Source organism: Hyperoodon ampullatus (genome assembly GCF_949752795.1).
Source record: "Hyperoodon ampullatus genome assembly, chromosome: 10".
Classification (NCBI taxonomy): domain Eukaryota; kingdom Metazoa; phylum Chordata; class Mammalia; order Artiodactyla; family Ziphiidae; genus Hyperoodon; species Hyperoodon ampullatus.
The window spans coordinates 31,007,643-31,151,821 of record NC_136923.1 but is presented as its reverse complement, the minus strand read 5'-3'; positions in this window follow the sequence as shown (position 1 = coordinate 31,151,821).

Genomic DNA, 144,179 nt, shown 5'->3' with positions numbered 1-144,179 from the left:
ATTTTGGTGTATGGTGAGAAGTGGGGATGGAGGCTTATCTTTTTCTTTTCCTATACAGATATCCAGTTCTAGCTCCATTTATTGAAAGAACTATAATTTCACTATTGAATTATCTTTGTACCTTTGTCAGAAATCTGTTGATCAGATATGTAAGGGTCAATTTGTGGACTTTTTCCATTGATCTATACGTTTGTTTATCATTATGCCATATTACACTGTCTTGATTACTGTAGCTTTATAGTAAATCTTGAAATCAGATGGTGTAAATCCTCCAACTTTGATTTTTTAAAAATAGTGTTCACTACTTGAGGCCCTTGGATTTCCATATAAAATTTTTAAAGACTTTGTTTTTTTAAGAGCAGTTTTAGATTCATAGCAATATTGAGCAGAAAGCACAGAGATTTCCCATATTCTCCCTGCCCCCACATATGCTAAGCCTGCCCTATTATCAACATCCCCCACAAGAGTGGGACATTTGTTACAACTGATGAACTTACATTGACATATCATAATCACCTTGAGTCCACAGCTTACCTTAGGATTAACTCTTGGTATTTGTACATTCCATAGATTTGGACAAATGTATAATGACATGCACCATCATTATAGTATCACACAGAGTGTTTTTATAGCCCTAAAAATCCTCTGTGCTCTACCTATTCATATCTTCCTTCCCAAACCCCAGCTCTTGGCAACTCCTGAGTTTTTACTGTCCTCATAATTTTGCATTTTCCAAAATGCCATGTAATTTTACAGTATGTAGCTTTTTCATATTGGAATCACACAATATGTAGCATTTAAAAATGAACTTTTTTCACTTAGTTATATGCATCTAAGTTTCCTCTATATCTTTTCATGGCTTCATAGCTCATTTCTTTTTAGCCTTAAATAATATTCCCTCATCTAGATGTACCACAGTTTATTTATTCATTCATCTACTGAAGGGTATCTTGGTTGCTTCCAGGTTTTGACAATCATGAATAAAGCTACTGTAAACATCCACGTGCAGGTTTTTGTGTGGGCATAAGTTTTCGACTCCTTTGGGTAAATACCAAAGAATGTGAGTACTGGATTATATGGTAAGAGTATATTTAGTTTGTGAGAGATCTCCAAACTATCTTCCAAAGTGGCTGTACCATTTGCATTCCCACCAGCAATGAATAAGAGTTCCTGTTGTGCCACTTCCTGTCTGCTTCTATCCTCTGAAAAAGATGGTAAAAAAATTAATCTAATTTTTTCCTTAAATGTTTGGTAGATATCACCAGTGAACCCATCTTGGCCTGGTGCTTTTTCCATTTTGAAAAGTTATTCATTATTGATTCAATACCTGTAATAGATATAGGCCTATTAAAATTGTCTGTTTCTTCTTGTTTGAGTTTTGGCAAATTGTGTCTTTCAAGGAATTGGTCCATTTCAGCTAGGTTATCAAATCTGTGGGCATATAGTTAGTTGTTCATAATATTCCTTTATTATCCTTTTAATGTCCATAGGATTTGTAGTGATATCTCCTCTTTCATTTCTGATATTAATAATTTGTGTCCTCTTTCTTTTATTCTTAGTCTGTCTAGAAGTTTATCAATTTTATTGATCTTTTCAGAGAAGCAGGTTTTGATTTCATCGCTTTTTATCTATTGATTACCCATTTTCAACTATATTGATTTCTTCTCTATTATTATTTCTTTTCTTCTGCTCGCTCTGGATTTAATTTAGTCTTCTTTCAAATACATGAGAGATTTAAATGGTAAAAAAGTCTTATGAGTTGTAGGAGCAAACATGAGTGAAAATTTCATGAAATCCAAAAAGGAAAAGATTGTTTAATCTTATAAAAAGAAAGAACTTAGCATAGCAAAGGCAAAACAAAAGAAATATTTTTACCATACATAGAAAGACAAAAGGCAAATTGAAAAAATTTGCAATTTTTATCACAGACCAAGTATTAATATACAAGGAGCCTCTAAAACGGAGAAGAAAAAAAGACAACCACTCTATAGAAAAATGGGCTAGTAATTTTTTTTTTTTTTTTAATGTGGTACGCGGGCCTCTCACCGTTGTGGCCTCTCCCGTTGCAGAACACAGGCTCCGGATGCGCAGGTTCCGCGGCCATGGCTCACGGGCCCAGCCGCTCCGCCGCATATGGGATCTTCCCAGACCGGGGCACGAACCCGTGTCCCCTGCACTGGCAGGCAGACTCTCAACCACTGCGCCACCAGGGAAGCCTTGGTCTAGTAATTTAAATAGCTCATGAAATGGTTCTTAAAAATAAAAACATAAAACAATGCCCATTTATAATGAGAGAAATGCAAATTAACATACCGTGAAACATAATTTTTACCTATCATATTGGCAAAATTCCAAAACTTTGATAACCTTCATTATTGGTGAAGCTATGGGGAAAATGGGTGTTCTCATGTATTGCTGATAGGAATCAAAGTAATATAATAATTTGGAGAGGAATTTGTCAACATCTAGCAAAATTATATGTACATTTATACTTTGATCTAGCAATCTAATTTCTGGAGCTCTAGAAGGTACAGTAGCAAAATGGAGTAAAGAAGCAAAAAGGCAAAGAACAAAAGTGAAAGGCTTTTCATTCCAGCATTATTTGTGATAGCAAAAGCCTGGAAATTTCCAAATTTTTCCCTGTTCATCAGCAGGGCACTGTGGGCACTACACAATAAATTATCATGCGGCTGTAGAAGAGAATGAGGACTATCTTTTATAGAGGACCTCCAGTATATCTAGTATCAATGAAAAAAAAAGTAAGGTGTAGAAAAGAGTGTGTTTATGTTACTGTATTTTTAAGGGGCGAATGTAGGAATACAGATGTATTTTTGTGTATGTGTATATATTTAATGGAAGGTTAAACAAAAAATACTGATTATTCTTTGGGAGAGGACATGGTATGAAGGAGACAGAAGCTAGATTTCTCTGAACATAATTTGATTTATAGATTTGGCTTGGTAACAATGTAAGTTTTATATCGTTATAAACAAAATGAAATTTAAAATAATACTAAAAACCAGAAACACAATAAGTGAATCTAAATGTATGAAATTGGTAGCACAACCACAGAGAAGGGTGTTATGTCAATTAAATTTATATTATAGTTAATTAAACCAAAGTTGACTGTATATCCCCATGGATTATATACAAAGGACCGAAGGAAAAAGCAAAAAAAGACAAAATAATCTTACACTGTTTTTGGTAATCATGTTGTTGGTGGTAATGTAGGTGCTATTTTGAGACTGGAGAGTATTGTGAGATAATGTAAATGGGATATAATATAATAATTGGATGTTGAGAGCTGGACTGTTTTATATAGGAGAAAGGAGATACAGATAATAAGATTGATGAAGTTAATAAAAGTCCTGTAGTTCTGAATTTGAATTATCAGTATAAACACATGATTTATTATATCATTTTTTAAAAAAGTGTTTTTTAGCTCTTTCCTCTAAAATGATCTGCAAAACAATGATGATCCCAAATCAATGAATACCTTTAGTGTACTGATTGTGGTCTCTATATCTCAATTCCCATTTAAAGGAACCAGAGCTTGATGAAGAAATGCAGATTCCAGAATCTTGGACAGAAAATTTACAAGGTAAGCCTGAAATATCTTGTTATACCATAAAGTAAGGTAATTATCAAAGACAACTAGTGTTGTTCCAAAAGGATAAAGGAACCATCTTGAATAGGTTCTTTTTGGATGAAATATGGAACACTTTCAACGTCATTAGGAAAAGAATCGCAGTGATTTGAAACACATCACATTGGTTTAAATCCATGCATTCATAACGATAGCAAAGAAATCATTGGTCACTTTTGGACAATTCTAGGTTATCAACTCATTGTTCTGGAAAAAATAGCTGTTAAAGAGAAAGTGTTGTATCAAGCATTTATTCTTATTTTCTGATTCAGAATGTATCCCTGAGTAACCAAATATTTGGTGAGGGGAAATGTGTATTTGTTAGTATTCAAGCTAGTACATGAAGATGGAATAAGTAGAGTATCACTGTTTTGCAATGGGTCTCAGTAATGATCTTCATTGGTTTTTGACATCCCATATTAAGAATCAACTAGGTGTTATGCACCTCCTAATGGAAGTACATTACATTGCTTATGAGATATCCTTGCCAAGAAACCAAAAAGCCTCTAGATCTAGCAACCAATTTACAGGAAATGCTACAAGGAGAGGAACATGCTGAATTATACCTTGGGGATGCAATCAGCAAGATCCATACTGGGGGATAATCCACAGGGGAATAAAAAACACTTCTTGAACAAATCAACTGAAAAAAAAAAGAGATAAGAGAAGGCATATATCAACCAATTACAATATATTGACCTTATTTGGATTCTGACTGTAGCATTAGAACTATAAGGAAGAGTGGCGAGGAAAACAAGGACAGACAGAAAGAGAAAAATGTTTGATATAATCAAACATTATCAATGATTGAAGTAATTAGCACATAGTTTTAATATTACAATTTGAATCATTTCTCATGGACCTAACTAAAAAGTCAAAAAAAAAAAGCCACTAACATTTACCTACAGAAATCTAGGTGATTTCTTTGTTACCTTTTATTTATAGATATTTTAGAAGTTTACTACATTATTCTCCAGATAGTTCACTAACTTGGTAAATTGGAAAGACTGATTTTCCATTTTTAAGGAAAAAAAACCCAGTAACCACCATTTACAGCAAAGAATTTGCATTAGGCAATGCCTGAAAATAATTTTGAAATGTATTTATTTTCATCTCAAATATGACTTCTTTCTAAAATGGTCAAAGTCTCATTTCACAGCTGCAATTAAATGACTTTTTAGGATAATGTTTCATTTGGCTGTATTATGTTAATAATGAGCTAGATGATGTATATCTTTTCCATCTTTATGTACCCATGAATTATTCAGAAGTGTTCTCTTGCAAATGCACAGTAGAGGAATTCAGTTCCTTTTTTTCCCAAAAGGGTCAGACAAGCTTTAGTTTAGAAGGGAGAGAAAGAGAAAAAAGTAGAGTCTTTCCTTTCTTTTTAAATCTTTTAAAATTTATTGAAGTTAACAGTTGGAACTTATCTAAATATCCACTAAAGAGAAAATAAACTATAATACTTCTACTTGACAAAATGATGCAACTCTCAAAAGGTAATGGTTGGAAAGACAACATAGGTATATGGAAAAATGTTTATATCAAAAAATAAGTAGAAAAAATCATGATATAAAAATGCGTGCGCATTATAATTTCAGTTGAAAAAGTCATAGGAAAAAAATTCCAAAAGAAAATACAATAAAATAGTAATGACAGTCATGTTACTATGATAGGACTATAGGTGATTTGTTTCTTCTCTGTATTTTCCAAATTATTTTAACGTGATACTATCTTTTTAATGAGGGAAAGCAAAACAAATAAGCACACCCTTATCAAATGACTAGTGTTTGCTAGAAACTGGACTGTATGCTGAAGATATAAAGGTGAAAAGATATGCATAGCGGTATATAAGATAAATCAAGTTTTCCCTGGTGATACTAAAATGTATACTGTAAAATTAACACAAATTTTACTGAGATCTGGTTAAGAAGAAATGTCATTAATTAAATACCTAGTAGGCGCTTTTCATGTGTACCTTGTCCATTCTACTCAACAATCATATGAAGAAGGTGATTCTATTTTACAGACAGGAAACTAAGTCTTAGAGAGGCTATACAACATGTCCAAAGTGGCACAGTTAATAAGAAATTGAGTTTGGCCTGATTAGAAGTCCATTCTCAGTCATTTAACAAGAATGTATTAAATGCTGACTATGTACCGGAAATTGTTTTAGATTAGGGATACTGAAATGAGGAAAACAAAGACCTTGCCCTCCTGGAGCTTACATTCTAGTGTGAGAAGACATAAACAACAACAACAAAATGAGAAATGGTATATTAGAATCTAAAAAGTGCTTTAGAGAAAAATAAAGCAGAGAAAGGGGGTAATGTTGTGAAGTAGGGGAGGAGGGATTGCAATTTTGAATAGGAGCGTCAGGGAAGGCCTGGCTGAGAAAACAGTGGTTGAGCAGAGGCCTGAAGGAGTTGAGGGATTGATCCAACTCTGTAAGAGAGCATTTAAGACAGGGGAATGGTAAGCACTAAGGCCTTGAGATGAAAACGTGCCTAGAGAAACAGCAAGGAGACCAGTATGGCTAGAGCTCATGGAACAGTGGGGAGAGTGGAACAAAATGAGATAAAGGAAGACACTAGGGAGCCAGAGACTTAGAGCTTTGTAAGTCAGGAAACCACTGGAGGGTTTTAAGCAGAGGAGTTAACTTTATCTGACTTAGTGTTGAATGGATCATTCTGGCTTCCGTGTGCAAAAAAGCCTGTAGGGAAACCCGGGTGGAGGCAGGAGACTGGTTAGGAGGTTACTGCAGTGAGAGATGATAGTCAGCTGTGCCAGGATAGGAGTGGAGCACTGTCAAGAACTGTGAGGGCTTGAGATCTTATCCTGCTACTTACTGGTGAGCTATCAAGTTAGCTAGTTTCTTGCATGCTGGCAGAAAATATGAGCCTCAGGTTTGTTTCATCCCCCAATACCAACCTATAATGATATGAACACCTGTATGCCTTCACTAAGTTTCACAAATTTTAATATTTTCTGTCACATTTTAAACTCTCTCTCCATACTTATATATATGTACACACATACGTGTATGTTTTATGAACCATTTGAAAACAAGTTGTAGATGCTGCAATAGTTCAGCACTAGACCCATGGGGGATGCAGAATGGCCCAGGTGGACACTGTGCATACAGTGGGTTTGTGTCACAGCTGAGGGACCCCAAACTTAGGAAACCCCAATCTAATGGTCTGCGAGCAGACGTGCCTAACCTTTGCTCTCTTTTGCAACGTTACCTATATTATCTTTATTATTCTGGGAGGTGAACAAACCTGTCCTCTGTTTCAGAGACGACACTATCACTGTCTTCCAAGGCTGTTTGCTACACAAATCTCCTTGAAAAGATAGTCCAGAACAAAAGCTATCAGTGTCTTCCCTTGTAAGATGGGCAGAAGTGTAAAAGATCCATGGAGAATTGTCTCTCAATAAGAATATAGTGTAAAGTGGCTAAATTCTGGAGGTGTTTTTCAGATAGAGCCCAGACCGGATATGGGATGTAAGAGAAAGAGAGTCCAGAATGATGCTATGGTTTTTGCCAGGCCCTGTACTTGGCGCTGGGGATAGGGTGGCAAGTGAGACATTCTAAGCCTTGGCCACCATGGGGCTTACCTCCCTAATGGGAGACAGACCCAAAGTAGCTAAACATGCCACATAAGTGAAATGATTAACTTACGTTATATATAGTTTCTAGGGGTTTTAGTTCTGTTAAAAAAAAAGTGTGGTTTTATTTAAACAAGATAAAATTACAACCCGGATAGAAAGGGAAGAGGTAGATTAGACCCCATCAATGAAGGCCCGTGTGCTTGCTTCTAGAGTTCACCCTTGTCATCCTTTTTTGAGAAGTAGAATTAACTTGAGTTTGTGCCTTTTTGCGATAGACACACTTAGCATTTATTTTTATCAGTAACCCAGACATGCTTAATTTGCAGAAAAGACATTAAAATTTTAAAAGCATCTATTTTAGGAACAAAATTATTTTACTCTACTTTCTTATAGACATATATTTGGAGGTTGACTGTAATGAGTTATTGTCATATTTCTTAGCGGTTTGTTGTCTGTCTCTACCCACTAGAATAAAGGCTCAAAAAAAGGAGGTTTGCTTTGTTTGTGGACACAGTCTCAGCTCATAGAATAGTGTCTGGTATACAATAGGTGTTTAATAAGTAGCTCTTAAATGAATGAATGTATGATACATGTATGTATTATTTTGTATTTTGCTTATATAAACAGATTCCTTTCCCTAGTATTAATTTCATTTGCAGAAGTGTTAATGTCTGTTAACTTTCTATTAGTTTTTTGTACCCTAACCATTCTTTAAGTATTGGACATTTAGATGTTTCCCAAATGTTTACAATGATACAAAATACTGAAGTAATGTTTTTGTGTATATTGACTTTTTAATTTCTTTTGAATTATCTCTTAAGTCTAAATTCAAAGGAATGGGTCAAATGTATTAACATCATCATTACTTTCCCTCCGTGTTGTCTTTTCCAAAAGGGTAGGGATAGTTTTCAATGGATGAGTGTACCTGTTACACCTCAAACTCAAATCCATTAGCACTAGTTGTTACTTTTTTTTTTAACCTCCCTGTCTTTATAGGTGGAAATAGAGGATCAAGTATGCTTTTATTAGCTTTTATTTCATGTCTCCTGATGTTGTATATATTTCCATGTTTATTTATTATTTTTTCCCTGTGATATGAGCTGTCTGTTCATATACTTTGCCCAGCAGAGCTGCTTGTTAAATTATCCAGTTCCTAAATTCTAGGCCGAATGATGACATTTAGGTTTTTAATGAAACCTTCTCCTTGGTAGTGGGGTTGTCTCAGATGGCAATTTCAGGTGAAGTTCTCCTGGTGAGGCTGAGAGGCAGGAAGGTGAGAGAGGGACTTTTTTTTTTTTAACATCTTTATTGGAATATAATTGCTTTACAATGGTGTGTTAGTTTCTGCTTTATAACAAAGTGAATCAGTTATACATATACATATGTACCCATATCTCCTCCCTCTTGCGTCTCCCTCCCTCCCACTCTCCCTATCCCACCCCTCTAGGTGGTCACAAAGCACCCAGCTGATCTCCCTGTGCTATGCGGCTGCTTCCCACTAGCTATCTATTTTATGTTTGGTAGTGTATATATGTCCATGCCACTCTCTCACTTTGTCACAGCTTACCCTTCCCCCTCCCCATATCCTCAAGTCCATTCTCTAGTAGGTCTGTGTTGTCTTTATTCCCGTCTTACCCCTAGGTTCTTCATGACTTTTTTTGTTTTGTTTTGTTTTCTTAGATTCCATATATATATGTCAGCATACGGTATTTGTTTTTCTCTTTCTGACTTACTTCACTCTGAATGACAGACTCTAGGTCCATCCACCTCACTACAAATAACTCAATTTCATTTATTTTTATGGCTGAGTAATATTCCATTGTATATATGTGCCACATCTTCTTTACCCATTCATCTGTTGATGGACACTTAGGTTGCTTCCATGTCCTGGCTATTGTAAATAGAGCTGCAATGAACATTTTGGTACATGACTCTTTTTGAATTATGGTTTTCTTAGGGTATATGCCCAGTAGTGGGATTGCTGAGTCGTATGGTAATTCTATTTTTAATTTTTTAAGGAACCTCCATACTGTTCTCCATAATGGCTGTATCAATTTACATTCCCACCAACAGTGCAAGAGTGTTCCCTTTTCTCCACACCCTCTCCAGCATTTATTATTTCTAGATTTTTTGATGATGGCCATTCTGACAGGTGTGAGATGATACCTCATTGTAGTTTTGATTTGCATTTCTCTAATGATTAGTGATGTTGAGCATTCTTTCATGTGTTTGTTGGGGATCTGTATATCTTCTTTGGAGAAGTGTCTATTTGATGCTAACACTCAGGCACGGAGAATTTCCTTGCCTGGTGACGAGTGCCACAAGGAGCCACCATTTGATTACGTTTCCTCTTTCAACAGATATCTATTGGGCTTGCTGCTGTGTAAACAGCAAAATAAATATCTAATCACATTGTGTTATAAGTATGATAAAAGTGGGGTACGGTAAGAGACAGTAATGAGGAAGGGATGAGTGCTTGGAAGGCTTACATCAGGGGAGTCTTTCTAGGGAAGTGACATTTTACCTAAAACCCAAAGGAAGAGATATCCACAAGGTATCTACTATGTCATATCTCTGGTAGAAGCACAGTGTAAAGTGGCATTACTCTAGCCTACGGAACCAGCCTGTTCAGCTGAGTTGTAATATCCTGTGGGTCAGAAATTTGCTTTCATCTTGATGTCACTCAAGACGACTGTGCTAGGTCAGAGAGGTGGAAGAATAATGTTCCTCCTTAAGTTCCTTACATGCCTGGCCACTCAGTGATATTTAGGAAATAACCTGTGCTTCTTTGAGGCTGGCTACTTAGTTAGATAACCTGTGCTTGTTTGAGGATCAAATAATAAGATCATCACTTTGTGTCATTTCCCCTATTCTTTCCATATGATTGAAATAGTTACAATTTTCAGAATTCAGAGGAATCCACTTTCTCCTGATTTTATGAATCATGCTGTAAGAGCAGCTAACACAGCATAATACACAATACAGTCATAATGCAGTCTGCATAAAAGCAATCTCAAGTCACATAAATGCTTCATAAAGAGTCCCTATCTGTACACAACATTTCCTACAGTACACAGGAAAAATGAAAATCAGTATCTTATAGTTGACTTCATTTGGTTTTCTAACTTTGATTACTTCTTCCATAATTTTGGCTTATCCATTTAAGCTTATTCTTAATATATGGACACTTGGGGGTCCAGTCGGTCCTTTAGAGGTAAGAAGGGTTTGAAGCCATATTGCTGTTACTGTTAATTTAAATAATCCTCTAAAAGTCCACACTGCAATGAAGCAAGAATACTGCCATGTGTAAAATAGGAGATTTTGTTTTCTGAACATTTAGCAGTTTATTTCACATTCTACATGTAACCCTCTGTTATAGTCTGTAATGTCTGAGGAGGCATGCATGTATAGTCCATTGCCAGGAAAAAAATACAGTCTTACTAGTAGCTGACTGCAGATATTCTCAGAGCCCAGAGTATGATGCAAATATATATATATATATATATATATATATATATATATATATATATATATATATATATTTTTTTTTTTTACTATTCTCATTGTGCTCTTTTAGCCTGAGTCAGCTTTAGCCCCCTTCTCCTCTAGACGTCTTCCCTTGCTCCCTTCTTCTTTCACTCCTCTAGCCACCCCATGTGGTCAGAGCTGGGGAAACCACTGTTCCTGGATCTCTTCTGGAAGGCAGTGAGGAATCAGAGTTGGTGGCACCTCACAGCCTTCCCTGGGATTTGGCTTAAACTTTTCAGATTCTTTGGAGTGGAATCTGTTATATAAAACCAGTCTCTCTGGTGTTAATAGTGCAACCCTCATAGCACAAGTCTGGTGTAACTGTGTCAAAAAAGACTCCTTCCACCAAGAAGGAGGCTGAGAAAGCAAAAAAAAAAAAAAGGTTTAGGGGACAAAGAACCTGGATCTGTCACAGATGATCTTCCAGAGTTCTTTGAAGTCGATTTATTCCATGGTAAACCTCTCAGAGCCACTTCACCCGAAACACATCTTTACTAAAAAGTGCTTTCTAGGTTCACGTGAGGTAATCACAGTTCCAACCTAGCACAGAAATTTAGTGAGGCAAGGATAATCAAGTTATCCGTACAATCAATAAAAGTGACGTGGGCACTTATCTTTTCCCAGTTTCTCTGTAATGTGTGTAAAAGAAATTATTAATCCAACAGTGACACATAGTTTTACTCCACAGATGGGAAGGAAACTTAATTATTCGTAGGAGCTGCTATTTATTAGTCTGAAAGACTTGTTTAAAATTGTAGTTGCACTAATACAGCATTGTTAACTTGACAGCAAAAGTAACCACAACTTAAGCCTTCATACAATCTGCCCTGCTCTCCAGGATCCCTCTTGCTGCAGACTTTCAGTGGAGTTCTGAATGACTCATTCTCATATAAAAGATTTGACACTGAGCTGGATTCAAGTTTTAATTCTTCCAAGTTTGATCCATCATTGAAAAATGTATTGGTGGTACTGTTCAAACCTTAACATCTTGCTGTATTAAAACTAACTTTTGTCAGGTAAAAGTTGCTTCTCTAAGTTGTTGAAATATGTATTCATGGATGCCTAATTTTCTAGATTTTTCCTGAAAATTGTATCTTAAAGTTATATCATGGCTAAGAATTTGTATCCATTTCTCTTGTAATTATCTTAATTACACTAGATATCATTGTTGCTTTTCAAAGAGACAGCCAACTAGGAACTAAAGACCTTTTTCCTTTGTAAACTGTATAAAAAGATGCTACATATTATGTACCAAGAAAAATGGTTGTTTTTTTCCCCCTAAAGTGCCAAAGAATCTCTTTCATCTCCTGGCATTCTCTCAAGCTCATTACTGCTTCAACATTTGAACTTGTCACCTCTCCAAACTCATCCAGTTGCATTTCATCATCTTTTGACAAATCTTAAAGTTTTCTAAAAAGCTCCTTTGGACTTTCTGTAAAAGCCCATTTTTTGAGATTCAGAAAGCTTCTCTAATTAGTAGATTTTTATTAAAAAATTTATAAAAGGATGACCAAAATTCAAATATCTGTCCGCATTTCAATTTTTGTTAAAATTTTTGTTTGCTTCCAACTTTGCCTCTGTTAGAACTTTTTTTTTTTCCTGCCCTTAAGTCTGTGAGAAGATGGTAATATTCCTTGATATCTCATCAGAAACAAAGAGCAGAAGGCCCTGGGGAGCCAGCATTTCTAGTACTGGGTACTACTGAGAAATACAGTTAGATTCAGAATTACTCAACTCATTGAATTCACAGCTCCTCTACCACCTTAATTAATTTTCTCTCCTTTGCCTACCTTTGGAGAATTACTCCCCTTTGAATTTTCCTTTTGTATATCTTTTAGGTTTTCTGAGTACAATCCTGTGAATTTCTGGTACTGTTCTTGTAGCTTGAAGGTGAAAGAAAGGCTGGCTTTAAATGTGTTTGTTCGAGTGTCCCCAAGCTGGGCCTTCCTCATCCTGAGGACCTCAGGCCTGCTAGACCCAGTAAATATTGCTAGAAGAGAGTACAATATATTCTGTGCAGCCTACAGACGACGTTGCATGTTCAGAGGACCATTGCTGGGTTCATGTCTTTGTGTGGAGGGGCCAGAATCCTCATCTGTTTAACAGTCATTCCCTTCTGTATCATTTATTTAAAGAGATTAGAAGAGTACTCCTTTCTGTACCAGCTTATCTCTCAATTTAGACAGAAGAATATCAGTTTCAAAGCCTTTGGCCTCTTTCAAAGCTGTACCTCTATGGTTTGGAATGCTGTTTTGAAGATGTGACAGGGTCAGCTGGAAAAACCAAGGGCCTAGCTAGGTATCATCCTCAAATTGCCACTAAAGTAAAGTACCTTAGGACTCCTTGGTGAGAATAAAGATGTCCCTAAGTTCAAAGAAGTGTTTCTGGAGGGAATGAAAACATTTTTAATGAAGTGACAACATTTTACTGTCTACTTACAGAAGTTGAGTAAATGTTCCTTTTGTGGGGAGGCTGTCTCCCTGAGCAGGGCTATGGCCTAGTGGACCAATCCAAACACTGGGGGAAAACTTATGAACAGTTGGGAGAAGTCACCAAAAATGAAGAACTACTGCCTTGCTTACAAAGATTTTCACTCCCCCTCCTAAGTATCCCCAACTCCTTTGATTTGTCACATAAGCATCTGCTCTGGCAAACATCGTAATTTCTCTGCACAGAACTAGACCTTCATGAGAATGAAAAACAAAAGATTACAAAAGAGAAGCAGAGTTCAACAGGCTTCTTTAAAGCTCATTTATATTGATTCTCATTAGGATTTATCTGACATAGAGCCCTTAATCATAAGCTTATATCCAGTCAACATTCCTTTATAGAGTTTTTACACTTTTTTTTTTTTTTTTTTTTTTTTTGCGGTATGCGGGCCTCTCACTGTTGTGGCCTCTCCCATTGTGGAGCACAGGCTCCGGACGCGCAGGCTCAGCGGCCATGGCTCACGGGCCTAGCCACTCCGCGGCATGTGGGATCTTCCCAGACCGGGGCACGAACCCGCATCCCCTGCATCGGCAGGCGGACTCTCAACCACTGCGCCACCAGGGAAGCCCGAGTTTTTACACTTTTAGAGCCTTTTCGAAGGGAATTTTAAAGAAATAGAAGACATGGCCACTAATTTTCCCCTACTTACTGAAGGTGGAAAATATAACTGAAATGGCTTGAAACTAAACATATCAATACAGTATAATGGCACCACTTTGCCATTAAGGTAGTACAAGCTCTTGGGTGGCCTAGATGCTCCCAAATTTAAAGAGCTTCATGTTATGCAGTGAGGTCCTTAATAACCGCTCCCTCTCCCTCCTCCTTTGAATCACTCCATCAGAGTTTCAGATGCCCCAGAGCTTCTGGACCCTCAGATTAGATTCAGATCCCACAGTGTACTTTTTTCTTTGACATTATGGGGATGATTTTGTGAAGCTGCCTCATTTTGTTAGTTTGGATTGATAGTTCAAGGGTGACTTGAAGTATGTTGGATTATCAGCTAGAACACTTCTAATAAGATATGTGATTCTATAAGTTTGGATGCTGCTGCACACTTTAGTGACTTTTTTGGATATTAATTAATATTGCTATCAAGGGTTTATATTACTAATGTTATTTTAAAAAATTCCCTTTGTTTCTCAAATTTCAAATATAATATGGGCTTGTGGTTAAGGATGCAAATGATACAAAGTTATGTGTGTGTGCAGATGTGTATATGCACTATATGAAAATTGAACAATTCTCTATCTCCCTCCCCTGATAGCCTGAAATAACCCATTCCATAATCTTCTCCTTTTTACAAATATATGTAAGCATACAAGCACAGATTCATTGTTTGTTGTTATTGAAATAAAATCATGCTGAATGCAATTTGCTTTTTCCACCTAAAAATCACAACCTTGCACCTCACTAGTCATGGTACTAATATTATCTTCATGTACTTATAAACACACATATTTTAATTTTCTATAAGTGAGATCATATCACTTCCTGTAGGACATTACCTTTTGATTTTATTTTAACTTTTACTATTATTAATATTATTAATTTTCATTTTTATAATGCTTTACAGATCACAAACTCTTCCCACATATGCCGTCTTATTTATTCTCAAACACTCTGTGAGGTGGTTACTATTAACTCTATTTTACTTGATCAGAAACCTTAGAGAAGTTGATGCCTTCCCTCCATCATAAAGCTACTAAAGGTAGAGTCAAGATTCAGACTTGTCTTGTCTTACTCACTCATGCCTTAGAGGGCACTTAATTTTCTGATAATGTTTGAAAATGTTTGTGGGAAGGTAGGCAAATCCCTACTGAATGACATTTGTAATTCCCTTCACCATATCAAAAAATTGTCTATATTATTCTTTTTTTATTTGACCAATAAGCCTCTAGCAAGATAGCCATCACCTTATCTACCATATCTGTTTGTTTTGCTATCTGTTGTACAGACTAGTGGATTCTATGAGAATTTTTCTGCCTTAATTCTTAAAACAGCTTCCTATTAACCTGAAGCATTGTTCCATTTAATATGTATTTCTACATCCTATTATTTGCTCCTAAACTCATTTTATCTACATTTTCTCTGGACTGAACTCAATTTGCTGTACATTAGTCCCAGAGCCTGAATGATTCATCTGAATCCAAGTACGTTATTTCTCATAGTATCTTTCTTTTCACAATTTAACTTAGCTTGTAAACTTGCTTTCCATGCATCTTCCAAATTAATAGCAGAAAAATAAACTTTTAAAGATGAAAACAAAGCTTGCCCTTGGCCTCATGGGAACATAAATATTGGTCTGAGAAATGGCTTGGCTACCGTCCTGATGTATCTCAAGAGGCAATTCCCTTTTCCTATTTTATTTGTTAATGGTAATATAAAAAGGATTAATTATAATGCTGAGTTTTAAGCATCCAACCATGGAGATCCAGCCAGCAATGAATGTAGGAACTTTTAGGCAAAGATGTTGGTAATTAATTAGAAAACAGATGCTTACAGGTCCTTTGCCCATTAAAAAAATTGGGTTGTTTGTTTTTTGGATATTGAGTTGTATGAGTTTTTAATATATTTTGGATAGTTACCCTTATCAGACATATTATTTGCAAATATCTTCTCCCATTCAGTAGGTTGCCATTTCGTTGTGGTGACGACTTCCTTCACTGTGCAAAAGCTTTTAAATTTGATTCAGTTCCATTTGTTTATTTTTGCTTTTGTTTCCCCTGCCTGGGGAGACAGATCTAAAAAAAATATTGCTAAGACCAATATCAAAGAGCATACTGCCTATGTTTTCTTTTAGGAGTTTTATGGTTTCGGGACTTACATTTAGGTATGTAATCTATTTTGAGTTTATTTTTGTATATGGTGTGAGAAAATGTTCTAATTTCATTTTTTATAAGTAACTGTCCAGTTTTGCCAGCACCGTTTATTGAAGAGACTATCTTTTTCCATTATATATTCTTGCCTCCTTTGTCATAGGTCAATTGACCATATGTGTGTGGGTTTATTTCTGGGCTGTCTATTCTGTTCCACTGATCTATGTGTCTGTTTTTGTGCCAGTACCATACTGTTTAAATTAATTTAGCTTTGTAGTATAGTCTGAAGTTAGGGAACATGAGGCCTCCAGGTTTATTCTTTTTTCTCCAGATAGGCCTTTTTCCAGAGAACACATACAGATGGCCAACAGGTACATTAAAAAATGCTCAGCATCACTAGTCATAAGGGAAATGCACATCAGAACCACAATGAGATATCACCTCACAACAGTCAGAATAGCTATTGTCAAAAAGACAAGAAATAACAAATGTTGGCGAGGATGTGGATGAAAGGGAACATTTGTATACTATTGGTGGGAATGTAAATTGGTACAGCCACTATGGAAAACAGTATGGAAGTTCCAAAAGTTAAAAATAGAACTACCACACAATTCAACAGTTCCACTCCTTGGTATTTATCTGAAGGAAACAAAAACAAATTCGAAAAGATATATGCACCCCAATGTTCATAGAAGCATTATATTTACAATAGCCAAGATATGGAAGCAACCTAAGTATTCATGAACGGATGAATGGATAAAGAAGATAAATGGCTAATATTCCACTGTAAATAGTGGAATATTACTCAGCCATAAAAAAGAATGGAGTTTTGCCATTTGTGACAACATAGATGGACTTGAGGGTATTAAGCTTAGTGAAATAAGTCAGAGAAAGACAAATACTGTATGTTTTCACTTATATGTGGAATCTGAAAAGTAAAACAAACATACAAATATAACAAGACAGAAATAGACTCATAGATATAGAGAACAATCTAGTGGTTACCAGAGGGGAGAGAAGTGGGGCAGGGGCAAAATAGGTGAAGGGGATTAAGAGGTACAAACTACTATGTTTAAAATAAATTTTACAAGGATAGAATGTACAGTACATGGAGTATAGTCATTATTTTATAATAACTTTGTATGGAGTATAATCTATAAAAATATCAAATTACTATGTTGTGCACCTGAAACTAATATAAGTTGTCAATGATACTTCAGTAAAAACAAACAAAAAACACATGCTTACAGAGTGTAAGGTAATATAGAAATGAAATGGACTGCGGAGATTGAGAGATTCAGGTTTGAATCCTTGCTTTGGCACTGGCTAACTCTTAGACCTTGGAGAGTTTGATAGTTTCTCTAAGCCTGTTTCTTCAACTATAAAATGGGATAATGCTTATAGGTTTGTTAGGAGCATTAAATGATACAATGTGCTAATTGCCATTACAATGTTTAGCATTTAGGAAATCTTGAGTATGTTGAAAGTTTAACCACATGTAATTATTGATTTTAAGCTGCTATTTACCTACAAAACAGCTCTTTTATACCTATTATATTTATATCTAATGTACCTATATACCTAATATAACTAAATAGCTAAAAGTAAATTGTCATTTTAGTCAGGTTCTTCTGTAAGTATTTCTATTAGTTATTTTTTTCTTTGTCTCTTTTCCTGACAATATAATAAACTATTTTTTCCTATTTTGAAGACGTTTTGGTACAAGAGTCTTCTTAAATATACCTTAATTCTTTCTGTTAAATTAGTAATAATAGTTACATTATTAAACTAAATTATCATAGTACTGTGAAGGAGTTAAAATATCCCCCTTTCCATAACCTTATCAAGTATGGATTCAAACTTTGATGACTTACAGTTCAACTGCACAGTTTATTATGGACTTAAAATCAGATTTTATGGCATTCAATTAGCAAAATAAGGTCACAAAGTTTCAAAAAAATTTTTGAGTCTTTTACTTTTTCAGACACTTTGAATCTAGACCTAAGGACCTAGTGTTTTTCTAAATATTTCTTTGGGTTTTAAACTGGATTTGAGTGATTAGTTTCATTTGTTCGTATTTAAGGGTAGTGGTATAATCCTTTGAGAATGAATAACTTTTGGTTAGCTACTATATCCATAGCATTTCTGAGGATAGAAGACTGTATTCTTGTTGTTAAGGGGTTTACAATCATTTATGAGTTTATAATGGACCAGGTGCTATTTTAAGCACAAGCAATAGTGGTAAACAAAGACAGATGTCCTGGCCTTGATGAACTAAGATTATAGTTGGAAAGAAACAAATCAACATATAAATAAGTGCATAAATAAGAATTTCAGACACTGTAAGTGCTATTTGAAGATAATATGGAGTATGGTGGCATGAAGGGAAGGCATCTTTTTTTTTTTTAAACATCTTTATTGGAGTATAATTGCTTTACAATGGTGTGATAGTTTCTGCTCTATAACAAGGTGAATCAGCTATACATATACATATGTTCCAACATCTCCTCCCTCTTGCGTCTCCCTCCCTCCCACCCTCCCTATCCCACCCCTCCAGGTGGTCACAAAGCACCAGCTGATCTCCCTGTGCTATGCGGCTGCTTCCCACTAGCTATCCACTTCACGCTCGGTAGTGTATATATGTCCATGCCTCTCCCCGGCTTTGTCACAGCGTACCCTTCCCCCTCCCCATATCCTCAAGTCCATTCTCTAGTAGGTCTGTGTCTTTATTCCTGTCTTACCCCTACGTTCTTCATGACATTTTTTTTTCTTAAATTCCATATATATGTGTTAGCATACGGTATTCTCTTTTAATTGACACCTGAGCGATATGAAAGCTGGCATGTGCTGATCCAGGAAAGAGTGTTCTAGGCAGAAGGTAAATACTGTACAATGCTCTGAAATGGGAGCAAGATAGTTGACATGGGGATAGGATGAGTGTACAAATGATTCTCACCAAAGACAGAATGTGAGTGAGAACATTTGGAAGCCATTTGCATCCAAGTGAAAAGTGAGAAACTCAGAAAATGCATTTGGATAGTGTCTCCTTTAAGGTACCATGTAGTCAAGGTTAATGAATTCTTGTTCAGCATTCTAATTAAAACATTAATTGGGATTCTATTTTTCCATCCTAAGGGAAATTTTATAAGTGCACTGGAAGAAAGAGGTTGTCTTTTCATAAAGGAAAAGACTGATATGCTTAGATATGTGAAAACAGTTTTTATGCCATATATACCTTTCATTTGGTTAATTTCAACTGGAATTGAAAGGCCCAAATTTGGGGATTGACTTTTTACAGCTTAGACCTGTCACTTTAGTCAAGCTGCATGTTGTCCTGCTACTAGGCAGGCAACAATATACCTGTAATTATAGATCCTATACAAGAATCGCTGAGACTATAGAATCCCTGTTTCCTTCCCTAAATTGGCATATTCTAAGATCATCAAATTTTGGTACGAGCATGTCTGAAAATGAAGCCAGAAGTACTGAAAACATAACTTTAAACTATTTTTTTCACTCTTTCTCCTCCCCTAATAAAAGGCATGTGTTTTAACTAGGTTAGTGTTTTTCCCGGTTCTCCAGTTATAGTACATCTTCATTTTAAGCATGAATAAATAGCTTGCATTTTCATTTCCTGAATTATCAGAGCTGAAAAAAAAAAGCAGAGGTACACAGTTCAACTGAGTTTCAAAACTTTTAAGAGAAACTTTTCCTGCAAGAGAGAAAAGAAAGCAGAAGGATTTGGGGTCTGTATGAACAAAGCCATTAGCAAACCTTGTAATGTGTCAAATTTTGAATATAAAGAACTTATCACAAGTAGTCATTTTTTCTCTAGGTTCCTTGAGCAGAAAGTTTTAACACCAAGACAGAAGACAAACTAAAATCACTCTCACCTATATTCCTTCCTCTACCCATTAATAACCTTCCTACTGTAATGCATCAAAGCATTATTATCTCATTTTCTACACTGGATTTTTTGCTTCTCAACATGAGAATTTCTCAGCAAGGTAGTAGAATAATTGGCATTAGCAGAGATTGAAATTAATATTAGAAACTATAGTCAATGATTTGTTTATTTTGGCTGAAGATTTCTGGGGTAGGTCATTTGGTATTACCAAAGAAATCCAGTTTGCCAAATATATTTCCCTTAGAATTCATTAAAAAAAAATGAAGGAAGAATCTGAAGCAGTAACAAATTATGTAGATACCTAAAATCAGTGTATCTGTGATTTGCTTATGGCTGTGGTTGTGACACAAGAACACAGAGCTGGTTTTTGCTGGGAAGTTGAAAGTCTGATGCAAACAGGCAGAATTACATTTTGTTTTGTGTTGCTAATCGGCAGTTATATAAAGTCACAGAAAATGAAGGCATGGATGTGGAACTGAATCTATGAGTGATTTATTATCAAAAACATGAGAAATGACTGAGTATCATGCAAAATATTTAGCCCTGATGGATAGAGTTTGGAGTAGAAAATTTAAATTTACTATGAAACCAATTAAAACAAAGAGGTACAGTAGAAAATCTCACTTCTATATTCTCCCATTCATCCCAGGTTTTCCTCATCTCCCCAGGCCAAGAAGCTGTACCATTTCCTACATATTTACCCTCCTAGGGTTTCTTTTTGCAAATTCAAGCAAATACAGCAATGTATTCATATTCCCCATTTCTTACTACTGTGAAGTATTTTATGAATGGGGCAATTATAGTGTATATGCTTACGAGATGTGTAGATCAGGCATGCCATCAACGTATCTTCAATGCTCACAACAATCATAAAGTAAGTAGTCTTTTCTCCATTTTACGTATGAAGAAATTGAGGCTCAGGGGAGTTACAACATGCCCCAAGTTCATACATTATTGGAGCTAGGATTCAAAGTCCCTCTTTTTGCACTTATGATACTTATTGGTGTAACCTCAGCAGTTTAGCACTTCTGTATCAAAATGTCAGAATGGAATTCTGTAGCTCTTGAACAACTAATTCTGTTATTATTTTATTTATACAACTTTATGGAAAGTTTAATCTTTTAATTTTCAAAGTAAAAGTAACTTTTTCCTGACTAATATTATTTTTGTAAGTAAGAGAGTGAAACTCACCTTAAACCCAATTGTCCAGATGAAATCACTGTTAACATTTTGGTATCTATCCTCATAAACTGTTTTGTATGTAAAGTGATATCTCATCATGCAACGTTTCAGGGGAGTTATGGATTGGCAAGTGATCTTTCTCACACACACTCATGCACATTGTTAGTTCCTCATTTGTTTACTCAAGAACCCAGAATGTTGTTATTGGTAGTTGAGAGGTCACGATGGGCAGGGCCACTATAGTGTATCTTAGCATGATTCTTCCCTGGCCTCAAGTTCCTTAGTGGAATGCCCAGATGCCAGTGTCCATGCACAGTAGAGTCCTGCCTCATCTGAGAAAAGAAATGGTAGAATTTTTGCTCTATCCTAACTGCTTTTATACAGCCTACAACACCATTCCAAAATAGCTTACCCTGACAATCTGCATGCTGCCACTTGAGCAAATCTCTGCAGACATGTCAATTCTCGATGCATGGTAGTACATCCAACTGCTATGGGTTTTCTTTTCAAGTTTATAAGGGGTCACCTGTACATTTATCTACCAGTTTCCATTGTTTCTCCCTTTTGAACATCATCATATACTCATAGTCTTTCTGAGACTCAAATAGTTCCAGTCTCTAGTTATAAACAGTTTCTTTTTGATTCACCTTCACACTCCTCACCTTCTGGCCGATGAGAATCCCTTCAAGCTAGCTCCTTGTGACCACCACCACAAAGCTTTGGAAGTATCCTTGCCGCCTGTTAACTAGATGAGCCCGCCCCACTCTAAGTTCTTCTGTCCCAGAAACAGAATCAGCTTCTAGAAACTAAATTTGGGCACTGGGACCGCATAATATGCGGTTTCATATGATCTAGGGGCTAGAGCATGACAACAAAGACCTACAGGCCTTTAGTGATAGAACATTTACTTTTTTGTCAATATTAATGAATTAATGTTTCTATGCCTGATTTACCACTTTTAAAATATTGCCTAAAATGATAGTTTATTAATGTAAATTTTCCCTCATTTTGGGCTATAGTTTTTTCTTTGTTTACTAGCTTTGATTTTCCATTATATATATTGTCTTACCAAACTGTGTATTTAAATTTCTAAATTACTCCCAAATTCATAGTTTCATTTTCTTTCTTTCTGACTCTTGGCTCTAGCATCCTGGGACTTTAGTGTGCAGGACTCAGTTGTCCCCTGTGTCAAGCATCACTGGAACACCAATGAAAAGGAAAATAAGGCCAACTTCTTTTCAAGGGGAATACTAAAGAAATAAAGTTCTGAGCCAAAAGGCAAAACTATAGAGATAGTAAAAACATCAGTGGTTAACAGTGGTTGAGAAGGAGGCAGGAAGAGAAGGATGAATAGGTGGAGCACAGGGAATTTTTAGAGTAGTAAAACTGTTCTATATGATACTATAACAGTGGATAATATGGCATATATTTACCAAAACCCATAGAATTACAACAATAAAGAATGAACCCTAATGTAAACCATGGACTTTATTTAATAATAAGGTATCAATATTGGTTCATCAATTGCAACAAATGTACATTAAGGCAAGATTTATTTTTTTACATTTCTTTCTTTTTATTTAAACATCTTTATTAGAGTATAATTGCTTTACAATGGTGTGTCAGTTTCTGCTTTATAACAAAGTGAATCAGTTATACATATACATATGTCCCCATACCTTATCCTTCTTGCATCTCCCTCCCTCCCACCCTCCCTATCCCACCCCTCTAGGTGGTCACAAAGCACTGAGCTGATCTCTCTGTGCTATGCGGCTGCTTCCCACTAGCTATCTATTTTACGTTTGGTAGTGTATATATGTCCATGCCACTCTTTCACTTTTTCCCAGCTTACCCTTCCCCCTCCCCATATCCTCAAGTCCATGCTCTAGTAGGTCTGTGTCTTTATTCCCGTCTTGCCCCTAGGTTCTTCTGACCATTTTCTTTTTTTTTAGATTCCATATATATGTGTTAGCCTATGATATTTGTTTTTCTCTTTCTGACTTACTTCCCTCTGTATGACAGACTCTAGGTCCATCCACCTCACTACAAATAACTCAGTTTCGTTCCTTTATATGGCTGAGTAATATTCCATTGTATATATGTGCCACATCTTCTTTGTCAATGGACACTTAGGTTGCTTCCATGCCCTGGCTATTGTACATAGAGCTGCAATGAACATTTTGGTACATGACTCTTTTTGAATTATGGTTTTCTCAGGGTATATGCTCAGTAGTGGGATTGCTGGGTCAGATGGTAGTTCTATTTTTAGTTTTTTAAGGAACCTCCATACTGTTCTCCATAATGGCTGTATCAATTTACATTCCCACCAACAGTGCAAGAGGGTTCCCTTTTCTCCACACCCTCTCCAGCATTTATTGTTTGTAGATTTTTTGATGATGGCCATTCTGACTGGTGTGAGGTGATACCTCATTGTAGTTTTGATTTGCATTTCTCTAATGATTAGTGAGGTTAAGCATCCTTTCACGTGTTTGTTGGCAATCTGTATATGTTCTTTGGAGAAATGTCCGTTTAGGTCTTCTGCCCAGTTTTGGATTGGGTTGTTTGTTTTTTTTGATATTGAGCTGCATGAGTTGCTTGTAAATTTTGGAGATTAATCCTTTGTCAGTTGCTTCATTTGCAAATATTTTCTCCCATTCTGAGGGTTGTCTTTTCATCTTGTTTATGGTTTCCTTTGCTGTGCAAAAGCTTTGAAGTTTCATTAGGTCCCATTTGTTTATTTTTGTTTTTATTTCCATTTCTCTAGGAGGTGGGTCAAAAAGGATTTTGGTGTGATTTATGTCATAGAGTGTTCTGCCTATGTTTTCCTCTAAGAGTTTGATGGTATCTGGCCTTACATTTAGGCCTTTAATCCATTTAAGGCAAGATGTTAATAATAGGAAAACTATGTGTAGAGAGTGGGGACTTATGGAGAGAACATATGTATGAGAATTCTCTGTACTTTCTGTTAAATTTTTTTATAAACCTAAAATTTAAAAACTTTTATTAATTTAAAAAAGTTGCAATTTTATATTATTTCATTTATTATATATCTCCAGTCTTAATCTGGGTAACAATCATTCAGTGTTATATAAAAAAGAGCATAGTCATTTTAAGTTTTGGTGGGAAAATCCAAATCCTGATACGGACTAAAAGCACTGTCTTTTGCCTTTTGTGGTAATTGTATGGTCGTCAGAGAGTAGAAATTGGTGGTCTGTTATCTACTTTTTCCGTGTAACAAGACCCCCTTTGTGATTTAGTCAAAAGCCAAACAGGCTGACCAGACATTGGGCTATGAGTTTAGATCTGGATGGGGTCAGAGGCAATAATTTATGCTTCATTGCCTGTAGTATGTCAGGGTGGGCCCTGCCCATGTGCTTCACAGAAACTTAGCTGGTTTGGATGAACTGTCTACCAGTAACACTGAAGTTTCCATTTTACATGGCCATTTAGCATGTGCATTCAGGCAGGGGGAAGACACCATTTCTTCCACTTTCTATGCAATTCCACCCCAGAACAATTTACTGTTAATTCTGGGAGTATCTTTGGTTTCCTGGGAGTGAGGATGCAGTATGGATTAGAGTAGATCAGAGAGTCTAAGAGAGACTTCTTCAGAAGGAAGAAACTGATAGAAACTTTATATGTCTATCTTGAGAGGAGATTTAGAAAATTGTCCAAGAGCTAGGGCTTGAATTAGAGATAAATATATAGAATGCTAAGCAAATGATGACATAGTAATATAATTAGTAGCTCCAGAGAAAACAAAATGATAGCAGGAAAAGAATATAGTTCACTTCATACCTCATCTGTGGATGTTCCTTATATAGTCATAATATCAAAAATCGTGATTATTGATCTTCCCCATTTATCTGCATTAGTGGTGAGCAAAGGGACAAAGGTGTGAGCGTGTGGCAGGAGCAGGAGTAGGAAAAGGTGCTAAATTTCATCTTCTTTAGGAGGAAATTAAAAATGGAAGAATAAAAATAATACAAAGATTAATTAGAGATATGGAGGCAAATTCTGAAATTATTACCTAAAGGAGATGCAAGTTGTTGTCTTCGGAAGGCGAAGAATCAGGGGTGAGGGGCCCAGGGAACTGCTATTTTTCATAAGCAACTCCCCTGTCCCCATAGTGTCATTTGATTCCTTCAACTATGTCTCTAGTATAACTTTCATAAACACAACTAAAAAGTAAAAATATTGCTTAAATGAAAAAGTTAACACAGTAATTTTCAAGTTAAAACTTCCCAGGTACATTTTGTCCTATTTTAAGTTATGTGCATGATTATTGTGATAACATTTAAAATATTTTTAAAGGTAGCATGAACTTTAGCAGCTCCAGCTTTCCTTAATAACAGCACAGTTTCAAAACTGAGCACAGGTTCTTCTTGCATTGTGTGCATACTTCTTCCCACCACACTAGGATAAGTATGTAAATGCTTTGAGAAATGTAAATAGGAGGTGATGGTACTGACATGGGAAATGATTCAGGGTTCAGATAAGTAGTTTTTCACTTTGGGTTCATTTTCAATTGGTGGAAACATATATAAAAAGCAAGCACACCTGCTCTATTTTTGTTCTTGTTCCATTTCTGGCCTCAAGCATAAGTACTAAAAATTGATGAGCTATTCTGAAATTTCCAAGTGCCAGTGTTCAGATTCAAGACATTAATAAGTTCAAGTCAGTTTGGGGAAAAGCAGCTCAACTCTGATTTAGACTTCTGTCTTGGGAAGGTTGACTTCCTGCTTTTTATCTTCTCACATCTTTTTAAAAGGTATGTTCTTTCTCTCTTATACAAGCCTGCTATTAGTTTGTATCAAAGACTTTTCTTCCTCTTCTTTCAAAATGGATCTGTTCCGTGAAGATTTCAGGGACAAGTGACCACCTACTATTTTACACCATCCCATTAAACGTGTCTCTGTGTCATCTTTATGCATCCCTGTAGGCTTTTAAATCCAAAGTCCCTCAACAATGGTGTCTTTGTTCCCTATTCTCTGAATGACTCTTAACTATTGTAAAGCAGTGAAGGGATGGTACTCATTTATGTAATTCAGAGTAGAGAAGTGTAATCCTGACATATAAGGGGATAAAATATGACTTAGGTAAATGTGTATATTCTTTAATATCTGAAGGATTTTGATGCAATTTGGTTTCATATTTTGTTGATAAAAACACATGTTTTTCCCCCCTGTTAGTTATCAGTTATGTCATAAAGCTTTGGGCATTTTTGGACCTGGCTGTTCATGGTCTTGTGGTTTAGTTCTCCCCTGCCAGCCCCTGCCCATGTATTTGGTCAAGTATGTACAATATGTAGTATGTCCCATACCTAGAGAGAAAGAATCAGGGTCCCTGCAATTCAGATACTGAATTGTATATTGTATACAATTGTATATTGTTCAGATACAACAATAACTATTGTTTGTTGGACAGATTTGCATCCACACTCTGATAAATATGTACAACTGAGTATACAAGTGAGTTCTAATATTCTTGATGACTTCTTCCTTGCTAAGGTACCTGGTGATAGCCCTAACAAAATATGGCTAAATGAATGTTGTTGCAGTATAGATACTCATCTTTATTTTCTTTTTCCAGTTGGTCTGGTTTACGTTGTGATGCCCATTTCTTGCTTCCAGATCTTTATAGCTGAATACTGTTACCTGTTCTTGCACTTATTCATAGTATGGCCATTAAGTCCTGAGATTTTATCAGCTAATGTCTATGTAAGGCTTTGCTCCTCCCACGTGTGCTCTGTAGATTGCTCTAAGGATCACTACAACACCTCAAGTGTGGTTTTTTTTTTGTTTTTTGTTTTTGTTTTTTTTCTGGTAATATACTCTCTCTGCAGAATTAGCATGCTAGTGTGGTTATGTCCTTTTTTTTCTGTGGCCATTGGAGAGGAGATTGAACACTCCTTTGTTCGGAAGAGTCTTTTCCTACTTAGAGTCTTGTCTTAAAGCTCATCTGTTATTTACTCAAGCCTGAGCACTTCCTGTGAGTTAACATTAGCTCTGGTCCATGCCACTTCATTAATTAATATGTGTGCTTAATTAATTAATATGTGTGTGTGGGGTCATACATACATATACACATGTACACATATACATGTGTTTTATAAATGTGTGTGTATATATACATATTACAAATATATTACATATATGCATAAAATCATGAAAATTTGGAATGTTATGCTGAGTATGCCAATGGGAATGGGTCTTCCAGCTCAGTATTCAATTTTCATGGCAAGAACTCTAAGGGAATTTTTTGGGGAGAGAATATAGCCTTTATTCTGTCAGCTCTACAGCTCTTTATTCTTCTCTGCAGTAGTTATTTCCACTATTTTATCTTCCAGGTCACTTATCCGTTCTTCTGCCTCAGTTATTCTGCTGTTGATTCCTTCTAGAGAATTTTTCATTTCATTTATTTTGTTGTTCATCATTGTTTGTTTGCTGCTTAGTTCTTCTAGGTCCTTGTTAAACCTTTTTTTATATTTTCTCCATTCTGTTTCCAAGATTTTGGATCATCTTTACTGTCATTACTCTGAATTCTTTTTCAGGTAGACTGCCTATTTCCTCTTCATTTGTTTGGTCTTGTGGGTTTTTTCCTTGCTCCTTCATCTGCTGTGTGTTTCTCTGTCTTCTCATTTTGCTTATCTTACTGTGTTTGGGGTCTCCTTTTCGCAGGCTGCAGGTTTGTAGTTCCCGTTGTTTTTGGTGTCTGCCCCCAGTGGCTAAGGTTGGTTTAGTGTGTTGTGTAGCCTTTCTGGTGTAGGGAACTGGTGCCTGTGTTCTGGTGGATGAGTCTGGATCTTGTCTTTCTGGTGGGCAGGACCACGTCTGGTGGTATGTTTTGGCATGTCTTTGACCTTATTATGACCTTTGACCTTATTATGTGCAGATGCTTTTTAGTTTGATAAAGTTTCCTTTGTTTATTTTTGGTTTTGTTTCCCTTGCCCTGTAGTCAGATCCATAAAAACATCTTTAAGATCCATGTCAATGAAGTTACTGCCTATGTTTTCTTCTATGAATTTTATGGTTGCGGTTTGACATTCAAGTCTTTAATTCGTTTTGAACTAATTTTTGCGTATGGTGTAATATAGTGGTCTAGTTTCATTCTTTTGCATGTGGCTGTCCAGTTTTCCCAACACCATTTTTTCAAGAGATTATCCCTTCTCTATTGTATATTCTTTGTTCTTTTGTCATAAATTAATTACGTATATATGTGCCACACCCACATATGTGTGGATTTATTTCGACTCTTAATTCTGTTTCACTGATCTGTGTGTCTGTGTTTGTTCCAGTTCCATACTGTTTTTTCACTATAGATTTGTAGTATAGTTTGAAATCAGGGACTAACTTCATTCTTTTGAATGTGGATATCCAGTTTCCTAGCATCATACATTGAAAAAACTGTTCTTTTCTCATTGAATGGTCTTGGTGCCCTTGGCAAAAATCATTTGACCATATTTGTGAGGGTTAATTTTTGAGTGCTGTATTTTATTCAATTGCTCTATATGTCTGTCTTGTGCCAGTTCTGTACTGTTTTGATTACTGTAGCTTTGTAGTAAGTTTGGAGATTAGGAAGTATGAGGCCTCCAACCTTGTTCTTTGTCAAGATTATTTTGGCTATTCAGGATCTCTTGAGATTCCATATGAATTTTAGGATTGATTTTTTTATATTTCTGCAAAAAACTCATTGGAAATTGGTAGGGATTGTATTGAATCTGTAGCTCACTTTGGTAGTATTGACATCTTAATAATATTAAGTCCTGTTTTTTTTTTTAATATTAAGTCTTCTAATTCATGGACATGGGGTGTGTTTCCATTTATTTATGTCTTTAATTTCTTTCAGCAATCTTTTATAGTTTTTTATTGTACAAGTCTTTCACCTTTTTGGTTAAATCAATTCCTAAATATTTCATTATTTTTGATGGCATTATAAATGGAATTGTTTTCTTAATTTCCTTTTCAGATTGTTCATGGTTAGTGTATAGAAGAACAACTGATTTTTGTGTAGTGATTTATTATCCTGTTACTTTCCTGATCATTAGTTCTAACAGTTTTTTTGTGTGGAATCTTTAGGGTTTTCTACATATACGATCATATCATCTGTGAACAGAGATAATTTACTTCTTCCTTTCCAATTTGGATGCTTTTTATTCCTTTTTCTTGCCTTATTTCTCTGCTAGGACTTCCAGTTCTTTGTTGAATAGAAGTGGCAAAAGCAGGAATCCTTCCCTTGTTATTGATCTTAGAGAAAAAGTTTTCATTTTTTTCACCATTTAGTATGATGTTTGCTGTGAATTTTTCGTATATGGCTTACATATGTTGAAGTAAAATTTCTTCCTATTCCTAGTTTTTTGAGTATTTTTATCATGAAATTGTGTTGAATTTTATCAAATGCTTTTTCTGTACCACGTGAGATGATCATGTGCTTTTTTCCCTTCATTCTGTTAATATGGTATAATACATTGACCAATTTTTGTATGTTGAACACTTCCACAAATAAATCCCACTTGGTCATGGTGTATAATCCTTTTAATAAGCTGTTGAATTTAGTTTGCTAGTATTTTTTTTTTTGATGATTTTTGCATCAGTGTTCATAGTGAATAGTGGTCTGTTGTTTTCTTCTAGTGTCTTTGGGTTTGGTGTCAGGGCAATTCTCATCTCATAGAATAAGTAGGGAAGTGTTCTCTCTTCTTCAATTTGTTTGAAAAAGATTTTGAAGGATTAATGTTAGTGTTTTGTAGAATTCACCAGTGAAGCCATCAGCTCCAGGGATATTTTACCTGGGAGATTTTTTTTATATATAAATTTATTTATTTTTTAGTTTTGGCTGCATTGGGTCTTCGTTGCTACATGCAAGCTTTCTCTAGTTGTGGCAAGCGGGGGCTACACTTTGTTGCGGTGTGTGAGCTTCTCATTGCGGTGGCTTCTCTTGTTGTGGGCTCTAGGTGCTCAGACTTCAGTAGTTGTGGCACGTGGGTTCAGTATTTGTGGCTTGTGGGCTCTAGAGCGCAGGCTCAGTAGTTGTGTGGCATACGGGCTTAGCTGCTCTGCGGCACGGGGGATCTTCACAGACCAGGGCTCGAACCTGTGTCCCCTGCACTGGCAGGCGGATTCTTAACCACTGTGCCACCAGGGAAGTCCGTTTTTGGTTTTTTTTCATATTACTGATTCATTCCTCTTACTAGTTACAGATATATTTAGGTTTTCTATTTCTTTGTGATTCAATTTTGGTAGGTTTTATGTTTCTAAGAATTTGTTTATTTTATCTAGGTTATCCAATTTGTAGTACAATTTCTCATAGTACTCTCTTATACTTTTTATTTCTATAGAATAAGTAGTAATGTGCCTACTCCTATTTCTGATTTTATTATAGTAATTTGAATCTTTTCATTTTTAGTCAATCTAAAGTTTGTCAATTGTGTTGATCTTTTCAAAGAACAAACTTGTTTTCCTTGATTTTCTCTATTGTTTTTCTATTCTCTATTTTATTTTTCTCTGTTCTATAATTTATTATTTACTTTCTTCTGTTAGTTTTGAGTTTAGCTTATTTTTTCTCTAGTTCCTTACATTATAAAGTTAGGTGTTGATTTGAGACCTTCTCTTATTTTTTTAATGTAAGAGTTTATTGCTATAAATTTCCCCTTTGGCATTGCTTTTGCTACACCCCATAAGTTTTGCTATGTTGTGGTTTGGTTTCCACTCATCTCTAAGTATTTTCTAATTTCCCTTTTGATGTGTTTTTTTGATTCATTAGTTGTTTAAGAGCACGTTGTTTAATTTCCATGAATTTGTGATTTTTAAAGTTTTTCTTATGTTACTGATTTCTAACTTCATCCTGTTGATGTCAGAGAAGATACTTTGTATGACATCTATCTCTTTTAAGTCTTTTGAGTCTTAACTTGCAGCTTAACATATGGTCTGTGCTGGAAAATATCCCATTTTCACTACAGAAGAATTTGTATTCTGTTTCTGGGGGTAGTGTTAAGCATATTTCTGTTAGATCTAGTTTGTTTCTTGTGCTGTTTATGTCTTCTGTTTCCTTACTTTTCTTCTGTCTCGTTGTTCTATTCATTACTGATAATGGGATATTGTAGTCTCCATCTATTATTGTGGAACTATTTCCATCTTCAGTTCTGTCATTTTTTGCTTCATATATTTTGATGGTCTGTTATTAGGTGCATAAATCCTTATAGTTGCTATATCTTCTTGCTTTATGGAACCTTTTATTAATATGTAATGTCCTTTTTTGTATCTTGTAAACATTTTTTGATTTAATGTATTTGTCTGCTGTTAGTATAGCCAACCTCTCTCTTTTGGTTAATATCTACATGGAATATCTTTTTCCATCCTTTCACTTTCAATCTCTTTGTATCTTTAGATCTAAAGTGATTCTCTTGTTTACAACATATAGTTGGAGCATTTTATTCTGCCAGTCTCTATCTTTTAATTGGAGAGTTTAATCAGTTTACACTTAAAGTATTTCCTAATAAGGAGGAACTTACTTGTGTCATTTTGCTGTTTGTTTTCTGTGTATCTTGTAGCACTTTTGTCCTCATTTCCTGCACGTTTCCTTTTTGTTTACTTGATTCTTTTTGTAGTGAAATACTTTATTCTCTTCTCATTCCCTTCTGCATAATCTATAACAGTTACCATGGGAGTTACATTTAAAATCTTAAAATGATAATACTATAATTTGAATTTATACCAACTTAATTCAATAACATACAAAAACTGTTTCTTTTTAGCCTCTTTTCCTCTCCTTTCAGCTGTTGATGTCACCAAGTTACATCTTTACACATTGTGTGTCTGAAAACGTAAACTAATAATTGTGTTTTTAAAACACATTAGTCTCTACACTATGTAGAAAGCAAAATGTGGAGTTTCAAACCAGTTACCTTAATAATAGCTTTTAGACTAATAATTATTTTTTAAATGTATTAGTATCTTAAATCATGTAGAAAACAAAAGGTGGTGTTAAAATTTGTTGTTCCAATAATACTGTCTTTTATAATTCTTCATGTATTTACCTTTACAGAGATCCTTATTTCTTTATACAGTTTTGAGTTACAGTCTAGTATCCTTTCATTTCAACCTACAAATGCCCTTTAGCATTTTTTGTAGGGCAGGTGTAGTGGTAACACATTCGATCAGCTTTTGTTTATCTGGCAATTTCTTAGTTTCTCTCTCACTTTTGAAGGACAGTTTTGCCAGATATAGGATCTTAGTAGCCAGGTTTATTTGTTTGTTTTTTACTGCTTTGAGTATTTCCACCCATTGCCTTTGGCCTCCGAAGTTTCTGATGAGAAATCTACTGATGATCTTGTTGAAGATCCCTCATATGTGGTTGTAGTGTAAACCCTAACAGTTGGCTTTTCTTTCTGTACTGCAAGTGCCTGACTTCAGCTTTCATTGCCAAGTCATCCACTTCAAGGAGGCATCTGCTTCATTGAAGGCTGCATTAAATCAACACATTGCCAGTCACAGCCACATGTCTAGGTAAAGAGCCAGGATGCATACCCAGCAGCCCCCTACCATGAGGCTTCTTTATTTTAGAGATTCTCGTTGCAATTTCCCTACATTCAGTCTTCAAAATATATTTCATATTCTCTGCTTCTCAAGTCTCTACTACTACCAGCGTGATCAATATTATCACCATCTATTGCCTGGTTTTCTGCAACAGCCTCCTAGCTGATTTCTCTACTCTACACTTGTTCTCTTCCAAAACAGTCTCTACAAATCAGCCATAGAAGTCTTTCTCTAAACATAAATCTAACCATGATACTCCCCTGCTTAATATAGTTCATTATAATTAAAATAAAATCCACATTTTATTATAATTAAATTAAATTAGGTATAATTAAAATAAAATCCATAATCCTCATCATGGCAACCATGTTTCTACATGGCTTCCACTTACTTCTCCATTTTTGTCTTGAGTCATGCTCCTCTTCACTCACCATGTTTCAGACACTTTGGCCTTCTTTCTGTTCCTAGAAGAGGTGAAACTTTTCCCCAGCTCGAAGCCTGCCTGTATCTTGTTCCCGGTAACTGGAACGCTTTCCCCAGTCTCTTCAAATGGCTAGCACCTTCTTCTTTAAATTTCAGGTAAATGTAGCTTTCTCAGATAGACTTTCCCCGATCATTCCACTCAAGTAGCTTCCTCTCCCCACTTTATCTAAATGCCACTCCAAACCACCTCTTTCCACCATTAAGCTCTATATTAGTTTCTGAGGGCTCTTATAACAAATTAGCACAAAGTGGGTGGCTTCAAACAACAGAAATTTATTCTTTCACAGTTGTGGAAATCAGAAGTCCAAAATCAAGGTGTTGTCAGGGCCATACTCCTTCTGGAGGCTCTAGGGAAGAATTCACTCCTTTCTCTTCCAGCTTCTGGTTGCTGTGGGCATTCCTTGACTTGTGGCTGCATCTCTGCAAACTTTGCCTCCATACTCACATTGCCTCCTCTCCTCTTTTGGTGTTAACGTTCTTTTGCCTCTCTCCTTGAGGATACTTGTGATGTCATTTAGGGCCCACCCAGATTCTTCTCAACTCCAGATCTTTTATTTAGCCACACTAATAATGATCCTTTTTCCAAATAAGATTACAGCTTCCAGGCATTAGGGCTTGATATCTTTGGGTGGCCATTATTCAGTCTAATACATGCTTTATCATCAGACTCAGAAAGCTTTTTTTTTACATAAAATAAATTATGTGTATCCATATATATAAATATATGTATATATCTTGTTTGTTGTCAGTTTCCCTTAGACCAGCACTATCCATTAGAAATACAGTGAGTCACATATATAACTTAAATTTTTCTAGTATCCATATTAAAATGTGAAAAGAAACATGTGCCATTAATTTTAATAGCATATTTCATTTAAGTCAGTACATCCAGATATTATCATTTCAACATGCAATCAACATAAAAATTATTACTGAGGTATTTTCCCTTTTTGGTACAAAGTCTTCTAAATCTGATGTGCGTTTTATACATCATGGCACATCTCAGTTTAACCAAGCCACATTTCAGGTGCTCAATAGCTACAAATGGCTAGTGGTTACTATTGAATTGGACAGCCAGCTTTAGGCATGTAAAACACGTCTATTTTGCTTTTCGGGGCCAAAACAGTGCTTGGAACATTGGGAATGCATGATATATATTTTTACTGAATGAATAAGTTATTTTTTTTAAATTTTTTTATTACACTTTTTTTTTTTTTGCTTTATAACAAATTTAATCAGTTATACATATACATATGTTCCCATATCCCCTCCCTTTTGCATCTCCCTCCCACCCTTCCTATCCCACCCCTCCAGGCGGTCACAGAGCACCGAGCTGATCTCCCTGTGCTATGCGGCTGCTTCCCACTAGCTATCTACCTTACGTTTGGTAGTGTATATATGTCCATGCCGCTCTTTCACTTTGTCGCAGCTTACCCTTCCCCCTCCCCATATCCTCAAGTCCATTCTCTAGTAGGTCTGTGTCTTTATTCCTGTCTTACCCCTATGTTCTTCATGACATTTTTTTTTCTTAAATTCCATATATATGTGTCAGCATACAGTATTTGTCTTTCTCTTTCTGACTTACTTCACTCTGTATGACAGACTCTAGGTCCATCCACCTCATTACAAATAGCTCAATTTCATTTCTTTTTATGGCTGAGTAATATTCCATTGTATATATGTGCCACATCTTCTTTACCCATTGAATGAATAAGTTATTAAATGAGTAAAAGGAGACCAGCAAAATGTCATGCTAAGCTGTATCACAATTCCCTTAACATCAAAATGGATATGTTTTCAGAGAATCATATTCATCTGAATTTAACTTTGAGTAAAAAGTTAAGTATTAGTGATTATGAAACTTCTCTAAGTGTCTCTAAACCAACTCACATTTTTGTTTGCACTATTTTTCTGGATGATAAATTTTACGAATTTGCATTCTATAAGAATATTTAAATTTTAGAGGCTTTTGTGAATGTTTAATATTCTGTGATTTGGTGAAATGGATCTTAATACATATTTATTGCAATGTTTTTCTTAGTTATGGTGAATTCTATTAACCAAAATTGCTGTTGAATTATCCTCTTAAATATTTATTGTCACATAATATTTTAGATTCAAGCAGAGGGGAAATAACGTAGCAGCTCATAGAGAAATTAGAACACTAATGAAATTCAATATGTTATAGTTTATACATCATTTTGAACTGAGTAATGTTAGGTAAAGCATGCATATTCTATTAAAAATGTTAAAGTTATTGAGAGCAAATTTTAATTTAATATTAAAATATAAAATCTCTTTAATCACTGGGAAGAATCCTCAGAAGTGAAAGGAAAACTCTACATCAACTTAAACATTTCAAGACAACCAATTTCACTAATTTAAAACAACTTCCAGAGCTAAGGATCTAAGCAAATGAACCATTTTCTTAAAAAATTCTGACTCATCTTGGGAGTATTAAAATTAATAGAACTTATGATCTTGAGTTCTACTCATTTGTGAATGTGTTTTCAGTAAGTACACATAATTGGGGTTGGGATCTGATGGTCCCTTATATATAACCATCATGAATACACATAGAGTTTTATATTAATATACCATTAATATTTCAGGGGTTTGATTCATAATTTTAAAAAATGAACACACCCATGAAATGAACTAATGTAGAAAACAAATCTTATTGCAGGCCAGTGGGATGCACTATGCTTATAAAACATTAGGATTATAGGTACTAAGACAGTATTTCAGCCCAAAGCCTGATTCTTTTGTATAGCACTCTGGAGCAAGGAAAGTGATAGAGGAGGTGCAGTAGCGTGAAGGAGGAAAGGGTCAGGGAAGTCTCCTCCTAATCACATTTTGTAAGGATTCCATGGATGAGTAGGTCAGTAATTCATTTCTGAGAGGCAGTCTTTTGGCATTGGTTATCACAGTATCTTTCTCTAGGCATGATTGTTTTGCTTTCTATTAAAGTGTACTTTCCCCAGTCTTGCATGCTGTAGTTTCCAATACCTTACTCAGATTCCCAGCCAGTTTTTTTTTTTTTTTTTTTTTTTTTTGCGGTACACGGGCCTCTCACTGTTGTGGCCTCTCCCGCTGCGGAGCACAGGCTCCGGACGCACAGGCTCAGCGGCCATGGCTCACGGGCCCAGCCGCTCCGCGGCATGTGGGATCCTCCCGGACCGGGGCACAAACCCGTGTCCCCTGCATCGGCAGGCGGACTCTCAACCACTGCGCCACCAGGGAAGCCCCTCCGAGCCAGTTTTGATGAAGGCAGGAGGAATACTAATGTTCTGTACCTCAACCCTACCAGTCAATAGTGTATGAATTTAGTTACACTACCGCAGAATTATTTATCGTTGTGCCTAGGAGGAGCTTGAAGGGTTCACAGCGTGGTACTTTCCTTAGCTGCTCCGCTTAGTACTGTGGTTCCCCAGTGAGACACTGATAGTCTACCTTTGACAGACCCCTATTCCCAGAGGTGGATATTATCCTTTAATTAAAACAAAAGACAAGCAACAACAAAAACCTTAGACCTATTTCTTCAAGATATAGCTGTGCTGTCTTTGGTTTTTAACTCTGTGGTTTTTACAAGATTATGTTACTAGAATGGGCCTTCAGTAATTTATGAAAACCATATCTAATAACTTATAAATGTTAATATCAAAGGGTGAGAAATAGGTAGTGACTGCTTTAAGAATTACATAAATTTCTGAGTAGTAAGCACAAGGTTTAAGAGATATCATATATTATGAACTTAATATAAAGTCTAAGTAATTTATAAGAATTAAGTGTGTTTATGAAGAACTTTTACTAAAAGAATTTTAAATATTTTCAGTATTTACTTATGTAATCAAAGTAAAATAAATGTATAATGCTTAACCCTGAGAACTTCTGAGAGTATGTAAAAGAAATGCTAATGAAACATTAAAGGAGAGATCAAATATATCAAGTGTCAAAAATGAAAGTTCATCACACTGAATAAAAACATCTGTGGAGAAAGAAAAATGACTGGGAATGAGAGGAAAAAACTTCATAGGACTAAAGAAATAGGAGAGTACCCATAAATGATCATAAACTGTAACTGTGTAGAACAGCGTGAAACAGTAAATTTGTGTTATAATGTGATTTTATTGTATATTATAGAATATATATATATTACATATAATGTATATTACCTAGCTACATATGTACATCATAATACTTAATAAGATATAATGTTTTTATTGTAATAAATATATTAATCCTGAAATAAATGTAAATCATTGTTGAATTGTTGCATATTACATTTACCGGGGTACAAATGTATTTTCATATTAAGGAGAACATAGTTTTTCATGTATTTAGCTATTTCAGTGTCATTCAGAATGGTACAGTACCATTCACAATTCCTAGGGACAGGCTGGACTTTATCTGTTTATATCTTTAAAAACCCATGAGTATAGACAATTCAAATTTTGATGATTGGATTCAGATACTGTTTCTAAGAAGAATTAGGTATTTAATTATCCTAATAATCAACTTTATAAATAGAAAATAACTAAAATATGTTCAAGTTTTATTAATAATTATTAGGATATGCAAGAATAATGAATATAATGTCAAGTCCACTGAATTTTCATAAATTCCAACTGCTCTTTGATTTCAAGAAGTGTTTGCTCTATAATTATCAAGCTCATGAAAGCCATTTGAAATTTATATGTCATGTCCTATTCCAGTCCTTTGTTTAAGCTCTCTCACAAAGTTAGACCTCCTTGGAAGATGACATCTGCAGGAAGTAGGTTCAAATTGACCAGAGGTCTTTGTACACTGTTCATTGTACTGTTGACTGCTCTAAACTGGGACTAACCCTACAACAACTGAATCAGTTTTGTTAGCTCTCTCATTTCTTCATATTTTTTGTTCATCCTTCTTCCCTTTATTCTATATTAATTAGGCAGTAGATAAGACAAAGAATAATACTTCTTTGTGTTCTTACAGATTCAGCTATTGTCACTAACTGAATTCCCAAGTTAGCAACTTGGAATCTCTCTGCATATCTTGAAGCATGCTGCAGAATTGTCAAGACTCTCAGATCCCATTTAATTTTCATTCATTTTAATATTGTACAGAACAGAGTTCTTCTAAGAGAAGTAAAGGAAATTCTGTTAAATCAAATAAGTAACAATGGGGTATTAGGGTTCCCAAAAGTCTGGAACTCATGAGTATTGACAATATAAGTGGCAAATCTATCCAATAGCACAGTGGTTAAGACCCATTCATTTCCAGGGAGGGGAATAGATGAGCTGCTCCTCCTCTAGCTTATACCACTCCCAGTCCATCTAATGATGGTATGTCATTTCTTAGCCACCCACTAGTGGTGCACATTCTGGAAGGGACTGCAGAGTTCACAGAGGCATCAGCAATAAGCTCTGCTTACGAAAGCTTCCCTGCTTCCCTAAGTGGGTGGGTGAGGGTGGATTTAGACCTAGGTTGAAAAAAGGACCTTTACACTTGTATTAAGATTTTACAAATTATAAAGTAATGTGTGCACTGGACATCTTCACTCCATTCTTCTAACTTATTCCTTACTCCACCCTCTCCACAGCCCACGCTTTATTCCTAATTCTGTCCTTTAGCTTCATTCAACCCCTGTCCTCCATTCAGCCCTGAGCCTGACTCCATGTTTTACTCCATCTCTGAGGGAGGTGTTAGACACTCAGGGTTGGATGAGGGATGAAGTGAGGATGAAGTTAGGGTGAGGGGTGAAGGGAGCCTCTCTCAAGGTAATGGATAGGGGTATTATTGCAAACATTATTTGTAATTTTTAATAGTGTTTTTACATTTGGATATATCAATCAATATGGCACTATTGGAACAGCTGCGTGAAAATATGCTGCCACTCAACCACACAAAAATATCTTTCTTTGGCCATCAATGACCTCAACACTTCATATTGAACATTGATAGGAGAGAGAATATTGATGCTGTTAAAGATTGCTTTATAAATTTATCACAAGAAATAAGGAAAAGGAAAAGTTCTCTGAATTGTTACCAGGATAATAGTCTACCTCTGTATTTCTTCATCTGCCTTTGGCCTTTCATCTCATGATCTCTGCCCCATGTGGACCTTTGTAACTGCGCTAGCAGTTTCTGGTTCATCAAAGACATCGCTGCCAGGGGTAATTATTTACACATGGAAATTGGTAGAAAATTAGGTGTCACTAAGAGGCTGCTTTATACACTGTGGTGGCATGAATGTAAATATATTAATTCATATTGAACAAATGTAAAATACCAGCTTGAGTGAGTGGTGAGTAGAGCTAGCCGTAGTCCAGAGTTTCATGAGGTAGAAGAGGCCCAGAGAGGCAGAAAGTGGTGCCAAATAACTTGTTTCTAAAATTTGAGCTCAAATTCATTTGTAACATCCTCAATAAACTGTAAGACACATCAAGTGACCAGGAATGCCTACCTCATATGATAGAATACTCCATTTAGTTGGTTCTAATTCAAGCCATTGCTTATTTTGAGCTGAAATCTGCCTGCCTGATCCTTCTTTTAGTCCAAATGTAGCTCTGCAACCACAGGTTGAGACTAACCGATCTTCCCCATGACAACTGTTCAAGTATTTGAAGACAGATATAGCTGATTTTTGGTTTAAATGAAAAGTTCCCTTTAATTTGCACACTGGAGGGCAGATCAACAATAATAGAATCCTGATGTTGAGCAATCAAATGCCACAATTTTGAGTTTTCTCAAAATTCACCACTCTATCCATTACAGCATAAATAGCCATGGAGGTGTTTGAAGTCAAGTGATTATTTATAAAATTCCTGATGTATACAAATTCTTAGAACGTATAGTTTCATCTATAACTAGTCAAATAGTACATGCTAGTAGACAAGGAGAGTTTCAAACAATAAGCAAAACGTCAGAAGACACCTGCAGCTCCAGAGAAATGTGAGGTTTTTGAAAGGTAGTTTTCAAATATGTTATTCTGATACTTTAAAATAATCTATAAATTAATGAATATTTAGATGAATATTATCTAAATATTTCTAACTTCATTATAATTCTGCACCAAGAGAATTGGGAATTTTGTCTTTTTTCATAGAAAATACTCAGTTGAAATTTCTCATGTTTTGTCTGTTATCTGAGTTAAAATTCTTGAGACTTTGCCTCAATATTTTATGTTTTAATGTAGAGCTTAAAGTAATCTTTTTTGAAATTATGATGACAGTAAGCCATGATGAAATATTTATCAAACATATTCATAATCTCTTTATTATGTGACTCATTTATTTAATAACTAAGATTTGTTTTAGATAGAAAAAGATAAGATTAACTTTTCCTATGAAGAGAAATGAGAAGGATATATGTATACATACATAATTTACTGCTACTCTGTGAGTTCTTAAAATTACCAAAGAATAGCAGTGAAAATAATTGCAAGAAAACTGGAGAGAGAACTTCCATATTTTGAGATGATGAAATGTTTTCTTGTTAGTTATCTGTAAGGATGAGTAAATTACTTCATCTAGCTGAACATGTATTTCAAATTTTCACAAACTGAGTTGGGGGAACATTTTTAGGAAGGGTTGAATCTTTGGAAGGAAGTTGTGATGCTCATAGGAAAGTTTATACAATCCATTCATTTTTTCATCATTTGTTCAATATTTATTAACATCAACAAAATGTTATTTTAATACTTATCATATTTTGTCTTATAAGGATACTCATTTGTATATATGTATTGCTTATAATTTCCTAAGGCAGGGTCTGTGTCTTGTGCATATTTTTGTTAACTCTGTCATGTACTTCTTTTTTTAACTGAAGTATAGTTGATTTACAGTATTGTGTTAGTTTCAGGTATATAGCAAAGCGATTCAGTTATATATATATGTATGTATATGTATATGTGTGTATATATATGTATGTATTCTTTTTCAGATTCTTTTCCATTATAGGTTATTACAAGATATTTAATATAGTTCCCTGTGCTATGTAGTAAATCCTTGCTATTTATCTATTTTATATATACTAGTGTCTATCTGTTAATCCCATGCTCCTAATTTATCTCTCTCCTGCCCTTTCCCCTTTGGTAACCATAAGTTTGTTTCCTATATCTGTGAGTCTGTTTCAGTTTTGTAAATAAGTTCATTTGTAAATTTTTTAGATTCCACATATAAGCAATTATCATATGATATTTGTCTTTCTGTGTCTGACTTACTTCACTCAGTATGACAATCTCTAGGTCCATCTGTGTTGCTGCAAATGGCAATATTTCATTCTTTTCATGGCTGAGTAATATTCCATTGTATGTATGTATTGTATTTATATACATACCACATCATCTTTATCCATTCATCTGTTGTCAGACACTTAGGTTGCTTCCATGTCTTGGCTATTGTAATAGTGCTGCTATGACACTGGAGTGCATGTATCTTTTCAAATTAAAGTTTTCATCTTTTCCATATATGTGTTCAGGAGTGGGATTGCTGGATCATATGGTAACTCTATTTTTAGTCTTTTAAGGAACCTCCATACTGTTTTTCATTGCACTGCACCAATTTACATTCCCACTAACAGTATAGAAGGGTTCCCTTTTCTCCACACCCTTATTATTTATAGACTTTTTGATGATGGCTATTCTGACCAGGGTGAGTTGATACCTCATTGTAGTTTTGATTTGCATTTCTCTAATAATTAGCAAAGTTGAGGATCTTTTCATGTGTCTATTGGCCACCTGTATGTGTTCTTTGGAGAAATGTCTATTTAGGTCTTCTGTCCATTTCTTGATTGGGTTTTTTGTTTGTTTTTTATATTGAGCTGTATGCACTGTTTGTATATTTTGGAAATTAAGCCTTTGTCAGTTGCATCATTTGCAAATATTTTCTCCCGGTCTGTAGGTTGTCTTTTTGCTTTGTTTATGGTTTCCTTTGCTGTGCAAAAGCTTGTAAGTTTGATTAGGTCCCATTTGTTTATTTTTGCTTTTATTTCTATTGCCTTGGGAGACTGACCTAAGAAAACATTGCTACAGTTTATGTCAGAGAATGTTTTTGCCTATTTTCTCTTGTAGGAGTTTTATGGTGTCATGTCTTATATTTAAGTCTTTAAGCCATTTTGAGTTTATTTTTGTGTATGGTGTGAGGGAGTGTTCTAACTTCATTGATTTACATGTACTGTCCAGCTTTCCCAACACCATGTGCTAAAGAGACTCTCTTTTCTCCATTGTATGTCCTTGTCTCCTTTGTCGAAGATTAATTGACTGTAGATGTATGGGTTTATTTCTGGGCTCTCTCTATTCTGTTCTGTTGATCTATATGTCTGTTTTTGTGCCAATACCATGCTGTTTTGATTATTGTAACTTTGTAGTATTGTCTGAAGTCTGGGAGGGTTATGCCTCCTGCTTTGCTCTTTTTCCTAGGATTGATTTGGCAATTCTGGATCTTTTGTGATTTCATATAAATTTTAGGATTATTTGTTCTAGTTCTGTGAAAAAATGTCATGGGTAATTTGATAGGGATCACATTACTGCTTTGGGCAGTATGGCCTTTTTTTTTTTTTTTTTTTTTTTTTTTTTTTTGCGGTACGCGGGCCTCTCACTGTTGTGGCCTCTCCCGCTGTGGAGCACAGGCTCTGGACTTGCAGGCTCAGCGGCCATGGCCCACAGGCCCAGCCGCTCCGCGGCATGTGGGATCCTCCCGGACCGGGGCACGAACCCGTGTCCCCCGCATCGGCAGTCAGACTCTCAACCACTGCGCCACCAGGGAAGCCCAGTATGACCATTTTAACACTATTAATTCTTTCAGTCCAAGAGCTTATCTTTCATTTCTTTGAATCATCTTCAGTTTCCTTTATCAGTGTTTTATAGTTCTTGTGTATAAGTCTTTCATCTCCTTGGTTAGGTTTATTCCTAGGTGTTCTTTTTTTTTTTTGATGAGATTTTAAATGGGATTTTTTTTTAACTTTCCCTTTCTGATATTTCATTGTTAGTGTAAAGAAATGCAACAGATTTCTGTATATTAATCTTGTATCCTGACACCTTGCTGAATTTGTTTATCAGTTCTAGTAGTTTTTGTGTGGAGTCTTCAGGGTTTTCTGTATAGAATATCATGTCATCTGCATATAATGACAATTTTATCTCTTCCCTTCCCATTTGGATACCTTTTATTTCTTTTTCTTGTGTGATTGCTGTGGTCAGGACTTCCAATATTATGTTGAATAGAAGTGGTGATAGTGGGCATCCTTGTCTTGTTCCAGAATTTAGTGGGAGGGCTTTCAGTATTATATTGGCTGTGAGTTTGTCATAAATGGTTTTTATTATGTTGAGATATGTTCCCTCTATACCCGCTTTGGTGACAGTCTTTATCATTAATTGATGTTGAATTTTATCAAATGCTTTTTCTGCATCTATTGAGATGATCATGTGATTTTTCTCTTTTCTTTTGTTTATGTGGTGTATCACATTGATTGATTTGCCTATGTTGAACCATCCTGTGACCCTGGGATGAATCCAACTTGATCATGATGTATGATCCTTTTTATGTGTTGTTGAATTTGGTTTGCTAATATTTTATCGATGATTTGCATCTATATTCTTCAAAGATATTCCTGTAATTTTCTGTTTTGGTAGTGTCTTTGTCTGGTTTTGGTGTCAGAGTGATGGTGGCTTAATAGAATGACTTTGGGAGCCTTCCCTCCTCTTCAATCTTTTGGAAGAGTTTGAGGAGGATAGGTGTAAGTTCTTCTTTGTATGTTTGGTAGAATTCCCCAGTGAAGACATCCAGTCTTGGGCTTTTGTTTGCAGGGATTTTTTTTTATTATTACAGATTCATATTTTTATTACATACGAGATTGAGTACATAGTACTCACTCAATGTGATTTCTATTTCCATGGATTTTTGATATTGCTACTAATGTATCATTTCAATATGTTTTTAATATGTGTCCTAAGTAACTATCAAAGAAAGATGGTCATTTACAATACAAGTTTATTTAACTTGAAAAGAATTTTAAATGACATATGTATTCTAGTTTTCAGAATTCATCAGAGCCCTGTGAAGAAGAACACTTCAGAATGTGTTTAACTCATGGTTGTATTCTGAGTGATGCACACTTGAAAAAGGTGTGGAGGACCAATGTTAAATACCAAATCCGTACGATGTGAATGACTTGTGTGAGAATATAGGCAGAATACAATATATTTTCTTTAGCTCCCAAGCTAAGTTGAAAAGAAATTTGAATTTGTATCCCACCTCTGATTTTATAAGCCTTGCAAAACTATTTCTTGATTTGGCACCATTAGCAGACTGATTGGAGGCTACAGTGTTTACTCAACCAGATCCAATGAATTGAAAATTGGAGTGAGTGAGTTTTAAGATAGCAACATATGAACAGAGCTGCATTACAGAAATCACACCAACAAATGACAGAGTTGCTATACTAAAAAATCCTTGGGAGCTATGATGTAGATTTATTCATGACAGTCATGGGGGTTGGTTTTTATCCAGATTAATTGATAAAAAGCAGATTTAAGGAAGTAGTAGAATTTTAATTCAATGAAATTGAATGGCAGGAAATAATTGAACTGGATCTTTTTCATAATAGGCATAATTTTAGATTTTAAATAATATAATACATGCTATTCATAAACAGATAATTTATTGACAGCATACTTAATTCTACAGGGTGCTAAACCATGACACAGTTGTACAATCCAAATGAGTATTGATTAGAGAACAGCTTCAACTAAATTTATGCCACTGTATAGGAATATAGAAAACATGAAATTTTCAAGAATGATTTGAAGACCAAGAATTTTCCATCTGCACTTCTGATAGCTCATTAGTTATTTGCAGATAAATCTTTTGCCAAAGGGAAGATGATCTCTTGCCTTTCTGAAGAAGACTTAAACAAGACAGTCAAATAAAAAACATGTATGTGAAAGAAATATATAGATAAATAGATGTATAGATAAATAGATCATGAAATAAGTTAGAAGAGTTATTTATGCAGAGTTCTGGAACATGGAGGTATTGCGTCCTGCAGTAAAGACCAGAAGATATAAAATCACTGTTATCATGGAGTTGACACGTTAGTGCTGGTGGTAGTGAGATGACAAACAAATAATAAGTGAATTGCGTGATGTGTTTAAAGTGAAAAGGTATATGGGGAAAAATTAAGTGAGGAAGAGTGATGAGAGTAAACGCAGAGGCAGAAAGAGGGATAGTGGTTGCAGTATTCCATGGCATAGTAGGTGAAAGCCCTGGCTGAAAAATGATGTTTGGGCAAAGCCTTAAAGGTTTGAGGGAGCCATATAGATATCTGGGGGAAGAATGTTCCCGTTAGAGGGAACAACAAGAGCAAAGGCCCTGAATCAGGAGTGTGTTTATCCTATTTGGGGGAAAGTAAGGAGATCCAGGTCAGTTGGAACAGAGTAAGAGAGGTGGGGAAAGATAAAGGTAACAAAGGCACAGAGATAAGGGGGCTGAGGGCAGATCACGTGGAGACTTACAGGCTATTTAATGACTGACTTCTACTGTGGGGTGCCATTAGAAGATTTGAGCAGAGGACTTAAATTTAGAAGTTATTTTTATTTTCAGTTTTAGTATAGAAAATCTGAACTATATTTTACATTTGGAAATATCCTGTGATATTTTTTTAATGCACAGGTTGAATGTCCTTTATACATGTAGTGAGATGAAAACAACTGTTATTTAAAACCAAATGTGTCTATACTTGATTCTGCCTTCTAAAACAAGTGACACAGTTCGTATCTGTTGGGAAATAAATCTCTATATTGCTCTTCCATTTTCAGAGGACATATAGGAAGAGAATTCTACTAATGGAATACTGAATTGGAACTTGTCAGACATTTTATTCAGAAACATTTTATTTTTTTTAAAACTGCAGGGAAGTACTCTTTTATTCTTTGTACTATATTTTAGCCTTTATGTGTTAAATGGGCTTTATTAGGCTACCTTGGAAGCATTTGTTGAATTATTTCTATGAAAAAATGCAGTCTGATTTCTAAATCATTGACTTACATATGAACTTTAGGAACATAATTCATTGTTTGGAAATTACCTGGAAATTGCCTATACAAACAGGCACAAACAGGTAGGTAATGTTAATGTTTGACCCTCACTAGATCAAATTGTGCTAATAAATTTTTAAAATCGGACAATCTTTCTTATGCATTTTGAAATGAGTTTTGGGGTTTAGTATGTAATCTTTGGATACACAACAAAGTTTTTCTTGATTTGGATTGAAATTCAGACTGCTTCAGAGATTTCATCCTTAAAGTGAAATCTAATACTCAGGATAAAGCTTGATTTATAGAAATTAGGAATAGTAAAAGCCCTCCACCTCCTCCATCTTATCTATACCATCTACAAAACAGTTTCTGGTATCTTTTCTGAAGTTTTGAGATGGAGCCCTAGACTCTTAGGCAAAAGCATTATGGAATGAACATTTTAGTAGTAAAGAAGAATGACAAAGCAGATGCTGTGGAGTCGATTGGAGTAAAGCTTGAATTCCACCTCTGCAACTGATTGACTGTGGGACTTTGGTCATGTTACTTAACTTCTCTAGGCCTCAGTTTCCTCGTCTTCAAAATTAGGATTCTGCCTAATCCTAATTGATTTGAGGTGTAATGAGAATCAAACAAAGGAATATTTGTATTGCCTAGTATACAGCAATGCCTGCTACTTAGTAGGTGTGGTAGATTAATTGCAAAAACGATCATGATTCTATTCCCTTTCCTGTATCTATACCCTTTGAAATATGACTTTGAAGTTCCTCCGATCAAGACATAGAGTCTATTTTTTTATCCCTTGAATCTGTGGTGGCCTTTTGATTTATCTTGGCCAATGTAATAGGGCAATTCCAAGCCTATATCTTAGCAGTCATTGTGTTCTTCCCCTCTTCCTCTTGGACCCTTGTGATTGCCATGAGAATAAGCTTTGGGTAGACTGCTGGAGGATGAGAGAGCCCATTGAATTGATCTGAGTTGTCTCCTTTGAGTCCATCCTAGATCAGGCAGACCACTGCTAACTTATCAATCTAAAGACTTGTCAGAAAAAAAAAGCTGGTTGTTGTTAGTGTTTGAAGTATAATTGACATACAGTAATCCTTACATATTTAAAATATGCAATATGATAAATTTTATATGGGTAATGATATGAAAACAATATATATACAGCAGTGAAACCATGACCACAATCAAGATAATGAATACATCTATCATTCCCGAGTTTTCTTGTGTCTCTTTTTTGTCCCCATTCCCAGGCAGTCATTGGTTGATGTCTGTCACTTTAGATCCAAAATTCCACTATAAATGGAATCATACAGTATGTGCTCTTTTTTTTTGTCTTGCCTATTTCACTCAGCATAATTATTTTTGAGATTCATCCATATTGTTCTGTATATATTGGTGAGTAGTACATCTTTTTATGGACATACCATAATTGTTTATCCACTCATCTGTTGATGGATATATAGGTCATTTCCAGTTTTTGGCTATTGTAACTAAAGCTGCTATAAAAAATTTTTTTGCAAGTCTTTGTATGAACATATGTTTTAATTTCTTTGGGGAAATACTTAGGACTAAAATGGCTACATCATATGGTAAGTGTATGCTTAACTTTTTAAGAAATGGCCAACTATTTTCCAATGTGATTGTACCATTTTACATTCCTGCCAACAATGGTATTGTTTCCTATCTTTGCCAGCTCTTGATATTGTTAAGCGTTTTAATTTTAGCCATTCCAAAACGTATGTAGTGGAATCTCATTTTTGTTTTAGTTTGTATTTCACTAATAACTAATGATGCTGAGCATCTTTTTTTTTTTTTTTTGCGGTACGCAGACCTCTCACTGTTGTGGCCTCTCCCGCTGCGGAGCACAGGCTCCGGACGCGCAGGCTCAGCGGCCATGGCTCACGGGCCCAGCCGCTCTGCGGCATGTGGGATCTTCCCAGACCGGGGCACGAACCCGTGTCCCCTGCATCGGCAGGCGGACTCTCAACCACTGCCCCACCAGGGAAGCCCCATATACTAGTTTTTAATTTTAGCTAGACAAGGTGATTATAAATTTATATGGAAAAATAAACCAACATGAATAATAAGGAAAACTAGTCTATCAGATAGTGTATTAGTCATGGTTCTGCAAAGTAACAAAGCCAACAGGATATACACATATATATGCGTGCCCCGTGCCCACCCCACACCCTAGTGACTCTTGGTGGCAAACTTAAATAAGGAACCTCAGACTTGAGCTACTTTGCCCTACCTTCCCCACTCCCCCTTTCAAAGGAAGATATGGTTTTGAGCCAAAGACAAGTAATTCAGTCAAATATTTGTAGATAATTCTAGAGGCTATTAACTAGAACAAGCCCTCAGCTCTCGTTAATTTAAGTGAAAACTGCTTGTCAGTGGCGTCCTTTAGCAAGAACGATCATTACTTCTTGAAGGTTTTTAACATTTCTCCTGGTTTGAGTCCTATCCAAGAAACCGGGGAAAATTACACAAATGGAGACCCTATGTTCTCCAGTTCAAAGCATGCAACCTCATGTAACCAAAAGGAAAGAAGGAAGAGGGGGAGAGGAAGGAGGGGGAGAAGGAGGAGGGGGGGAGGAGGAAAAATACTGCCTAATGCTGCCACAGCAAGCATACCTGGCCTTTATTCCACGTACCAGGCTCACTCACCTGTCACCTGAAACGCCAAGCCTCAGAGTTATTACTGTTAACATACCCCGTTTCTTGGATGTCTTTTTCAGAAATATCCCATGTGTGTATTTGTATATTAAAAACCACTCTTCTGAGCCTTTCATTTTTACTTAACAATGTATCTCAGAGATTTTTCTTTTGTAATGGCTCCATGCATTTCAGGTTGTGAGCAAATTGTATCCTGGAGGCTGAAATCTGGTCTGTAAATCACTGGCATGAGCGGTGAGACCTGAGGGGCAGGGACATCTTTATCTAATTGTTTTACCCAAGGATGGAAGTGGAGGTCTGGGGTGGGGGATGGGGGCAGTGGAGTGGTGGTGGTGGTGGAATGGTCTGCTGTTTTGCTATTGGTCTGCCACCAGAGGATGCACTTTTCCTAACTCACACAAGGGCAGTCTGCTAGCAGTAGCTTGTTTTGGATGTTCCATAATATATTTAATGTGTCTCTCATTGACTGACATTTTTTTGGTCACCCCTTCTTCCTCTCAATACAGCCAGTGCTGCAGTGAACAGCCTTGTGATATTTTTAAGGCTGGGTGACATGGATTAACATGTGGTATCTTTGCCAACAGGGCCTAAGTTATTTCCTGGTTTTAAAAGGCTACAGTTTGGTCACATACCATTTCTTATTTAGCATTTCAGACTTCCTCCTTGCCTCTTAATCAGTTTTACAGGTCTAAGATCAATTCCCTAAGTTTCAGAGCTGCCCTTAACTTTGGCAGTGGCACAGGGAACTGTGCCTGCACCGACACATGTCTCTCCATATGTCTCAAACAGAAAAATTAATAAAAGGAGAGGGGAGAAGAAAAAGCATGACATGTGCAACAGGGGCGCTTTGGAAAGGCAGCTGCATTTATTGGCAAGGTGATGAAGACAAGGAAAAAAGAAATGCTGCCATCTGTATCTCCTTTCTGAAGTGATGCTGGAAAGAACTCACAAACTCTACTGGACAGAACAGTCAAGGCAATGGAATCTGTCTGTTCTCCCTAAAGGAAGAAAGCATCACATGCTTGGGAAATTGCAGTTAAATTAAATGTCAAAATACTTTCAACTGAATTGCTTGGCTGCTCTGCTTTAACTGGTGTCATCTACATCTTCATCCTTTCCTCGTGACTGCTGCTCCCCTTACATCAGAGGGAAAGAGCACAGAACTCCCACAGGCAGATCCTTCTTGTAGAGCTCAATATGCATTGTCTGTGGCATGTGGAATTTTTCTTGTCTTGTTAAAAATTGTGGTAAAATGTGCACAACATAAAAATTACCATTTACACCATCTTTAAGTGTACAGTTTAGTGGCATTAAGTACACTCACATTGTTGTGCCGCCGTTACCACTATCCATCTCCAAAACTTGTTTATCTTACAAAACTAAGACTCTATACCCATTAAACTACTCCTCGCTCCCTCCTCCCACCAGCCCCTGGCAACCAACAGGGTTTTTATGAATTTGACTATTCTAGGTGCCTCATTTGAGTGGAATCATACAATATTTGTCTTTTTGTGACTGACTTATTTGTTTCACTTAGGACAATGTCTTCAAGGTTCATCCATGTTGTAGCATGTACCATAATTGCCCTCCTTTCTAGGGCTGAATAATATGCATGTACCACATTTTGTTTACCTATTCATCTGTCTATGAGAATTTGAGTTTCCACCTTTTGGCTATTATGAATAATCCTGCGATAAACATTGGTGTACAAGTATCTGTTTGAGTCCCTGCTTTCAGTTCTTTTAGTGTATACCCAAAAGTGGAATTGCTGGATCATATGGTGATTTACTATTTAAAATTTGGGGAGAACTGCCATACTGTTTTCCATAGTGGCTGTCCCATTTTGCATTCCCATCAACAATGCACAAGGGTTCCAATTTCTCCAAATCCTCATGTGGCACATGTAACTTTTGACACTACTGACAAATGGCTCTTTCCCATTTCTTTGCTTTAATTGTATGATATTTAGAGACCTAACCAGCTGTTCTGAGGAACTTTCTAGAGTTGCCCCTCAAAGTCCTTTATTCAGAAGTAGATAATGTATAGACAGTGCCTATCAAAGGGACTAATAAGTACAAAAAATGTAATTTCTCTTTCCCACTTTTAATTCCTTCCTTTTTCCTTCCCTCTTGACATCATCACCATCTCTCTTATAGTGAGCATCCACACCCCATATGACAGTGGGTATAAAATAGTTAAATTAAAACTCCTGAGCTCCTGCAAGAAATGTCATGGAATCTTCTTTTGTGCCTGATATATACTTTTCAACTTAGATTCTACTTGGCAGTTACTCTTTGTCAAAAAGTAAAGGAGGAAACATTCCATTATTACAAGGCAAGGAATAAAGGTAACAAAACTGACAGGCAGATTCAGTGGCAAGAGAAATATATCCAAGACAGAGAGAGAGAGAGAGAGGACCTGCCCCAGTTCATAAATAGAGGGTGATGTTTCCAGCTGGCATTTGGCAGGCTACCTTGGACCAAAGCCACACTTACTTAAATACACTATTTAACACATATTCTGTACCTAAGAGGTTGAAACATTTCTGCAATAATAATAAATTCCCTGACAATGGAAACTAAGAATGGGTTAAGAGCATCCTGTGGCGTGGAAGGGGGAGCAGCAGGACTTAAGCAAAAACAATAAGAACAATAATGAAGGCAATCATTTATTGAACTCTGTGTGCAAAGTACTTAATTATTATCATTTTCTACCATATTATTAGGTACCACCTGACGATGATAATAATGTAAGAGCTTTTAATGTATATAATCTTACTTAATCATCACTACAGCCCTATTATATCAACTAGGTTCATCTGAATTATGCTACAGTAATAAATAATCCCCAAATCCCAATGATTTAGCAATTGTATGTTTATTTCTTGCTTATGTAAAGTCCGCTGGAGGCTCAGGAAAGCTCTCTGGAGCTGCTGTCCTTTGTTTGAGCTCAAAATTCCAACCTGCTTTAATCATATCACATTTGCATATCATTGCATCCTACTATGGCCGCCAAGGCTGGGGAAGAGAGAGAGGTGGAGAGCCAAACATAAGCCATTAAATGCTTCTTTCTGGAAGTAATACATGTCAAAGCTGCTCACATTTTATTGGCCAGAACAAGCCACACATCCATGAGTAGCTATAAGAAGGTAAAGTGTAATCCTCCCAAGTACTCAGAAGAAAAGGGAAACAGATATTGGAGAATATATGTATTCCTCATCAGTGATGTAAGTTCCATTACTATCTTCATTTTATGGATTCTGAAGCCAATACTCAGAGAGATTAAAAATACTCATCCAAGGCCACTCTGCTATGGGGCGACATCATGACTTTCATGGGCCCTCTGCACTTTTGCTTTCGTGGGCCTTTTTCCTCCATAAAAAATATTTAAAATTATATTTTATGAATATATTGGCACAAATATGGAAATAACCCAAGCTTTACTCATTATTATTATATTAATTTTCCCCCTTATTTTATTTTATTTTATTTTATTTTATTTTTTTTTTGCGGTATGCAGGCCTCTCACTGTTGTGGCCTCTCCCGTTGCGGAGCACAGGCTCCGGACGCGCAGGCTCAGCAGCCATGGCTCACGGGCCCAGCCGCTCCGCGGCATGTGGGATCTTCCCAGACCGGGGCACGAACCCGTGTCCCCTGCATCGGCAGGCGGACTCTCAACCACTGCGCCACCAGGGAAGCCCTTCCCCCTTATTTTAAAAGAAATTAAAATAAAACATTTTTGTGGACTCCTAAAAGTATTGTGGGCTCTAGGCACTGAACCTATCATGCTTAGGGGATAAATCAGCCCTGCTCAGATAGTTGAGACTGGAATAAAAGTCTGTCTGACTCCGAAGCCTGTGTTTTTTTACACAGCACTAAAATACCTATCTAAACCAAAGAAACCACTTTTTTTTTTTTTTTTTTGCTGTATGCGGGCCTCTCACTGTTGTGGCCTCTCCCGTTGCGGAGCACAGGCTCCGGACGCGCAGGCTCAGCGGCGTGGCTCACAGGCCCAGCCGCTCCGCGGCATGTGGGATCCTCCCGGACCAGGGCACGAACCCGTGTCCCCTGCATCGGCAGGCGGACTCTCAACCACTGCACACCAGGGAAGCCCAAAGAAACCACATTTGAACCAAAACCAAGTCAGTTCTCTTAATCACATTTAGTTGAGTATTTTCAACAATTTCTGAGTGGGAATTGGCATTTAATATCAGAATACACTGTAGCACTGTTTGAAAATTAGGGTATTTGTTGAAATGTTCTATGGGAGAAAGGAGATAATTCAAAGCAAACATTGGCTATAACCTTTCTTTTGGACTTGCATAGTTCATCTCTGGGGTTAATTTAACTAACCATTTTAATGAGCCTGTGTTGCTGTGGAAGAGTGAAACCCTAGGGTCTAGAACAGCACTGCCCAGTAGAACTAGGATATGAGCCACATATGTAATTTAAAATTTTCTAGTAGTCATTAAAAGGCATTAAAAAAAGTGGATACGGGGCTTCCCTGGTGGCGCAGTGGTTGAGAATCTGCCTGCTAATGCAGGGGACACGGGTTCGAGCCCTGATCTGGGAAGATCCCACATGCCGCGGAGCAGCTGGGCCCGTGAGCCACAACTACTGAGCCTGCGCATCTGGAGCCTGTGCTCCGCAACAAGAGAGGCCGCGACAGTGAGAGGCCCGCGCACCGCGATGAAGAGTGGCCCCCGCTCGCCACGACTAGAGAAAGCCCTCGCACAGAAACGAAGACCCAACACGGCAAAAATAAATTAAAAAAAAAAAAAAAAAAAAAAAAAAAAAAAAAGTGGATATGTTTTAATACAACTTTATTTAACTCAATATATCTATAATATTATAATTTCAATGTATAATCAATATAAAATTATTAATAAGATATTTTATTACTTAATAAATCTTTTTAAAAATACTAGGTCTTCAAAATCGGGTGCGTGTTTTACACTTACAGCACATCTTAATTTGGATTTGCCACATTTCAAATGGTCTTTGGGCATTTATGGCGAGTGTCTACTGTACTGGACAATTACAGGTCTAAATTAAGAAGGCAGAAAAAGAAAGGGGTGCATTGTTCTGCATTAGACAATGTATAGGAATTTTGAGTTTCCTAAAAGGCGGTGGCGGTGGCAGTGGTGGTACAGCCAGAGAGGACATGAGGGGTTTCAGAGGAGGAGTGATAAGGAGAGTGTGAAGAGGAGGAGGCATCTAAAGACAAGAGGTAGCCAGTAGAAATAGTCCAGAGGTTGGAAAGGCTTGGAGTGTGTTTAGGCTTGAGTTTTAATTTGTTTGCTGTGATGTGATGCAGTCTTGTCTCCATTGTTACTTTTGAATATTAGAAGTGTTATACACAAATGCCTATTACAGGTAGAATTTTGGGGAAATCCAAAAAACTGGCTGTGTTTCCCCTGGGTTAATATAGAGTCAAAGCAGTCACAAGATGAGAGCACGACTCAGTCCAGAAGAATGAGGGTACTGAAAATCAGAGTAGGAAGGAGTACTGGGTTTTTCACCATGCCTGCAATGGAGCTATGAACCACTTAAGTTTAAGGTTAAAGAACAGGGTCACCTTCTACCCCCACCCCTGTTTCTATCCTCAAGGATATACCTAGCAGCCAGATAACATTTAAAGAGAAGAGTCTTTAAGTAGACATGTCACAACTTCAACACAATTAAATATTTGCTGTTTTTCTGTTGTATTACCAGATACTTTGCCAGGTGCTAAGATTAAGTACAGGAATAAATGTGACCCAATCCACAAGATATTATATCCTGAGAGAAAGACACATTATCCAGAATATAACATGGTCCCTAAATTGTCCTGCAACTGTGATAATTTTGAAAATAAAGTGTAATTTTAATGACTTTTTCACTAAAACGGAAATAAAAGTCTATGTTTATGTCCTTTTATTTAAACACATTGTAATATAATTTAAAGGCTAATTCTATACCTCTGAACAAAGCACATTGCTTTATTTTACAGTGAGAGGCTTGTGTAGACTCTAATCTTCTGATAATTTTCTGAATTAGGATCCTTGCGATATCTTTTCTCATCCCAGTCATTTATTTTTCCTCCAAACTTTTGATCATTTTTTAATTTGGGAATGTTTCTTTTTCTTTTTCCTTGAAGACCTTAACTTTGACATTTATATTCTCTTCCCCGAAATACACAGGAGTGTTTTAGTGGAATCTAAATCTGGATTAGGAAAAATAAATATGGTTTATTAGGAGATGAAGGATGTCAGGGCTCTCAAGTTCGATTAACTGGTGACCCTTTGCTTTTGTGTGGTGCCTGACCAGTGTAGGTAGGTTGTCCTCACAAGGAAAACCAAAATGAAAGAAAGAAAAGAAGGAAACAAGCATGGTAAAAAGAAGAAAAACCATTTTGATGAGAAAAAAATTTGAAAAGAGAAATTTATTTCCCAATGAAATAAAACTAAAAGGACAATTTATTTTACTATATAGCATCTCTATTTGATAAGACATTCCCAGAGAAAGATGTTAATAAATGGTGTTAGCTATTCTTATTTGAGGTTTGTATTAAATTTTTGATGACTTCTAAGTAAAATTTTGTTCCATTTCATCTGCCAGCTTTTGGTATGGTGAATCAAAGTGCTTAGAGATTTTTCTTTCCTCTGGATATTTTATTTTTTTAATTTATTTATTTTTTGTGAATTTATTTATTTATTAACTTATTTTTGGCTGTGTTGGGTCTTCGTTGCTGTGTGCGGGCTTTCTCTAGTTGCGGCGAGTGGGGGCTACTCTTCGTTGCGGTGCGTGGGGTCCTCATTGCGGTGGCTTCTCTTGTTGCGGAGCATGGGCTCTAGGTGCATGGGCTTCAGTAGTTGTGGCACGTGGGCTCAGTAGTTGTGGTTCTCAGGCTCTAGAGCGCAGGCTCAGTAGTTGTGGCCCATGGGCTTTGTTGCTCCGTGGCATGTGGGATCTTCCTGGACCAGGGCTCAAACCCATGCCCCCTGCATTGGCAGGCAGATTCTTAACCACTGTGCCACCAAGGGAACCCCCCCCCCCCGGATATTTTAGAGCCTTGAAAATTACTGGTATCAAAAAGAGAGAGAGAGAGAGAGAGAATAGAGAACATGAACCTTGGTGGCTAGCAAACTGGCCAATAAGCAGAGTGGGAAGATAAGTCTTTGGTCTATACTTTCACAGCTGGCTTTGGAGGATAAATTCTCTGAGGTGGAATGGGTGGCTCTGTTGTTCTTTCTGCTGAAATTCTTTCTTCCAGCTGAGAGATCATGAGAAAAAGGCAGCTTTATATTTTCTGATGGTCTGTTCAGATGGTCCCTTCAGTTAATTTTAGCTCAATTTTTAAAAAGCCTATTTTCATGTGAGTTTTTTATGCCTTTCCTGTACTCACGCATTCATCTTCAATGACCCAGAGAAAGCCAACAAGAAAGGGTGCAGATGCTTGAGGCCCAACCACTTCCCTAAGGCCAAATATATTATCCTTTGGGCACATCTTATGAACTTTTGTAAGAAGGAGAAATGAAGGAAAATCTGTTCACCTTTTATCTTAATAAAGTATCAAGCCAGAAAGAAAGTAAGCTCCAGAGAGACACAGAAAGATCATAGTGCTTTGTTTCAACTAACAAAACTCATGCTCAAAAAAAAGAATAAAAATATTTCTGGAGGCATATTGTGCCCACTAGGCATTTTGTTGTAATTAGGGAAAAGTCATACAAGGCCACTGGAGTGAATAAAACTTTAGCTATATTGGCTTCCGTCTTTGATGAATTTTATTTTTTTGAAATCGGTTTGGGGTATGTGCATGTGCGTATGCATGTGTGTGTGTGTGTGTGTGATCATAATAAACGGTGATCTGACAATGAATGATCTGTTTATGCAGATTATCAGAGTTGAAGAGATATCAAACTTGCCTCAAAAGATTAAAAAAAAAATCCCATAGAAAAGAACAAATGAGAGCTTATTTCTTAGAAGGACTTTGATTTTGCTTTGATTCACTTTTTTTTCCCATGAAGAACGATCTTCAGGCAAGAAGGATAGACTAAAACACAGTAAAAAAAAAAAAAAAAAAATCCATGAAGTATGATCTTCAAGCAAGAAGGATAGAGTAGAACACAGTAAAAAAAAAAAAAATAAAAATAAAAAAATAAAGTCCAAGAGAAATTTGGAGAAGAGTGCAGGGGCCTTTATAAAAGCCCAGATCAAAAGACACAGGCAGCTTCTATTTCATGACCCTGATCAAAGAACTGTGGTTATAGGTAATAATGTTTGAGAAATCATGGAGTGTGGGAGAATTTCCAGAATCCTAGAGAGGGGTTAGTGTCCCAATTTTCAAAAGGAGAGGATTTAAAAATAAAAACCAATTGGCTAATAAGCTTGACCTGGATCTGAAGTAATTAAAAATGACTATTTGTGAATAATTGGGAAAAAAGTTGTGATGACTCATTCTTAACATAGGTTTTTCAAGTCAGGCCAAATTAGTATTCTTTTATCTTTTGATTTTTCATTAGACCAGTGGGCTAAGGAAATGCCATAGGCAGTGTAGAGCCTCATCATTTGGGGCTGCTTACACACAGCCACCTCTTCAGAAAGACAGTTCCTAAGCACCTGCTCTAAAATAGCTACCTAGGTAATTGCCATAAAAGATTATATTATTGTTTATATTTAAGGCATTTATTGATATATAAAAAATTATATTGTAATGACCTTATTTGTTTATTGTCTGGCCCCTTTCCCACTGGAATACAAATTCCATGGAGTTGAAAACCACACGTGTGTTGACCTTCACTGTATTCCTACCATTTTAAACAATGCCCTGGCTCAATAAATGCCCATTGAATGAATGAATGTTGCTTAAATACATTTTTCTTTGGGTGCAAATGCTTTCTAAAATATGAGGTATGCTGATTATTTTGGCAAGACATTTGTTCAAGTTGTTCATTATTTCCCTGATGATAATGTTACCAACCTGGGTTCTTGGACTCTTTTATCAATAGAAATTGACAAGAGGCCAGATGAGGAATTTAGGCAAGGCTTTATGGGACTCCAGCATGAGGGAGCAAAAACAAGTAACAGCTTCCCTTGCTTGCTACCCGAGAAGGGGTGGTTGGTCCCTTAAGTGGGGTGAGGGTAGGGGTGGAATTGTGGGTTGTTCCAGAGGGGTGGCTTATGTGGGCTGCCCACTTTCTTGCTGTTGCTGTGTGCATGGATCATACACAGTACCCTGCTTTTGCTCCCAGTATTTCAGAAGTGGCAGTTGGGTTTTGGCCTTTTCGTATCTTGTTGTCCATAATTTGCCCCAGCTGCATACATATCAATAGTTATTTTTAGTCTCTTGTAGTTTCTTCGTATTTTGTTGCTTGAGGAGACGTTTGACCTTTGTCCAGGTGCACGCACTGCAGTAAAGGATCCCAGGTCCCAGATCCCAGCCTGTCTCAATGAGATGGGGAAATTTATTGGATGGTTTTATAGCTGCCAATCTGTGTATAGCTGCCAATTATTGTAGGCGTTTCAGACCAAGTAGGGATAGTGAGTAGTTGCAAGGCAGATTAGGGATAGAGGCTAGCTTCTGATTCCCTTTGCATCTTCAATTGTGATTCTGTCTATGGCCATATGAAACATACCTGACATTACAAGCAAAAGGCTGATCCCAGAAAGAAACTTCATCGCATCAAATTAACCTTTATTTTCTTATGTTTGTGTATCATACTGCTCATACTGTTATTTAACACTTAATTCTGCATTGGGTAATTATTATTTATTTTCAAATAGTTTATAGTTTTAAATAGGCTTGAAATTCAAAAGATAAAGTATAGTTTCAGAAAACTAGCTTTTTAGAAAGGATATGGATAATATATATATATATTTTTTTTTTTAGTAGAATTTAAAATGTTTCTTCATATAGTTTCTGCCCATTTCTTTTCTAAATTTTTCTTTAATCTTTAGGTGTTTCATATTTTCTGTTGTTATTGTCAGTGGGGTTATAATTACGCTTTACGTATCTGAGTTGCTTACTATACTGTATATGCCAGAGGTTGGCAAACTACAGCTCTTAGGCCAAATATGGCCTGCCACCTGTTTTGGCAAGTAAAGTTTTATTGGAACACAGCCATGCCTATTTAATTATATACTGCTTATGGCTACTTTTATGCCCCTAAGGCAAAGTTGAGAAAGTACTCAACTTACAATACTTACTCTTAGCAACAGAGACCCCATGGTCCCCAAAACCTAAAATATTTACTATCTGGATGATTACAGAAAAAAATTGCTAATCCCTGCTGGTAAGCTCCTTCTTTGAGGATTTATTCAATTCTTTAAGTATTCAACTCTTAGTAAATAGCATATATTCAGTGCTATAAATAGGACATAGTTTGTTTAATTGAATAAAGCAAAGCTTAAGCATTTATTGACCATTTGCTATAGACATGACCTTATCCTAACTGATACTGGCATTTATTTCACAAATATTTATTGGGCATCTACTATATGCCTGGCACTGTGCTAGGTGCTGTGGATATAGCAATTAACAAAATACATAAAAATTCCTATCTTCAAAAAAGTCACTGGAGATTGCTGACTGAGACTGTCAAGATGGTGGAGGAGTAAGATGTGGAGATCTCCTTCCTCTCAACAAATACATCAGAAATACATCTACATGTGGAACAACTCTTACAGAACACCTACTGAACGCTGGCAGAAGACCTCAGACTTCCCAAAAGGAGCAGAAGCCCTCAGGTGACCTACATGCAGGGGTGGGGCCAATCCAAAGCTGAACCCCAGGAGCTGTGCGAACAAAGAAGAGAAAGGGAAATTTCTCCCAGCAGCCTCAGGAGCAGCAGATTAAATCTCCACAAGCAACTTGATGTACCCTGCATCTCTGGAATACCTGAAGAGACAAGGAATCATCCCAAAATTGAGGTGGTGGACTTTGGGAGCAACTGTAGACTTGGGGTTTGCAGTATGCGACTGACTGGTTTCTGGTTTTATGTTTATCTTAGTTTAGTATTTAGAGTTAGTATCATTGGTAGATTTGTTTATATATATATATATTTTTTTTTTCCTTATTCTGTTTTTGTGAGTGTGTATGTGTATGCTTCTTTGTGTGATTTTGTCAGTATAGCTTTGCTTTTACCATTTGTCCTAGGGTTCTGTATATCCGTTTTGTTTTGTTTTGTTTTAATATAGTTTTTAGCACTTGTTATCATTGGTGGATATGTTTTTTGGTTTGGTTGCTTTCCTTTTTTTATTACTTTTTAATTTTTTTAATTTTTTATAATTAAAAAATTGTTTTACTTTAATAAATTTATTTCTTTTTATTTTATTTTTTCTTTCTTTCATTCTTTTTTTCTCCCTTTTCTCCTGAACTGTGTGGCTCACACCCAGTGCTCGGCCAGGTGTCAGGCCTGTGCCTCTGAGGTGGGAGATCTGAGTTCAAGACATTGGTCCACAAGAGACCTCCCAGCTCCACATAATATCAAATGGCAAAAGCTCTCCCAGAGATCTCCATCTCAATGCTAAGGCCCAGCTCCACTCAACGACCAGCAAGCTACAGTGCTGAACACCCTATGTGAAAAAAGTAGCAAGACAGGAACACAACCCCACCCATTAGCAGAGAGGCTGCCTAAAATCATAATAAGCTCACAGACACCCCAAAACACACCACCAGATTCAGTCCTGCCCACAAGAAAGACAAGATCCAGCCTCATCCACCAGAACACAGGCACCAGTCCCCTACATCAGGAAGCCTACACAACCCACTGAACCAACCTTAGCCACTGGGGGCAGACACCAAAAATAACAGGAACTACGAACCTGCAGCCTGCAAAAAGGAGCTCCCAAACACAGTAAGTAAAGCAAAATGAGAAGACAGAGAAACACACAGCAGATGAAGGAGCAAGGAAAAAACCCACCAGACCAAACAAATGAAGAGGAAATAGGCAGTCTACCTGAAAAAGAATTCAGAGTAATGACAGTAAAGATGATCCGAAATCTTGGGAAAAAAATGGAGAAAATACAAGAAAAGTTTAACAAGGACTTAGAAGAACTAAACAGCAAACAAACAATGATGAACAACACAATAAATGAAATGAAAAATTCTCTAGAAGGAATCAATAGCAGAATAACTGAGGCAAAAAAAGGATAAGTGACCTGGAAGATAAAATAGTGGAAATAACTACTGCAGAGCAGAATAAGGAAAAAAGAATGAAAAGAATTGAGGACAGTCTTAGAGAACTCTGGGACAATATTAAATGCACAAACATTTGAATTATAGGGTTCCCAGAGGAAGAAGAGAAAAGGAAAGGGACTGAGAAAATATTTGAAGAGATTATAGTTGAAAATTTCCCTAACATGGGAAAGGAAATAGTCAATCAAGTCCAGGAGGTGCAGAGAGTCCCACAAAGGATAAATCCAAGGAGAAACATGCCAAGACACATATTAATCAAACCATCAAAAATTAAATACAAAGAAAAAATATCAAAAGCAGCAAAGGAAAGACAACAAATAACATACAAGGGAATCCCCATGAGGTTAAGAGCTAATCTTTCAGCAGAAACTCTGCAAGCCAGAAGGGGGGGGCAGGACATATTTAAAGTGATGAAAGGGAAGAACCTACAACCAAGATTACTCTACCCAGCAAGGATCTCATTCAGATTCGACGGAGAAATTAAAACCTTTACAGACAAGCAAAAGCTAAGAGAATTCAGCACCACTAAACCAGCTTTACAATGAATGCTAAAGGAACTTCTCTAGGCAGGAAACACAAGAGAAGGAAAAGACCTACAATAACAAACCCCAAACAATTAAGAAAATGGTAATGGGAGCATACATATTGATAATTACCTTAAATGTAAATGGATTAAATGCTCCCACCAAGAGACATAGATTGGCTGAATAGATACATAAACAAGACCTGTATATATGCTGTCTACAAGAGACCCATTTCAGACCTAGGGACACATACAGACTGAAAGTGAGGGGATGGAAAAAGATATTCCATGTAAATGGAAATCAAAAGAAAGCTGGAGTAGCAATTCTCATATCAGACAAAAGAGACTTTAAAATAAAGACTGTTACAAGAGACAAAGAAGGACACTACATAATGATCAAGGGATCAATCCCACAAGAAGATATAACAATTGTAAATGTTTATGCACCCCAAATAGGAGCACCTCAATACATAAGGCAAAAGCTAAACAGCTATAAAAGGGGAAATTGACAGTAACACAATCATAGTAGGGGACTTTAACACCCCAGTTTCACCAATGGACAGATCATGCAAAATGAAAATGAATAAGGAAACACAAGCTTTAAATGCTGCATTAAACAAGATGGACTTCATTGATATTTATAGGACATTCCATCCAAAAACAACAGAATACACTTTCTTCTCAAGTGCTCATGGAACATTCTCCAGGATAGAACATACCTTGGGTCAGAAAACAAGCCTTGGTAAATTTAAGAAAATTGAAATCGTATCAAGTATCTTTTCCAACCACAATGCTATGAGACTAGATATCAATTATTGGAAAAAACTTGTAAAAAATAAAAACACATGGAGGCTAAACAATACACTAATAAATAACCAAGAAATCACTGAAGAAATCAAAGAGGAATTCAAAAAGTACCTAGAAACAACTGACAATGAAAACATGATGATCCAAAACCTATGGGATACAGCAAAAGCAGTTCTAAGAGGGAAGTTTATAGCAATAAAATCCTACCTCAAGAAACAAGAAACATCTCAAATAAACAACATAACCTTACACCTAAAGCAATTAGAGAAAGAAGAACAAAAAAACCCCAAAGTTAGCAGACGGAAAGAAATCATAAAGATCAGATCAGAAATAAATGAAAAAGAAATGAAAGAAATGATAGCAAAGATCAATAAAACTAAAAGCTGGTTCTTTATGAAGACAAACAAAATTGATAAACCATTAGCCAGACTCATTAAGAAAAAAAGGGAGAAGACTCAAATCAATAGAATTAGAAATGAAAAAGGAGAAGTAACAACTGACACTGCAGAAATACAAAGGATCATGAGAGATTACTAGGAGCAACTATATGACAATAAAATGGACAACCTGGAAGAAATGGACAAATTCTTAAAAAAGCACAACCTTCCGAGACTGAACCAGGAAGAAATAGAAAATATAAACAGACCAATCACAAGCACTGAAATTGAGACTGTGATTAAAAATCTTCCAACAAACAAAAGCCCAGGACCAGATGGCTTCACAGGAGAATTCTATCAAACATTTAGAGAAGTGCTAACACCTATCCTTCTCAAACTCTTCCAAAATATAGCAGAGGGAGGAACACTCCCAAACTCATTCTCTGACACCACCATCACCCTATTACCAAAACCAGACAGAGGTGTCACAAACAAATAGAACTACAGGCCAATATCACTGATGAGCATAGATGCAAAAATCCTCAACCAAATACTAGCAAACAGAATCCAACAGCACATTAAAAGGATCATACACTATGATCAAGTGGGGTTTATCCCAGGAATGCAAGGATTCTTCAATATACGCAAATTAATCAACATGATACATCATATTAACAAACTGAAGGAGGATAAACATATGATCATCTCAATAGATGTAGAAAATGCTTTTGACAATATTCAGCACCCATTTATGATAAAAACCCTCCAGAAAGTAGGCATAGAGGGAACTTACCTCAACATTATAAAGGCCATATATGACAAACCCACAGCCAACATCATCCTCAATGGTGAAAAACTGAAACCATTTCCTCTAAGATCAGGAACAAGATAAGGTTGTCCACTCTTACCAATACTATTCAACATAGTTTTGGAAGTTTTAGCCACAGCAATCAGAGAAGAAAAAGAAATAAAAGGAATCCAAATTGAGAAAGAGGAAGTAAAGCTGTCACTGTTTGCAGATGATATGATACTATACATAGAGAATCCTAAAGATGCTACCAGAAAACTACTAGCGCTAATCAATGAATTTGGTAAAGTAGTAGGATACAAAATTAGTGCACAGAAATCTCTTGCATTTCTATTCACTAATGATGAAAAATCTGAAAGAGAAATTAAAGAAACACTCCCATTTACCATTGCAACAAAAAGAATAAAATACCTACGAATAAACCTACCTAAGGAGCCAAAAGACCTGTATGCAGAAAACTATAAGACCCTGATGAAAGAAATTAAAGATGATACAAACAGATGGAGAGATATACCATGTTTTTGGATTGGAAGAATCAACACTGTGAAAATGACTATACTACCCAAAGCAATATACAGATTCAGTGCAATGCCTATCAAACTACCAATGGCATTTTTCACAGACCTAGAATAAAAAATTTCATGGTTTGTATGGAAACACAAAAGACCCTGAATAAAGAAAGCAATCTTGAAAAAGAAAAACGGAGCTGGAGGAATCAGGCTCCCAGACTTCAGACGATACTACAAAGCTACAGTAATCAAGAGAGTATGGTACTGGTACAGAAACAGAAATATAGGTCAATGGAACAGGATAGAAAGCCCAGAGATAAACCCACACACATATGGTCACATTATTTTTGATAAAGGAGGCAAGAGTATACAATGGAGAAAAGATAACCTCTTCAATAAGTGGTGCTGGGAAAACTGGACAACTACATGTAAAAGAATGAGATTAGAACACTCCCTAACACCATACCCAAAAATAAACTCAAAATGGATTAAAGACCTAAATGTAAGGCAGACACTATAAAACTCTTAGAGGAAAACATAGGCAGAACACTATTACATAAATCACAAGATCCTTTTTGACCCACCTCCTAAAGAAATGGAAATAAAAACAAAAATAAACAAATGGGACCTAATGAAATTTAAAAGCTTTTGCACAGCAAAGGAAACCATAAACAAGATGAAAAGACAACCCTTAGAGTGGGAGGAAATGTTTGCAAATGAAGTGAGTGACAAAGGATTAATCTCCAAAATTTACAAGCAGTTCATGTAGGTCAATATCTAAAAAACAGACAACCCAATCCGAAAATGAGCAGAAGACCTAAATAGACGTTTCTCCAAAGAAGATATACAGATTGCCAACAAACACATGAAAGGATGCTCAACATCACTAATCATTAGAGAAATGAAAATCAAAACTGCAATGAGGTATCACCTTACACCAGTCAGAATGGCCATCATCAAAAATCTACAAACAGTAAATGCTGGAGAGGGTGTGGAGTAAAGGGAACCCTCTTGCACTGTTGGTGGGAATGTAAATTGGTACAGCCACTATGGAGAACGGTATGGTGGTTCCTTAAAAAACTAGAAATAGAACTACCATACGACCCAGCAATTCCACTACTGGGCATATACCCTGAAAAAAACGTAATTCAAAGAGTCATGTATCACAATGTTCATTGTAGCACTATTTACAATAGCCAGGGCATGGAAGCAATCTAAGTGTCCATTGACAGATGAATGGATAAAGAAGATGTGGCACATATATACATTGGAATATTACTCAGCCATAAAAAGAAATGAAATTGAGTTATTTGTAGTGAGGTGGATGGACCTAGAGACTGTCATACAGAATGAAGTATGTCAGAAAGAGAAAAATATATACCTTATGATAACACATATATATGGAATCTAAAAAAAAAAAAAAGGTTCTGAAGAACCTAGGGTCAGGACAGGAATGAAGACGCAGATATAGAGAATGGACTTGAGAACACGGAGAGGGAGAAGGGTAAGCTGGGACAAAGTGAGAGAGTGGCATGGACATATATACACTACCAAACATAAAATAGGTAGCTAGTGGGAAGCAGCTGCATAGCACAGGGAGATCAGCTCAGTGCTTTGTGACCACATATAGGGGTAGGATAGGGAGGGTGGGAGGGAGACGGAAGAGGGAGGAGATATAGGGATATATGTGTATGTATAGCTGATTCACTTTGTTATACAGCAGAAACTAACATACCATTGTAAAGCAATTATATTCCAATAAAGATGTTATTAAAAAGAAGAAAAAGTCACTGGACATAGACAATTCTGATTTCACTTGTAAAGTAGAATTACACTGAAGCTAGTACCATTGTCTAAATAGTCATTGTTAATATATAATAATCCTGTACATCATTTGTTGATTAGCTGTTTTTAAAATCAATTTGTTAAATATTATGATATTTTAAACATGTAAATTCATATCATCATTAATCTTCTACATGTGCAATGTTCAGTTAGGTAGCCACTAGTTACCTGTAGCTATTGAGCCCCTGAAATCCAGCTAGTCTGAATTGAAATATTCTGTAAGTGTAAAATAAACACTGAATTTTAACGGTTTATTACAAAAATATATTTCTTTAATAATTTTATATTGATTATATGTTGAAAAATATTTTGGATACATTGAGTTAAATGAAATATATTAATAAAATTAATTTCAACTCTTTTAATTTATATTTACATGGGTATAAGAAAATTTAAAATTACATATATGGCTTACATTATATCTCTATTGCACAGTATTCTAGATACCTCCTTTATGCTTAGCTGGTGTTTCTCAAATATGGATTTTTAGTAGATATGGGAACACCAGATGAAGCAAAGTTTTAAAAGTTTACTTCTGGGTTCACAGAGTCTTTAATGTATTAATTTGCCACATGAATTTCTATGGGGATATGAGTTGTTTATAGTGTTCCCCAAATCCCTTTTACTGGGAGCTTTCTTGAAATGCCCTTTGCTAGTCTCTGATCAAAGTTGCAGCGTTGCGCTGCTCACCTTGGAACCTGGTACAAGACCTTGATAGCAGAACAGAGTTTAATTCACAAGGCCAGTCTTCAGTTCATTTTCTGGATTTTTGTAAATAAAAATGAAAACGGACGTCTCTGGTGGCGTAGTGGTTAAGAATCCGCCTGCCAATGCAGGGGACATGGGTTCAAGCCCTGGTCCAGGAAGATCCCACATGCCACGGAGCAACTAAGTCCATGCGCCACAACTTCTGAACCTGCACTCTAGAGCCTGTGCTCCGCAAGAAGAGAAGCCACCACAGTGAGAAGCCCGTGCACCACAACGAAGAGTAGCCCCCACTCACCACAACTAGAGAAAGCTTGCACGCAGCAACGAAGACCCAACGCAGCCAAAAATAAATAAATAAAATAAATAAATTTATTTTAAAAAATACTAATTATTTGTAAATGTAATTATATTGTTTGAATATAATTCACCAAATTTTGGAAAGTTTGGTTGATTAAAAAAATATTGAGATCAACTGAACTTGCAAAACTGATTCATTTTCAAAATGTGTAGTTGTAAATGGACTTGTCCATTTGGGTGGTGATACAGAGAGAAGTCCAGAATTATTAGTTGATAAGTCATATTTTTGACCAAAGAATATACCACTTGTAAGACCTACACACTAGAAAATGATAAATTCCCGAATGCAATTGAGGTGGGAGTTACTTCACTGACAAAGGTTATCATGTATTATATTCAAAAGTTCTTATAGAGGCATCCAGGAGATAGCTAGGTGTAAGCCACGGTGTCATAAGCCTCGAATGAGCCTTCTGTCATTCAACCCATTTTGGAGTATGAGAGTCTCTTCTCTGAAGACGTCAATATCATACTTTCAGATCAACACATTTGCAGCTCTGCACTTCTAGTAGCTCAGAATGGTTCTCAGGCCTTTCTTGAAACATTTCCCCCAGCATGAAATCCAGTAGTTATATGGCCCAGGGATATACTGTATTGTTGGCATTTTGGTAAAGACTGCATGGACTTTTTTGTTAACATGCTGAATGTGGATTTTGGTTTCTGGCAGAAACTAAATAGAGTAGAAACTGTCTATCTTAATGATTCACCAATGGCAGCCCTTCCCCACAGTGAGAGAAAAGAATCAATTGCTCTGGTAAAGTCCCCCTTTTGATCTGTCCTTGTGTTGTCAAGTTCTTGTAATTGAAACCAAAAAAAGTGTAATTCTTTCCTTCCACTCTTGGTTTTTCTCCTTTGTGGCAGAAAGCTTACCAAGTAGGAATAAAGGAAAGTGTAAGAAAGCAAGACTGTGGAGCAGCTGAACAAGTGAGCTCTTCTTGCCAAGAGCAGTGTCTGAGCAATGTGTCCAAATTGGACGTGGCAGAGTTGATCTGATTGTTGGTCCTGCTTGATGATGAATTTTTGCATAGTCAATTGACTCAGCACAGCAATGCTCTGAACTGACTATTAAACTGGACCAACCCTGCTAAATTGGTTATCCTTTGGTCCTCTGTTTTCCAATCATACAATCAAACCAAATCAAATAAACAACCATCCAACTAATAAACAAAACAAATCAAAACAAACCAGCAAAGTATAAAGTGAATAACATAGTTGAAATATTCTTTTCCCATTTGGTGTTCACATGATAGATCATGATGAGATAGGGTTTTTTTGTTTTTTGTTTTTGTTTTTAATTCCGTTAATGGGCTGGTGGTGCACTGTTGTGGACTTATAGATACTGGGAACTTATTTGCAAGGCTGCATTGAAACTTTAATCTAAAATTGGAATATATTGGCTTGCTGTGAAGACTGTCATTTCATAATATTTACCTATGTGTGTGCTTGTGTGTGTGTAAACATATCTACTTAATGAAAACTGAAAATGCCATCTCATACGCTAATAATTAAATTGTGATCAAACTGATCCAAGAAGACACTTTTCACTTCCTTAGGGAAAACCACTTTTTGAGTGTGTTTATGTGTTTAATACAAAATAATACATTTCACTGTAGAAAATTTAGAATTATAAATAGGCAAGTTAAGGGAAAAATCAGCTGAAATTTCACCACCCAGAGAAAGCCCCACTAAGATGCTGATGTCTGTCTTTCCTGATTTTTCTTTCACATTAGTATATGAGATTATACTATACACATTGGTTTTCTAAACTGCACTTAGAATGTAAGTAAATCTTTTACCTTTTCATGTCAATATAGATTTGAATTATAAAATCAATGGATGTATACTCTTCTATAGTATGTATAGACCATATTTCATTTAACCAAACACCATTTGTTTGCTATTATAAACAATGCTTCAGGGAATATCCCTGCTTATATTTGTGTTTACTTGCTCAGTTATTCCTCTGGATATATTCCTAAAACTCGAATAGATGAATTAATGAGCAAGTACATTTTAAAGTTTTTTGGGATACATTTTGCCAGACTGCCCTTCAGAGTTGATATCAGTGCATAATTAATTGTCTTATAAGCACTATAATAGTGAAGGAGGCAATCTCTGACTGTAGAAAACTGGCAACCTAGGAGAACAATGCTTAGCTATATTCTGAATAGTCAATTATTGTAATTTAGCAATATTGTTACCACTTAAACAAAAAAGTAAATACATCTAACATTAATTTTAAATATTTTGAAAATAAGCATTTAAAAATAAATATTTTATATAAGTAAAACTGATTTTTGGTCCTATGTAATGGCTGATTTCTGCAGTCAATTGACTTAGCACAGTAGTGGTCTAAATCGATCACTAAACCAGACCAAACACATTAAATTGATTATCCTTTTAACCTCTGTTTTCCAGTCATACAAACATACAGAATGCGTAACCAGAAAAATGCACAAATTATAAATGTGTAGAACACTAGCAGCACCTCAGAAGCCCCTCTCATGCTCTTGATCATCCTCTAATTCCTCTCTCATCATCAAAGATGATAACTCTTCATAGGCAACAAAAGAAAAAATAAATTGGTCTTCATCAAAATTAAAACCCTTTGTGCATCAAAGGACACTGTCAAGAGAATGAAAAAGCAACTTACAGAATGGAAGAAAATATTTCCAAATCAAGAATTAATATTCAGAATATATAAAGAACTCCTAAACTCAAAACAACTTGATTATAAAATGGGCAAAGGTCTGGAATAGACAATGTCTTCTAAAGAAGACATACAAATGGCCAATAAGTGCATGAAAAGATACTCAACATCACTAGTCATTAAGGAAATGCAAATCAAAACCCTAATGAGCTACTACTTCACTTTCATCAGGATGGCTATTATCAAAACAAAACAAAACAAGACAAAGACAAAAACCCTGGGAAATAAGTGTTGGTGAGGATGGAGAAATTGGAACCCTTGTGCATTGCTAATGGGCATATAAAATAGCGCAGCCAATGTGGGAAAGTGTCGCAGTTCTCCCCAAAATTAAACACTGAATTAGCAAATGATTCAGCAATTCTACTTTTGAGTATATACTAAAAGAATTGAAATCAGGGACTCAAACAGATTCTTGTATACCAATGCTTGTAGCAGCATTTTTCACAATAGCCAAAAGGTGGAAACAACTCAAATGCTCATTGACAGATGACTGGATAAACAAAATGTGATACATGCATATTATTCAGTCCTAAAAGGGAGGGAAATTCTGATGCGTGCTGAAACATGGAAGAACCTTGAAGACATTATGCTAAGTGAAATAAACCAGACACAAAAGGACAAATATTGAGTGATTCATAGGAGGTACCTACTGTAGTCAACTTCATAGAGACAGAAAGTAATTAGTATATACCAAGGGGCGTGGGGGAGGGGAGAATGGGGAGTTATTGTTTCATGGGTATGGAAGTTCAGATTGGAGATGGATAGTGGTGATGGTTGCGCAATAATGTAAATGTACTTAATGTCAGTAATCTGTACACTTAAAATGGTTTAAATGGTATATTTTATATTTTGTATATTTTACCATACACACAAAAAAAGATGATAATTCTAACTTCCAACTCCTTTATTAGTGTTACACATTTTTGCACTTTAAATATATTGAATTGTACAGTACATCTTCTTTTGAGTCTAGCTTTTTACCTCAATGTTCTTTGTAAAATTCATCCATGTCGTTGCATGTAATAGTATCCTGTTTATTTTAATGGCTTTTAAAGTATTTGTTACGTGAATAAACTACATTCTTCTGTTGATAGACATCGATTCCAGTTTAGTTTTGTTTTTTGCTATTTTGAATGAGGCTCCTATGAACATTCTGGTACATGTCTGGCTGTGTAAGTGACACGTGAACATATTTCTAGTGAGTATGTACCTAGAAGAAGAATTGCTGGGTCATCAGATATGCATACCACAGTCTATGAGAGGTCCACTTGTTCCATATCCTCATCAACAATCAACAGTTGAGTATTCCAGTTTGTTTAGCTATTGCAGTGGGTTTGTGGTGGTATCTCATTGTGGTTTTAATTTATATTTTTCTGATGACTAATGATGTTGACCATCTTTTTTTTTTTTTTTTTTTTTTTTTTTTTTGCGGTACACGGGCCTCTCACTGTTGTGGCCTCTCCCGTTGCGGAGCAGAGGCTCCGGACGCACAGGCTCAGCGGCCATGGCTCACGGGCCCAGCCGCTCTGCAGCATGTAGGATCTTCCCAGACCGGGGCACGAACCCATGTCCCCTGCATCGGCAGGCAACCACTGCACCACCAGGGAAGCCCCGATGTTGACCATCTTTTAATAGTTCATTGGCCATTTGAATATACTGTTTTGTGAAGTTCCTTTTACCAATTCTTTATTGGATTGTCTTTTTTTTATTAATTAATTGATTTTTGGCTGTGTTGGGTCTTTGTTTCTGTGCGAGGGCTTTCTCTAGTTGCGGCGAGTGGGAGCCACTCTTCATCGCGGTGCGCGGGCCTCTCATTGTCGTGGCCTCTCTTGTTGCGGAGCACAGGCTCCAGACGCGCAGGCTCAGTAGTTGTGGCTCACGGGCCTAGTCACTCCGCAGCATGTGGGATCTTCCCAGACCAGGGCACGAACCCGTGTCCCCTACATTGGCAGGCAGACTCTCAACCACTGCACCACCAGGGAAGCCCTATTGGATTGTCTTTTTCTTTTCCTTATAGGAGTTCTTTATTCTGCCTTTGTGGGATACATGTAATCCCCCAAATAGTCCCATGCAGTGGCTTGCTTTTTTACTGTCTTAATGGTGCCTCTTGATGAGCAGAAATCTTTAATTTTAATGTAGCAAAATTCATCACTCTTTTCTTCTATGGCTAGTGCTGTTGTGTTTTGTTTAAGAAACTTTTGCTTAACTCAAAGTCCTGAGGATATTCTCCTGTGCTATCTTCTAGTACTTTTATGCTTTCACTGGTTCCATTTAGATGTACAAGGTACTTGGAATTGATTTTCATGTATGATGTAAGTTTGGTGGGGGATGGATTGAGATTTATTTCTTTTTTTCATTTGGACAGCTGACATAGCCTCATGTATTAAAAGGACCAGTTTTACCCACTATACTTCAATGCCACCTTTGTCCAAGAGAAGTGAAAGCATATGTCCATCCAAAAACTTGTATACTAATATTCATAGCAGTGTTATTTGTACTAGCCCAAAACTGAAAACAACCTCAAATATTTGTTAACAGATCAGTGGATAAACAAAATGTGATATAACCATACAATGAGATACTGCTGAGCAACAGAAAGCAATGAACTACTGATGCCTGCAGCAATATGTATAAAACTCAAAAATAATTATACTGAGCGAAAGAAGCCAGACAAAGTAGTGCAACTTAGATGATTCCATTTCTGAAGAATTCTAGAAAATACAAACTAATCTATAATGATAAAAAGCAAATCAGTGGTTTTCTGGGGAATAGGGGACAGGGAGGGGCACAAGAAAACTTTGGGGGTGTTAATTTCACAGGTGTGTAACATGTCAAGTCTGCTTGATTAAACATTTTAAATATGTACAATTTTTGTATATATAAAGGTATTAAAAATCAAACTAGAAACATCTGTGATTTCTTCTTTGCTTCATGGATTATCCAGAGCATTGATAAAGTTCTAAACATTTGTGGATTTTTTAGTTATTTTGTTGTTGTTCATTTTATTATTGTTCTTGTTGCCTTGATTTGTAGCTTAATTTTGTTATGGGCAGAGCATGCTTTTAACATGTTAATCCTTGAACATTTTTGAGACTTGCTTTATGGACCAGAATATGGTCAATTTTGGTAAATGTCCCATGTATATTTGCAGTTGCTGGTTGTAATTTTCTGTAAAAGTCAATTAGTCAAAATATAAATCATCTAATTATTTCATGATCTTATTTATTTATTTATTTATTTTAAAATTGAAGTATAGTTGATTGACAGTGTTTCAGGTGTATAGCAAAGTGATTCAGTTATATATATATGAATTTACAATATATACGTTAATATATTCATTCTTTTTCAGGTTCTTTTCCATTATAGGTTATTAGCAAGATATTGAATATAGTTTCCTAGGCTATACAGTGGGTCCTTGTTGTTTATCTATTTTATATATCGTAGTTTGTACAATTCATTCATCTGTTGATGGACACTTAGGTTGCTTCCACGTCTTGGCTATTGTAAATAGTGCTGCAATGAACTTTTGGGTACATGTATCTTTTTGACTTAGAGCTTTCATCTTTGCTGGGTATATGCCAGGAATGGGATTGCTGGGTCATATGGTAACTCTACATTTAGTTTTTTAAGGAACCTCCATACTGTTTTCCATAGTGGCTTCACCAATTTACATTCCCACCATCAGTGTAGGAAGGTTCCCTTTTCTCCACACTCTCTCCAGCCTTTATTATTTGTAGACTTTTTGTTGATGGCCATTCTGACCAGTGTGAGGTGGTACCTCATTGTAGTTTTGATTTGCATTTCTCTGATAATTAGTGATGTTGAGCATCTTTTCATGTGCCTGTTGGCCATCTGTATGTCTTCTTTGGAGAAATGTCTATTTAGGTCTTCTGCCCATTTTTTGATTGGGTTGTTTGTTTTTTTGATATTGAGCTGTATGAGCTGTTTGTATATTTTGGAGGTTAATCCCTTGTCGGTTGCATTTTTTGCAAATATTTTCTCCTACTTTGTAGATTCTTTTTGTTTTGTTTATGGTTTCCTATGATGTGCAAAAACGTTTAAGTTTAATTAGGTCCCATTTGTTTATTTTTGCTTTTGCTTCCATTACTCTAGGAGACGGATCCAAAAAAATATTGCTGTGATTTATGTGAAAGAGTGTTCTGCCTATATTTTTCTTTAGGAGTTTTATAGTATCTGGTCTTACACCTAGGTTTTTTATCCATTTTAAGGTTTTTGTTTGTTTGTTTGTTTTTGTATATGGTGTTAGAGAATGTTCCATTTCATTCTTTTACATATACCTGTCCAGTTTTCCCAGCACCCCTTATTGAAGAGACTGTGTTTTCTCTATTGTATATTCTTGCCTCCTTTGTCATAGATTAATTGACCATAAGTGTGGGTTTATTTCTGGGCTTTCTGTCCTGTTCCATTGATCTATGTGTCTGTTTTCGAGCCAGTACCATACTGTTTTGATTACTGTAGCATTGTAGTATATCGTCTGAAGTCAGGGAGCATGATTCCTCCAGCTCCATTCTTCTTTCTCAAGATTGTTTTGGCTATTTGGGGTCTTTTGTGTTTCCATACAAATTTAATTTTTTTTTTGTTCTAGATCAGTGAAAAATGCCATTGCTAATTTGATGGGGATTGCATTTTATGATCTTTGCTTGTTCTATCAGTTATATAGACAGATATTTTGATCTCCAACATCAGGTGAATTTGTCTATTTCCCCTTTTAGTTCTCTGTCAATTCTTACTACATTTGCAAGTGTGAAGCAGAATTGCCATATTTTCCTAGCATATTGTCCCTTTTATTATTTTGAATCTTCCTTCCCATTTCTCGTAATGATATTTACCTTAAACTTGATTTTACCTGTTGTCAGTAAAGCTTTAAGCCAGTTTTTTTTAACATCTTTATTGGAGTATAATTGCTTTACAATATTGTGTTAGTTTCTGCTGTGTAACAAAGTGAATCAGCTATAGGTATACATATATCCCCATATTCCCTCCCTCTTGTGTCTCCCTCCCACCCCTCTAGGTGGTCACAAAGCACCAAGCTGATCTCCCTGTGCAATGCAGCTGCTTCCCACTAGCTACCTATTTTACATTTGGTAGTATATATATGTCTTTTTTTTTTTTAGATTCCACATATATATATATGTTTGCATACGGTATTTGTTTTTCTCTTTCTGACTTACTTCACTCTGTATGACAGACTCTAGGTCCATCCACCTCACTACAAATAACTCAATTTCATTTCTTTTTATGGCTGAGTAATACTCCATTGTATATATGTGCCACATCTTCTTTATCCATTCATCTGTCATGGACACTTACCTAGGTTGCTTCCATGTCCTGACTATTGTAAATAGTGCTGCAATGAACATTGTGGTATGTGACTCTTTTTTTTTTTTAACATCTTTATTGGAGTATAATTGCTTTACAATGGTGTATTAGTTTCTGCTTTATAGAAAAGTGAATCAGTTATACATATACATATATCCCCATATCTCTTCCCTCTTGTGGCATAACTCTTTGAACTATGGTTTTTTCAGGGTGTATGCCCAGTAGTGGGATTGCTGGGTCACATGGTAGTTCTATTTTTAGTTTTTTAAGGAACCTCCATAGTGGCTATATCAATTTACATTCCCACCAACAGTGCAAGAGGGTTCCCTTTTCTCCATACCCTCTCCAGCATTTATTGTTTGTAGATTTTTTGATGATGGACATTCTGACTGGTGTGAGGTGATACCTCATTGTAGTTTTGATTTGCATTTCTCTAATGATTAGTGATGTTGAGCATGCTTTCATGTGTTTGTTGGGGATCTGTATATCTTCTTTGGAGAAAAGTCTATTTAGCTCTTCCACCCATTTTTGGATGGGGTTTTTTGTTTTTTTGATATTGAGCTGCATGAGCTGCTTGTATATTTTGGAGATTAATCCTTTGTCAGTTGCTTCATTTGAAAATATTTTCTCCCATTCTGAGGGTTGTCTTTTCATCTTGGCTATGGTTTCCTTTGCTGTGCAAAAGCTTTTAAGTTTCATTAGGTCCCATTTGTTTATTTTTGTTTTTATTTCCATTTCTTTAGGAAGAGAGTCAAAAAGGATCTTGCTATGATTTATGTCATAGAGTGTTCTGCCTATGTTTTCCTCCAAGAGTTTTATAGTGTCTGGCCTTACATTTAGGTCTTTAATCCATTTTGAGTTTATTTTTGTGTATGGTGTTAGGGAGTGTTCTAATTTCATTCTTTTACATGTAGCTGTCCAGTTTTCCTAACACCACTTATTGAAGAGGCTGTCTTTTCTGATTAGTATTACATTGTTCTTATGGTATATAATTTTCTGTCTTTTTATTTTCAGCCTTTCTGAGTCTTTGAGGTGTTTTAAATTGATCTGAAAATCTTTGCCTTTTATTTGGAATACATATCTGTTTTCAGTTGATGGAATTCATGATATATTTCAATTTAAATCTAACACTTCACTATTTGTTTTCCTTTTGTCACAGTTATTTTCTCTTTTTCTTTCCTTTCTTGCCTTCTTTTGTATTACCTTTTATGGCCCTTTCTTTCTCCACCATTAGCTCTCTCTTATTATTCTTGTAGTAGTTACCCTAGAGGTTTCTACATGCATCTTTGACTTATTAAATTTAGTATGATTTAGTATGGTTAGTACCTCCTGGACATGTTAGTTCCATTTACTCCATCCTCTGTTTTATAGTGTTATTGCTAATATCCAATCTGCCACTCTGTGTCTTTTGATTGGAGCATTTGGTCCATTGACATTTAAGGTAATTATTGATAAAAATGGATTTATTGCCGTTTTAAACCTTGTTTTCCAGTTGATTTTGTATTTCTTCTTTTTCTTTTTCCTTTTGTGATTTGATGGTTTTCTTTTATAGTATGCTTGTGTTCTCTTCTTTTGGGTTTTTGTGAATGTATTGTATTTTTTTGATTTGCGGTTACCCTGTTTTTTTAAGCATGTTAACCCATTACTATATCTACTTGCTTTTAGACTGGTAGTCACTAAACACATTCTAAAAAAAAAAAAATCTACATTTTCTTACCCTCCTCCCCACATTTTGTGATTTTGATGTCCTCTTTTACATATTCATGTTTATCCTTTTGCTATTCATTGTAGTTATCATTGCTTTCACTCCCCCCACTCCAGAATTTTTTTCTTTTTAATCTGTGTACTGGCTTATTTAAGAGATTTACTTTCCAATTGTGTTTTTCTCTTTCCTATATATTCTTGCTTCTCTTTTATTTAGAGAAGACCATGAATATTTCTTTTAAAATATATTTAGTATTGTTGTATTATTTTAGTTTTTGCTTATCTGAGAAATTGTTTATCTCTCCTTCTATTCTAAATGATGATCTTGCTGGGTAGAGTATCCTAGGTTGACGGGTTTTCCCTTTCAGGACTTTGAATATATCTTGCTGCTCTCTCTGGCCTGCAACGTTTCTGTAGAGAAATCATCTAATAGCCCTATGGGGGTTCCTTTGTAATTAACTCTTTGTTTTCCTCTTGACACCTTTAGAATCCTCTCTTTACCTTTAACTTTTGCCATTTTAATTATAATTCGTCTTGTTGTAGGTCTGTTTGTGTTCATCTTGTTTGAGACCTCGGTGCTTCCTGTACCTGGATATCTGTTTTCTTCTTTGGGTTTGGGGAATTTTCAGCTGTAGTTTGTTCAAATATATGTTCAATCTCCTTTCCTCTTTATTCTCCTTCTGGGATCCCTATTATATATAAATTAGCATGCTTTATATTATTCCATAGGTCTCGTATATTGCTTTTTATTTTAAATTTGTCTTTCTGTCTGGTGTTCTGATGTGGTGATTTCCATTATTCTATCTTCCAGATCACTTATTCATTCTTTTGCATTATCCAGTTCGCTATTTATTGCGTTTAACTTGGCTTTCATCTTGCCAAATGAGTTTTCTAATTTTACTTGGCTCTTCTTTATCATTTCTAGTTGCTTTTTACAGTAATCTGCATTTCTATCGATAGCCTTTCTTAATTCCTTCAGTATTTTTATTACCTCCTTTTTGAACTCGGAGTGTAGTAGACTGGAAAGGTCTATTTCATTGTTTGTTCTTTCAGGGGAATTCTTTTGATCTTTTGGGAGTGGTTCCACTGCTTCTTCATTTTACTTATATTTCTCTGACTCTGTGAGTTTAGGAGAAACAGTTATCTACTGTGGTCTTGAAGGGCTGTTTTTATGTGGGCATGTCCTTGTGTAGCCTGCATGAGTCATATTTTTTGTGCAAGGGCTGTTTTTAGCATGGATGTCTGCTGCATCTTTCCTCAGTGTGTACTGGCCATTATCCCCTTGACAGAGGGTGTGACTGGTGTTGTGGTAACCAAAGCCTTCTCTTTGCTCTGTGGTTGTCACAGCCCTGTTGGGGGCAGGCTCTGCTCCCCACTTGTTGGAGTAGAAGACCCCAGATCTGTTTCTGAGCTGAGATGTGAAATAGGGGGGACAGGAGCATGCCCGCTGGGAGAGGAGCCACTGAGTATTCCTCTGCAGGAGCTGTCCACCACGGAGTGTGCCCTGTGGTGTTGCCTGTCACCCGTTGTGCGGGCTCAGAAAGTACACTGTTGTTGGCACTGCTGCAGCTACACCTCAACCATGGGAACACAAGCAATAGGCCTTGGTGTCCCTCAGGCACTGTGCTCACAAAGCCACCAGTGCAGATCGGTAGGCACAGATCCACTGAAGTCAGGTACCATGACCTCAGTAGCTGTGCACTTAGACCTGCCATGGGAGCTACAGAATCAGCCCAGACTCCAGCCCCATCTCTAAATGTGCCCACAAAGCCCACAGCTGCTAATGCCAGACCCACTCCAGCTGTGGGAGCACCAGTAATCCATTTGGATGTCCTGTGGGTGCTGAGTTTACAAAGGTCCAGTGGTGGTGCCGTAAATCTGTGGATTGCACAGCCATGGGGAAAGGGCTCAGATTTCAGCTCTGCTTCCTAAGTCATGTGGCCTCTGGGGATTGGCTCAGATTTTAGCCTTGCCTCTGCATGTGGGCAACTCGCCAGTGCTCTCACGCTCCCAGAGCTCACAGAGGTGGAGTTGCACTGGCTGTGAGCATGCTGAGAGTGAAGCTGCTATGGTGGGAGACGTCACCCCTCCCTTTGAGCACCTGTTAACAACGGCGCTTCTTTGGTGGACCTGAGCTCCGAGTACACCCCTGTTTGCGGCCCATACCACACTCCCAGCCCCTTTAGGCTGTCTCTGCACAGCCAACCCCAGTCATCTCCCCGGGTCTGTCTGCTGAAGCCTGAGTTTCAGTACCCAGCCCCTGCACACACCAGCCGGTTGGTTTCTCAGGCTGGGGAATGCAGCAAGGTGACATGGACCATTTGTACTGGTCTATCTCTGTTCTGCCAGCTGCAACCTGGTTGCTGCACTCTCCTCTGAGCTTCTGAAGTTCCCTTTTTGTCCCTGCTGATCTCTTAGCCAGTGAAGGGTGTTCCCAGAGTGAGGGAACCTTTCCTCTTTCACAGCTCCCTCCCACGGGCACAGGGCCTGTCCTGATCCCTTTTTTTAAAAATTTCGTCCTACTGGGTATGTGATGCTCTTTCTTGTAATTTTGATTGTTTTAAATCTTCTGCCAGTGTTCGTAGGTATTCTGTGAGAATTGTTCCATATGTGGATGTATTTTTGATGCATTTGTGCGAGAAGTTGAGCTCTATGTCCTTCTATTCCACCATCTTGATTCTCATCTATTTTGCTTTTTAACCTAATTATTGAGTCCTCAATTTCATTTATTGGATTTTAAAACTTTCTGTAATTTCTTTGAATTTTTCTTTATGATTTTCAGGTCTTTGCTGAGATTCTCCATTTTGTCACTTTTTAAAACATAATACTTAGTTGCTTTAAAATCCTTATGTGATAATTCTGTATCTGTATCTTCTAAGGGTTTATTTCTATTGTCTTTTATTATTTTGATTTCTAGCTATTTTTTTTTTGGCCATGCTGTGTTACTTCTAGTTGGATACTGGTCATTGTGCATAAAAATTATAGAGATTATTTGAGTCTCTGGATCATATCTTACTTCAGAGAGCTTTACACTTTTTCTAGCATGCAGGTAGCCTAGGAGCATATAATTTAGTTTAATCCATTGATTGAGCAGATTCAAAGCTGGGCTTCAGTTTCTGTGAAGGCTCTTCAATTTGGAGTTCATACTCCTACGTTATAGCAGTTAAGGGTGTTTACCTATGCCCTTCTTCCTGAGTGGACTCTGAACCCCAAGTTTTCCCTCAGCCTATGAGACTGTAGTAAGTTAGTTGAGCTCTAAAGACTTTTAGACATTATTTTCTGTTTAGTTTTTCTTGTCTCTCAGCTGCTTCTTGAGAATTTACAAATACCTCAAAGGGAAAAGTGGTGCCAAATGCCAATTCACCTGTCTGAGTTTCTTTTCTCTGTAAGATCTTAGCCTTTCAAATCCTCACTGTCTTGGTAGCTCTCTGATGCCTTCAAGTAAACCTTTGTTTAATTTTATCCAGCTTTTATTGTGTTTTATGGCAGTAAGATTCATTTCAAATAAACTAGTCTGCCATTTTTGAGAAGGGAAAAGTCCTTCTTCAAATCCACTTGGATTTGTATGTTGTTTTTACTTCTTTTTTCTCATATTTTTATTTCTCTTTGATAGTAAAGAAAACTGAAGCATACAGAGATTTTGCTTCAAACCAAATTCCTAGTTAATGACTCAATTGGGATTAGAATCCAGATTTCCTGACTACTGGTACTGAATGTAGTGCTTTTACCTGGTATGCGCAATAGAAATACTGCTCAATACTGTAATATTGAGCATAATATTCTTATGATATTGCATATTCTGCTTAGAAGCATTCTTTTCCATCAGTTTACATGTAGAAGAGTTAGACTTTGTTCAGTGCAGTGTGCCTAGATTAACACCGTAAGTATGTCCAAAAAATGGAATGTCTGTAAGTTAGTTAATATTTCAGATGCATAAGAGCAATCTACAATTTGAAGGATCCCTGAAGTGAATGCTTTTGTGAAGTCAGGAAAATTCTAGAAATGTAAATTATATCCCACTAATTTGTCTGTTTTATAAATTTGGCTTTTAATGTTTCCTTAAAATTGATTATGTCTGATATTGACTTTTTCATCCTCAAAATGTCTTCCTGTTGATAAGATATTGTTACTTCAACTAATTGAAGTTGATAGTACTCTAAGGGCCAGCAAATGTCAAAATCCACTAGGGTTAATTGCTTTGGATGTCTTTTATTAAGTAAAGGAATATATAAAATCAATGAAACTGTGGTGGCAGAATTAAATTATCTTGAGACTGTTTTCTTCAAATGTATGATTCATTTGAATATTTTAATGTCTCATTCAAGAGAGACATTTAGACTGTAGCTATGTCCACAACAGGGTGCTGCAGTGGTCAGGTACATTAGCTTGGCTGGCCTCTGTACACAGGTAAAGTGGTCTTCTGGGCAGGCAGGGATTTTTTTACTTTCTTAAGAAGACAACAGCTCTAGCCTCCTGCATCCAGTTGACTAGACAATTCATTTTTCAGGCTTCTGGAATTTCCTTTACTCCAGGTTTTACCAAGCTCAGCTACTTAACTATACCTATACTTAACAATATAACAATATCTAAAGAATCTTTGCTTCATTCATTTGTCAAGATCAGTGTCTTCCAGTCTTTCTCCTCAGACATGAGTAGAGGAAAGCGTTCATGGTGCAACCTACTTGCATTGCTGAGACTGCTCACTGTGTGTGTCTTTGGCACAGCTGTGAGGTATCAGTCTTGAAGTGCTGGCTGGAATTCCACTCCTTTCTCTGCCACTCATCTGCAGCCATCCAGTGTACTGAAGACACTGGTGTTAAAATTTAACATTTTATATTTGGATGATTCTGGTCCTGCAGGTCTATGATGATTTGGCCTTTCATCAAATTACTTTCACTGAATTCTTCTTTGGTGGTGTACAATAAGCCTATGTTGAGGAGTGTTAAAGAAACAAACATGGAAAATTCGCTATGTAGTCTAGGGATGTTCAGCCCTTATTAATAATTACCCAAAGTTGACATAAAATAAGTTGTATTTAAAAGGTAGGTAATACAAAAAGATAAAAAAAATAAAAAAATAGGTAATACATATTTAAAACATCACTTTTTTTAAAAGACTGCATTTTATGATTATCTATGCTCTTGAGATTAATTACATCTATCATATTTATATGAAGAAAATACTATATGATGTGCTGTTGCATATCTCTTTGCAACTCGAATTCAGAAACTACATCATGTTGGTAGCTTTAATTTGGCCATGGTTGGAGTATTTACACCATAGTGCCTCAAAACAGTGCCTCCTTCTTCAAACCAGTTGTGAAACATCTAGCAGCTGATAACTGGATGTTGTCGAAGATGTGGTATTACAGGTATTACAGAAATCTGTGTGAGAGAGTCCTCTTAGGTCTTGGAGCAAGTAAAGGTATACTTCTCCTCAGACACATGTCTATTTTTATTTTTAGAACTCTTTGATTATTGTTAGTAGTCATGTTCCTTCTTTGCTTTGTCTGCTAAGTAATTCAGAGCCAAATTTCCAGCAATTTCCAAAAAAGAAACATGTGTTCCAGGACTCATCTTGTGTTCCCACTGTTATTTTTACTTAATCTTCCTTCCTCCTTCCTTCCCTCCTCCTTTCTCCCTCCCTCTTTCTCTCTTTTTTCCTCTCTCTTTTCCCCTTTATTTCTTTTATCCTATGTTATGTATCCTTTTGCTGTATATTGCTGCATATATGGGTTTATTTTAGCTATCTCTAAACATTTTTAAAGCAATGTGGGAGCATAAAAATAAACAGTGTACTTCTCTATATACTCTTGAGAGTATGTATACTCTTAAGAGTATACATACTCTTAAGAGTAATTGATTTTTGAGGGGAGGAGGTGGGGGACTGAGTGAAATAGGTGAGAAAAATGAAAAGGTACAAACTTCCTGTTACAAAATATATGAGTCATAGGGATGAAATGTACAGTGTGGGGAATATAGTCAATAATAATATATTATCTTTTTATGGTGACAGATGGTAACTGAACTTATTGTGGTGATCATTTTGTGACGTATAGAAACATCAAATGACTATGTGTGCACCAAGAACTAACATAGTGTCATAGGTTAATTATACTTCAAACAAACAAACTCATAGAAAAAGAGATCAGGATGGTGCTTACCAGAGGTGGGGTGGGGTGTGTGAGGGCTGTGGAGAAGGGGAATTGGATGAAGGTGGTTAAAAAGTATAAACTTCCAGTTTATAAACTTCCAGATAAATAAGTACTAGGGATGTAATGTACAGCACGGTTAATGTAATTAACACTGCTGTATGCTATATGTGAAAGTCAAGAGAGTAAATCCTAAGATTTCTCATCACAAGGAAAAAATATATTTTTTTCTTTTTCTTTTATTTTGTATCTATATGGAATGATGGATGTTCACTAAACTTATTGTGGTAGTCATTTCACGATGTATATAGGTCAAAGCATTATGCTGTACATCTTAAACTTACACAGTGCTGTATGTCAATTATATCTCAGTAAAACTGGAAGAAAAACTAAAAGAATAATATTATTAAGGCTTCCTGCCTTATTTATAGGTTTTGTCTTGGAATAATGTTTCTTAACGCTTCTTCCTGCTTTAACGTGAAAAAAACTTATGAAATTAAAATACAACTTAGATCTGCATATTGGTTTTATTTACTAAGGGCTCATGAAAAAACTTGGAGAATTCATTTATTATATTTATTATATACACATGTATATTTATTATATATGTCTTGGAGAATTCATTTATTATATTTATTATATACACATATATATTTATTATATATGTCTTGGAGAATTCATTTATTATATTTATTATATACACATATATATTTATTATATATGTCTCCCCACTTCTAGATAGAATGTAAGTTCTAAGAGGGCAGAATGTATCTCAAGTGTCCAGTGCTACATTTTGCATATAAAAGGCATTCCATGAGTAAATTTGAATGAATGAATGAATGAATAATTCATGAATTTTCTAATGCTTAGCTATTATGAATACAGCATTTGGTTTTTAATGATGATATTATACATACACATACATACACATATTTAAGAAGTTTCATTTTGTACTTATCACTTCCATATAGGCTCTGTTTCTCTAGATTATAATTTTTCAATTAAATATTCATTGCTAATGACATTTTTTCATTAGTTCTCTGTAGAAATATGGTCACACACCATAAAGAGGAGCAATATGGCATTTTCTACTCATGGGGAAAGAGCAATTATCCTGAACTAAGCCTAACATTTAATACCTCTGTATCTCTCTGATGGTTCTCATGAATCATTCACTATAATTCAGTTGCTTTATTTGTTGTTCTGTTGGGAAAGGAGAGGAAAGTAACATTTGTGGAGAGTCTACTATGTGATAAGTGCTTGCTGTGTATTTAATTATGTCTATTTCATTAACCTCCACAACAACCCAGTGAAGAAGGTACTATTTGTATCCCCATTTTAATAGACCAGGCAATTGGGGCTCAAAGGGATGACATAACTTCCCCGCATCACAGATCCCAGTGGTGGGTCTGGCTCTGAAGCCACAGGGTGCCTCTCTGCAGCACTGGACTCAACTCCAGGTCCTGCTCACCACCTCCCATCCATTGCCTCTGCCTCACTCTCATCTTTCTCAGGTCTCCCTTATACACTGCTTTTATTCCTTTATTCAGTTGATAAAGGACTGCTCCCAGTTGCTCGACAGGAATGCCAGGCTAAGCAGTTTGGTGTTCAGTGAGTGGTTTTCATCATTGAGGATTTTGAGCAGAGGACTGGTTATCCAGGGGACAGAAAGGAGGATGTATTACAGGCACAGGGGGCTAGAGACAAATGGGGCAGGTGATAGGTGCCTGGTTGGCAAAATAACAGCCCCCCAAATATCCATATCCTAATCCCCGGAACCTGTGAATATATTACCCTACATGGCAAAGGGTCTTTGCAGATGTGATTCATGTTAAGGACCTTAACCACAGGAGAGAGTATCCAGGTTTATCCAGGTGGGCACAATCTAATCACATGAATCCTTAAAAGCAGACAACTTTTATGGCTGTGGTCAGAGGGAGAGGTGACTTCAGAAGAATGTTTAGAGAGATGTAATGTTGCTGGCTTTGAAGATGAAGGAAGGGGCCCAGGTGCCAAAGTATGTAGGCAGCCTCTAGAAATTGGAGAAGACAAGGAAAGGAATTCCTTCCTAGAGTCTCCAGAAAGGAACGCAGCCCTGCTGACACATTAATTTGTCCAATGAGACCCGTGTCAGACAGAATTGTAAGATAGTAAATTGGTGTTTTATTGAATCCACTAAGCTTTGTTACAGCAGCTATAAAAAAACTAGTAAGAGGAGAGATTTAGACTACAGTAGGGCAGTAGGACCTTCACCCTTCTGCTCAGAAATCTTTAGCAGCCCCCTTTCCCACCACTTTAAATCTCACCCGTCTTACCAGACTCTCCAGGTTCTGTGTGACCTGCCCATGCTGCATTTCTCAATAGTGACTCCTCCTAGTTCAACTCTGGTCAGGCCTCATGAACAGACCATGCTCAGTTTCCTATCTGCATATCATGTTCTCTTCCCAGGAAGTTTCCCCCGCTTCTTTCATTGCTTTTTTTGATTCCTTCTGTCTTCTTTGATCCCCGTCTTTTCTGATCAGCTCTAGCATTGATGTCTAGGAGACACAATTAACACTCCATTATATTCATACATTTTACTTTTATCAAATTTTCTTAATTTTAATATATTATATGCTATTTTGTATTGGTTGCTACTTTTTAAAAAGGCCACATATTCTGTAATCAATTAGAAACTGTGATTTAGTGAAAAGATCACATGCTTCACGTTCTGACCTAGGAATTTTCTAGCTGTGCACCTTTGACAAGATATTTAACTTCTCTGAACCTCAATTTTCTTATCTGTAAAATGGAAGTGATAATATCTATCTCACAGGACTTTTATAAAGATTAAAACACTCTAGAAGCGTTAGTTCCTGTGCTCCTGGAGGGCAGAAACAGCATCTTATTCCTCCTCATGCTATCAACAGCCCCCACAGTGATTAGGCACACAGTAGGCTTACAGATGAACCTCAGCATGTTGTCAAATGTTTGCATCGTGTTATAGATCTTGCCATCATTTCTGTACTTGTACACCCACCATGAACCTTTCATATAGCACTATATAATGGCTCTCTTAAAAGTCTTAGCTTATTGTATCACCTGGTTAAGTTCTGACAGTCCTCTAAATTAATTTTACAAAATATTTACTGAGCCTGACCTCCTTCAGATAAATCTCCCCCACCTGTCCATGGCTGCTACTCTTCAAGTGACTCATTTTATATTATTTCCTGATCACAGCATTCTAACTCCTCAAAGCCAGCCTGCTATTTCTTGATGCTTTCTTTAGCTTTTGTTTGACATGGGTGCCATTTGGGGTTTATTGCCCATGGATCCAGGTGTTTCTGTGATAGGCAGCGTGTTTTATAGTATATGAGTACTTTCACTGCCTGCATTCTCAAGATTTGGGGAAGCAGGTTATCTGCTCTGGAAACCTTTGCTTCTCATCATTCTCAGTTTCATCTCTATTTCAAGTAACATTAACCCTTGGCTGCTCTCTTCGGCTATATTTTTCAGTTTTAAATGCATTTCTTCTACTGCCCTGAGGAGCCACTGAGCAGAGGCTTTCACTTCTTCAGGAAGTCTCTGTTCTTCCTTCTTCTCTGCTTCTGCCCTGCTGATATCCCTGTTAAGTCTGGATCTTTTGTTGGTGAATTCTGCTTCATACCATTGTACTGTGATGAATTTTTATGCTAACATTAAAGTGTCTGATATTTGCTTGGCTTGAACTTGCTGGAAGAAATCTTTATAGGTAAGATGATCTGCTAAAAATTGAATCCTGAATGTATCTTAGGAAACCTTTTTTTTTTTTTTTTAGTGTAGGTTTTAGGAGAGACCTTCTTTACAGCTTTCATTGATTTCCTGTAGCTGGGGTGATTTTTGCGAAGAGTTTCAGACTAACACCTATTTTTGGAAATCAGCATTCATAATTCTTTGAGATTACTTTTAGCTTTACGATGTCTAATAATTCTTACTCTGTATATGGTCAATATAGAGGTTCTTAGGTGGTGTGCCTGGGAAGTAGTATATAGCAGGCCCCTTACAGGAATGTTCCCAAACTTTGATCAATGTATAAAATTTATTTTTTCTGACACTGAATCATACTGTTATGCTTTTAGGATGTTGTCTGTCAGATGAATCATTTACTTGAGCAGACCATGTAATACACTCTATATTGGAATACAGCTTGTGGCAAATACGCATTTATAAGTATAGCATAATGTCAACCTAGTGCCAAAGAAAGTGTACCCATTTACTAAAACATTAATTCTTAGCCTCATTAATTCTGAGATATTGTGGTCAAGGCAGAAAACAGTTCTCAAAGAGACAGAGTGCTGAAAGGTGACCAAGGGTAGTAAGATAACCATGGATACTTTTATAGAGATGTAAAACATGGTTATATTGTGATAATGAATGCTTTGTGAATATTACTGACTTTTTATAATGTTATTCTGAGTCTTTTGATACTTTCACATATATAACCACAAAAGGATAATACGTGAAGACATGCTCTGAACATACCAAATTCTAATATGAGCATATCTAAAGGGAAGGAAGGCTAATATACTAGGCTGTATATTTTTATTTGCGTTAGGGAGGGAGTGGAATTTTGCATTTCAATTACTCTTCAGGAATCTGTGTTCTGATTACTCTTTAACTTTTTGAAAATAGGTGGCAACATACCTATAGTTATTTCCAAGAATGGGACTTTCTTAGGCATTTTCATACTTGTTTTTCCACTCTACAGTACTTTGGACTTCCCTTTATTGAAACTTCCAGAGCTATTGCACTTGTGATGTAATATTACAATTGGTTTTTGGATTTTATTGAGGGCCAGAGTTTCAGAAATTTGCTTGATTAATTGATTCATTAAATATTTAGTAAGTCTTCATCACATTCAAGGCCCCATAGGAAAGCTCCAAGAAAGCCAAGTTAATAAAGCATCAGATACCCATATAAATATTAAATAAATGAAGCATCGAAGACATTTACAATTTTCTTTGCAGCCTGAATGTTCACCTCATTCAGAATGATAAAACTCCCTCATGGAAACAAGTTTCATGTTTGAAAATCTTGTGCATTTGTCACTTTAAAAAAAGTCTCCAAATGAGGTCATTGCTATGAACCCTCACACTGGATGAGGAAACCAGGAACCCTTTTGGAGATTATCTCCAAGGAACTAGAGAAAGAATGTTGACTAGACTTTCATCTGAACAGTCATTTTATATTTTGGCCAGAAGGGTGCACTGTTGTATCTTATTTATTGCTTGGGTTTGGGGGGAGAAAAAGAAAACAACAATGTTCTTTACACCAACTTTATTATCCTTGTAATTTGCTTTTTCTTTTGAATTTTATTAGCATTCTAGCTTCAATTCTTGACTTCCTGTGTTCTTTTTAGCCCTTTCTTGGTACCAGTTCGCCAACAGAAGGCTTACAGGGGGAATGGTATTGGCTGCTAAAAACCTGACTAAGCAATATTGTTTTACCTTTTTTGATTTCCTCTCCTCTGAGAGAGGACTTTATTGCCTTTGTTATAGATGGGACTGGTTTGGCAGTAGATGCCTCCAGATGCAGAGCTCTGGAATGTTCCCAGCCTTAACATCTCGGGTTCAGCTGGCTCATTCCCAACTTCGTTTCCTGCTTTCCTGGGCTAAGGTTATTGTTGTGGGGGATTAATTACACCCCCGGCTCTGATGAGGAAGACATAGTCATCCTCTAGATGTCATTTAGGTCCTCCAAACTGGTACTGTTGATAGTAGATTTTCATAGGAGAACGTGTGTGTTATACTTCCTAACTAGCTCTTATTAAAAACAGAAATAAGCAACATAATAATAACAAAAAATCCTTTATTCGAGAGCTTATTGCTAATGAATCACTTTAGGTAGACCCTGCAAGAAAATAGCAGGACATACATGATATTTTTTTCTGAAACTTCTTTGGAGATAAAATTTGTGGTCATAATTGCATAGATATAGAAATACATGTCTGCTGTCTCAAGCATGGAGTTGACACGGTAGGCTGCTGACAGCATATTTCTAGTCCTTTGTTTACAACATTATCTCATAGTTCTTCCAAGAACTTTTCCAAGTATACACTATCATGATTTTTAACTAATAACATCTGAAAATATGAAGGAATTGCCTCTTAAATAAGTACAAAGAAAATGGTAGTATCAAGCCTCAGGGATAATGTAGCAATGGCCTACCATAATCTTACCTATAAAATGTAAAGAAAAAAGATTAGAAGAAAATGTATCTAAATGAACAATATGGTTGCCTTTGGGTGGTAGGATTATGGGAGATTTCTTTCTGCTTTTTGACAGTTCTGTAGTGTTCAAGTTATCTATATAAAAATATGTTAAATTTATAATTTGAAAACAGAAAGAAAAATAACTTTTCCTGCACAAACCAAAATAGTCAAAGCAATTTAATAAGAAGCTTCCCAACATCTCTCATTACAAATACCAGATCTTAATATTTAAAGATAAAAGTTTAAGAATGTAATTGGTCATATGTATTTATGGATTTAACATTTCAAAATCAGCTTAAATTCACCAATATCCAGTTTCTATGGGATGCTTTGCTATTTGTATATGGATGTTGGTTTGACACCTGAAGTTACCATTTTCATAATCGCCTCTGTCTCTGTTCAGTATTCGGTAACCACAGCTAAAGGGCTGACACCTATCTGACTACAACTCAATACGATGGCAGATGTCACTATTTTTTTCTCTTTTAGAAACTTTTGGTCAACAGTTGGGCTAAATTAACCCAATCAACTGATGACCTTGCATCATGTAAATGCAAGTCAAGTAACTGAAAATATTTGAATCTGTTGATAGTCAACCAGGGTCTTTTTAACACTTGATTCTGTTCGTTTCTATTATTTTAGTTTTTTAGGGCAAGTGCAGGAGGTTTGAGTCTCTGCATTTAGACAAGAGCAGTAATCCCTATTATTGGGATGGTTGCCACCAGGTTAATGGTAGAAGTTTGATTTCCACATATGTGGACCCACTAAGTAGGCTTTTCTCATCTGGAACCAGAGTGAGGCAAGTGAGGCATTTGTCTCACTCTAGTCCCCACCCTGTGGATAGCTCTGAGAAAAAGTAATCTGTGTTTTTCTTTCCCATGAAAATATGATTCTAGTTAATAGCTTGTGCTTGTATTTAAATACCAAAATAGCTTGTGATAACAACTAACTCATGTAACCTGGAAGCTGACTTCTACACCATTCAGCAGGGCTTCCCTGGTGGCGCAGTGGTTGAGTGTCCGCCTGCTGATGCAGGGGACACGGGTTCGTGCCCCGGTCCGGGAAGATCCCACATGCCACGGAGCGGCTAGGCCCGTGAGCCATGGCCGTTGAACCTGCGTGTCCGGAGTCTGTGCTCCGCAATGGGAGAGGCCACAACAGTGAGAGGCCCGCGTACCCAAAGAAAAAAAAAAAAGAAAGAAAAGAAAATACAACACAGCAATTCAGGACACAGCCAAAGGTCTCCAGGGTCACTCAATTAACTGTGACCTAGCTCATGCATTTTGCTCTGTAGGGGTAACCCCTCATGATGTATTTATGTTATTTGGCATGTAGATCTATATACATAGTTTGAGTATCCTTAAGACTTTTATGTGTGTCAGTAGGTCAGTGGTCGGTGTTCATGCTTTGTTGGATATATAGCCATGCAATTTGAGTCAAATGAGTAAAAATTCAAAATGATTGAATGTACATTTAACGCATCATAATTTTTTCTATATTACTACATTGTACTTCATATGAAACTCCAGTATACCATTAATACATGTGTGCTTAACTAGAAAATAATTGTATGTAGCTGAAGTTTTCACCATTTTTTAGCTCTAAGAAATATGAGGGATATGAAGCTCTTCCATCAAAGGCACTAAACCACTATGGCAGTATTTCTCCCTATCTCTTGGTTGGAGGTGGGAGCGAAATGGGCATATCAGACTCTCTGATGTATTTGGGTTAAACAAAGCATACCCTTCTTCACCCTCAGTTGAAAATCCTGAGAATTGAGCATTATGGTATCTCATCTATAATATAAAATTTTTATAATTTCTGTGTACCTAGCTTATCCTTACTAGATAGCAAGCAAAGAGGAACTGTACTTGGTCTTGTTTGTTTCCTACTTCATTTCACAAAGGCTATGAGATGATTATCTTAGTCATCTTTTTAGCCTCATAGCCTTACCTCCAAACTTTACACACAATTGTTACTTGATGAATATTTTAGAAATTACATTTGAGATATATAAATTAGAAGTTCATCAGAATAAAGAAAAATATTTTGAATTTCAAAGACACTTGAGGCATGAATTCAATCGTGAATCAATAAGTGTGGGGTTGAGAGATTACATGATGAGTTTGAGGCTGGTGGTACAGGGCAGACTGTGTGCTAGGGCTGTCCTGGTTGAACTCACGCACTAACTACTGGAGATGGGAACACCATCCGAAAAGTAGTTAGGACAGTGCTCCCATAGATGGGTATCCAGGAGCCAACCATTCCAGTCTTCTCATGTTACTGTCTTTGTGATGTGTTTTGTCCCAAGTATTTATTTTCAGCCTATAAGTGTCTTTATATTTAAAGTGCAGTTTCTATAGGCCATATATATTTGGCTCCTTTTTCTTTGTAAACCATTCTGATGCTCTTTCCCTTTAAATTGGAGTGTTTAGTCATTTAATGTCATGTAATTACTGAAGTAATTGGGATTAGGTCTACCATTTCATTATTTGTTTTCAGCTTGTCCACTCTGTTTTATGTAACTGTCTTCCTTTTTTTCTGACCTTTTTTGGGGAATATTTTAAAGAATTTCATTTTAAGTTTCCTATTGACTATTTAAAAACTGAAGTATAGCTGATGTACAATATTATATTAGTTTCAGGTGTACAATATAGTGATTCAACATTTATAAATACATTATAAAATAATCACTACAATAAGTCTAACCATTTGTCACCATACAAAATTATTAAAGTGTTATTGACTATATTCCTTATGCTGTATATTACCTCTCCGTGACTTATTTATTTTGTAACTGGAGTTTGTACTTCTTAATCCCCTTCCCCTATTTTGTCCCACCCCCTACCTTCCTCCCCTCTGGCAACCATCAGTTTGTTCTCTTATCTGTGAGTCTGTTTCTGATTTGTTTTGTTTGTTTGTTTTTTTAGATTCCACATATAAGTAAAATCGTATGGTATTTATCTTTATCTATCTGACTTATTTCGCTTAGCATAGTGCCCTCTAGATTCATTCGTGTCTTTGTAAATGGCGAGATTTCATTCTTTTTTATGGCTGATATTCCACTATGTGTATCTATATCTATATCTATATACACACACTACATCTTCTTTATCCATTCATCTATCTATGGACACAAGTTGTTTCCATATCTTGGCTAATATAAATAATGCTGCAGTGAACATAGGGGTGCATATATCTTTTCAAATTAGTGTTTTCTTTTTTTGAGTAAATACCCAGAAGTGGAATTGCTGGATCACATAGTATTCTATTTTTAATTTTTTGAGGATACCTCATACTCTTTCCATAGTGGCTGCACCAATTTATATTCCCACCAGCAGTGCATGAGGGTTCCCTTTTTTCCACATCCTCACCAACACTTGTCATTTGTTGTCTTTTTGATGATAGCCATTTTGATAGGTGTGAGGTGACATCTCCTCACGTTTTGTTTTGTTTTTGGCCTCACTGCACAGCTCGTGGGATTTTAGTTCCCTGACCAGGGACTGAACCCAGGCCCTGGGCAGTGAGAGCATGGAGTCCTAACCACTGGACCGCCAGGGAATTCCCCGCATCATGGTTTTGATTTACATTTCCCTGATGGTTAGTGATGTTGAGTATCTTTTCATGTGTCTATCAGCCATCAGTCTGTCTTTGGAAAAATGTTTATTCAGGTTGTCTGCCCATAATGTAGATGGGTAGAGTAAAAACTGGCACCTGCCAGTCCCAGCCAGCTAGGTAGAAGATGAGCAAAAAAATTTGGTGGCTGCTACTCCCTTAGTATCCAGACAAAATTCCAACAGATCCCTGCCCCTTTGGCACATGACCTAAAATTAGTCAGTGAATGTCCTTCAGGTATGACTCAGGTGCTTTTCAAACTGCTGCCTCTGTGCTGGGACTTGGAGTGAGTGAATTTTTGCACACACCTTTCAAGAGTGGAGTCTCAGTTTCCTAAAGCCCTCTAACTCTCCTGGATATAAGCTCCACTGTTTTTCAAAGCCAGATATTATGGAGACTTAGCTTCCTGGTATAGGTGCCCCAGGCTGGGGAGCCTGATGTACCTTGTTCCTCAGGGAGAACCTCTGTGACTGTGATATCCCTGCTGCCTGTGCGTTGCCTTGCCAGGGTTTGTGGGTCCTGGCCAGACTGCATCTCTGCCCCTCCTGCCCATCTCAATGTGGCTTTTTCTTTTTACCCTTAGTTTCAGAAAATCTTTTCTGTAGTCTTCAGGTCTTCTCAGAGATAGCTGCTTTACGTGTAGGTATAGTTTTGGTGTGTCATTGGGAGGAGATGATCCCAGCACCTTCCTGCTCCACCACCTTGTCCCCCTCCTCTCCAGATAGTATCAACTTTTCTCCTATTGATTTTTTTTTTTTTTTTTTTTGCGGTACGTGGGCCTCTCACTGTTGTGGCCTCTCCCGTTGCGGAGCACAGGCTCCGGACGCGCAGGCTCAGCGGCCATGGCTCACGGGCCCAGCCGCTCCGCGGCATGTGGGATCTTCCCGGACGGGGGCACGAACCCGTGTCCCTTGCATCGGCAGGCGGACTCTCAACCACTGTGCCACCAGGGAAGCCCTCTCCTATTGATTTTTAACTTCACTTGGTAGCATTATTATTTCAGTGGACAGCTTTGGGAATTACACTAAGAATCCTTAAGTTTTCCTAGTCTGCTTACAGTTAACATCATGCTGCTTCATGTAAAATACAGAACTCTTGCAGCTCTCCATCCCCCATCTCTTATGCTTCATGTTTTTAAATACATATTTTATGAATTAGGGCTACATATGTGGTAAACCCCACAAAATAATGTTTTGCTTTTTTGCTTTAAACACTTTTATGGTTTATAAGAAAAAGAAGAGAAAAGCAAAAAGCACAGAAAATCTTTTGCATATATCTAGATATTTAACATTTCTGATGCTTTTTCTTTTCTGAAAATGTAACTTTTCATCTGGCATGATTGTCCTTCAGCCTCAAGAACAAGAACTTTTGTGGGAATTTACAGTAGTGGGAATCTGATAGAAAGAGTTTTTTCATTTTCTTTTATCTGAAAGTGTGTACCGTATGCTAACACATGTATATGGAATCTAAGAAGAAAAAAAAAAGGTCATGAAGAACCTAGGGGTAAGACAGGAATAAAGACACAGACCTACTAGAGAATGGACTTGAGGATATGGGGAGGGGGAAGGGTAAGCTGTGACAAAGTGAGAGAGTGGCATGGACGTATATACACAACCAAACGTAAAATAGATAGCTAGTGGGAAGCAGCCGCATAGCACAGGGAGATCAGCTCGGTGCTTTGTGACCACCTAGAGGGGTGGGATAGGGAGGGTAGGAGGGAGGGAGACGCAAGAGGGAAGAGATATGGGAACATATGTATATGTATAACTGATTCACTTTGTTATAAAGCAGAAACTAACACACCATTGTAAAGCAATTATTCTCCAATAGAGATGTTAAAAAAATTAATTAAAAAGACAAAAAAAAGAAAGTGTCTTTATTTTATCTTTTTTCTTTCTTTTTTCGAACATGCTGCACAGCATGTGGGATCTTAGTTCCCCAACCAGCGATCGAACCGTGCCCCTGCATTGGAAGCGCGGAGTCTTAACCACTGGACTGCCAGGGAAGTCCCTATCTTCATTTTTGAATATTTTTGCTGGATATAGAATTCTGGTTTAACAGGTTTTTTGTTTTTTTTTTCCTCCCCAGCACTTTAAAATTATTGTTCCACTTTTTTTCTGGTCTGTGTGGTTTCTGATAAGAAGTCAGCTAATAGTAATATAATTCATTGTCCCTCTCTATATAATATGCCTTTTCTCTTGCTTATAAGACATACATTTGAACTTTAGTTTTTGAAAGCTTCACTGCAACAATGCTTGGCACGGGCTTCTTTGTTTCCGCTCTGCTTGATATTCATTTAGCATGTTGTATGTATAAATTCTGCCAGTCATAAAAATTGAGAAATTTTTTTTTTTGCGGTGCGCGGGCCTCTCACTGTTGTGGCCTCTCCCATTGAGGAGCACAGGCTCCGGATGCGCAGGCTCAGCGGCCATGGCTCACGGGCCTAGCCGCTCCGCGGCATGTGGGATCCTCCCGGACCGGGGCACGAACCCGTGTCCCCTGCATCGGCAGGCGGACTCTCAACCACTGCGCCACCAGGGAAGCCCTGTCACTTCATTTTTCATTGTATGAATGCATAATTTATAAACCCTATCTCTTATTGTTAGGTGTTTATGCTGATTCTGATTTTTCATTATTATAAATAATCCCTTTAGATAAATATCCATGTTCACATAATTGTATAAATTAACTATTAACTGAATGAATTGTTTTATTAGAATAAATTTCTAGCAATGGTACGTTTCATCAAAGATATATACATTTTTAAGGACTTAAATATAGTTTAACAAATTATCCTCCATAAAGATTGTACTAATTTATTCTACCAGAGTGTTTGTAGTAGGCTGGATAATGGTCCCCAAAGGTATTAAGTCCTAATCTCTGGAACCTGTAATGTTACTTTATTTGGAAAAAGGGTCTTTGCAGATGTGACTAAATTAAATAAAGGTCCTGAGAGGGAGAGATTGTCCTGGATTATCCAGGTGGACCATAAATGCAATCACAGGTGTCCTTATAAGAGAGAGGCAGAGGAAAATTACAGACAAGACAGTAGAGGAGAAGGCAAAATGACGATAGAGGCAGAGACTGTAGTGATGTGGTCACAAATCAAGGAATGCTGGCAACCACCAGAAGCCAGAAGAGGAAAGTAATGGGTTCTCCCTGGAGCCTGCAAAGGGACTGTGCATCTGTCCACAGCTTGATATCAGCCCAGTGACAGTAATTTTGGACATCAGGACTCTAAAACTGTGTAAGACAAATTTTTGTTTTTTGAAGCCAAGTTTGCAGTAATTTGTTATAGCAGCCATAGGAAACTATTATAGTCTATGAGAATGGACTGTTTCTTCTATCCTTATGGAAATCCTTTATGATCTGTAAGATAAAATTGAACTTTATTTCATGATTCTTTGAATGTTGAAAAATTCTAGGCTCTTTATGTATTTTTTTCCCTATTTTAAATTTGGTTTTGCCGTCTATTGATTAAACAGCCAACTTGAACTTATATTCTTTTAATGAAATACTTATGGTTTTTATAATTCTCCCTCTGATATAAGAATCTAATAAGGGCAGCCTAAGAGTAAAAGAGATTGGACTCAAGTTACTTATATTGTGTATGCATTATTCTGTGATTTTTATCAGTCTTCATAAAGTTCTTACCATTTCAGTCATAAGAAAGTTTCCGGAGGCAAGTGTTTCCTCTTTCCTGGAATGCAAATGTGAGCTTCTGAAAGGTTGTAAAATAGTTAAATAATTTGTAAGTATTTTTATCCTCTGAACATTTTGAAAAATTCATCTGAGCAGAAAAGGCCCAAATAATTTTTTTTTTTTTTTTTTTTTTTTTTTTTTTTTTTTTTTGCGGTACGCGGGCCTCTCACTGTTGTGGCCTCTCCCGTTGCGGAGCACAGGCTCCGGATGCGCAGGCTCAGCGGCCATGGCTCACGGGCCCAGCCGCTCCGCGGCATATGGGATCCTCCCAGACCGGGGCACGAACCCGTATCCCCTGCATCAGCAGGCGGACTCTCAACCACTGCGCCACCAGGGAGGCCCTAAAGGCCCAAATAATTTAAAGATAGTTTAAACAAGTATTTTCCATGGGACACTAGTGAATTATTTCTCTCACATTCTCTTTTTCTCTCTTCCCATCACAAATATATATACAGTGTGCACATGCATGCACACACACATACACACACATACACAGATATCCTGCAAATGCATAAATGGGATTACTTGATTTATACTTCAAGAATGTAGTATTTTATGGTGTGCTTTAAAAATGTAGTACTTTCCTTTTTTGCTTGGCTTCCTCCTCCTTGTCACCTTTCTCCCACCCACTTGTCCCGCATCACCAATCTTCCTCATTACAGGGAACTCATGTTAACAACCTGGTATACGTCCTCTTGTATTATTCTCAGTCGTTGTATGGTCATGAACAAACATGGTTTCTACATCGCTGTTCGATAAAAATGGGATTATATTATTATGTGATGCTTACTTTCTGTATCTTTTAAATTTTTATTTAACAATACTAGTGGATAGTCCTCTAACTCTGTTGGTTTAGTTCAAACTCATTCGTTTGAATAGAGACATAATAGTCCTTAGTGTGACTTGACTAGAGTTTAATTTCCTGTTATTGAAAGGCACCACTTACTTTAAAGTATTTTGCTACCTCAAACAGTGCTGTTATAAACTTTCTTGTAAATACATTTTTGTGTATTAGTGTTTTTATTAGGAGAGATTCTGAGGTACAGAATTGCTAGGGCAAAGGCTTTAGGTATTTTTTTTTAATCAACAATGGCTCAAATTTTATTGGTTCAGTCATTCAACTTTTTAAAAAAAATTATTGAAATATAATTGATTTACAAGGTATTTTAGCTTTAATAAATGCTGCCAGACTGTTTCCAAAAAGGCTATACCAATTAATATTTTCATCAGCAATGAGATATAAATCCATTTTCCTCTCATCTTTGCCTTTTCACTAGATAGAAAATAATATTTTAATTATTGTTTTTTCCTTACTTTTAATGAGGTTTAGCATGTTTTTATATGTTTGTGGCCATTTGGATTTGCTCTGCATAAACTATCTTCTCATATTTCTTGCCCATTTTTCTATTGGGTTATTTATCTTTTCCTATTAATTTAAAAAAGATTTTTATGTATTATAGATATTAACCCTCCATTTCTCATTTCTGTTGCCAATATGTCCTCAAATCTATATGTATATTTTTGTGGACTTTGTTTATGTTATCTTCTTCCATATAAATGTTTAACACTTATCTACAGTGTGGGTTCATCTATTCTTTTGTTATCTCTGAGTTTTCTGTCTTTATTATAAAGGTCTTTTGCACCCTTTAGATTATACATATAGCCTCCTAGATTTATTATGTTTTATTTTTTATAATTTAGTCTTTATCTGAGACTTATTTTTACTTAAGTTGCAAGAGAGAGAGGTCCACCTGTGTTTTCTTCCAGATGGATAGCCACGTCTGTACCATTTAAACCTTCCATTCTTTCCTAGCTAAATTGAAATAACTTCTGATATATATTTAATTCCCTCTAAATATAAAGCGATCTGGTTGTGGATTCTCTATTTGTTACACTAATCTCCCACTGATATTATTTTGATTACACTAGAATGGAAGTAAGTTCTAATATGTGGTAAGACATGTCGTCTCTTGTTCTTCTTCATATTTTCTTAGTTTCTTTTGGACTTTTTTTCTTAGATCTAAACTTTAAGGTGAGTGGATCTAATTCAAAAAACCCTCTCATCTCAGTTTTAATTGCATTCAATTTGTATATTAATTTTTGGAGTTTTTTGGTGTTTTTTAAGTATTCCCATTCAGGCACATCACTCTTCATTTATTCAGAAATATTGACTTCTGTATAATTTACACAGTAGCAAACTCTTTGCTAAATTATTTCATTAATTTCAGTAGTAGTTTACTAGAGTCTCTTAGGCTTATAAGGCATACAGTCGTATAATCAACAAAAACAGGTGTTACTTCCTTTTTTCCCATATTTATATCTATTAGTTTATTATCTTGCTGTGTTGTATTCTCTTAAACCTCCAAGTTACTATTGAATACTAAAGATAATAACAGGCACTTCAGTCTAGCTCTCAACTTTAATTAAAGTGGGTTTAGGGTTTCATAATTTAGGATAATATTTTTCAGTCACTGGAAAATAACCTTTATTATATTTAAGTCATTTGTATCTATTCTATTTTATTTAGCTTTTATGTTAGTGATGGCTGCTTAATTTTATCTAAGGCCCTTTTAATAAATATTGATATGATCATGGGGTTTTTACCCTTTAATTTAATGATGTGATGAATTATAATTACAGATTTCCTGATATTAAGTCACTGTTGCATTCCTAGAATATACCTTAGTTTACTACATGGTATTATTATCCTTGGGTTCATTGTTGGATTCACTTGCTAATATGTTCTTTAACATTTTTCACCCTTACTTATGAATTATATTGGTTTACAGTTTTCTATTATGTTTTCTATTTAGAATTGTGCTCAATTATTTTATAATATGAATTGAGGAAACATTCTTTTGAGAAATATTTTTTATCATATGATCTGTAACAGTTTATGTCACACTGGAATAAATTCTTCTATATCTAGCTATGCTTAGCTGTGAACCCATCTAGCCCTGGTGCAGGTGACTTTTTCAATATCTTTTATAATTGTAAATTTGGTTTCTTTTATGATTTTTTTTGCTATGACATGATTTTATAGCTTCAAATAAAGGCATTTCATGCTGCTTGTATACCTTTTTGGTCAGAGAGGGTAGCTTGCAAAAATTCTAATTTTAAAACATCCATTAAAATATTTTGTTAAAGGTTTTGTTAATCAAGTAGAGTCAAATTTTGTGAATGCAGATATTTATTCATCCAATATTTATCAAACTCAACTCCATGCTAGGCTCTTTTCTCAGATCTGGTAACATAGCAGTGAACAGCACATATAATATACCTTGATTTGTAAAGTTTACATTTTAGTGAAATGACAGTGTTCCATTGAGAAATACACACATAATCAAGTTTATCTATTGTTTCATTCAGTTTCCCTGTGTCCATGCTTCATTTTTTGTTTACCAGATCTGTTTAACTGTTAAACGTTTCCACTATTATTCTTGTTTATCAAGCTCTGCTTCATTTGTCATATTTTTGCTTTTTATTTTAGATGCTTTTTTTTGATGCCTGTAGAGTCTCTTCATAAACTGTACTTTTGATAGCTACAGTTTATCCTCTATATTAGATTAATATCCTTTAATACTAATATTGCTGCTGCTGCTTTTGTTTTTGTTTGTTTGCATTGGTCTAACATAAAGTGATTTTCAACATTGATTGTTTTATTTTAGTTGGGTGAGTGTAGTTGAGTTTTGTTTTTTATCCTAAAATGACAGTCTCTGTTTTTTTAACATGAGAATTCAGTTCCATCATATTTAGTATTATGACTATATATAATATATAGCATATATAGCACTGTTGAGAGTTCCTATTGCTCCGTATCCTCACCAAGCACTTGGTAATGTCAGGCTTTTAAATTTAAGCCAATTTAATGGATGTGGAGTGGTATCTCAATACAGTTTTTTTAAAAATAAATTTATTTATTTATTTTTGGCTGTGTTGGGTCTTCCTTGCTGTGTGTGGGCTTTCTCTAGTCGCAGCAAGGGGGGGCTACTCTTTGTTGCGGTGCACAGGCTTCTCATTGTGGTGGCTTCTCTTGTCCTGGAGCACAGGCTTTAGGCACGTGGGCTTCAGTAGTTGTGGCAGGCAGGCTCAGTAGTTGTGGCTCGCGGGCTCTAGAGCGCAGGTTCAGCAGTTGTGGTGCACAGGCTTAGTTGCTCCGCTGCATGTGGGATCTTCCCAGACCAGGGCTCGAACCCGTGTCCCCTGCATTGGCAGGCGGATTCTTAACCACTGTGCCACCAGGGAAGCCCCTCAATACAGTTTTAATTTGCATTGCCTTGATAACTCATGCAGTTGAGTTTGTCATGTGCTCATTACCTATTAGTATATCTTCTTTTGTGGAGGTCCTGTTCAGATCTTTGCCTATTATTTTTATTGGTTTGTTTGGCTTCTTTTTATTGAATTATAAGTATCATTTCTTTTTTTAGTTGTAAAAATGATTCCTTTATTTAATTGTAGACTCTGGATACGAGTCCTATGTCTGTGCATGCATGTATGTGTGTAAATATATATACTAATGTACAATCACCTATAGTCAATGTCAAAATAAATAAAATAATATGTAACTTTAATATATCAAGTTTTTAAAATGCCAACACACCTGTTTGGAGTTCTGTTTTAAGAATTTCTGGGTTAGGACAAAAGATTGTATGAGGTATAGTACTGTAATGCTTAAATTCCAGATAGCAAGTTACCGTGAAACACTCATTTATGTCTATATATTTTGTAATTCACTGTGCAGAAGTATTATTGCAAATTCTTTAATTTCTAAATATATCATTAACTCTCCGCTGGGTACAAAGAAAACAGTTGAATTCTCCTCTCTGAAGACATATAGCGTGGTGAGCACATGACACCTCTAGACGTCACATATTACATCACAATATGTATTACATCAGACTGTTAACAATTCCTCTCTCAGCTCTTCAGTTCAGTTGATCCAGAATTACCCTCATTATCCATCTAACATGACCTTCTGAATTCTCACAAGGATGAAGTTATACGTCAGAGGTTTACAAAGATGAATTTATCGTTTTAGCTTCCTGGGGACAATAGGAAGATCTGTTTTCTCAACAGTTATTTAATTCCATCATAATATCTCCTTTACCTGTAATAAGAGCAACATTGCATTTCTCTGTGCTCAGCTCCGCCTGCCAGCTGAGTCCTCCTCCTATGTTTTTTCTCCTCCATACTCCCCTTCCTGTGCTTGCTTAGTGTACAAATACCAGAAACCAACCTTTCCATCTTTTTTGAGTTAGGAAATATTATCACAGCCAGGGTACTGTTGAAAATTAAATTTAACAAATAAAAGTGTAGGGAAGTTTTAAATACAAATCAGACACATCCCTAGGATTTGCTTTTAACTGCACACCTTCTAAGAAATTATATTTTTACTCCCAGCAAATTACCTAGGAGAAAAAAGATGACAAGAGTAATCTATTTTTTCACAGCTGGTCGGTTGGCCAGAGTTTCTCATCAAGGAGTACATGCTGTTTGCTCCCCAGATGGACAGCCTGGATGAGCTACAAATCCACAGAGCCTGGGACACAAGGTGGAAATTATACTGCCAGTGCTTTTAATCTTGCACAGCTCTGCACACTTGAAATTGCAAGTGGCCCATTTCCAAATGAACATCTATTGAGACAGTATCCTATATCTTGTCAGAATGAGTCCCATTAAACCCTCAGCTGGAATTAGGCCAAAAACTTGTAATAATTACGAGAAACTTATTAAAAAGTTGAAGCCCTATACTGTGACAGTGAAAGCACTTAGGCAACATTAACAGTAATTGAAATCTCTGTGAGTTTTTCTTTTCAATCAGTCCTTGTTTTTGGCCAAACAAAGAACACCCAAATGAGAAGGTATGAAACCAAAACACCCAGCTTCTAAGGGGGTAATTATCTTTTGTTTCATTACAAAATGCAGTGGTGAACTGTTCACCTGGGAGCCAAGGCACCTGCCAAACATCTGCCCATGGTTCCCTCAATGAGCTTGGCTCTCACCTCTGCCCACCATCAGGCCTGCAGGCTTAATGGGCTGCTCCCCGATATCGTGGGCCCTCTTCTCTCTCTCTTCTGCCATTACACTTTCAAAACTCACTGCTTCCCCTAGTAAGTCCTGAGCATTAAGAACAAGAGTATTAACTAGCTTTGACACCTGGCCTAGTAAATATCTTGCTAGTAAATTTAGGGCTTTGTTTCAAAAGTAGGGACTATTAAAATAATGTTTTCTGTACTTCATTCACAAGGATGACTCTACTTTCAGTTTGTCCTCAGATAGAAAAGTTCATAAAAGAAACTTTATTAGGTTAGAAGACTTTTTCAGCTTGTTTTTCCAATTTCTTTTTCAGTTTGTTTTTCAGTAGTTTTTACATTGAGCAAATAGTACACCTGATCATATTTGGCTATTTATTCTGTATTCCTGGGGGTGATTCTTAGGCAACCTTACTTTACTTTTGTTTTGTTTTGACTTTCACAGCTAAGGATGACTTGAAATGACAAATTGGACTCTTGAGAGAGGAACAGTAGAGGAAGAACAATTCCTAATTTGGGGCTCATTGGAGGGCAGGGCATTCTCAGTGGCAAGACTGATTTACAGAATGCATTTGATGAATGTAATTGTATCCCTGTTTTACTGGAATTCTGATGCTTAACCAAGTGCTCCAACTAGAGGGCCAGACCTCAGCTGGAATACCAGTTTGGGTTGTGGACTCCACATGACAGGAAAAGCAGTAACAAATCAGAGTGACCAGAGCCCCAGGACAATGGTGGTGAAGGTTCAAAGGCAGACTCTGTATGCAGGGGTCAAAAGAGATGCCTCTGGGGTGTCCTGACTTGGGAAAGACTTATTGTGTATGGCTGCAAAGGGCAGAGGTGTGGTAAAAGGACAAGACACCAAGGCAGACTGTCATTGTAGAGTAAGCAAAAATGAGCTGCCAAAGTTTAGAGTACATTCCATTTCTGTGGTCCAGGAAGGTCTGGGCAACCAATAGTTGGAATTATTGTGGAGGAGATTTACTCATGTCTGAACCATTGAAGTAAATAACTCTAGGTCTCTTCCAATTCAAATGTTCTATGGCTTAATGAGACTATATTTAGTTCTTTAAGAGGATGAGACATATTTTGTAATTAGCATCATCCAAATGAATGCCAACACTGTATAAGAAAATCATTTTGCCTAAATATTTTACAGATTTTGTTATGATCTTCTTCACAACGTTCTTTTTTCTTAAATATTATGATATAAACCTTACTCTACTTGAATTTAAATTTATCATGGATTTTGATGTAGCTGAAATTTAAGGAATTTGTTTTTGAAATGAGAAAATAAATTGTGGTGAGGATGATAATAATCACTTTAAATAAGTTTGTAAGAATAAGATATTATATTTTAAAGAGCAGAAAGCATGGATTCAGAATTCCCTGTGCAACATTTGTATTCTAAATATTCTATGTTGTGAGAAGATAGTTATAGTATCCCTAGATTTTCCATTGCTTAAAATAGGCTTCTGATTTGAGGTGACTTTAAGCTCTAGAACAGAATTGGAATCTTTGTCTTTTTAGGTAGTAAACTAATCTTGGATTATTAAATGATAGTCCTAATAAAATGGTACTTCAGGGCCCTTTACTGTGTTCCTGTTCAAATACCAGTGTGAGGTGCGGTGAGAAAGTATTGAGTGACAACACAGAACATCATTAGCCCTGTTATCGTTCAGACCAACAGCTGTGATGGACTTCTCTGCAGTAAACCAGTGTGCCCTGGCCTGATTGTGCTCAGAAAGAGATTAAACCTAAGAGAATCAGAGGACTGATAATTGAAAACAACTTAATCCTGCCACAGAGGGGTGGGGGGTGGGGGGAGGGTGGTGAAGGACGGAGGGGGCCCAGGAAGAAGTACAAATGACTGGCGTGTAGACAAGAGAATCCAGGGGCAGAAAGAATATGTACTATCACTTCTTACTAGACACCATTTAGCTTATACTTAGTAAACCCTCTTTTCTCTGCTGCTGTTGTCCTCCCTGTTAGCCACTGTGACATCTTGCTTGGTTTTCGCCTGCATCATTCAAGACACGTAGGGCATAATCGCTCTCCTAGTTCCTTAGGGGATAAAATTACAAAATAGTGGTGGTTGATATTCCGTTTCTACTGCTTTCTTAGTAATTATTCAGGCTCTGTTTGTCCTTTGACTCGATTTCGTTCCCCAATTTCTCAGTCAGGGACAGGAAGAGAAGGGCTTTCTCTGTTGGTCTCTATGCCCTTGGCCCTGCCTTGTAGCCTGGGTCAGTTTCAGTAGGGGTGAGCTTGATTTGCCTTGACTCTTGAGTGCTGTCAGAATCTGCCTTCTTCCCTAGAGTAGATCTCTGCGGAGCCTCGCTCACCCAGGGAACAGAAATGCTGGGAAAAGTTTGAGCACAGTTTTAAAGATTCAGAGGCAAGGGTCAGATCTAGTCAAAATTGGAAAGGTGGCCATGCAGTCAGTCTCAGTACTATCTCCCCTGTCCAGCCACTGTCTCCTTTGGATTACTGTCCTATGGCTCCAGCTTCCTGTCATTTCCTGCCAGCCTCCACTGGCTAATGAGAAACCTAGTTGTGTACTGTTCCATTTCCAACAAAGGGCCTTCCAGTTGGGCACTGTGCCTGGCTTCATCTTCACTTCCATGTTTCCCTTCTCTTTCTCCCATTGAAATGTGACTCTGCTTTGCTCAGGATACTAGAGCCTCTTTGTTGGGATAGGGAGGGTGGGAGGGAGACGCAAGAGGGAGGGGATATGGGGATATATGTATATGTATAGCTGATTCACTTTGTTATAAAGCAGAAACTAACACACCATTGTAAAGCAATTATACTCCAATAAAGATGTTAAAAAAAAAAAAGGGCAATGGATCTGCTTCCTGGTTAACACAGTGGCACACATTGGTCTTAAGATCATTCTATACAGATGGATTAAGAAGTGCATTAGTTTCCTACTGCTGCTGTAACGAATTGCCACAAATGCTGTGTTTTAAAACAATACAGATTTATTCTCAGAGTTCTGGAGGTCAGAAGTACCAAATAAAGGTGTTGGCAGGGTTGACCTCCTTCTGGAGGCTTCAGGAGAGACTCTTTTTCCTTCCCTTTTTAGCTTACAGAAGCCACCTGTTTCTCAGTTTGTGACCCCTTCCTTGTATTATTCCAACCTCTTGCTTCTGTCCTCACATCTCCTGTTTCTCATTTCGATCTCCTGTCTCCTCTTGTAAGGATCTTAATAATTATATCAGGCCCACCTGGATAATCCAGGATACTCTCCTTGTCACAAGATTTTTAATTTAATTATACCTGCAAAATTCTTTTTGTCTTAGAAAGTAACATATTCACAGGTTCCAGAGACTGGGCTGAGAGCATATTTTGGTGGCTATTATTCGACTGCTATAAGTAATATTCAGTGTAGATATTATTTTAACTCAGTGCTTCTCAAAACTGAGCAATATATAGACTCCTTTTAAAAGGAATAAAATTTTATAGACTCTTGCCGTGTTGACTTATATATTTTTTTAACATCTTCATTGGAGTATAATTGCTTTACAATGGTGACTTATGTTTATTAAATTGTTACATAAATACATATAAACTTTAAACTGCTTATAAACACCTCATGTTTGTAGCTCTTATACAAAGATAAAACTGAAGCAATTTACAAATTAAATACAAACAATCCATAAAGTGAATGAAATTCAAATTAAGTACACTAATTTAATGTGACAGATGATATGGTTTTACTGAAAATGAAATTGCTGAGAAAATTTGAGTATAGTATTGGCCATTGGAGGTTTTTTTTTTTCCTCTGAGTTTAGCATGCCTGTTCTATCTGTTGTGTGATGACTCAATTTTTCCTTCTTTTTCCTCTCAAACTTTGTTCACAGAGGATTCTTGGACATAATTTGGCTTTTTATCTTGAATATTCGCTAATTTTGCTTTTGTTCTTTTCTCATTTGCCCAAGACAATGAAAGTATTACCAACTGGGTCCCAATAAAAATACTGGCTCTGAATTTGCATGGCAGTACTTGACTAGATAATAGTCATCCAGGAAATCCGGAATATGCTTTTTTAAAAAGAAGGTTATCTTTGAGTTGAAAAACCCATTGTAATTTCTTACAGAGAATTCATTTGAGGGACTCTGTCTTTAATGGTGGAAATAGGCAGTGCAGGAAGCATTTTCTCACTGAGAATATTCTTCAAGGTTAATCCTATTTCACTTAGGTTTAAACTTTTTCATCTTTGTGAAATACGCTAACCTCCTTAGGGGAGTACTTTACAAAACTGCTCTTTCAGTAGTCTGTATTATATATTATACTTGATGGGAAAAAAGATTGTTTAGAAAGGAGAGAGAGAACAAGAGGGAGATAAAGTGAGAGTGATGGGTAGGGTGATGAGTGAATGAGAGACTATAAATATATGAGAAACCTGGCTTAAATTATGCTAGAGTTTGGCTACTGGATTACATAATCACCCTGGGAAAGATAAAATGTAAACGCATTCACAGTCCGGAGAAGGCCTGGGCTCCCAGTCCTCGCTCTAGCTCTCTCTGTCGTCTGACCCTCACACATCCATTATTTTCTTGGTTTTTTTCCTCTGTTAGTGCAGGTTGGTAGGATGTGAATTCTGAAGCTTATTCTGGACTAAAGTTCTCTTGTTTGTTGAGCTCCACACTGTTCTGAAAACATTAATCACAACCTTGCTGCTTTCTCCTGGGAAAATTCTGGTCTGCAGTGCGGTCAGTGAAGGTGATTAGAAATTCCAGAGGTAATGGGATAGGCACACTCCCATTCTAGTCCTGCGGAAATTCACTGGCTTCTAACTGTAAATCTGTTTTGAAAAAGGACAAGTTTAACATTGTTGAGTTGCCACTAATTGTTTCTTCCTTTTCCTTTGATTGGCCATAAAGGCTGATGATGTCATTCACACGAGGAAGAAATTTATGTTCTCTTTTTGAAACAAAACGGTTATTTCTAAAATGGAAGAAAGAAGTCTTAAAAAAAATCAGCAAGGTATACCTGATTTTTCCTTTGCATTTGGATTTAGCAGCTAATATATATTCTAAGCTATTACCTGTGTAAGATTTATCAAAAGTCATAATCTCATCAAAATCTATGCTATGCAGAATTATCTGATTTTGTCTTCTGTTGGTGAGTTTACTCTCATCTCCTTTCTTCCTTTTTATATCCTCAACTCTAAGTCTCTTAATAGGATGTAACCTTTGTTGTTTAGAAGTTGTTTATCCTGATCATTACAATGTAATTACAACTGTAATATCTTATGTGTGTACTATAGGTACACACTTAATAGTGTATGAATAAACAAGTATTTAACGCTAAAAAGCTGATTTTTTAATCTTAATTTAACAGATTATTTTGATGCTACCACATGACTTTACTTGGAAAGAGATGGAATGGCATGAGGGTGTTGCGGGGAAAGAGTAGGTATGATTCTTTGGTGTATGTTTGGTGAGATTTTTTTAAAACATTGAAAATAACGTGACAAACATCGTATTCACCACAAGAAATCGTTACCTTGAACATTTCTTTTTCATATTTGCTTCCAGTCTTTGAGTTTTAACCAAAAATAAATAAAACTGAAGTTCCTTTTTGCTTCACACCCTGACCCATTACCCTTTACTCATCATCCAAAAGTAGTCGCTGTTGTGGATTTAGTGCTGTTGTGGATTTAATGTGAATCCTTCCAGTTTATTCTGTTATACTTATGCACACACACATAGACATAAAGATATAGTGTTGTTTTCTATTATGCACTTTTAATTTACATGAATGGTAGCGTAGATATAATTCACAGGAGGGCTATGCTTTCTACTCTTCTTTCTTCTCTTTTTCTATTTTTGGTTCTGAGCTAGTTTTCTTTTTTGTATATCTTATCTCCTATAAGTCAGGAAGTCATATTTTCCAGGACCTAGTGTTTTCTTAAAAAATACTTAAATTGGGCTTCCCTGGTGGCGCAGTGGTTGAGAGTCCGCCTGACGATGCTGCCGATGCAGGGGACGTGGGTTCGTGCCCTGGTCCGGGAAGATCCCACTATCCGCGGAGCGGTTGGGCCCGTGAGCCATGGCCACTGAGCCTGCGTGTCCGGAGCCTGTGCTCCGCAACAGGAGAGGCCACAACAGTGAGAGGCCTGCGTACCGCAAAAAAAACAAGAAGAAAAACTTTAGTTTTCCACTTTTAAATATAACGCAGGCTCATTTGGAAAATTTAGAAAACATGAGCAATGAACAAACCGGGGGTGAAGGGGACTTGTAGTGAGGGTGTACATTTACTCAGACTCCTGCTACTTAAAACCAGTCACTGTTAACACGTTTATTTCTATCACTTGCTTAAGCTTACATCTCATACCACTCCATTTTTACCTAGAAAATCTCCTCAAAAGAGTCGTCTACATTCACTGTCTTCAGTTCCTCTCCTCCCATCCTCTCTTCAATCCTCTTCAGTTGAGATTTCATCTGAACCACATCACCTAGGTCCCCATATCCAATGATCACTTCTCAGTCCTCTTCCTACCTGCCCTGTCAGCATCACGTGATACCCCAAAGGCTGGAGTCCTCCTTGACTCCTCTCTCTTACACTCTATGCCCTTCAGCAGCCACATCAGCTTCACCTGCCAAATACGTCTAGAATCTGCCCCTCCTCAGCCCCTGTGCCACCACCACCCTAGTCCAAGCATGATCGTTGCTGACCAGGATTATTACAATAAACTCCTGACTGCTTTCCTGCTTTGACCCCTTTCCAACACATGTTCAACATGGCAGCCAGATTGACTCTTTTCATCTTAAAACAGATCACATCACAAATCTGTTCCAAACCCTCCCATGACTGCCCATCTCACTCTGGGAAGACCCTAAATAATTATATGTGGCATATATCTGTATACCACATGGCCTGGCATGATCCCTTCCAACTTTACTGGGACCTCATCTGTCACTTCCTTTTGCTTAATCTGTCTTGCCACTCTTTGCTGTCCCTTGAGTATACCAAGCACTCTCCTGCCCATCAAAGCCTTCTCTCTACCAAGCACATCATCATCTCCTAATCATCTCCCTGATAGTTAACAGTGAGGCCTTCCTTATATGCAGGGGAGTTCCTTCCCTGGAAATCCCTACACCCCCTACTCTGCTTTATTTTTCTCCATGCACTTATTATCGTATGACATACTATATATTTACATGCTCATTTGTTTATTTCCTGCATCCTGTCCCTAGAATCTAAGTTCCAGGCAGCAGAGGCTTTTGTTTTCCACAGTTATTTTCCCAATGTCTAGATTTGTGGCAGGCATCCAGTAAATATTTGTAGTATGAACATATGTAAAATTTACTCCATTTTTAATAAGAGGCCTCATATAAAACATAGATTGCTTTTTAAAACAATATATTGTCAACATTCGCCATGTCAAGGACATTTTTCTATAACATTGTTTGTAATGGCTCCTTGCTATTCTATTTTAGAGATGCATGATAGTTTACATAATCAATTCTCTATTAAAGTACCTTTTGATGGTATGCAAAATTTTATAATAAATGACACTCTGGGGAAAGATGGTCCCTTTCTTGCCTTCTCTCTCTTCCATTCTGTGGAATAAAACTGCAACTAGATCAGGCAAGTTGGCAGGCCCAGAGCTCTCCTGCTGGCACTTACAAGCATGTAATAACCACCTTGGGGCCTCCAAGTCCCTTACTTCATAAATCTCAAGTAGCCACCCAGATGCTGGTCGTTACTGTCCGTATTCCACTTGGTGCCTTTGTGTCAGATAGGGAGCAAGCCTCTTGTGTCTTATTCCAAGCCATCATCTGACCTTGCTGAGTTTTGCATTTCAGTACTTCTGTGATTTTTTTTTCCTCCCTTAGGAGACTTTGGCTGATCATTCAGGAATATAGCTTATTCTGTTTTGCTAATTTCATGCAAACCTCTGCCTGTCACTTAATCTTCAGCACCTGTCAAATCAATTGATCAGAGGTAATTTAGATAAAGGACCTGCTTTCTCTTCCTACCCAGTGATCAATAAACGACTCTTTAGGAATAATTAAGTGTCGTCACTCCCTAGCATGCCACAAGTACAGGTACCTCAGTTACTGACACACAGACTTGCTGCTGTGACCCAAGGGGACATGTCCTCTGTAGGAGGATAAGCTCTTTAGTAGTGTGAGCCTGAGGATAAATCAGCAACTCATCAGCTTCAGGGAATGTCCCTTTCCATCTTCCAGAGAAATATCCTTTGTATTTTCTTGTCACTAAAAGTTTAAGGAGATCCTGATCATTTTTATTTTTTCATCCATATTGGCTAGCCTAAGATGGCCTTACTCAATTTTATAGGATTTAAAGGTGTTGTAGAGTGCCTTTATCTGTAAAACATACTTTATCTAACAAATATATGTGATAAACATAATCCTATTTTTAGTGTTTTCATAGCTTATGAAAGTCTTCTGCATAGTCTGTGTCATTTGACCCTGGAAACCTGAATATATTTATTTTATTGGAGAGGGAGCTGACCCTTAGAAATCAGGTTTTGCCCATTGTCACACAGTTAGTGAATGTTGAAGCCAGAATTCAAATTCCAAACCACTGACCCAATTCTTATGACAAAGTCTGGGTGCTTGGCACTATCCGGTGTTCTCTACCTACCCTCCCGCAGGTTAGAATCACCTGGGGAACTTATTAAAAAAATCCGTTCCTGGGCCCACCCTTCCCAGGGATTCTGAGTCATTTGGACTGTTGCAGGGCCAGGAATCATTATTTTGTAAAAGCTTCCCAGGTGATTCTAATGTGCAGTCAGAGGGCTCTTCACCTTAGTCTCCCCAGGCAGAGATGAAACGACTGGTAATTAGTCATTAATCAAGAAAAGAAGCAATTTAGCTCAAAAAATAGAGAAGGGTGATGACTTTATTTTGCTGTCCCTCCATGTCATGAAAGAAAATCATGGGAGTTTAAAAGTCATTACAGTGAGATTAAGCTTTTTATTAAGAATTATGGGATGGCAGAAGCTTCTAGCTATGGTATGACCCCTTCAGGGAAGAAAGCTGCCCCCTTTCCACTGGCAGATGACCCTTTTAATAGCAATGTGTCTATCGATTACCTTATCATTACCTTATCTTGACCTATCTCCTTTGGATGATGCAAAAGAATATTAATCAAGGGTGACTCTTTTTTGGTTCATCAGAAGAGTTGACCCCAGTCAGTGAATCTCTACTCTTTGTTCATCAAGTTCTGAAGTGTAAGAATTTGTCTTTTCTATTTGTCTTTTCTTTCTCGTCTGGAATGGGCTTGGCACACATCCAAGGTTCCACCTGTTTGTCTCCTTTTCACACTCTGATCTCAGAAAAGCAATGGGATTCAGTTGTACGCACATCAGCGTTGTTTGTCTTGAGAGGGCTTCTCTGGACTTCGGTAGTGCCTATTCAGGGGGTCTGCCCCACGTATATTTTTTAACCAGTTTTGACGATTGATTTACTGTGCCTCGCAGCTGCTGCACACAGGGCCTCCTCAGAATTCTAGTCCTGTGCTGTTTGGCTCTATTCATGTGTGCTGTTCTTGTGTAACTGCCCACATTTTACATGATTAGCTTTGAGGAGGCGAGAGGCACCCGGGCAAAACTAAAGCCTGTCTTCCGAGACAGACCCACCTGCCTTGTTGTAATCGCAGGGCTGCCACTCATGAGCTGGGTGGTCTTAGCCAAAATGCTTAATCTCTTAGAGCCTCCGTTTCCTCATTTGGTTTGAGGATTAAATAAAATAGTTTATGTTAAGTGCCTGGCATACCGTGGGTACCCAATCTGTGTTAGTCTGTTTTCCTAGATTTGATATTCTATTTTTTCCAATACTATTAATTGCATAGCTACACCTTCCTGTGTTATCATCTCCCCTCAATAAATAGGTCTGGCTACTTGGCAGTGCAATTCCGTCAGCTCTGTATATTTAGTCCAGAAGCCATCCAGAATGTAGACAGCCCTTAAACTTGCAAGTTACCTGGGAAGAGAAGTAGTATTTATTAATACCTCCCTCCCCCTCCTCCAAAAGAAACAAAAATAAAAGACGCACACACACACACACACACACACACACACACACAGTGCTCGATGCACTGTGCTATAGGGGCTTTCCTCCCCAAGCTTTCATGAGGTTGCATTAATATTCTAACCTTACAGACTTGGATTTGAGAGTTGTGTTGCCTGTGGACACACAGCCAATAATGGTTAAAACTGGAATTCCAGATTGTTGCCTGTTTGGGAAGCATTTTCTAGCTTTTATATAGGACACCTATTTGGAGAATGGTGAAAGAAATACTTGAGCTACAATGTCCAAGTTATCACCTGCTTTGCACAAGTCGCAGCCTTTGCAAGGGACATTTTGGTAGGGTGGGGTGTAAAACATTTGGGGGCGCTGGCGATTTTGGTGGTATAGCTGTGTGTCTATAACTGTGTTGGCCTGGGTGTGTGTCTGCAGAATGAGTGTGGTTGTAATAATCAATTCCCAAATCTCTTCACAGTATCTAAGTGGCAGAACCCTGTTGAGAAGCTCCAGAGAGCTTTTAAATAAGAAACTTCTCACAGGAGTCAAATGTCAACCAAACATCTGTGTACCTAATCGAGGAGGTACAAGGCCACACTTAGCCAACAGGAAGATTCCCTATAGAAAGGCATCACTAAAAGCAGTGCCATATGATTTATTTGCTATAGCTCAATTTCCATCTGTCTCATAAAATGGATTGTGTACACATTGCAGTCCAGGCATCCAGCCAGGGAGGAAGCATATCAAAGAGCAGAAAACCTTCTCCTCCCTTGGGCTGTTTGTGACATGCTCTGCTAAGAGGCGGCCATGGCCAGGGCAGTCGGCAAGGAAATGCACCAGATCACCTCATCGACATCTCAGACCTTGGGGACTGGCTAATTCATGGGCCTTTAAACAAGGTTCCATAGCAATAATAGGGGCCAGGTGGGTTTTGAACATTTTGGGTTTTTTTCCAGGGATTCCTTTGACTCATATTTGCAGACTCCAGATGGTAATTTTGCCAGTTCAGGCAAGATACTATGCACAGTTGCTTATATTTCTTACATAAATGGAGAATGGGCCAAACAAATGCTTTCTTGGCTATAGTGTGTTAAGGCAACTCAGGTGAAACTGAAACCCTTTGTTATTCTGTAAACAGAGTTTAGGAACCACACATAGCCAAGTAAAAACCAATGTGATCCTATAAAACCAAACCAATTGGGTAAGAACAAAAGTAGTCCTAGAGACTTCTGAAAGTTAAGTTGGTGCTGAATACTGGCTTCTCCATACTTTTCCTGGGTACCAGAAACCTCATCTATTTTGTTTCTAAAGCTTCTTTGTTTAGGTTACTGTAACATCCCAATAGATTTTAAGAAGGCATTTCTATAGGAGGGTTTTTCAGTGAGGTCTTTTTTTTGTTATCTCCATGACACATTGGCTGTGGAGAGGGAGGAAAGGAAGTCAGCATGAGGGCACCCCAGATAAGCTCCGAGTTTGCTCCCCTGGACCCAAAGTATTCCCTGCTCTGCTCTGTGTGACTTTGGACAATTATTTAACCACTCGGAGATTTAAGTCCCTTACCTGTGAAACGGAAATAATATAAATATTTTCAGGTTTCTTTTGAGGAACAGCATAAAATTACATAAATTCATGTACTCACTCCAGTATGTTGAGGAGATAGGGTTCAATAAATACTACTTACACCAAGCCTCAGGCTGAAATGAGAGATAGAGGATGGACAGCTCTTGCTCTTTGGGGTTGGAATGTCTGCTGGGAGAGGAGATTGCCTCTCCTCTGAGGTAGAGTACTCAGTGGACTTCTGAGAGCCCACTGCTTGCCAGATACAGTGCTGGGTGCTGAGGAAAGAGATTGATAAAAGAAGCCCAGTCTCCATGGAACTTATGGTGTAGTTGGGGAGAGGGACATTCAAATAAATAAATCTCTATCCAGGTGCTAAATGCAGCGACTGAATCATGTACAAAACATAGAGAAACAACAGAACAAATCTGGCCTGCTGCCTGTTTTCATAAATGAATATTACTGGAACACACCTAAACTCACTCCTTTACGTGTTGTCTCTGGCCACTTTTGCCCTAAAATGGCACAGTTGAGTACGGTCAGTTCTGCTTTAGCATGGTACATATTCCTAAAAATCACCAGACTATGCAAGATTGTGCAATATAATTCAAAGGACATATGGGGAAAATGACATTGAGGACAACACTTAAAAACTTGGTCAGGGACACATATAAAATGGTTCGAAACCTAATAAAGATGGCAACACAATTTTACACGTTAAGTGGTTAAGAAACATATAAACACCACAATAAATATGGAAGTTTACCTTAAAAAAGACCTAGCCTTTACCAGAAAGGCTTCAGCTTGTGAGCTGTTAAGTAGTGGAAGAAGGCTTACGTGAAATCTGACAAAATGCTGTAGCACAGGATGTGGATAGTGTGGTGACCTGAGGTGGACGTGGGTGTTGGAGGTGAATGCATGTGAGTGTTCTGTGTAGTCCTAGGTATCTTGTTTCAGTAGGCTGAAGTTTTCTGCCTCCACCTAGTGTTTCTCACAGAGGAAATTGTACATAAATAAACATGAAATTCACGTTATGCTCATGTTGTTAATCACATTGGAACAAATTCATGTTTTTGAAACAAGTGTTACAGCAGAACTGATTGTTGTTGCCACAGAGACCATATGGCCCACAAATCCTAAAATACATACTGTTTAGCCCTTGCTGACCCCTGGCACAGAGGAAGGAGAGGTTAATTCTGAGGGCTCAGGAGGGCTCCCAGAAAGTATCATATCCGAAATGTGTTAGGAGACTGAAGAGGTGAAGTTTGACAGGATGACATAGAGGAACAGGAACATTTTGCCACTTTTATTCTTATTCCCTCTCTCATCCTAGATGTACATTCCCTCATCCCCACCTCATTTCCTGAGAGCACAACTCTTTTGAGTTTTATACCGAGTGAGCCCAGATACTGCACCCGTGGATCAGAAAATGGTCCCCCGATTTAGGAGCACTCAAAGTCACATTTGTCCTCAAAATACTTCTCCCAGCAGCCTGCATCTGGGAAAGGCACAGACCCTGGGCAATCCCTTCCGTGGAAAAGCTGATGGATAACCAGGAAGGTCAGCAAAGTGACCCGTCAGTGTCATTATCACCCTGTCACATAGTCTTCCCATTTACACCCACTGTGTGAAGTCCAACTCCTTTTCTGTGGTCTGGTCCCATCAGACCTTTGCAGCCGCCATCTCCCAGAACCATACTGAACCACTTTCTATTTCCCTCTGAGAGTTATGAGTCTTGAGTAGAGATATTCAAAAGCATTTCAAAGAGATGGGCTGGTTTCCAGATCAGCAGGGTGTTTATGATGTAATTAAAATAATTGACTTAGAATAAAACCAAAGATGGGTCAATTAGAAAGAGCTGGGTTAGTCAAAAAGAAAAGGGAGAAAGGGCATCTTGGTCCTCAGTACTTATCAGAGGACACCTAAGTGCATCAGACACCGTAGCCTTATGTCAGCCAGAAAACAGTTGCATTACATAACTCTCCTTGATCTGCTTTCATGGTCAATCAACTTTTGATTATGATTTGAAAACATATGATGGATATACTGATGGGATAACTCTAATCCAAGTCATTGCTCTTTGGAAGCAATACACTGACCATCTGGTGTTATACTTCAGGTTCCTGAGGGTGGTTAATATGAGTCTACCCTGAGTGTCAGCTCCACTCTTAGGTTTCTGAATTAATCAGTTTTCTGGGTCTGCAAAGTGGAAGACTGAATTGGGCCCTAGCAAATACATCACTAATGTTTATTCCCTGTAAGCCTCTCCATTGCCTACAGTGCTCTTCCTCATCACATCTACATCTTTGGGTCAAGACAAATGAATGAAAATTTATGGCTGCTGCTTTCCCACTCTCAGCCAGTGCTGTTCTCTGGCCTCTGAAACTTCAAGCACATTATTTATACAAATCTGTCTTAGAACCTTCCAACATTTGATCTTGCCTTATAGTTACTGTCCCATGGGCCTTCTCTTTGCTTAAATGTAGAACTCTGAGAAGGTAGACTCTTATTTTCTTTTGTGTGCTACATTGTGCCCAGCACACTGAGTGCTAAATGAACTAGTGGCATATTGAGAGCATTGATAGGCATAGCACTTATTGTGTGTGTGTGTGTGTGTGTGTGTGTGTGTGTGTGTTTGTTGAGAGGTTGCATGTGAAACAAAGGGATTTTGCTGAGGGAGGATATACCCAGTCACAATGTCATATGGGGTGGGAGGAAAGAAAGCTGGATAGTTGAGCATAGAATGAGATCCCAGATCCCTGGAGAAAGAGTTACTTTTATAAATACTCTTTGTGCACTTTGCACACACCATCTCCCTCATCCTCTTAATGATCTTACAATGCAGATGACTTTTACTCTCCCAGTTTTACAGCTGAGGAAACTGAGGCTCAGAGAGATTAAGGAACTTGCTCAGTATTTAGTAACTAGTAGCTAGTATGGCTCCAGGCTCTATCCTCTTGAGCATCACGTGAGAGCATTCCGCCAAACTTTGCCTTGGACCAGCTGCATATAAAGGAAGGTGGTTTAATCAACACTGTTCAACAAGCCAGTGGCAGAAGAATAAAAAGGAAAAGGACTCCAGGCTTCAGACTCCCTGGCCAGTGCAATGCCAATGGACTGCTTGTGGACACATGTCCTGTAGAATGACCTTTGACCCTGAACAGCACCTGTGTATCATCCTGTATCAGCCCTTAATTCTGTGTAAGAGACCGACTTAGTGCAGGCCCTGGGACTCCAACTGACTTAGGGAATAGACCCTGAAGAGTAGTGCCTATGAGTGGGTTAACTTGCAGAGCAGTGAGGTCCACGTTGCTGGAAATATCCATGTACAGTGACCACGGCCAAGTGACAGGAATGCTTGGTAGGCAGAGCATGTGGGTGGGGGAGGGTAAATTATTTGATCTCTTTTTCAAATGATTTGAAAGATTTAAGAGGCTTTGATTGCATCTTTCTTTTCTTTCCATCTTTTTTTTTTCTTTTTCTTACGAAACGCTATAAAGTAAGTACAGTTGATGAGTGTCATGCAGTGGAAAGAGAAGTGGACAACTGTCCTCTTCAGTTGCTGGTGGCTCCCTGGGTGATTGGCGGGGGGTGGGGTGGGTGGGCTGGGCAGAAGTCAGCCAGCCTTTCTCCTTCAGTCTTCTCATTTGCAACTAGGGAAAAGCTGCCTTTCTTATCTGACAAGGTATCTTTGGAGGAGAAAATCAGATTATAGGTGTGAACGTGTTTTGAAAAAATTGTCAGGAGGACAACATGGCACATTCTGCATCTTTTTTAGAGAGGGCATTTTAAAAAGCCATTCCTACAACCTGACTTGAAGGTCATTCAGTATCAAAGTGGTGTAGAGTTCCAGTTGGCATACTTTTCATGTTCCGTTGGCAAACTTTTCAATGCCTGTGGCCGACTGAATAATGGCCCCTCTAAGAAGTCCATATCCTACCCCCTGGAACCTGTTACTATGTTACTTTACACAGCAAATGAGACTTTACAGATGTGATTAATAATCTTGAGATGCGGAGATTATCCTGGATTATCTGGATGGGCTCAGTGTAATCACAAGGCTTCTCATAAGAGGGGGCAAGGTCAAAGGCTGGGAGATGGGACAAAGGAAGCAGAGGCTGGAGTAATGCACTCTGAAAATGGAGGAAAGGGCTATGAGCTAAGGAATGTGGTGGCTGCCAGAAGCTGGAAAAGACAAGGAAGCAGATTCTCCCCATGAAGCCTCCAGAAGGAGTACAATCTTGCCAACACTTTGATTTAGGCTTCTGACCTCCAGATCTGTGAGAGAATAAATTTATGCTGCTCTAAGCTACCCAGTTTGTGGCAATCTGTTACAGCAGCCATGGGAAACTACTGTAATCTCCTGGCTCCCTCCTTCTCTCTGTCCCTCTCTTCTCTTCTTCCCTTTCCCCCTGTTCCCTTCTCCCTCATCTCTCTCACTCAGCCCCTTCCTCCCATCCTTTTCTCCCTCCCCTTCTCACCTCCTTTTTTTCCCCCTTTCCTTTCGGGAGTAAACAATCCAAGTACTGGTTGGAAAAAGACCTGATGATTTAATAGTGATGGTTTTTTGGTTTATGGGATTTTTAAGTTTTCTGCTAATTATTATGAAGTCTGGTGAAGAGATTAATTCAGTTCCTGTGATTTGTTTCCTTGTCTTGACTTCATAAAAATCACAAGAATACAATAATATAGTTATACATCCCCTGGGCTTGAAAATGCCCAGTAATGACAAGTGATTCACGAGAACAGCTTAACTTGTAAGGGATTGTATTGTGCTCCATAGTAAGCAGTCATTTATTAAGTTTTAAAAATGCTTTTGGGAGAGATATAATGGGCTCATCAATTAAAAGTATGTTTGGAAAAAACGTTGGTGCTGTCAGTAGTAATTCTTCTTCCCCCAAACTCTCCTTTTCAGAGCTGCCAACTTGTGTGTGGCTCTGGAATGCATGTCCCCCTTTCCTGATGTTTCCTGATGATGGCGGTTCCACCTGAGGAGCACTGTGCAGGCCTCACTCAGTGCCAAGTGTGGTTCAGATGGCCAGGCCTTCCAGGGCTAAGGGACCGTGGTTCTCCTTCACAGGCTGGCCATTCATCATTTGATTAGAGCGAGGTTACCAAATTGACACGTCCTGGCTAACACGCCTGATGCTGCGGTGGAGATGCGCTGGGTCTCCTCAGTCAGCTGGGTTGCTGTCCACATAACTAATGCTCAGCCCTGCCACTAACAGATGGCCCAGTGTGATCTTCTGGGGGAACTCAGCACTTTTGTGGCAACTGGTGCTTCCAACACACAACTTCTAAAAGTTCTTTTCCTCTGGTGTATCCCAGAAGAGGCATTCTCCTTCATAATGTGAGCGGGAGAGTTTGCTTTTCCCTGTTCTTTTTGCAGACAAAGCATCAAAAGCCTATGTTCCAGGCTTCCTTTTTTTCTCCAGACTGGGTTTACACCTGAAGCCCTTGGTTCTTACTTCCTGAAACAGACCAAGGCTACACCACACCTGTGCTATTGGTTCCTCTGTGCCTCTCTCTTCCCTCTCCTTGCTAGTGCTCTCCTGGGAGGCAGTCTGCCTCTTCCCACAGCTAATCTTTCTATCAGCATCCTGCAGCCCGTGGTCTCCTGAGGGACACTGCTCCCTGTGTGCTGCCTGGCCATGTAGCCTCTTCCCAGTCTTCTGCCCCTAACTCACTCACTCCCCCCATGAACTGCTTCCTCCCCCCTTTTACATAGATCCATCTCTTCCATCTTGGAACACTTCTCCACTCCACACTATGTAGCTGGTAAGTGTTGGTTGGTTTCTATCTCTCCATTCATACCCAAATGTTTTCTTTTCTTTACCTCTATTTTCTTTTACGTCCTTGCAGTCTGACGCCTGTCCCCAATACTCCATTGAAAATCATCTGTCTCTCTACCTTCCTAGACACATTCTCTGCTCTTTCCTGAGCTAATTCTTGGTTCATGTTATATTGGACAGTTGATTACCACTGCGCCGCACCCACCCCGCAATTTAAAACACATTTTCGTCTAGTTTCTAGGCTTTCTGCCTCGAAAATCTTCCATAATCTCTCATCTCTGTTGATTTTTTTCCTTCGAAATAGTTACAATTTATCTTGTATTGTCAACGATGACTATAAGTGGTTCTTTGCTATCTACACCATTCTCTCTCTCACCGGGCCCCAATACACACACTCCAAGTTAGTTATTCTTATTCCTGCATACATGATATTTATTTTTATCTTTCTGCTCTTGCTTATATGTTTAATCATTCAGAAATATTCACTGAGCTCCCACTATGTGCTGGATACTGTACTAGAGGGGCTACAATGGCAAGTAAAGCAGATGGATTCCTGCCTTCGTGGAGCTTGGAGTCTGGTGTGGGACCCATGTTAATTAAGCAAGTAATCACACAAATAAGAGTCAAATTTGCAAATGCAGTGAGGGCTTTGGAGGAGTAGAATGTGATATGCTGAGAGAATAACATGGACATAGCACGGAAGGTAGGGCGAGGGATCTAACTAAGGAGGTCAGAGAAAAGGAAAGTGGAGTTGAAATCTGAAGTTTGGTTAGATGTTAACTAGGTGCAGGGGGTGAATGAAGAGTTTTATGAGCGGCAGAAACAACACGTACAAAGGCCCTGTGGTGCAAGAAATCAAGAAAAGGCTAGAGATGAGCAGAGATCTGAACATGCAGGGTTTGCAGACCATAATGAGAAATTTTTTTGTTTTTTTGCGGTACGCGGGCCTCTCACTGCCGGGGCCTCTCCCGCCGCGGAGCACAGGCTCCAGACACGCAGGCCCAGCGGCCATGGCTCACGGGCCCAGCCGCTCCGCCGCACGTGGGATTCTCCCGGACCGGGGCACAAACCCGTGTCCCCTGCATTGGCAGGCAGACTCCCAACCACTGCATCACCAGGGAAGCCCATAATGAGAAGTTTTAAAGGGGTAGAGGAGGGGGTCGTGGTCAGACTTATCTTTTGAAAAGACCCTGTTCATTTAGCCTGCTTTCACAGACTCAATTCCCTTTCACTGAGCACACGTTTTGAGACGTGCCAGGGAAGTGGGTGGGCTGGAGTAGTTACCGTGAACTCCAAGTCTGTGGAGAGTTTTCAGTGAAGATGCCTAAGTCCCCAGGGAATCAGCCTAACAGATGTTGTCAGCCAGGCAGGAAGGGGGAGAGGAGCTGTGGTTTAGCCGGATTCCTCTGGGGACCTCTCTTAGCCTCAGCTTCTCTGGTTGAGTTACATCGCCCTGATCTGATATTCAAGAACAACAGCCGGGACTGAGAGAAGGAGGTTGTGGTAGCTGTGTGCAGGTCGCTGTGCATAATCTGAGGTAAAAAAGGAAAAGTGGCTCACCTAATTGCATCCTAAATTACAGCCATTGTTCAATTCCTTTCTTAAAAGTACTTGGCGCATTCAAGAAGAAAAGTCCTTCTGGAGTGGGGGAACAATGGGGGGGGCAAAGGGAGATGGATGCACATATACTCATATCCCTGCATTCAGGATGTTATGTTTATAAGTGCAGATTTGAATGGCTTGCTCAATTATTTTCACTGTGTGCATGCTAACAGTAATAAACTTGGAAAACTGAAACACATGAGTCTACAGTAATTGTTTTTTAGATAGTGTAATAATTCATGATAATTGCTTGCAAAGCATTTTCCCCCTGCCTTATCTACAGGGGTAAATACATTAAAGCCACATTCTTGTGTACTATTTTACAATCTATTAGCATAATAACCCATTGTAAAATAAGCCCTGCTGCTATAGGAAAGTGTGTGATATTGGTCCATTAGACACCTTTGTCTTATATACAAGCAGCTAATGGCACTATTTATGGACATCATCTTAGCTTGGTATATGCTTGTTACCAACTAATAGGTCCAGAGCATGAGGTACTGTATGATAAAAGTTATCCAACACTAACAATCCACCATGACTCTAGCCTCTTGCCTGAAATTTGCTTTTAGCCCCATGTGAATGGGAAAGTCATCTTGATAGATTTAGCTGCAAGCCAAGTTATAACCAGTGTTCACAGAGTGTAATCAAATTAGATCTTAAAGTCTTTAATTTCATCATTAGCATGTATTATTTCTTCCTCAAACCATGTAATTAAGTAGCATATTAGGAATAGATAATTGTTTCCCTTTTATACATTTATTAGGTAACCAGGGTTAAATTTGGAGCTCTGTTATGATACACAGCTGCTTATTCTTAAATTAGAATGGCTTTAATGATACCTGAAGAATTAGAAAAGTAATTGGTTAACTAAACTAAGGGAATTTATGGCAAATAAGATATCATTATGTTTACCCAAGCACTGTTATAATCTGAAAGTTATATAATTAGTCAAATTATACAGAGGGAAATAAGACACTCATTATTTACTTTTCTTGGACATTTTGTGGGTTTGTACGAAAATTTTCACTGCACACATGAGATTAATTCTTCTTGAGGTTGCATCTGGTTTACCACAAGTGAAGAATTTCTGAATAAATGCTCTTTTCTTATTCCCAGTTAGCAATAAGAAATCCACAGCTTTGCAATTATGAAGCAGTGGTTGCTTTGGAGAACAGAGGGCATGTGGACTGCGCACAGACATAGAGCAGCGGTTTCTCTTACTGCTGAGGGCACAGACAGGCCCAGGTAGACTGGTCTGGGTCTCTGGACAGGTTCTGGTCTAGAGGCTTCCTCTCCTTTCAGTCGTCCCTCTTCCCATCCCAAACAGGACCTGCTGCTGGGATTGACCAGTGAATTTCCAAGAAGCTGGTAGCTCAGTGTTTCTCAACCCCCAGCTGCAAGTCAGAATCACCCAGGGAGTTTTAAAAATTACAAATGCCTGCTTTACTCCTCCCCTCCCAGCCCACCCCGGTCAAATTCAATGTGTAACCTGAGTTGCACTCACTGAAGGAGCTGCAGCAGGGTGGAGGATGAGTGGCAGAGGCGTGCTGTCCCATTCCTGGCTGCAGAGCCAAGCGGCACATTTCCATTGAGCCTAGACTCACCTTCTCCTGGAAGCTGCTGGTTACCGATCATACCTGGCACACAAAATGAAGCAAATATGTCATCCCTGGCTTAAGGTGTTACTTTATAGGTACCAGAGAGAATTTGCTCATTCCTTTGACAAATATTTAATGAACACTTGCCTGGTGGGTTCCAGGAACTCTTGTAGAGTATAGCAATATAATAATGAAGATAATAGGCCTTTTGGGGGGAACCTAGTGGAGGAAAGGAAGAAAGGAAATAAAGGAAAATGCATACGAAATAGCAAGTCATTTCCTAGAAAGGAAGCAGACATGAAACTAAGATTGAGAATAGCCATTTCATGTGTTACAAAGGCTCCCTCATGGAGGTGGAGCTCTGGTTGTTGGAAGAGGCTCTGGTAGGAGCCAAGCCAGTCCAAGAAACTCATTCTGGACAGCCAGGGGCGGAATCCTACTCTCTTATCTTGCCTTTACATTCACTATACTTACATTTTTATCCTGTCTATTATATGAGAACGTTAATATAATTTGCTTTTCCTGGAACTGACCCTTTTCCACGTCCATCTGGCGTCTCCCTCAGATGTTGGTGGTTTGCGTACTTGGGGTCTCCCACATCTCCATCTACTTAGTGGCGGGCTGGTTTTCAATTTTGTCTGCAGGGAGAAGCCACCTGAAAAAAAATTTTTTTTCAAATTATAAATGTCCCCTCCTTCTTGTTATTCCTTTGTCCCCGGCCCTCAACAGAGCTGAAGCCCCTGGAATCAGCTTCCTTTTTCCGAGGATCCCCTTTAACACACAGGCTATACATGGAAGTAGAATAACAATGTTCTCAAGGACTCCTTCCCACTCGTGCAAGGGCTTCCTTGCACAAGGGTGCCAAATTACTGACACTGCCTCATTTTCTGCCACGTTGAATGGATATATATTTTAAATGGGATTAGTTTGTGAGTCCTTGGCTTGATTTATAACACATTTTCTATTCAGATGTGCTTCTACTGTTTATCTCCACAAAATAAATAGTAAAATTGCACTTGGACCTCACATTAAATTTATATTTGTGCTATTACAATTTTATTTCTGTTGAGTAATATTCACTTTTCAGACATAAGGCAGAAATAAGAGCACACAGGCAAATAAAAGTAGCTATTCCTCCAGTTTCTCCTAATTGTCTCCTTAGGACGTTACTCTGGACTTACTCGTTTCTCACACATCTATATAATGAATACTGGGGAGGGGACTATGAGCTTCTTGCTTCTCACACTGTATCCAGATGAACTGTTTCTGTTAATGAGGTTGTTTCCATTTCTTGAGACCTAGACACCAGGAGCAGTGGGTTGTCGTCTGTAGTTTTTGGGTGTCCAGTGGGTGCCAGAGACCCACAGCTGGTAAGAACATGGCTTTGGGCTTGTAGTTCCAGTAGTCAGCCTGGTAACTGCCAGCATCCACACATTTCTTTACTTGTCGGTCTTACAACTAGTGACCAGTGACCACATGTGTGGGACGACTAAAGCTGAGAGTACAGCTTTGGTCATGGAGCGACCTTGTGTCCAAAACTGTAATCTGATCTGGTCATCAAACTATTCTTTGCTACTGTAGCACAGTATCACACTTCAGCCTATAGCAGCAATAATAATAATTGTGGGGATTAGACCTTATTAGATTTGAAATCTTGACTGCAGAACTGCTATGAGGAGAAGCAGTATAATTTACAAATCACAAGCAGTTATCGGTCTCACAAAGTGGACACTACTCTAACTTGGGGAGAAATTGGTTATATAACTTTGGAAATTGTGGCATTATAGTCCAAAAACCTGAATTTCCTTAAGGGTTTGTTTCAAGTTTTGTTTGTTTGTTTTTTCTTATTTGCAAGCAAATAGTATAGTCAGAATAAGGCCAAAAGAAGTAATACTTCTTGCCTTTAGTAAGCTATTTGACAATCTCTCATGGATAATATTATGAATGATAATTATCACAGCTACCATATGGTGGATACACAGGTACTGTGATGAGCACTCCACACATTACTTCATTTCATCCTCTCAGCAAGCCTGTGAGCGAAGTACTGTTATTGTACCCACTTTACAGATGAGAAAACCGAGTCTTAGAGAAGTTAAGTAACATGTTTAAAATCATCTCAGTGACTCAGTGGTGGACCTGAGATTCAAAAGCAGATCTGTGTCATTTCCAAGTTGACATTCTCGCTCAATATCCTTTATACCCTATGGAGAAGATTTTTTTAAATGTGTAAGGTAAAATTGATATGAATTTTTAGCTTTTAGATTAACTATATCTGAAGAACACTGAGGTAACAGGGAGTCTTAGATTTCAGTTTTGGCTTAATTACTTATTACTTTTGTGTCTTCAGACAAGCAACTTTAGTTTGGGATCTTAATATCCTCATCTGAAAAACAGGACTAACAGTATCTAACTCAAGTAAGAAGGCAGGAAAGCATTTGCAATATAAAAACACTCTGTGTATGCCTCAAATTCTCTCCTTGGTTCTGTCTTACTCAGCATTTTCATTATCTTGAAGGCAAGCAGGCCATAATTATCAAATTTGTGGATAAGACAAGCCTAAGAAGAATGATTAATTTGTTGTGGAAATAATCAGGACACAAAAATGGTATCCGTAGATGGAACTAAGAGGTCAAGCCATTCAAATTTAACCATTTGAGAAAGTCACATAAAGGAGACCTCTATTTAGTTCATCCCAAACTAATGCCTAACACTAACTGAGCACTTGCCGTGTGCGAGGTGCTATTTTCAGCTCTTTACATGTATTATCACACAATTTTCACAGCAACTGTTTGGAGTAGGCACTGTGCATATTTTCCCTTTATAGGTAAAAAGCTGAGTCACAAAGGGATTATTTGCCCAAAGTCGTACAGCTAGGAAAGGAAGGAGACAGCTTATGGGCCCAGGAAACCTGGGCTCTTTAATCCTACACCAAAGTGTGTGGTTAAAAAAGCTAACCGTTTTGGGCCATGTTAATAGAAATACTGCATCTAGGTGAGAATTAGTAATAGTCTCAGACAACATCCTCTTGGATGTTCCACAAATTTAAATGATTATATCCGTATAGTGAGGGGCCTCAGCAAACCAGAAAGCATGCAGAGAAGGGCTGTCAGCATGATGTCATCCAAAGGGATGTTTGAGGGAATGTGAAAATGTCAAGCTTGGAGAAGAGGAGGTATGATGGGACAGCTGTCTTCAAATGTTTGCCATATGGAAGCTAGACTTGAACTCTTTTGTGAACTCCAAAGAGCAGACCCGAGCATGGATGGATGTTAGAGGGAGGCAATTTCTGTTCAATATAAGTAAGACATATCTGAAGATGAAATCTTCCCACTAGTAGAATGATCCTCTGCTGAAAAGTGGGCACCCAGTCACAGGAAGTATTCAAACTGAGAACGCCTGGGGGGCTTTCCATTAGGAAAGCTGAGCTGTTAGGGGACTTCTATATCAGTGGGAGTATCCATAGGATGATTTCTGATGTCCTTTCCAATTTCAAAATTCCACCACTCCGTTCATCATGTATACCTGCCTCATGCTTTATCCTTAAACATAGACATTTTTCTTTGAGGTAACTCCAAAGGGTTAATGATTAACAGGGTTTAATATGTGTATGTTTCACTGATGAAGCAGCCACAGTTAATTAGGGCAGGGGTGAACACCTGAACCAAGTTGGCACACTTGTGTTCTCTCCCTTAGAATTTGCAACTGGTTGTCTTTCTGGAGCTGGGAAGTACAGAAGCTGTGGAACTGGCACAGCCATTTTTGTGCTGTAAGTGGGGAAACTGAAAACACTCATTGGCAAGGAAACGTAAATAAAGCAGGTGCATGGTAGGATCTCGTGTGACCTAAGAAATCACGTGTTTCAAGAAGGGAAAGAGGGAAGTTGAGAGAGAGGATAAGGTTGGTTACTTCGGTTCCCACTGGCTTACAAATTCCGTATTCCAGTTCCCCATGCCTGGCTGGATTGCTTTTTCTGAATTCAAGGACACACTATTGGATACTCCCAGTTGGTTTCCATTATTTTGCTCAAACCAGTCTGAATCGGTTTCTGTAATTTGCCACCCAAAGTTTTAAAATTTTAGACCATTCTTTTAAAAGAGGGTGACTCTTCTTTCTTTGTATCAAAAACTTACTTTACCTTCAGTTGGCCACTTAATAGTGGCAAGTTATTACAGGTACACATTTCCCCCCAAGATGTAATGATTATAATTAAGTGATTGAAAAGTACTTTAGTGTAGAAGGGCCAGGGCTATCCAAATGTCAGACTAAATTATAAAGTGAGCAGAACTAAAATGCCACAGGATGTAACCATCCATAATTTATGAGTAGTATGATCAGAACAGTCTGTAAAATGAGGTGAAATAATTTTTTCACAGTTTCATATGTTTTTATTAAAAGATATATCTCAGTAGCAGTGAAACACTGAAGATTAATAACAATGCAAAAGAGTGAAGCACTCTGACCATATCCCTGGGACCCATGTTTTTGATTGTGCACTAGGGGAAATGTCATTAGTTGAGGCACTGCTTTATCAGCCTTTGGGAATCTTAGCTGTGAATATTTTAGGTGGGACATTGATTCTCAGGAGGATCTCATGCTGCTGTTCTGCTGTGGCAGAAATCTCAACGTATTTTTTTTTTTTGGTAGGACAGACACCCTCTGAGATGTGGACAGTAAGATAAAACTTCATAGGCTTCTGGAGCAGAGCCCTGCCTGCCAAGAATAAATCCAAACTGGAGATTGTTTGCAATGGGCCTCTGTGAGAGAAACATTTGCAATCATGTCACTGAAAATGTTTGTTTTGCTGGGTCTACATGGCAAATAAGATACAGATCAGTGAGCAAAGAAATGGCTTGCTGAGTAGGCTGGACATAGTTGATGAAATGTTTGCTGGAAGCATGTACCATGAGTTTTGCTTCTGCACCCCATCTAGGGGTTGCCACGCTGGCTGACAGCATTTCCAGCCTCAGCGTTTATGAGAAACGAGCTGAAGTATTTGTCATCATTAAGGCTCTAGATTGTTTTCTAGGAGTGTTAAACCTTCTGATCATATTGTATCTCATGGAGTTTGACCCACATGCCTCTTGAAGTTTGGATCAGATGGAGGACAGCTATCCTTTATTTTTACGGAATAGGTGTGTTCCAAAGAGCTGCCAGTAAAGTACATTGTATAAAGTAAATCCCATTTCCCCACTGATTTAGTTTATAAAATTAGGAATGTGTACTCTGGAAAGAAACCCACTAAACGTTTGGTGAGGAGGCAGTTGAGGTGGCCTCCGCTGCAGTCTCATGGTGCATTCCTCCAAATAGCATCATTCTTGAATGCCTGCAGAAGATATAGTGCCTTAATTTTCTTCTATGCAATTTCCCTGCACCAGGGCTTCTCCCTAACCACTGGACATCTGCTCTGTATTCCATATACTGTAAGATTTTTGTCCAAGCTGGGAATTTCCTTATGCTATATTCATGATTTTAATCTCCTCTTTCTCCTTTAATCTGAGTATTTTATATCATTGGGCCAAGCTGGGTCATGATATCATACACCAGTTTAAATCTCAAAATACATCATGGTTGTTACAACAGCATGCAAGTTGGAAACCCCAGTGAGTATATGGGCCTAGAAGATACTACACTATTCTTTTAAAATCCAGGAGCAACACAGGAGAATAATACCTGAGAAATACAATTACAATCAACTAAAAAAATCTCCTAGATTACAACTGTGCATATTCATAAGATATTATGAATGAACTGAGGAAAAATGAGTTAGAATTCACTAAAATAATAGCCCTTGCTACAAAATTACATAAAACCACATGTTGTGTGCTCTTCAGCACATTGTTTTGGGTCTAGGTAAACATGAGTTGTTAATTGCCCTTTGATTAATGAATTTTATCTTTTCTTCATGGTTGATTTGGGAGAGAGTGGGCACTTGACCTGTAGAAGTTTGTGATGAAGCCTCTGCTTGGTTAGTAGCAGTGAGCATAACATGCCTGTGAAGGAAAGATAATATTTTGAGAAGCAAGGAAAAGTAACTTCTGATGTTAACTACATTCCTCAGAGCGATAATACCTAGATTTGGTTTGTTTTCCTGAATTTTAATAAATGACATTAGGGTTTGTTCAATTTCTCTATTTCCAAGTTTTATTTTTATCTTTTAACGTCTTTATTGGAGTATAATTGCTTTACAATGGTGTGTTAGTTTCTGCTTTATAACAAAGTGAATCAGCTATACATATACATATGTTCCCATATCCCCTCCCTCTTGCGTCTCCCTTCCACCCTCCCTATCCTACCCCTCTAGGTGGTCACAAAGCACCGAGCTGATCCCTGTGCTATGCGGCTGCTTCCCACTAGCTATCTATTTTACATTTGGTAGTATATATATGTCCATGCCACTCTCTTGCTTTGTCACAGCTTACCCTTCCCCCTCCCCATATCCTCAAGTCCATTCTCTAGTAGGTCTGTGTCTTTATTCCCATCTTACCCCTAGGTTCTTCATGACCTTTTTTTTTTTTTCTTAGATTCCATATATATGTGTTTTATTATATGCATCCAGAGAGAATGACAAAAGTTCTATCGTTACAGAGACTTAGGATTTCACAGATTTAGTTAAGCTCGTCATAGTGTACCTTGCTATTCCATGAATCCAGTTCCTACGTGGATCATGTGTTGTCCTATATGTGCTTAATGAGGTATAGTGTATTCTCGTTAGAGCATAGAAAGCCTCTCCTGCAGTTGCTGTCTGTCCCACTGACATCCCTTTGACAGAGAGGTTCGTCATCGCACTGGGCCTCCTTCCCTAAGAGCTTATATTTATTCAGCACTCACCATGTGCCAGACACTTTCCTTGCATTATCCCAATCAATTTCTCTACCCAACTTATCACCATGTCACAGATGGGGAAACCAAAGCTCAACAGTTGAATTAACTTACTCAAGCCCACATAGCTAGTGGTAGTTGGCTGAGCAGGAACTTGAAACCAGATCAGTCCCTGCCAGGGCCCGTACTTGTAATCACTTTTCTCAATTGCCTCTTTCTCTGGTTGCCATTTAATACCAGGCTATTAGACTGTGTCATGTCAAAATAGGCATAATGCAAACCGTCAAAATAAGGCATTCCATGGAGAAGTTTGCAAAGGAATCGCGACCGAGTATGGACCTCAGCCAGGTTGAAATTTCTGTGCTTTAAGACACAAAGAACATCGCAGATATTTTTTTCCTTAACAGACTTCATGATAAGTTTGTAGTGTATCATTGACCTAAGAGAGGACAATAACAATCCAGAAGGGCACTTTCATTTCTAGAATATTCTAAAAATAATCTATTTGATTAATAGCTATGTCCATGGAGAATAGAAGTCCACACTGTGGCTGAGGACAGGGATACAGTTCTTACCCTCCCCTCCCAGGTGTTTCTCAAACTGATCCACTTAGTTGGATCACCTACTTATTTCCACTTTTTCATTTAACCTCTATGTATCCCTGGGATTTAATTTATTCAGGGTGTATAACCTCAGCTCGTGGGATGTTTTTTCCCAAAGCAAGATGGAGATAACCATTTCTCTCAGAAATAAATCTTGGTGGACTTTGTACTGCAGTTTAAGATATTTACAAGTCTTTGAGATAAACACTCAATTAAAGTATGGCAACAAAGGTCATCTTGAGGCCCAGGGACCCTGTCACTATCATTACATCACTCAGTTATCCAGTTCAGAGAATGGGAAAGCTCTGAGGGTGGTGACTAGGTGCCTCAATGCAATGCTTAGGTGGTGTTAACTCAGGGCAGTTAAATAACCCATTAGTTTGGGGCAGGAGAAATGGGAATTGAATTGATTGATCTATGTACTCAAAAATTTGGCTTTGGGAGCTGCAAGTTTTTCCTTAAAGAAAAGAAACAGTGTTTCTTATTGAGTTCTTATTGAGATAAGGACTCATCTATCTGAGACATAACAGTCTTTCTTAGAGGGTGATGGACAGAGTTTACTTACCCTAACTTTTGATTGTGTTTTCCGAGCATAACAGTTTATAAACATTTGGGTAGAAAATTTCAAGTATAGTGTTGTAGATCAGGGGTCCCCAGCCTCCAGGCCATGGACCAGTACTGGTCCATGGCCTGTTAGGAACTGGGCTGCTCAGCAGGAGGTGAGTGACAGGCAAGCGAGGGAAGCTTTGTCTGTATTTACAGCCACTCCCCATTGCTCGCATTACTACCTGAGCTCCGCCTCCTGTCAGATCAGCGGCAGCATTAGATTCTCATAGGACCATGAACCCTACTGTGAACTGTGTATGCCAGGGATCTAGGTTGCGCACTCCTTATGAGAATCTAATGCCTGATGATCTGAGGTGGAGCTGAGGCAGTGATGCTAGCGCTGGGGAGCAGCTGCAAATACAGATTATCATTAGCAGAGAGGTTTGACTGCACAGAGACCATAATAAATCAATTGCTTGCAGACTCATATCAAAACCCTATCAGTGAGTGGCAAGTGACAAGTAAGCTACATCTGGTGGCAGGCTTTAAGTCAGAATTGACACTTATTTTAGTCTGTGCATGTCCCGCCCATTATCTTATTTATCACTTCCTTCCACGTCTCTTTTCTGCCCTGCGCACTTGTCTCAGTCACAGTTTCGGTAAGCCCACAAGCTAACCCTAGCCAAAATGAGTAAAAAACAGACATTGCTGGAGAGCTTCTTTGAAAAGGGGGAAAGACCCAATGATGAGACAGCAGAAGACTCTAAGACTGCTAACAAAAAGAAAGCTGCATTTAAAAGAAAATACCAAGAGTCCTACTTAAATTATGGGTTCATTGCAGCAGGTGATTCACATTCTCCAAGCCCGCTTTGTATAATATGGGGCGACTGGCTATCCAAGGAAGCCATGAAACCTTCAAAGCTGCTTCGCCACATGGAGACCAAGCACCCTGCGTTAAGAGACAAGCCTTTGGAGTTTTTCACAAGAAAAAAAACATGAACACGAAGAACACAAGCAATTATTAAAGGCCACCACTTCATCAAATGTGTCTGCACTGAGAGCATGATTCTTAGTGGCTAACTGCGTTGCTAAAGCTAAGAAGCCCTTTACTATTGGTGAAGAGTTGATCCTGCCTGCTGCTAAGGACATTTGTCATGAACTTTTAGGAGAGGCTGCACTTCAAAAGGTGGCACGTGTTCCTCTTTCTAGCACCATAACTAGATGAATTGATGAAATAGCAGAATATATTGAGGCACACTTGTTAGGATTTATGAGTCACCGTGGTACGCAATCCAGGTTGATGAGTCTACCAATGTTGACAACAAGGCAACAATGTTTGTTTTTGTATGATATATTTTTCAGAAGGATGTGCATAAGGATATGTTATGTGCACTTTTGTTACCAACCAACACCACAGCTGCAGAACTATTCAAGTCTTTAAATGATTACATATCAGGAAAACTGAACTGGTCATTTTGTGTCAGTAAATGCATGGACGGCGTGGCTACCATGACTGGATGGCTTTCTGGTTTCACTACTTGGGTCAGAGATGTCGCTTCTGAATGTGAGTCTATGTGCTGTGTCATCCATAGAGAAATGCTGGCTAGCCGAAAAATGTCACCTGAACTTAACGTTTTGCAGGATGTGATTAAAATTATCAACCACATTAAAGTACATGCCCTTAACTCACATCTGTTCACGCAGCTCTGTGAGGAGATGGACGCAGAGCACACACGTCTTCTCTTATACACAGAAGTGAGATGGCTTTGTAAAAGTAAATCACTGGCCAGAGCTTTTGAGTTACGAGTGCCATTCCAGAGATTTCTTTTAGAAAAACAGTCACCACTGGCAGCACATTTCAGTGACTCAGAATGGGTCGCAAAACTTGCTTACTTGTGTGACATATTCAACCTGCTCAACAGACTCAATCTGTGACTTCAGGGGAGAACAACAACTGTGTTCAAGTGATCAGATAAAGTGGCTGCATTCAAAGCCAAACTGGAATTATGGGGGCGATGAGTGAACATTGGGATTTTTGACATGTTTCAAACATTAATAGAGATATTGAAAGAGGCTGAACTAGGGCAGGGCCTTCTTTCTCCCAGCTGGTGCATGATCACCTACCTCAGCTTTCAAAAGAGTTTGAGCATTACTTCCCGACCACAAAAGACCCCTGAACTGGGAAGGCATGGATCCGCAACCCATTTATGAATAAGCCAGGTGAATTGACTTTGTCCGTGCTAGAAGAGGATTAACTACTTGAGACCACAAATGACGTTGGCCTTAAAAGTACGTTTGAGACAACTTCAAATCTCCATACGTTCTGGATTAAAGTCAAGGCGAAATATCTTGAGATTGCCACAAAAGCACTGAAAAGCCTGCTTCCATTTCCAACATCCTATCTTTGTGAAGCAGGGTTTTCTGCAGTGACAGCAACCAAAACGAGATCACGGAGTAGACTGGGCATGAGCAACACATGTCGGTGTCACTGTCTCACATCACCCCAGATGGGACCATCTAGTTGCAGGAAAACAAGCTCAGGGCTCCCACTGATTCTGCATTAGGGTGAGTTGTATAATTATTTCATTATATATTACACTGTAATAATGATAGAAATAAAGTGCACAGTAAATGTAATGCGCTTGAATCATCCTGAAACCATCCCCCCGCCTCCCCCACCTCCCTGGTCCATGGAAAAATTGTCTTCCACGAAACCAGTCCCTGGTGCCAAAAAGGTTGGGGACCGCTGTTGTAGATGATGATGATAATAATAATAATAATAGCCACAGATTCCTCCCAAACTCGCATACATGCACCTTTGCAGTGTGAACTCGCTGCCACTCCTGGCAAGAGTTGGAGTCACTTTCTGTACCCGCTTGAATCTGACTGGACTTCTGGCTTTCTTTGACCAGTAGAATGGGGCAGAAGTGATGATGTTGTAGGAGTTCCACGTCTAGGCTGCAAGAGATCTTGTAGTTAATCTTCTCATGCTTTTCCTGTTCTGAGGTCTCCATGTGAAAAAGCTTAGGCTAGCCTTCTTGAGGAGAAGAGAACATGGAGAGCAGAGACGTTCCAGCTTTGGCTCTATAACGTAACCTGCCTGCCCACAGCCCATTCAACTCCCTTTGATTCACCAGCTGCCTCTGGAATCACCCAGTTGACCCATGGACTTGTGAATAATAATAAAATGGTTGTTATTATAAACCTTTAGTTTGGGTATGGTTTTATGCAGCCGTAGATAATGGTCATATATAGTGTCATCCTAATTCAGATACACACTTTATTTTTTTTTAATATTTATTTATTTGGTTGCTCTGGGTCTTAGTTGCAGCACATGGGATCTTTGTTGCAGCATGCAGGATCTTTGTTGCGGCAGGCGGGATCTTTAGTTGCGGCATGCGTGATCTAGTGCCCTGACCAGGGATCAAACCCGGCCCCCTGCATTGGGAGCACGGAGTCTCAACCAGTAGACCACCAGGGAAGTCCCCAGATATACACTTTAAAAACGTAAGTGTATGTCTGGATGGTGGGATTATAGGTGATTTTAATTTTCTTTTTTATACTTTCATATATTTTCTAATGAACCTGCCTTACTTTAATAATAAGATTAATAATAAATGATATTGAACATAATACTGAGTTTTTTAAAAGGGTCATTTCAAACAACTAGTAACTGATTGGGCAACTCAATCACTTTCTTTAGGGAGTCCTTAGAACTATATGTTCCAGTTATCCATTTTTGTCTAACAAACCACCCCAGAACTTAATGGCAGAAAACAACAACCATTTTATTATGCTGATGATTTTGTGGATCAGAAATTTGGCCCGGGCATAGTGAGAGAAGCTTATCTCTGCGTCTTGATGATTGAAGTCTCATCTAGGGTACTCACATGGCAGGAAATGGTTGAGAAAGCTCGCCTGGGGTCATGTGCCCAAGGGCCTTGGTTCTAGCTGTAGGCTGGTTGCCTTACTTCTTCTGTGTGTTGTGGCTGGTGGAGCTGGAATGTTTAAGAGGGCTTCTTCAGTCACATATCTGGTGCTTGAGCTGAGACACGTGAAATATCTGGGGCTGGCCAGGGCTCACTCTCTGTCTCCTCAAGGCTTTTCCACATGTCAAGTTTGAGCAGCAAGGTAGTAGTGTAGTCAGTATAGTCAGATTTCTTACTCGATGGCTGGCTTCACCCAGGGTAAACATTCTAAGAGGTGAAAACTGTAATCCTTCTTATGACCTAGTCTTAGGAGACTCAGAACGTGACTTCTGTCGCATTTAATTGGTTGAGCAAGTCACTAAAGCCAGATCAGATTCCAGGGGAGGAGGATTACTGCTCAATAGGGTGGTAGCAAAAAAGTTATGGCTATCTTAAGGCTACCAAAGTCCACCCTCTGGCCACAAATTATATACATGCCTCCCACAAGCAAAATACACTCACTCTTTTCCAAGGACTCCCCCTCCCAAATTACATCATATTACAGCATTGATTGTCAAGGATCTCTTTACTGAAATCAGATCTGGATGTGGATGAGTCTCATTGGATGTGAATCACTGAGTGCAGCTACTTGGGTACAGATTCTTCTTGATCTGAAGACCTGTGAACTACAGAAACAAGCTGTTTATACCTACACACTCTCAATACCCAGTGGTGAGAAAGACACAGTATTGCCACAGTAGATACTTCTGTCCCAAAAGGAGGGACGTAGAGGGCCCATGGCAGTCGCTGCTTATAGCATTTCTGAAATCCAGCCACGTACGTGTCATCAGTGATTCTTCTTGGAACAGGGAATGTGTGGAATGAATGTTTGTGTCCTTCCAAATTCGTATGTTGAAACCCTACCCCTCACTGTGTGATAATATTGGGAAGTGAGGCCTCTGGGAGATGATAAGGTCATGAAGGTCAGTGTCCTTATAAAGGTCATGAATCGGTCACCTCAGGGAGCTCTCTCACTCATTCTGCCATGTGGGAACACAGCGAGAGGCCTGCAGCCAGGAAGGGGGCCCGCACCTGACCATGGTCTCAGACTTCTAGCCTCCAGAACTGTGAGAAATAGATTTCTGTTTATAAGTCACTCAGTCTATGGTACTTTGTTAGAGTGGCCTGAACTGCCTAAGACAAGGAATATTCCCTTTTTTGGGGTTCAGTGCTACTTCCTGGGAATAACTCCTGCTTTGGAAATTATTTCCTTTGTATCAGCAGATTGTATCAGGCCTCCCTGGGTTTGAATTCTGACTCCATATTTACTAGCTATGTGACTATACAAGTTATTTTATCTCTCTGAACCTAAAGTTTATCATCTATAAAAAGCATATAGTAATACCACCTTATAATACTATTATGGAGATTAAATAAACCACTATATGTACTTACCATGGTACCTGGCATCCAACAACTGTTAGTTTTCATCTCTCTGTGATATTATGTTGAGCAGTGGAAAAATTGTCACAGGCCTTGAGAAGACCACAGGAACTCCCTCAAACAGAGACCACATTGGGGGAATCTCCTGTAGAATTACTGAACTATGAATTGGGGCATGTTCCACACAATTGTTGAATAATGGACTTTTATTGCAGAAAGGAAATTTTGAAAGAATCTAATTAACTCAGTTACCAAAAAAGAATACCAAAGGCTTCAGAACTTACCATGCCTGATGTCACTGGATACTGTTCTTTAGCCTCTAGGGACATTGTTTCACGGACTACAAGTTTCAATATAACTTTATCCTTTCATCTGCCATAAAAAAGCTGTTGTGAACAGAATTCCAAGTGTAGAGAATGGCACCAAAATTTATCTGACCTGGCTGAAATGCTTGACCCCTGCCATCTGGCTCAGAGTTGAGCAGTTGTTCAGAAGCCTCCGTAGATTCAAGAAGTTGACTGAGACCTTGAGGTTGCAACACAGTGAGAGGAGGATACGGTATTGAATGTCAACAACTGAATGCAGAAAAGGAAGCCTGCGTCTGGTTGGCGTGGCTCTATGGTCTTGTAACACAGCCCTACTGAAAAAGCCAATGAGATGTGATCTCAAGCACAATGTTTGGATCATTACACCAGGTGATTTAAAGAAATTCCATTGCACTTATAAATAAATGCTCATGAATAAGAAGGGAAATCAAAAAGTTGAAAAATGTATTCTAAGTTTTCCTATAAAGCTACCTCCCCCACCCGCCCTCCTTTTTTTTCCTTCTGGAACGGTACTCAGTGGGACAGATAGGTAGTCAGCAAACACAGCCAGCAGTGCCAGTGCTCCGTCCATATACCCTGAATCCCTTTACTACATCATCTTCCATCCCTTTGTCCCTTTACTGTCTTCATGTACTCTGGCTCCCCCTGTGTTTTCCCTTCCCATGTCCAGCACCAGGACCTCTTTTTTGGAGGACTGCACACAGACTGCTGCTGCCTACTTTGCTGGTGTAGACGAAGAGCTAAAGTGCGTGGGAATTTACATCCCGTTGGGGGCAGCCCCTCACCAGTGGCTGAGTGGAGTACAGTACTCTTAAGAACAAGTCTGAGGAGCAACATCCACTATCTATAGACGCCTCCCCGCCCCCCACCCCCTGCAGGATTAAGCCAAAGTTACTTTCTGTGGGAGTTTGCTTGATATTTTGCCTTTGCTTGGCCTCCTTATCTTCACAGTCCCACTTCCCATGACCCTCCCAGTTTTTTTTAGAGAGTTTTTTGTTTTTTTTTTTTTTTTTTGCGGTACGCGGGCCTCTCACCGTTGTGGCCTCTCGCATTGCGGAGCACAGGCTCTGGACGCGCAGGCTCAGCAGCCATGGCTCACGGGCCCAGCCGCTCCGCGGCATGTGGGATCCTCCCGGACCGGGGCACGAACCCGTGTCCCCTGCATCGGCAGGTGGACTCTCAACCACTGCGCCACCAGGGAAGCCCTAGGGAGTTTTTTTAACAAATCATTTTCACCTGAATCTTCATCTCAGAGTCTGCTTCTGGAGAACCTAACCCACAGATAGCGTGGAAGATGTCAAAATTACCTTTGAAAATCCATTATGTCTCCCATAAGTACAAGAAACATGGCTTATGTATACAATCCTAAAAAGTAGATTTTGCACACTAAACTTTGGGAACGACTAAAATATATAAAGCAAGGAGTAAAATAAGATTCTGTTTGGAGATATCTGGGTCCTTAAGAGAGTTTGCAAATCTCAGGCAGTAAGTGAAGATGGATGGAGAAATCTAAAGGGTTCTGCTTGACTACATGGTTTATTTCATTATGTCTTAATATTAAGCCTCTATAACTTGAATACATATTAATAGATTTGCTCGTGTTATTGTTGAGAAGGTTAAACAAGGTTATGTGGGGAGATCAGGTTCTAAAATCAGCAGGGAATTTAAATGCACATACAATGATGATATTAACCTGTGTCTTTTAAACTTTATTTATTCACAACATATATATTGAGCAAGTTCTATGTGTTATGTATTATTCACATTATTCTAAACACCGGGAATATAGTAGTAAACAGAACAGACAAATCCTTGCCTTCATGAAGCTTGCATTTTAGTGGGGGAAGAGATAGCAAACAAGTTATTATATATTATACGTCACAGTGGAGAGAACCACTATGAAGAAGAATAAATCAGGGTAAGGTAGGTAGAAAGTGCCAGGGAAGGGGTGCTTTTTTATTTGAGTAGTCAGCGTGGGCCTCACTGAAAAGGTGACATTTGGATAGAGACCTAAAGGAGGTGAGGAAATGAGGCATGCTGATATCTGGTGAAAGATCATTCCAGGTAGAGGGAAGAGTGTGATGGACACAGGTCTTCTTCTAGGGGAACATAACTGGCTACAGTCAGGTTGCCACTGTCTGGATCCATAACCACATTAACATGGAGGTCACTCTTCTCCTGAGCCTCTCCCAGCCAGTGACTGAGCATAATCGGGTACTAATTCAAGACTATTCCATGAGATGGGAAACACCTCTGACAGGCGACTGTGACTCGAAGACAACCCATTGGCCTACCGGAAGCTTCCTTAGGACTGTGCTGCAGTCTGAAACCTTCCTATGCAATCCTCTTGGCTTTCTTTCTCCTTCACAGGTGCCAGCCTGGCATTGTGGTCAAAGGCCCTTCCCACCTTCTCCCTCTCCATCCCTTTTATCCTTCACCCACATTTCCCCACAGGACATTTCTTGCTCATCTGATTCCATCTTGACATCTGCTCTTGGAGGGTCCAAAAAACACAAACAGCAGATGTGAAGGACTGAGGCAGGAGCGTGCTGACGTGGTTGAGGATCATCATGGCCAGCGTGGCAGGAGAAGAGTTAGAAATGGGGAGGCTAGTAGGGAATGAGAAGAGAGACCGAGCAGGAGGCCAAGTCCTCAGGGTCTGGCAGCCTTCTTAAGGACCTAGAGTTTTACTCTAAGGCAGGGACACCTTTGGAGGATTTTGAGCAGTGGAGAATGTGACCTAACATTTTAAAAGGACCATTGTCACTGCTGCATTGAGAACAGATCATAGGAGGATGCAGGGAGACCAGTTTGGGGGCCACTGAAGAGTTCAGACAAGAGATGATGAGCTTTGCAGGAGGTGGGTAGTGGGAGAGGTAATGAGCAGTGGATGGACTCTGAATGTATTTGAAGATAGAGCCAAAAGGATTTGCTGATAGTTTAGGCATGAGGTGTGAAAGAAAGAGGAGCCAAAGATGAAACCAAGAGTCTTGGCCTGAGCAAATAACATTAGCATTTACTGAGACAGGGAAGACTAGATATTGTGAAATATTATTATAGATGTCATGGTTTATACTGGTTTGTCCTGCCTGTGTGCTGCCAGTGGTGCTTTGTTGATATTTCTTTTCTTTACAAATCACACTCTTCATACAATGGTTGCTGCCGCCACCATTGCTACCTATCAATGAATGCATCATTATTGCCTACTCCCAAAACCATTACAGATATATACAATATTAAAATAAATAAATATATATGTGTATTTATATTTCCTATCTCTCTCAGTTAATTCTTACAACGATCTCATTAGAGCAGCCCTAAGTTGTTGTTTTTTTCCTTTTTGAGGTCTGAGGTTATATCAAGAGTTAGTGCCAGACTCAGAACGGAATCCAGGATGGTGTGACTCTAATGCTGTGCTCTTCATTATGTGATGTGCTTCCTTCTGCCCTGTGTGGCCCTTCTGTAGCTGTTTTGTGTTCACTACCATATCCCTATCAGTCTGTATCCTGAGAACAGGATGGCATTCTAATCAGCTTTGTATATGCCACTTCAACTACTGTTTCCTTGCATAGCATAGGTCCGATAATTTCTTGTGGCATTCTGTGACTTGTGTGTCCCTGACCCTCTCCTACCCACCTTGTAAGTGACTAATGAAACTTTTTGGGAATTCTTACAGATGACCATATCTGTTGGCCTAATAATATCCAGTGGCTTCCTTGCTTGCCTCTTACCTATCCGGCACTGTGTGGCCCCACTCCAAACTTGGTCCTTGGACTTGAACCTCCAGGTGTCTCTGGGCTCCATCTGCCCCCGAAACATCAGGGAGAAGACCCTGTGTGAAACCTAGGACCCTAACATCTCACTAGTCATGATGCTAATGTTCTCGTTAAACAGAGATTTAGGCACATTCCATTATTTGCGTATACATTCTCTTTCCCTGAATATCTGAAGGGCTCCCTTTAGCCAACTGAGTTACAACTTGAAAACACTTATACTATTTGACATTATGAATTATACAAGCAGGTTGGGTTTCAACTGCAAAAGAAAAGCCAGCACAGCAAAAAATTGACTAATTGCTGAAACACTTTTTCCTATCCATTTGCAATCTTTTATATAAACTTGAATGTTAACTTCTAATTATTTGGCAACAAAGTGCATTTGCAATGATCCACCTTCAAAATGGCCAGCGCTTTCTGACACTCTCCAGCTAATAATAACTCTGGACTGTGGACATCTGATCAGAATTAATTGTGGCAGACTGGAGTCCTGCAAATGTTCAAAGTCTTTAGTTTTACAGACCAATAGATATTATGGTTCAGCAACTCTGCATTATTATTAGTAAGTTCCTTGAATCTCAAGGGAGGTGGCACAATAGACCATTGTAACCTTTATAAACTAAATTAGAATTAGAGATTGTGCTTGTTGATTGTGAGCATTAAGAACAAGATATAGAATAAAAATACCACCCTCTTTTGTATCTACCAAACAATTTAATATATAAAAAGCTTGCTTTGCCTGAGAAGTAAAAATAAAGCAGTCAGCCAAATATAAAATATCCATCATATGCAGGGGAAATATCTGACAAGTTTAGGGAGTAGACTGACAAAGACAAAACCCTATTAAAAAGGCCAGAGCATAATTCTAGTAGATAGAATATGGGCCAAGAAGACATTAGTCTCCAAATCAAGGTGAAGGTTTGTAGCATAAGTCATATCTAAACTTCTAAAGGACTGAGGGGCTAGGATTTCTACATGTTACTGGTTCTTCCTGTATGTTATTTGTTCACATTACAAGTGGAACAGCTTTATTATTGGGGACATATCATAAAATGAATATGTAGAATTTTCCATGGGTGGATTGTCAACACTTAAAATGGTCAGACTGCCTGAAGCTGGGATAGAGCAGAGGGTGGTGTGTGGGGGGGAGGGGTGTTAGGTGGGGTGAGAAAGAAACTTGAGAGACTTGGCGTATGTCAACAGACCATGGCAAGAAACAAGAAGTAGCTTCCAAAAACTGTTAAATTAGATTGGATTGGTAGAAATGAAGGGATCTATTATCATCTTTAGCAACAAAGAGCATCCCAGTGCACAGCTGTTGACCAGCTATAGGGTATTCTTAGTGTCTCAGAGACAGTAAGACATTCATATCAATTTTTCATTCATTTAGCATCATTTATTATGGGCCCTCCATGTATTAAGTATTGCATTAGAATGCTAGGGCAAGGCTGGCAAGTCCTGGTACTAGTGCTGATACTTGCTCATTGTTCCCATGGGAGACATCACCAATCAACCACATTACCTCCATTGCTTTTGGTCATGGCCTCAGCATCTTTTTCAGCACAGATATGTTTACTCACTACTGTCAGAGACCACATGGAGGCTAATCAAGTAAAGAGTGAAAGCTAGAATGAAGCTAGAAGGGTGGGGATAGAGAAATGAATAAATTTGAAAGGTACTAAAAAGGTAAAAGAGACGGAACATTATCAATGACTGAATGCTGTCTGGGGATGAAAGTTGCTGGGGCAAAGTCAAGGATGACATTAAGGTTTCTAGCTTGCTCAACTGGATGGATGGTAACACCATTCGTTGAGATTTATGAGGAGGAAGAACATCTGTAGGGAGAAAGATAAGGTCCGCTTAAAGTACTTTGAGTTTTAGGTTCCCGTGTGCCCTCCAAACAGAGAGTAAGACATTGGATATTTGGGTCTGTAATTCACATGCACACAGCTAATGAAACAGTATAGGGGAGTTCTTATAACACATGGACACTGGAGTCCCATTATTTGGGTTTGAATCTTCGCTCCAAAGGGCACCAGCTGTGTGATCTTGGTCACGTTCCTTAATATATCTTTACCCTTTCTTTCCTCATTTCTAACATGGAGATAACAATAGTATCTATCTTAGAGGATCATCTTGAAGACTAAATGAATGCCTGGCAAACACATAGTGAGCACTCTGTGAATGCTAGCTCCTGTCATCACTGTCATTGAATCTAAACAGTGCTAAGTGTTTGTAGAATGAACGAATCAGAGATCATCCAGAGAAAGTATACAGAATGTGAAGATAAGAGGAATAAGAATAGGAACATGATTTTATCACTCCTTAAGTGGTTAGTAATCTAGTTGGATGAGAATTCAAGTACTTTAGAATGTACTTGAATGAACAAAGAAGATCCAGAATTCAAATGGTATATTCTTATCAGGAACACAGAAAAGAGAGTCAGGTCCCAGACCAAAAGATTGAAGAGCACGTGGGTCAGATAATCTTGAACGAGTTAGGTCCTTCTAAAGGCACTTGTGTGTCCAAAAGTCAAGTGTTGGCTACAAAACACTGATGTGTGGTTAAAAGGCAAGATAAGAAAGCAAGAAGCAAGGTTTTGTTGATAACAGTTTGGCACAGTTGCAGCAAGCAGTATGGTGGCCAAAGGAGCTATTTCCATGTCACTGGAAATAACAACATGAATCCACAAATCTGGTGTTCTCCCACAATAAACATGCTCCTGAAAAGATGTGTGAGAACCACGACATTGTATATCTGTGTTTTAAAGCATATTATGTCACTGTAATATATTTTGTTAGTTACTAATATAACTGGAGTAGCAAGGTTTATAGAAGCCAGTGCTAGTGACTGACACTGCCATCCCACAGGTTCTCGAGCCCAAAGCCCTCAAGTCATCCTTGATTCCTCTCTTTGCTCTTCACTTCCTGCATCAATTCATTGGGTCCTGTTGACTCTTTAAGTTCCAAGGACATCTCACATCCATTATCCTTTCTTCATCTCTCCACTCTTATCCCCCTGGCGCAAAGCAGCATCTTCTCTCACCTGGGCAGCCTATAGTAGTCAGCAGTCTCCCTGCTTCTCCATGTAGTTCATTCTCAGAATCACGCCATATAACTCCCCAGCTTAGAGTAAAATCCAAATTCTTACCTGTAAGGCATTGTGTGACCTAGCCCCTGCCTACCTCTTGCATTTTTCCCTCTTTCCATCTTCTACTATGCTTCAGCCTAAGTGGCTGCCTTACTTTTCTCAAATGCACCAAGCTCTTTCCAGCCTGAGGAATTGTACACCATCTGTTCCTCCTGTGAGACCTCTAGATTTTCAGAAGACTGATTCCTTCTAGTCATCGAGGTTCTCATTTCAATTGTGATCCCTTCAGGGAGTCTACTCTGAACTCTCCCTCTATAAGACACTCCCTCTATACAGCCCCATTTCCCTGATCACTTTCTAAGAGATCTTGTTCAGTTGTCTTCCTTGTACTTTTCTGATATTTTCTTCTTGCTTTATTTGTGACTTTTTGTTACTGGCTCCCCCACAAGAGTGGAAGTTCCATGACAGCGGAGACCAGGGCTGTGGCCAACTTATCCACTGGGCACAGGGGGCACAGAACCTAGCACCCATGATGCTTTTAGGGGGCCATGAAAATGTTTTAATTTCTTTAAAAATTAGAAGAAACATGAATGTAATAATAATGAACATAAAATAAAGAATTCATTG